This window comes from Cyprinus carpio, chromosome B5 (assembly GCF_018340385.1).
Source record: "Cyprinus carpio isolate SPL01 chromosome B5, ASM1834038v1, whole genome shotgun sequence".
Taxonomy (NCBI): domain Eukaryota; kingdom Metazoa; phylum Chordata; class Actinopteri; order Cypriniformes; family Cyprinidae; genus Cyprinus; species Cyprinus carpio.
The window spans coordinates 9,466,283-9,610,101 of NC_056601.1; the positions used below are offsets into that span (position 1 = coordinate 9,466,283).

At 36.5% G+C, this 143,819-nt stretch overlaps 9 protein-coding genes and 2 non-coding genes across 25 annotated transcripts; 8 read left to right on the forward strand and 3 right to left on the reverse strand.

The window, feature by feature from the left end:
• Positions 1-44,383: 44,383 nt before the first annotated feature.
• LOC122137451 (immediate early response gene 5-like protein) lies at positions 44,384-46,681 on the forward strand. The gene has a single exon (XM_042724172.1). The coding sequence runs from the start codon at positions 44,564-44,566 to the stop codon at positions 45,470-45,472; it is 909 nt and encodes a 302-aa protein (XP_042580106.1). The 5' UTR covers positions 44,384-44,563; the 3' UTR covers positions 45,473-46,681.
• Positions 46,682-50,186: 3,505 nt separating this feature from the next.
• LOC109074890 (serine/threonine-protein phosphatase 2A activator) lies at positions 50,187-60,516 on the reverse strand. Of its 3 annotated transcripts, none has more exons than XM_019090896.2 (10): positions 60,449-60,516; positions 58,955-59,058; positions 57,677-57,763; positions 57,402-57,527; positions 56,999-57,116; positions 55,314-55,413; positions 55,033-55,157; positions 54,435-54,535; positions 52,879-52,986; positions 50,187-50,783 (listed from the first exon to the last, which is right to left on the reverse strand). In XM_019090896.2, the coding sequence occupies exons 1-10, from the start codon at positions 60,471-60,473 to the stop codon at positions 50,709-50,711; spliced, it is 969 nt and encodes a 322-aa protein (XP_018946441.2). In that variant the 5' UTR covers positions 60,474-60,516; the 3' UTR covers positions 50,187-50,708. The 3 variants fall into 3 exon arrangements, with proteins under 3 accessions (XP_018946441.2, XP_042580104.1, XP_042580103.1); XM_042724170.1 differs by having other exon boundaries at positions 57,677-57,766; positions 60,449-60,467; XM_042724169.1 differs by lacking the exon at positions 52,879-52,986.
• Positions 60,517-61,249: 733 nt separating this feature from the next.
• On the forward strand, positions 61,250-68,155 carry crata (carnitine O-acetyltransferase a). Its single transcript, XM_019090895.2, has 14 exons — positions 61,250-61,412; positions 61,999-62,277; positions 62,364-62,482; positions 63,853-63,906; positions 64,039-64,204; positions 64,410-64,584; positions 64,910-65,088; positions 65,186-65,286; positions 65,384-65,503; positions 65,629-65,751; positions 65,869-66,004; positions 66,640-66,702; positions 66,818-66,955; positions 67,207-68,155. The coding sequence occupies exons 1-14, from the start codon at positions 61,386-61,388 to the stop codon at positions 67,420-67,422; spliced, it is 1,896 nt and encodes a 631-aa protein (XP_018946440.2). The 5' UTR covers positions 61,250-61,385; the 3' UTR covers positions 67,423-68,155.
• A 281-nt stretch (positions 68,156-68,436) lies between these two features.
• On the forward strand, positions 68,437-76,448 carry fkbp15a (FKBP prolyl isomerase family member 15a). 4 transcript variants are annotated; one of them, XM_042724174.1, is made up of 23 exons: positions 68,437-68,669; positions 70,366-70,472; positions 70,596-70,674; positions 70,768-70,837; positions 71,073-71,147; positions 71,226-71,324; positions 71,525-71,674; positions 72,102-72,170; positions 72,277-72,420; positions 72,513-72,625; positions 73,052-73,094; positions 73,186-73,305; positions 73,392-73,476; positions 73,579-73,652; positions 74,080-74,167; positions 74,323-74,429; positions 74,537-74,635; positions 74,731-74,819; positions 74,958-75,012; positions 75,189-75,365; positions 75,464-75,493; positions 75,653-75,760; positions 75,833-76,448. In XM_042724174.1, exons 1-23 carry the CDS (start codon positions 68,587-68,589, stop codon positions 75,986-75,988), a joined length of 2,220 nt encoding a protein of 739 aa, XP_042580108.1. In that variant the 5' UTR covers positions 68,437-68,586; the 3' UTR covers positions 75,989-76,448. The 4 variants fall into 4 exon arrangements, with proteins under 4 accessions (XP_042580108.1, XP_042580110.1, XP_042580107.1 ...); XM_042724173.1 differs by having other exon boundaries at positions 68,438-68,669; positions 75,464-75,502; XM_042724175.1 differs by lacking the exon at positions 68,437-68,669 and adding an exon at positions 69,344-69,698 and having other exon boundaries at positions 75,464-75,502.
• A 151-nt stretch (positions 76,449-76,599) lies between these two features.
• Positions 76,600-87,568, reverse strand: LOC109061923 (E3 ubiquitin-protein ligase LRSAM1-like). Of its 5 annotated transcripts, none has more exons than XR_006154848.1 (26): positions 87,387-87,532; positions 87,014-87,171; positions 86,858-86,914; positions 86,679-86,723; positions 86,519-86,596; positions 86,360-86,428; positions 85,465-85,549; positions 85,145-85,266; positions 84,938-85,028; positions 84,640-84,749; positions 84,513-84,542; positions 84,304-84,426; positions 83,648-83,787; positions 83,449-83,493; positions 82,639-82,709; positions 82,330-82,429; positions 81,972-82,059; positions 81,712-81,786; positions 80,858-80,938; positions 80,483-80,578; positions 79,594-79,692; positions 79,375-79,506; positions 79,191-79,260; positions 78,896-79,050; positions 78,320-78,750; positions 76,600-76,705 (listed from the first exon to the last, which is right to left on the reverse strand). XR_006154848.1 is itself a non-coding variant. In XM_042724179.1 (26 exons), the coding sequence occupies exons 2-25, from the start codon at positions 87,083-87,085 to the stop codon at positions 78,628-78,630; spliced, it is 2,157 nt and encodes a 718-aa protein (XP_042580113.1). In that variant the 5' UTR covers positions 87,086-87,171; positions 87,387-87,532; the 3' UTR covers positions 76,600-76,705; positions 78,606-78,627. The 5 variants fall into 5 exon arrangements, 4 of the variants coding, with proteins under 4 accessions (XP_042580113.1, XP_042580112.1, XP_042580111.1 ...); XM_042724179.1 differs by having other exon boundaries at positions 78,606-78,750; XM_042724178.1 differs by having other exon boundaries at positions 76,600-78,750; positions 87,496-87,568.
• A 51-nt stretch (positions 87,569-87,619) lies between these two features.
• Positions 87,620-90,833, forward strand: rpl12 (ribosomal protein L12). Of its 2 annotated transcripts, none has more exons than XM_019079051.2 (7): positions 87,620-87,797; positions 89,043-89,116; positions 89,315-89,413; positions 89,498-89,579; positions 90,251-90,337; positions 90,582-90,694; positions 90,788-90,833. In XM_019079051.2, exons 1-7 carry the CDS (start codon positions 87,761-87,763, stop codon positions 90,791-90,793), a joined length of 498 nt encoding a protein of 165 aa, XP_018934596.1. In that variant the 5' UTR covers positions 87,620-87,760; the 3' UTR covers positions 90,794-90,833. The 2 variants fall into 2 exon arrangements, with proteins under 2 accessions (XP_018934596.1, XP_018934597.1); XM_019079052.2 differs by having other exon boundaries at positions 87,633-87,903.
• LOC122137525 lies at positions 89,673-89,799 on the forward strand. The gene has a single exon (XR_006154928.1). It is a non-coding gene; the product is annotated as a small nucleolar RNA SNORA65 (small nucleolar RNA).
• Positions 90,389-90,514, forward strand: LOC122137526. The gene has a single exon (XR_006154929.1). It is a non-coding gene; the product is annotated as a small nucleolar RNA SNORA65 (small nucleolar RNA).
• A 361-nt stretch (positions 90,834-91,194) lies between the features above and the next one.
• Positions 91,195-92,936, reverse strand: pole3 (polymerase (DNA directed), epsilon 3 (p17 subunit)). The gene is made up of 4 exons (XM_042724181.1): positions 92,492-92,936; positions 92,241-92,326; positions 92,037-92,155; positions 91,195-91,931 (listed from the first exon to the last, which is right to left on the reverse strand). Exons 1-4 carry the CDS (start codon positions 92,555-92,557, stop codon positions 91,753-91,755), a joined length of 450 nt encoding a protein of 149 aa, XP_042580115.1. The 5' UTR covers positions 92,558-92,936; the 3' UTR covers positions 91,195-91,752.
• Positions 92,937-102,319: 9,383 nt separating this feature from the next.
• On the forward strand, positions 102,320-107,137 carry ccn1l1 (cellular communication network factor 1, like 1). The gene is made up of 5 exons (XM_042724182.1): positions 102,320-102,596; positions 103,359-103,572; positions 104,131-104,478; positions 105,543-105,727; positions 106,441-107,137. The coding sequence occupies exons 1-5, from the start codon at positions 102,522-102,524 to the stop codon at positions 106,750-106,752; spliced, it is 1,134 nt and encodes a 377-aa protein (XP_042580116.1). The 5' UTR covers positions 102,320-102,521; the 3' UTR covers positions 106,753-107,137.
• A 2,633-nt stretch (positions 107,138-109,770) lies between these two features.
• lmo4a (LIM domain only 4a) lies at positions 109,771-127,181 on the forward strand. Of its 5 annotated transcripts, none has more exons than XM_042724184.1 (6): positions 109,789-109,895; positions 116,223-116,309; positions 117,025-117,270; positions 124,120-124,216; positions 125,839-125,997; positions 126,193-127,181. In XM_042724184.1, the coding sequence occupies exons 2-6, from the start codon at positions 116,293-116,295 to the stop codon at positions 126,199-126,201; spliced, it is 528 nt and encodes a 175-aa protein (XP_042580118.1). In that variant the 5' UTR covers positions 109,789-109,895; positions 116,223-116,292; the 3' UTR covers positions 126,202-127,181. The 5 variants fall into 5 exon arrangements, with proteins under 5 accessions (XP_042580121.1, XP_042580118.1, XP_042580119.1 ...); XM_042724183.1 differs by lacking the exon at positions 109,789-109,895 and adding an exon at positions 110,305-110,688; XM_042724187.1 differs by lacking the exon at positions 116,223-116,309 and having other exon boundaries at positions 109,771-109,895.
• The last annotated feature ends 16,638 nt before the right edge of the window (positions 127,182-143,819 follow it).

Below are 143,819 nucleotides of genomic sequence, written 5' to 3' on the forward strand. Positions count from 1 at the left end.
ACAGCACCAGATCCTTGTGTCTCCTGAGACAACCAAGCAGGGTGATGCATTTTGCTAATTTTTTCACCCCTGCTAATTAATAAACACACAGAGGCAGTTGTAAATGTAACAAGGTATGCTGCTGTTTTATTGGCTGATTTTTCTTTTTGTTTGTCAGTCAAACCCTCCGGTCATGTGATGACAGTTTACCGATTTGACTTGACATGCAGTGTTTTCCAGTTAGTGATTCTAGAGAGACAGTGAATTCTTCACAAGGCACTTGGTGGAGCCAGTAGCTTTAGCTTCAGGAGGACAGATGAGCAGAGATCTGTGAGGCTTGTGGGGAGGCTTGTGCTTTAAATGTGTGGAGGAATTCATTTGAATGCAATGAAAGTACTCACAGGTTGGCGGTAAAGTTAATCAGGGAGATGACTTGTGTTGGCAATGTATAGGCTGTGTTAGACTGGTACATTTCTAATGCAATGGTTTACATACACATAGGACAATAATTATATAAAATCTGAATGTTAGATATCAAATATCAAAATTGATCTGATAATTATAAATCTGAATATGTAACTCCTTACATATTTAGCATAGTTACATATTTTATATTTCTTTTAAAATAAAGGTATTAAGGAGCTTTCAAATTAATCACCCCAAATCTATGAATTTCAGAATGATCTATAATGACTTCCAGTTTTAAATTTGTAAAACAAAACTTTTTTCACTTGAATAACTTGTTCAGTATGGCCAATGAACAAATAAATAAAGCATGCCTACTACTTGAATGAAATATGGAAAACACATACAATTTGCTTCAAAGTTAAAGCATATACCTCAGTTTATGAAATTATGAATGCTTTGCTCAAGAAGTGTAGTTGTGCGGTTTTTAAAATAAATGCCGCTTGATTTAAACACTTTCCACAAAAATAAGTTGAAATTATCTTGATTAATTGTGATTAGTAGGGGGTAGCACATTAGAAATGAGCAAGGAAGAAAGGAGTGGAAAAGTAAGAGGGATTCAAAATGTCAGCCAAAAAAAAGGGAAATTATTTTAAAGACTACTACAACTAATTACATTTGATAAAAGATCATGACAAAGCCCACTGAAATACACTGGACATATATATGATATTTCTATTACATTATGGTCCCATCACTCCTCCCACCTTCAGGGAAATATCTACTCTTATCACATTAAATAAGTTCAGTACAGTACAAAATGACAACAACTCCTAAAAACAAAGCCTTTTGTTATTTAGAAACTCATTTAGTTGGTACAGACATGGCAACAGAGACCAGAAAATAAACAAGCCTTATAAATATTAAAAACACTAAATGTATGTAGCACTTTCTATATGGTGTTTTTCTATTTCACTGATGCTCAACAAAGAAATTATGGGATTAAATGAATCTTCTATTTTAAAAAAAAGTCACTAAAATGATTAACTAGTTATTATTATTAACTAGTTACTAGTTATTATTAACTTATACCTAACAATGAGGTAAAATACTGAACAATCAAACCTAAATTAAAGCACAAATTTAAGGAACCATTTAAAGGGGTATTATTTCTCCATATAACAACTTGCAGCTGACAACTCTATTGAAAATCTAGTACATTTATAATTTCTTTATAAATTAAAATTGAATTATTTAATTTACATTTTGATTTGTGAGAAAGTACTTTGTGTAAGATTTTGTATAAGGCCAAGGGAAAGTATTTTGTTTTTTGGAGCTTTTTCTTAACTTTATAGCACTAAAGTTGTTTTCTTTCTTAAATTTTGTTCAGTTGTATCTTTGTGTGCAAAAAAAAAAAAAAAAAAAAAAAAAAGGATGAAAAAAAAGGACGTAGTCACGAATAAGAAAAAGGAAAAATAAGGGGGAAAGCAGATTGGCAGTGGCATCATGCAGACGATCGGGATCATGTGACAGTGTAACTCTGGACTGGTAACCAAAAGGTTGTAGATTTTAACCCTGTTCTGGGAGACCCATGAACCATCACCATTGGGCCCTTAAGCAAGGAACTGATAGCTTCTGTAATAAGTGTACTGAAGCTGGCTGCTAAATGTGGATTTTTCATAAACTAACTCAAAAGTCTTCAAAAGATCACAAGGACCGATTCATATTTCTTGTTTAAGCTGCAGCGATCATATGTCAGCTAGCAGTTTAATGACCACAGAAAAAAAGACTGATGATTAGCACTGGCTTATCATAGAAGGCTACTTGTCTGAAAGTCATAAAAATTTTCAAATGCACTGTTAGCATAAGATTCAAAAGGATTCTGCACTCAAGTTCTAAACCAACACACTGTGCACTGCTTTTTCAAACTATCGTCAGCTCTTAATGGAGTGAGAAATGGTAACGAAGACTTTGCGATGGCACTGCGTGCTCAACAACATTTTTCTTAGAGCACATCAATGTTGTTCATAACCACGCACACACATAGAACCTAGAGCCTCTTTTCCAGCGCAACCAATCAATGAAACGTTGCCTAGGAAACAACCTCTACCCTTGGGAGGCTTTTCATAGATTTCTCTCTTTCTTGATGTTCCCTCTCATACAGCAGTTGGGTAGAGCCAAGGCAGAACCGAACGCTGGTTTTTAACATTTGAAGCCCAATGTTCTTAAATGAGCTTAGTGAATGGACTATATGTTCCAGGTGCCACTTAAAATGGAAAAGCATGTGAAATGCATGTAAAGTCATTGTGTCCCGTGGTGATGCAACACTCGCTGTTGGTTGCATTTGCCAGCAGGAATCATATTAAGGTGACCCAGAAGCAAGGCAAATGAAACACTGTGTCCAGCTCCTTAGTAGAAGTCTAGCATGTAGACCAATTATAGAATCATGATAGAATAATTTAGTTTTATAAAGCAAAACCATTCTACCATGATCATATAGTCACTGACCTGACTGAAAGCATTTCAAATGTCCTGTGAAATTAAACAATTATCAATAGAAAGCACATGTAGTTTAAAGGGTCATGAAACACTAAAATATGTGTTTAGTACTTACTGAACATGATGAAAGACTGATAGCATGCATCAATATATGCCTACTGTTAGAAACAGGTTATATGTGCATTAAATTACATGCATTAAAAATGTCTGGTGTATGTTTGTGGATTGCATTATGAGCTTTCAAAACTGTGTATAATCTATTTGCGGATTTTGTTAATAAATGTGAAATAAACCTGACTGGACTGCAGATTTTTTCCTCTTTGCTGCTTTTCACACCTACTTCTGTAGTATTTTTCAAAATTATGGTGAGGACGAACTCAACTTGAAAATGGGGGTTTCAGCAGAATTTAAGTTTGATGTTCATTTTTAAATACAAAACAGAAGTTAAGATATTTTGGCCAAAAGAACTGTTTAATTTAGAGCTTTGTTTTTAGGCACTGGTGGAAAAAGACTTAGTGGGTATTTTCATAAGAGGGAAAGCTTCAAATGATCTTTCCCTCTAAACTAAACAACCAAATGGTGTGCAGATCATTTAAAAGGATTGATTGATCTGATAGAGTGAAGGAATGAGTCTTGTCCGACGTTATGCTAATCTTTTTTTATTGATGCTCAGTGTTGTTTCTCTGCACATGTCTGTCTGAACAGGACAAATCCTCTCATCCACAAAGATTATTGCCTTTTCATACTGTGAAATGCAATATAATAGCTAGATTTACATTTGATGTGTGTGGTTCTTGTGCAGAACATAACACAATTTCATCTAAAACTTTAACATTATTTACTAGTATTTAAAAAAGGAGAAATATACAATAAATTTGACCATCTATAAAATAATTAATAAATAAAAAACCCATCCCGAAAAGCAGTGTACTACTAGAATAAAAAGGCCACTCTATAATAGTAACACTTTAGAATGGGGAAAACATATTCACTATTAACTAAGCATTTCCCTGAACAAACTCCTTATTTGCTGCTTATTAATAGTTAGTAAATTAGTTGTTAAGTTTAGGTATGGGGTTGAATTAAGGGACCTAAAATATGATAATGCATAATAAGGGATTAATATGTGCTTTACAAGTACTAATAAACAGCTAATATGATAATAACAGGCATGCTAATAAGCAACTAGTTAATAGTGAGAATTGGTCCTTCAAACTTTTGGGATTTTTATTTAATACTTTACTCATCTACCACAACATTGTAAAGTCTTTGAATTGTTGTCATGTGACAGTAAATATTTAAATAGACAGAGCATTATGGTTAATATGATTACCGTTATCAATATGCTTGACTACAATTTTTAACCAAATGACACCTACTGAAAATATATTTAAAAAAAAGTCAGTACAATAATCAGCATTTGCTGAATTAATTGCAGACATCTGTGGAGAGATTTAAAAAAATTTAATAAAGGATTTTCAAAACAGAGCTCTGCTGTAATAACTGTAAAACATACCCAAACAAACCACTATCCAAAAACATGAGAACAGATATGAAGACAAACACAGATATGTTCATTTACATCCAAATGCCTGATTGACACAAAAAAACATCCTCACTCACCCCACCTGTCAAACACTCTCCTTTGTTACCTGTCTCCCATCATTTTAATAAGATTCGGTGGGTTTACTATAGGTTTGTGAAGTTACATTACACAACACTCCAGCACATTAATTGACTGGAGCGCCAGTTCTTCTCTTTACCGTACATTTCCATTCTCTTCCTATTTCAACATATTATGACACCATATTATTCAACAGCATCTCTACCTTCTGGCAGTTATTGAACGTGAGATACTGAATATCGGATTGGCTAGACAACAGTGGCAACCATGCCTTTAAAAAACAAAAAAGTCAAATATTAATTTCTTTAAAAAGTGTGCACAGATGTTCTGAATGAACCTTTGGGGCCCAGTAAAAAAAAGCATGCAATACTTTAACAAAGGGAATCTGTGCTGCATCAGCACGAAAGGACAATTTCTATCCAAATATCAAAATAAAAAACTAATTTAATAATGAATAGGCCAAAACACCATCATCTTCCAGAAACAACTTGTTTTGAAGGGGCGTTCAACAGCGCAAACATATTTAATGATAAGTATATATCTGCCACACGGTGCACTATTATTTAAGCATCATATGTACTTATTATAGTTTAAACAAGAATTAACCCAGCTTCTGCAGACAGATTACATTTAGTTGTTATTTTTAGTGATTATCATCCCAACAACCTAAATAAATACATACAAATGTTAAAACTCACTGTTACTTTTATTATTATCTTCAGTCATTATGAAAACACAGTTACAGTTTCCTCCCACCACATCCTCCTCCTCTAAGAAAAATGCTTGCTAACAGATAGATTTGTTGTAAATCTTGCTGTTGAAATCATCACAGCATTATCAAGCAGGTGGCAAGTACCTAATATTGTGGAAAAAAAACGCCCTTTAATATCCTCTCAAGGTTATGTCTTTGAAGTGCTTGCATGTTGCAGCAGCAGATCATGTGAGAACAGCAGCACACATGGTGTCGATACACCTGCAGTTTTCAGGTGGATCGTATAGAAATGGCATCACCACCACAAGAAAAGTTGCCTGGCGTGTCTATAAGGAGTTGAAAAATAGCTATAGGTTACAGCAGATTAGTGCCAAGATTGTGCCAATTTAGTATGTAATTTGCAGCTGCATATTAGGAAAATAAATAAAAGGGCAATTGAATTGTTTAATGCTTTCACTTCATGTCACATTTTCTATCATTTCCTATCACAGTTACTTAATTGAACCCCAACCATTCTAGTACTTAAACATGATTTGATCACAAATCTTTCGTTTCTGAATACAATGCAATTTATTCAAAACAGGGCTTTGATATGGGCATTCATATATGTTAGCTAAAGGGTAAACGCACTTTCAGTGCCATTTTTGGCTTTTACTGTGTACGCTTATCAAAGTGACAGAGTGCCATAGCCCTGCCATTGCTTCCTGAGCTCAGGTGCAGGTTTGGTGATTCTGCCAGCAGAGGCTAGTGAAGAGAGCTGAGGCACTGTAAAACACAAACACACACACACATACACTGACTGCTGGAAGCCAGACAATTAAGGGGATGGAGGACGGGCACATTTGCATACATATTAAAGTGAGACCGTTATAGAAGAGAAAAGAGGGAGAAGGCGAAAGATTGAGGCGGGGGGGGGGGTATGTAGCGATAGAGAGAAAGAGAGAGAGGGAGTGACTAGAAGCATATGAGCGAGCCTTTCTCATAGATCTCTTTCATCAAAACACACAGGGCCCCGCCTTTGCTTGCGCATAAATCTGCATCTCTTTAACAGGAGGCTTTCTGGTCTCAGTCTGGGCAGCAGAGTAAGGAAGGAAGGTCTGGCACAATAATACTAAGTGTAGAGATAAGAGTAGAGATGGTACTGGGGAGCTACATTGGAGATCATCAAAAACATGATAAAAAAATAAAAATAAAAATCACGTCTGATGATCACAGAATACTCTAAAATAAAAAAACATGATAAAGCCTTTCTGGACAGAATTCAAATTGCTACACCATTTCAGTATTAATTCTGCACTAGCCCAATTCTGCCACCAGTGACGTAATGCAGAAAGTGCCCACTGAGCTTACATACTACACGACTGTCTGGCTGATTATGAATAATTTGGTCTTGATGATGGATTGTGCCCAGTCACACCCGGTCTGTTTCAGTTGGGCTCAGTTGCTGTTTGCAGTCGGCAGAAAAAATCATATAGTGTGTGGAGTCTAAGCATTATAATCTCACAATCCGAGAACCAGTCTGCCAGTCGTTTTCGCAAAGATTTTTTTTTTTACATTACTGCTTGCGGTTGAAGTCAGTGATTGTATTTGGCTATGCAGTGGAGTCGCATTCACTGTCAAACATTCAGCATTTATTTTTTAATTTTGTCATTTATTTTTCTTGATTACACATCTTGTTGTGACGTTTCTTTTATTTCATAAGTTAACATTGCAAGTTAAATGGTTTCAGACTATTGGTTTTTGTCTGCAGTCAAAGAAAGTAAAAAAGAAATCTATTAAGAATGTCATTCTCTCATTTTAAAGACATCAGGAATTATCTTATTTCTATCTGCAGAAAAAAAAATTGAATTAACCTCTAGCCCTATGTATTACAGGCTAATTCTTTTTTTTTTTTACTTTTAACGTTTTCTTAAAATTTGTTATAAATAATGTTTAAATCATCTTCATAATGAATAGCTATTTCACAATTGATTTTCTTCATGATTAATATACAAACATAACATAAAGCTATTCTTCAAAACTAATTTTTAATAAAAACCTTTTATTAAAAATCACAAATATGGCACCTGTAAATAAAATCATTTTATATAGAGTTTAATTATATATTAGTGCTGTCAATCAATAAAACAAACTTTTTTCTGAAATTAATCACACCTAACATTAAAGTTTTTAAATATACTTTTATATTGCAATAATTTCACATTCAATCGTCAAATTAATGTAGAAACAACATAAAGCCAGTATATTTTTAATATTTGTTTAATGGCTGTACAAATACTGTACAATGGCTTTTTTATGACTGAATGTGAGTGTCACTGGTACCAATACTACTGATGCCTCTAGGAAATTCTTTTTTTTTCTCTAATATTTAACTATTGACTATAGCCATTCACCATTACAGTATAACTGAGAGCTATAAATTTTAACATTTATTAGACTTTAAAAATAACAACTTCTAATTTAAGTGAACTTGAAACAATCTTGACATAAACCCATTATAATAAATGTCATATTTACTGTGCCCTTCAGCAAGTAGGAAATATACACAAATTGCATAAAGTTATAAAACATTAAATTCTAAATTAAATATAGATGAATCCTTAAAGCTACAAGTTATTGATTTCCTCTTTTTTTCTCGTGTTCTTTGAGCAGCTGGGTTATTAGGATATTTTGGCTGTTTTAAGAGCTGCTGAACATGACACGGATCTGACACACATTGTATTTCCACACAACTCTTTACCTTTTCTGGCCCACTGGCCCACAGGTCTCAAAGTCTCTACTAATGATAAGTTGAATTAGGTGTCTTTAATCGTCTTTTTGGTAATTCACTACTTAACTGGCAACATAACTATGACATTGCATTGCTTTTTTTTTTTTTTTTTTTTTTTGAGCTTCAATATGAAAAGATATACATGCATGTGCAGGCAATTGAAGAGCATGTGCTCAAGCACAGTATAACAAGCTGACAGTTGCAATTGTTTTTTGTTTTTTTTGGCAGGGGGGGGGGGGTGGGGGGGGGGTGGCAGAATTTGATGTGTCCATTTGTTACTCGCCAGTTGTTAAGTGTGTTGTGTAGTGGACTGGCTCAGTCATTAGGTTTGTCCTCCTCTCTGACTGTCAAAGACTAGAATCTGCTCCAGTCGATAAAACATTTCTTTAAGTGTATCGGGTTCAGTCTTGGAATATTTCAGATAGTTGTGTAGTGTGCCCCCAGCTTAGGGTTCAAGTGATTCACTGGTAGAAATTAGATGATTTGAGTTTAAATCTAGAACATTTGGATAGAAGAGGACAGAAGTGTGACCATGATGTTGAATTCAGAAAAAAAAAAAAAAAAAAAGCTTCCAAAAAAATCCACTGGGAGCAAATAAAACAATAAGTTGCTTTTAATTTCATAATTTTCTCTTATAATAATGGTTTTCAGTGGGTGGACGTGTGTTATTAAGTTTTACTGCATGATGGAAGATTTACAATTGTTTTCTGGTGAAAATGAAATCACAGATGAAACACTCAGGAACAAATTATGAGCAGAAGATTGTCAGCTTTAAAATGAAACCAGTCTTTTCCCTAGTAAAGGTCAAATATAGCTGTCCACTCTGACTGTCAACCACATGTCCAGATATGTATTGTATATATGTGTAGACATATCCATGTGAAATACAGTAGTTCTAAAGTATGTTTCAGCAAAAAGCTTTCTTAGAGAGGTTACCAAATGTTGTTTTTATTAAATAAAAATATGGTTCCCAGTATTTTTATTTCATATCTTTATTTCTTGCTATATTATTAGTTTGGGGTACTAATATCGACCCTTAAAGGGATAGTTACCCCAAAATGTAAAGTTTAATCATCATTTACCCTCATGTCATTCCAAACCCATAAGATTTTCGTTCATCTTCAAAACCAACGATAAAATGAAACCCAAATATTTTCTGTCCATCCAGTAAAAGTGCATGCAACAAAACCGTTGATTTAAAAAGATCTTTAAAGGTCATAAATGTGTCATGAAACTAATCCATATGATTTGAGTGGTCTAATCCAAGTCTTGTGAGGAGCTAAGATCACATTTTATGATGAACAGACTTAATATGAAGGTTTATTTGACTTCATATGATCAAGGCACATTTATAGAGTGCATCAAATATGGTAAACATGGAAGCATGCAAGAGCAAACCTCACTGGTTCTGTGTTTGCTATATATATTTGATGTGCCACTCAATGTATATGTTATCAATTGTTTTATATATGAAACAGATAAATAGTGACATAACATCAAAACGGAAAAAAATGTGTGGTGACTTTGTTCTTTGCATTGGGTGTTGACTGGATTGGTTGATTGGACATCAGAAATGGAGGTATGTGACCATGAGCTTGCAGGACGAGGTTTAAATGCACTGAATTATTAGAGAAGTCCTGAAAATGTCACCAAAGAGAAGCCTGTCTTGTTCACCAGAAATTCCAGTTATGACATTTTTATTAAACATTGCCATTATTTATAATTAAGTGTATACCTGAGTCATTTACAATAAGATCTATAACATGCATTTTAAAAATAGATATGGTGAAGTCTTTCTTTGTGACAACTTTTAGTTGAACATCCAGGGGTAGATAAAGCACAAGTGTCCCTTTAAGGGTACAAGCTTTTGTACCCCTAAAGGTGCTAATTTTGCACAGTTTCTGACAGTACAGTGCGGTGAAACTTTTGGCACAATATCTGCAAAGCAAGAGAGAAAGTATAATCACTTTGTAATTGTCTTGAACCGTGTAACAAAGGTGGGGTCTGTGGTATGAAGTGCTGTTGCTGTGGTCTCTCCTCCACAGTAACGGTTGCTGTGGAGGCTGCAGTTGATGGTTATAACAGCAGCTGTCGCTGCAATGCACTCTGCAGCCCATGAGTAGCAAGAGAGAGAGAGAGAGAGACAGAATGTGGGAGCAACAGAGATAGAGTGAGAAAAGTGGCAGAAGGGGAGAGCTGGTGAGAGAGAGAGGGAGAACAAGCAATGTTTAAAGAGAGCTGTGAGAGATATACCAAGGGAGGGGAGATAGAGGAGAAAGAGCGAAAGAAGTCTGAAAAAATAGGGTTAGAAATAGCAAGCAAAAGAAAACTGCAGACAGAGTGAGCAGAGAAGGAAAGCAAGGGAGAGAGAGCAACAGAAAAAATGCAGTGGGAGCTGGTTTAGATTGTAATAAGAGAGGCCCTGCTCCGCTCTGTCAAGCTGAACTTGCTCCACCACCTCCAACCTCCACAATCACACATCACACACATTCCAGCCTAACCTCAGAGGCCGTGAGCGTGTGCGCCTGTGTGAGCATTTGTGTAGCTGTGCATGGTTGTGTACACTTTTTGTGTGAATACGTGTGCTCCAGAGAAATCCAGAGCAGATAGAGCAACATCAGGGTGTCTCCCATCCGATCAGAGAGGGATACAGAACAAGAGCAACTGTAGACAAAACAGGATGAGGATGAAGCTCGGTTTTAACTGTTCAACCTCAGATTTCAGAGCTTGTGTGTGTGTGTGTGTCGTGCATCTGTTAAAGTGCATGTATTTCCAGCACTAAACTGAGCCGGGCATTGAGGAAGGCTGACGCAAACGAGCAGTGACTAACTATGTAAACACTGTAAAAATAGAGTCGCAGCAATAGTCAGGGACACGAGAACGAGGACGCTTCTAAACAGAAAATATACAGACGTGACCATATTCCCAACAACACACACAGAGACTCAAAAGAGAGCAATTTTTCAAATGTAGACTTGTAAACAAAATGTAAAATGAAAACATTAACTAAATTGGCAATAGACAGGTGAAACAGGATGCTCTATACTTTTATATACTTAAAAATACACACACACGCACACAGGGTGAGAGGGAGGGGTGAGTCTCCGGCAGAGTTTCCTGCCACAGGATTTGAAACTAGAGCTCCTTCAGCTGTGGTCTCCTGTTTCCTCTCCCCATTTCCAAACACATTCATACGTTGGGATGTAGTTCCGTAGTTGTATCCACGCTTATTAAATATGAGCTTTGTGTTTACTAGAATTTTGGAAAAGCAAGAAATGCTAAAAAAGCAAGAAATGCTAAAAAAAAAAAAACAGTACTGTATTTTGTTATATATTCTCAATCATTCCAAATTAGCATGAGTTTTCTTTACTTGGCCTATACTCATGCTTATCTGACCCAGACAGTGGCCGGGTCCAGAGCACAAGGACAAACATAAGCATCAGGCAGATGGGGTTGTGCCTAGCCCAAGAGCACTGCAGCAGAGGTCAAACGAAGTACACCACCGAGAATCTGAACAGGAGTTCCTCCAATTGTAACATTATTAAAAGTGCTTTTCCATGGCACAGTGATAGTATCAGTAACACCATGGTATTGTATCATTACCATATTAACACATTACTGTTCAAATGTTTGGGGTAAGAAATACTTTTTTATATAAAATAGATTTTTCTATTCAGCACAGATGCATTCTATTGAACAGATGTGATACTTCATATTTTTGCAACATAAAATATATATTTTTAATACCAAGCAGCTTTTTAAAAATTTATAATAAGAAGAAATGTTTCTCGAGCACCAAATCAGCATATTAGAGTGATTTCTGAAGGATCATGTGACACCGAAGACTATAGTAATGGCTGCTGAAAAGCTTTGATCACAGGAATAAATTATATTTTAAAATATATCACAATAGAAAGCAGTTATTTTAAACTAATAATATTTCACAAAAATGTATTATTTTTGTATTTTTGATCAAATAAATGCAGCCTTTTAAATGATATTATATGTCATGGTGAAAAATGGCACACAAATCCAAGATGCTTAAAATAATACAATGGAATCACAATCCCATCCAAACAAACATGTTTCTTTATTTATATGATAATGTACTGATGAGTGTACTGTACATATAAAGCTCTGAGATGCTGTACTTGGCCAATGTTTCACTAGCTTCTTCAACAGGCACTACTGAATGAGGACTAGACCATGTGAATTTCCCTACCCAAGAGAAAAATTATTAAAAAAAACTTACTTTTTTTTTTAAACAGTGCAGGCATTTTTTCCCCAAGTTTTACAATGGATGGGCTCGCAACACTTCAATGCATAACATGTTATTTACATAAACCTATAACTATCTAATATTTTATTGATCTATAACTTACCTCCAATTGTAACACAAGTTTATCATATTAAAACTCAAGAGTTCATGTACTTTACAGCAGAATTCACTTAGCTGTAGGCTGCATGAGAATTAGGGGGGCTAAAATTTCACTAGACTCTGAACACTGCTGGTGCTATTCACTAAACTTTAACATTTCTGTACGCCTTGAAATCCTTGGAACGAGCCTGTTGCCTCCAGCTTGCATATTAGTATCATGGCACATGATTGCAGCATTGAATTGATTCTAACACCTCATTTCTCTCCACGGGTTTCACCAAACCATCCGATGCTTGAACATTTTAAACCCTCTCAAGAATAAAATGATGGTTTGAAGCAACAGTATTATTACCACTGTATCATCCCAGGAAGGAAAAAAATAGTTACAGGACATCTTCACACAAAACAACTGTGCACTACTCAACTCAATCCATTTAAATACAATATCTATTAATTTCAGTAGCCTGACAGAGTAACAATTGGCTCAGCCAATGGCAAGACTTTGAAACAGGGTTATCTGTTTTTCTGACCCAGAGAGGGAAGTGGGCATTTTTTAAGAAACCTGTTTGAATTATATACATTATATTTACACTTCTGTGCAACTAACAGTTCAATGGCAAAATGTTTAACAGCTAAGCTGATGCAAAAGGAAGAATAGGTAAAACATACAGAATAATGTTGGATAGAAAGTGTTCACATAGTCTTGAGTGTTTGGTCTTTTAAACTGTTATGCCAACAGTGAGCACTTTCATCAATCAAAACTGAACCCAAATTAAAGGGAGAGTTCAGGAATGATTCTGTCATAATTTACTCACCCTCAAGTTGTTCCAAACCTGTATGACTATCTTTCTTGTGTGAAACATAAAAGATGATATTTTGAAGAACGTTGGTTACCAAACCATTTTGGACGTCCACTGTTTGGACAGAGTTGAAAGAAAGTTGTGCAGGTTTAGAACAACATGGGTGAGTAAATGATGACAACATTTGCATTTTTGGGTGAACTATCCCTTTAAACATGTCATCTTCCCAACCAAATGTTTCTAAGATTTGTGGGAACAATAAAAGAAATACATATGCAATACATTTTTAATGCAAGATGTAAGAGAGAGAGACCTCAGCTGCAATCAGTCACTCCCTTTCATTCTAGTCAGATACAGAGGAGCTTTGTGAGACCTGCGTCACTCAAGGAAGCAGACAGAAGTTTGTTTGTGTCTTATGTGAAAGGTCAAGGGTCACCACAGGCCAGAAAGACAGGGAGCACTAAAGAGAGAGAGAAAAAATATTATTTTCCAAAATTCTGGTTGTTTTTATATATTCTTTATTAAATCTTCTGATCTGCTCCTCTCAAAAACAAAATTAGCACAAACATTTTGTGCCCTTTAATAGTGCAATCAAGTGACTAATGAGTATTTCTCTACTGTGCTAAATATGCTACCAATTTGTAGAGGCATAGACCAGTCTCTTTTCTAAAACAAATCAGTTCCACTAATGCCGGAGCTGAAGCTTATCATGTGTCGGTTATTCATAGAATCTTGTCTGAATTCATTTTATACTACAGTGGACATGTTTAAATGGCTGCTCATGGCTATCATGTTCATCTTCATGGATCTATGTACTTCAGAATGAACCGTTTGTCTCTCAACCGGAGGCCTCTTCTTTCTTAACTGGAGCTGGAACTGAAGAACCAAGGGACCCTCGACATCCTTCTTTGTTTCCATTAGCAGGAAAAAACAGAAGGAAATGGAAAAATAGAAATATGGAAATGGAAGCAGCATGTGGAAAAAAGCAACATATTTTTTTGATGACTACAAAGAAGTATACAGCTTTAAAATGAAGGAAGGATAATGTAGAAATTAAATGAAGAGTCAAGAGCCTATGTAGAGTTTTAAAAGTGGCATCGAAACTTATTAAAAGCTTCTCCATGCTTCTTCATGGAAGATCAACTACAGCATTACCACAACAATACTTACACACCACTAACGCAACAATCATTTTTAAATCTGTCTTTTAAAAACCAAATTAATTAATACATATTTGTAGGATGATGGTTAAGAAGGGAGATACATTTATTTTAAGATTTTCTATAGCAAAGGATTTAAAAAAGCCTTTCCAAAAACAATTTCTGTTAAACATTCTTCATCAGCCTGAGCTATCCATTTTCTGCTCTTTCTCTCTCCATATGTCAAGTTAAACATATGCACTTAGTGTGTTCCTTGTTATGTACATCTGCTGGGCATATGAACACGTCCAGGTCCACAACAACCATGGCTCTTTGCCATACAGTCAATCTTCAATTCAGATCAAGAAAAAAACTACTGATCAGAACACTGCAATGACGTATATGCTAATACATGCCAGGAATAAACATATTAGCCTAAGCCTTAGTACTAGATAGATTTCTAGCCTTCCAAATATTTGTGATATGTCGAAGACATATAGAAACTTAACTAGATATCCACAAGAATAATTGTATATTCTGCTTAATAATCTAAATTGTGTCTGTGGATTAATCTGTGGCTGGTTGATTTACATGTTGGTCAGACGGTCTCTTCCTGTTTAAGTGGGTGGTTCTTGACTTGAATAAGCTTCATGAGGACCAGACTTTATAGTCTAAGGTCTGGTTATGCAAAAGTATTGTTATGACAATTATTTTTGTTAGACATGCATCAGGAAAGAAAAGATCACAATTTTTTTTTTTTTTTTTTTTTTTTAATCTAAAAGCAATTGTCAATTTAGATTTAGTTTTTTGCATCGGTTAATCATAAATCAAGACACAATACAACTTAATGGACATATGAGCATATTGTGAGGGTTTGAATTGCAATCCAATGACCTAGCATGCTTTCATAAGTTGCTTCACACAAAAAGTTCCACATGAAAAAATGATTGGAAATATATCTATCAAATGAAAATGAATAAGATCCTATACTAGTGATACAACTATACAATTATTATAAGTATCACACTGTTGTAGTGAAAATATTTCTGAGCAAGCCTCTATTATAGTCTGTTTAACAAAAAAAACATGAGCATTAAAAAATCATGTCCGAGTTTCTTTTCCCCATATATTAAAAATGGCAGGGACAGCTTTCAATGTCATTCACTTTCATGGATAAGAGCAGCTTGGATATTCTTCTAGATGTCTCAAGTTTGTCATACAGGATTGACTTGAGAATTATTAAACAATGACATACATATATACACACACACATATACGTGTGTGTGTATAAATATATGTATGTCATTGTTTAATCATTCTCATGTCAAATATATATATATATATATATATATATATATATATATATATATATATATATATATATATATATATATATATATAATTTTTATTTATTTTTTGGGAGTGAATTATTCCGTTAACACCTATGAACTTTAAATCAAACATTGCCTTAACAATTCACAGTGTTTATCCTTTCATTTCAAGTGATTTTTTTTATTCTGTATTTCTGCTGTCGGCAATAAATCTGCATGTTGAGTGTTTAAAGATTAATGTTTCTCTCTCTCTCAATGCATCTCTCGCTCTCCCTCCCACCCTCTCTCTATCCGTCCTCAGATTCTTTCTTCGTTTCAACACCCCGGCAGTACCCTCACGTATGCATATGTAAATGGCTCTGCCTCTGAGCCGGTTGAAGTAATTGTATGCATTTTTAACTGGCCAATCGACTGACAGATAGGCATAGATTGTCTCGTCTACCTCTCTTCCTCTCTCTCTCCCTCACACAAACACACACACACACAGTGATTTTTTTTTTTTTAGCTCTGTGCCTCCCCCTCCAGATGCACAGGAATCATTATGTGGTGGTGGTCTGCAATATGGCGATTAGAAACTAGAAATCTCTTGCTCTCTTTCCCCACAGTGCGATATTCTTAATGCATCTATTTGTGTTCTTTCATGACTTATGAGTTTGCCTATGTTTGTTTTGATGAACATCTTTTTTTTTTAAGGACATCATAAAGTGATTTTTAAGGACTAGCTCACTTGAGTATTAAAACTTTCATCATTCCATTCCAAACCTGTATGACTTTCTTTTTTCTGCAGAACACAAAGGGAGAAATTCTGAAGACTGTGCGGGTCACTCTTTTCCTCACAATTATAATGAATGGGAAGTGGGATAAAACACCAAAAAGTATCATAAAGGTCTGACTCAGGCACTTTATATTTATATAAGTCACATAGCATTGTAAGAGAAATAGACCAAATTTTGCATTGTTATTAACTAAAAATCTTCACCCAATTAGTGAATAAATCATTCCGTCTAGATTTCTAACACAGATCAACAAATAATTAAAAACCTTAAAAGATAAAATAATAATAAAAAAAAGTTTGTTACAACATTTGAGTATTTGATGAACTATTACTTAAAAACTGCAAAAATAATCTCTGCAAGTGCCATAATGCTATGTCCCAGTCAATCAGTGAATAAACACTTGGTTTAAGTATACTGGCAAGGAATTAATTTTCCTTGATTTATGACACACAAATGTATTTATTAATACAAAAAAAAAAAAAAACTATTAACTATTTAAATAGTTTTATATTTTAAGTCAATAAAGAGGTAGAGCCTCTGGAACTTAATTTTCTTTAATTTATGAATTGATAAAACCTGCACCATTAGGATTCTGCATTAGTGTGCAGCTTTGCCTTAAGAGGTTAACCTACAATTATAAAGTACTATGCATGTTAATCCAATATGTATGCATTCACATATGGCTTTTATGGGGTTATTAAGTAGATCAACCTGCTTGCAGTTGTCTTTTGGAATAATTCAATAATTCAATACATTCACACTGTGTGTTTAAGAAGGTTGTTTAAATGTCATTACTTTTGAGAGTAATGTGGCCCCTTGATGGAAAATAATTGCATAACAATGAGCTAACTTTGCTTATGGCACACCAAATCAGGATGCAAATCCTTGGTGCTTCTCACAAGCTTTCTCGAAATTGTAAGCCATTTATTTCTTTATTGCCATAGATTCAGTCTTTAACTGTCAGTACATGAACGCATTTAGCATTTGCTGAATTTGATTCAGTGGATAATGACTGTAACAGATCAACAATGCTGCAATTTTCTGTTTGCGACAGTTTTAGCTGTGGCACAAACAATGTCAACTTCCATGACAACAGAAGAACATGCTGTAATGTTTCTTTATGTAATTATTGTTTTCCAATTTCTTTGTCAATTGAACAGCCTATTGTGGAATATGAATGTATTCTGACGAATTCTTCTGATTATGGGGATGGATATGATATGAAACACACATTAGAAAATTTACTAAACCAAACTTTGTGAAACTCACTTAACTAAAAGGTATCAAATATGTTACTGAATAAGATAACAGATTAACATGCATTTTTATATAAGAGTTAACATGCTACCCTGGACATTTCAAGCTTGGCTGTGACAAAGAAATATATCATTTACTTAAGAGAGCACTCATAATAAAACTTTTCTGCTCCTATTCTATTTTCTTCCTTGGGAAAAAGGGACAGGACCATTTTCTGTTTGGGAAGATACGCAGGAAAAGTCAACTATCAGAATCACGTCATGTCCCAGTGCATTGTCATGGCTGAAGATGGTTTAGGACATTTTCTGATAATCTCTCCTGTTCCATCCTCTTTCACTTTATAACTCCTTCTGTATCTTCTGAACGTGAACAAACTTGAACAAAGTTATCAGCAGACTATCGCAAAGCGATACTGGCTCTATTTATTATTTCCCGCAAGACTTAAAGACTAGTATGTGTCTCTGAAACAGCCATGTTCATATTTGGAACACTGCACATAGAGCTTATAGAAATAGCAAAACATTTGTCCACAGAAATTGGCATTGAGGCTAAAAACAAAGCTTTGTGGTGATAGAAAGGAGAGGACTTCACATGGAATAATTATTAGAACAATTTGTTGTTGCACTTCAACTAATAGCTTGCTAGTTGCAGCAATTCTAGACTATTTATCGGGGAGATTTCGAAGAGAATAGCTCACAATTCTAACCCGCACAAAATTATTTATATACAGCATATAGAATCACTTTCAGTACAAGTAATGCCATCTGTTTGACATTGCTTCACAGAGACTGATAGAAACATTTAGGAATAAAATCAAATATTATGTGTTGGCTGTAGTCCAAATGTGATTATAATCTGTAGACATCCCAGAGGAAGTGCACATTGTAAATCTAATTTGCAGAAAATGATTTGGACAAGTTACACATGTTGTGAGGGCAACTGTGGTGCTTAACTAGCTAGTAGGGTTATCAGGGTATCAGACATTCTTAATGAAATACCGTTTAGTACTTGATATATGACTGCTAAACTACTTAGATGCCTTAAACATCCGTTCCCAGATATGCCTAAAGCTTTGGATAATCTCAATCCACATTACATGTAAAAGCAATAATGCAAGACTCCTGTTATTAAAAAAAAAAAAAAAAAAAAGTGAAAAGAATTGGCTCCCTGTTTGAGATGGAATTGAAATTCAAATTGAAATGACAGAAAGGGGAATTTGCTCATTCTACTGGTATTCTTGTTAATTAAGTGTTCTTCCACATTGGTTCATAAAATGAAAATAAATGTATTAAATATAAATCAAGTATAAATTTCTTAGTGACTTTTTAAACAAATCTGTCTGTGTGTCTGTAAAGCTTATAAATCTCACACTTTAAAAAAATGACAGTCATTGCAGTTATGAATTCCTCATTTTAAATCTACTTTCTTAAATGCAATGCTGCATTCTGTTTGCTACAACAATTCAAATTTAATTCAAATTTACAAACTCAGCTGGAATTTAAAAAGCATTCTCAATTCCTCTTTGAATGGCCCACAACCCTAGACTTCTAGGAGCATTAAAATAGATTGATTGACAAGTTGGTTATTTGTTACAGAGACCTTTATATCACAGTGATTTCCAAACTAAGGTTCAAATATCACCAGGGTCTTGTAGGCCTTGAAAACAAGTATGACCCTAATATGTCCACAACCTCGGCATGCAACACAAATCAAATGAAAAACAAATACTGAAAATCAGCTGGCTTGAACATGCCTGCCACCCCTCAAAGGATACAAGTAGGACTGCATCAATTTTCTACACACTCTTGATACAACTTTCATGAAACTCTAGATTTTGTATAATTTTATCTTATTAGATCCTAATCTGAGGTATCTGGTTCTTTCTTTCCTTTTTCTTACAGTGCATTTTACTTCTGAAACCAATTTTTAATTTTCAAATAAGTTCACATCTTAAATTTTTAATGATTGATGTGCATATAAATGGCATGTCACTACCTAAACATCTTTCTAGCGCTTTAAAATCTTTCAAACATTATAGCCAGTTGTAAGGAAATTTTGCAGCATTGTGAAACCATGCTCACTTTAACATGATATCAGCCTCTTTATTGTAGTGAGGAAATTAACTTAAATCTGCATGCTTTCAAATATATAGACAAATGTTTGTTCAGAAAGGATTCATTTCCAGTGTACACACAAACTCAGACTGCCACAACGTGTTTTAAAAAACCAAATATTCATCTTTCTCCTCTTCTCAACATGACCATGCAGCACTGCTTTGGAGCATTTTTAGTGCCGCAGCAATGTACAGGCACCAGCGACACACAAGGTGTCATCACGACCACAAATCACTTCCTTCTGAGTATCCCCCCCCCCAAACTCTCTTTCTCTTCCTCTCTCTTTCTTTTTCCCCTCTCCAGCGCGCCATATAGGACGGAGTTAGTATATATCTCAATTAGAGAGCAGGGGTTGGAGTTGGCGAGGGGGAGGGCTTGTGTCCAGGCTGACTCCTCCCCCCAGTGCCCCACACCAGCCTACTTAAAGTGGAAGCAGCAGCACAGTGCCGTCTGGAGCCCTGTCAGTCAAAAGCCCTGCGGCCCTTTATGCAAATCAGTCTGTCTGTGGTGGACTGGGAGGGGAGGGGGAAACATGTCTAGATTTGTTTGTTATCCGTTATGCCCTCCCCTTCAATTCTTCCACTTCATCTTCTCTCTCTCTCTCATACACACACACACACACAAGCAAAGACTCCGCTATATTCAGTCTTTCTCTTCTCTTCACCTTCCCTCATGGTACTCCTTGACACTTTCATTCCTCCTTTTTCTCTCTCAGGTCCCATAACCTGTCCACTTCTACAGCCTTGAGATGAGAAATTGTGACATAGCTGTGAAACTGGGAACCAGTGAGGTGAAGCATGCAATGCTACTGGGCTCTAGAAACTGGGTCGCATAAAAAAGGGAGGCAAGACGTGTGTGTGTGTGTGCACATGTATAAAGATTGTAACACAGATCTTGTTTTCAAAAAAGGTGCAGACTGAACTTGATTTTAGATATTATTACATACTTCAATTAAAGGGGCTGAAATTAGGTTTCCAAAACTGGAACATAAATAAACTGTCTTTAATCAAACACACTCTTATATAGGTCAGTTTTACAATTGTTAATGCACCTAGTTTTGGAGTTCTTTGAAAAAGCAGACGGACTATTTAAAAATTCCTTGAGGAGAATCGCCACAATTCCTCATCCCCTTCCTCCAAAAAAAATCCTCACTTTTAAAATCTGCAAAACAGCGTCAGGTTTGAGAAAACAAGATGTCTCGGTGCATCCCTTTGGAATACCCCCTGTCGTGAAATTCCTCGAGATATCAAACCAAGACAGACAAGTGAGACAAGAGCGGCAATAATCTTTAAAAACTGGTGACCAAACATCACCCATCACCAAAAAAGCAACATCTTCATCTGTAGAAATAAAAACAGCAGGTAAGTTTTAAACTAAATTAAACATACAAATAGTTCTGGCAAATCATCTGCTTGTCACATCTAAATCAGCAACTTCAAAAGTAGTAATGATAAGACAACACTGTCTGTCAAACGATGGCTGGATTATTGGATGTTGCCAAAGTGAAGTACAACAAAAAATAAACTGAAGTTTAAAACAAAGTAGACATAAAGGGATCTTCATTCAACCTGCTGGAAGTCTTTCACTGATAAGATCCAGACGACTTATATATTTTACTATATTTTAAAAAGATTTACAACAGTAAATCACTTACTCAATACTGCAAGTCACTTTACGCAATACATGTAACTAAAAATACATTCAGTGTATTTAGATTGAAGTTTGAAGTGTACTCAATTGCATATTTAGAGTTATATTTTATAGTGTCCTTTTTGTTTATGCATTGTGAAGCCAATACACAAGGGTTAATATGTTTGAGGAAGTTAGAGTGAAATAAACTGGCTCCAATGACATGCTGAAACTAGATCTGGAAAAGGGTGTGTGTGTGTTTGGTAGTAACAGTACTCACCTGTGGAGACCTGTCGTCTTTCTCTTTCACATCTGAAGACACACGTGAAAGCAGCACCACACTTCTGAAAGACCACATAATCATAACTGTTAATCATAACTTAAAACGAACAAATTTTCCAAGAGTAACAAAATATGAGTATGTCCTATAAATGCTGTCATCACAAGGCCCTGGCCTACACAGCAGAAGAATACGGCCAATACTCTTTTGAAAACCGTTCAAGTACACACAGAATGTGTACTTGCTTAATAAAAGCAGGATGGATGGTCTTAATGCACAAGATACTTGAGGAAGAGCTAGCTGTGGCGGGAAGTGTTTGCTGCCACAGTTTCTGTGTGAACCGGCCCATAAGTGCTAAACACAGTTAAGGTCACACACAGTTCAATAATAAACAAGTGTGACACCTATTTTAGTATTTCAGGAATCACAACCATATTTTCATTCAAGTGTATCTTTATTATATCACAGCTTGTTGTCTTGTTGTCGTCATACTATGAGCACGTCTCTTGTGGAATGCGTGTTTTTTGGTTCGGAAACTTACAGAGACACATGTATATACATTATAAACGGTGTGTCATCTGAAGGTTTCAGATCCAATCTTCCAGTGGAGTCGTTCCTGTCATTTCGTGGTCCAGTTGCTGCACCACAAACTCCTGCTTTCCTTTAATCAACATTTGGCAGGTAAATTTGCGCTGCCTTTATTGAGTTTGCCATCTCTGATATATATATATATATATACTCCAATCACTGACACTATCACTATGGTTACCGCCGGTGATTTTCGCGTCTATTTCGAGAATAGAAAATGGGCTGGTATTAATTGCACTGGTGTCTCTGTTAAATTAATTTAAAAATATGCTTGTGATGCCCTTTTTTATTATTTTAATTTTGTAATTATTAATGAATTATTATATAATAATTAATTATTATTTTGTACTTACAAATTGTGTAAATATAAGACATAGGCCTATGTGAAGAACTTGCTGTTGAATTTTGTTATTTTGAAAGTTCAATAAAAAAATATGTCTTTATGTATTAGCTAAATAATTTAATATAGATTAGTTAATATGTTAATCAATAACACACAAGCAAGAGTGTGTTGATTCATACTAAATAATTACATATACGTTTGGATTACACAGACATTATTTTCTATTCATTAAAATAAAAAAATGGAATTGACTTTTAGCAAATGCATTTGGCTGAAGAATGTAAAAATACACTTTTCTTTTTTTATAAGAATGTAGACTGGAGCATGAGACAAGCAGAGCAGTCACACTGCTTCTTCACAAAAGGCACAGAGCTACCCCCACCTCCAACCGCCGTAGCCATGGAAATGCCACCCAATCCAGAGCCTAGGAAATGCAGGAAGGGCGGGAAATAGCTTAGAGCCCTCCTTCCAACTTTCTCTCAAATGCACAGCCAGGCACAAATACACACAGCATGATTCAAATGAGTGAGGTATATATTTACAAGCATACACATCAACATTGCTGATGCTCTCACTCGTTCAGTCTCGTTCACTGACACATTTACAAAAACACTTTGATGCTAACATGCTTGTCACACTTCTCTCGTTTTCTTTCTCTAAAATACATGGCTCTCAAGAATTTCCGAAAGACTCATTAAAATTTTGACTGTCATTTAATGAACATTAAAAACTCCTCTTGAAATATTACAGTATTTTCAAACAATGGAAAAACTATGATTTTTAAATGACAAGAACGATCGAATTTCAGTTCTTGTCAGATGCAATATGATGCACGTGTGGTACATCTGTATTGGTACACTTTATGGCATATATTTGAAAGACTATTAATCTTGGATCATTTCCACCTAGGATCTAGGGCACTTCTTGCAGCCTCAGTAATATCTAGTGCTATATTTTCGTTTTTCACCAGACTACACCCTGAAGTAACCAACTTTACCAACAAGGCTACTATATAAACAGATGCTCATGGGTGAAATGTGTAATATTTTTAGTATTAAAATAATAACTTAATATGCATAGACAGCTATAAGTTAGCCTTTTGTTGGCCGATTCCTCTGAAAAGTGTAAACGGCAAAACAGTGTTTTCTATTTAGAATAATTCAGATACTATTATAGCTTTTGTTAATATTTTGAATTAGCTTTTATTTTAATATATTCTATTGTCATTTTAATTTTAGTTTTAATCATGTTTTTTGTTCTGTGTTGTTTATTTTTATTCTTATGGATATTCAGTAAAGTTAATAAAGTGGCAAGTTGTGGTTTAGGGTTAACAATACCTTTTTTCTTTTTTTCTTTTTACTTCCAAGGCAAAAGATTTGATGTTATTTCAGTGTATTTTATTTTCTTCTTTTGTTTGTTAACGTAGCAATACCTAGCAACACTTAAACTGACAATAATCAAAAAAGTGCATGGTATTAAATGATCCTTTAGAAATTATTCTAATATGCTGAAACATTTCTTAATATTATTATTAATAATAATGTGGACAACATGATACTTTTGTCAGGATTCAAAGCTTTTTGTAATATAAATAACCTTAGTGGCATTTTTGATCAATTTAAGACATCCTTGACAAATCAAAAAATATTTGCATTAAAAGCTATGAAACAAAATGAACAGACAGAAAGGATATATTATCTTTCACTTGTATTTACATAGATTTAAAAACTATTTTAAGTAGTTTTTATAAGTCAGAATCTATAGAAAGCATAAATATAAAGTTATAGTAAAAACATTCAAAACTGCTTAAAGAGGCACAAAGAAATGTTAGTCGCCATAAACAGTCTGTCCATTCAGTTTGAAATTATAGTATTATTTTGGACACATTGCAGGTGTCCATACAGGTTTCCTCAGCTACATCACATTATTAATGTGGCACAACACTTGCTTTATGAAGTATGTGGGGAATTATCTTCTCAGTGAAAACAGTAGATTGTGTAAGCAATAAGCAATATGATTCTCTAATCTCTAAAGCTCCATCTTCATCACAGATCGACATTAAAATGCTAATTAGGATTCTCAAGATCCTCGTTATTTTTCAGGTTATAATGGCAGACTAAGCATCTGAGAGACTGTCACAAAGGTTGTGTGTTCACTCAGAATAGCCGCATTACTGTGGCCATAATTACCATTGTCCCTCAAGTAAACGACTACACTATTTCTTTTGGATAAACATTATCTAAAGCTAAAGTATGATATTGTCAATTTCACACTCTTCTTGCAGGTTGCCCAGTGCTCTCCTCTTCTGTTTCCAGTGTCGAAAGCAGTGTTGCAAGCAGCCATAGGCCTACAGCATCCAGAAAAATAGAGACTGCCAGAGAGGCCTCCAGACCCAAAGCTCCTTAGACGCCACATTGGTACCCAGCCTCCATGCCTTGTAAACAGAATTGCAATTTCTTTCCATCTCCTGCCTAACACATTCTGCAAAACCAAATATAGCCGCCTATTTCCAGCTCCCCAGCTCTAACGCGTATCCTCCCCCTCAGCTGCCTTGCAAAGGGGGCATCTAATCTGCTTTCTTCTTCACCACTCGCTTGCATTGTAAACCGATCCAAGAAAATATGAAGGGAGAGGGTGGAAGGTGCAAAGATGAGAGAAATAAGAGTGATAGATTGTATAAAAAGAGAGTGAGGCCAAAAGAGAACGGGGGAGAGAAGATGACCTAATTACAATTGCCCACAGTGTGAACCATCTCTCTTTGAAGAATATGAAAATTGCAAAGAGACAAGGAAAACCAGACCAGCCATGATGTGTGAAACACACAGCAGAAGAGGAGCACAGATTGAGTGTGCCTTGTTTTTGAAATCCTTATCACACATTCATATCTGTGTTGCATTCAAGTGCACCAGAAGAAAGATTGTTGGCTGTTCTGATGATGTTTCATTCAAAGGGTCTAGCTGTCACCTAAAAGCTTGAAAACTCTGATGTAAATGTTCTATATTGTATAGTGTTCTTCTTTTGAAGAAATTGCTACCTTGTTGCATAGACAGATCAAACGTACTCTTGTCAAAATTCATGTTTTGTTTGGATAAGAGGTTTGAAAATGAACAGTGATTCATGTGATTGTCATACTGCACAGCTCCCCTCAGGTCACCAAGCAGTTGTTGTTGTTATTTCCAGAACTGAGAATCACGATTTTATAATCTGTACTGTTTATATTCATAAAATACATGATTTTTGTACGCTGTTCCCTCTTTGTAACAATTTCAGATTTCAACATTTAACACAGTTACACAACTTGCAGTGAAACATAAACCTGGACAAATACTATGGGTTTAAAATTAAGTGCATTACATTTTATATTATGGTAATGTTACTGAAACAGTTTCAGATTGGATCTGAGAGTTCTGATTACAGATAATATAGATTACAAAATCACATACAAGCTCAACTGTTCTCAAACAAATCATCCTTGGTGGCCTGATGAGGGTCTCCATAATGACTGTGAATGATCAAATACTATGATATTGCCTCCACCAGACATATAAGTTGACAGTATCTCAAAAACAGGATTGCCACAGAAATGCTTTTTAAGATACAAGCCCATAAAGTACATGCATGCTTTGATATATTATTTAGATCGATTTTTGAAGCAGTCGAGAATGGAGAATTTGAAGTGAGAGAATATACTAATTTTTATCTATAAGAAATTCATCTAACCTATCTGTTTTTCTACATATTTGACCTAATTTGCAGCAAATTCTGTACAACATGTTAATGTTAATTATCACTTTTCGATGATTCATAAAACTAATTAGCTACACGTTTGAGTAGGGGATGTGAATTCAGTCCAAGCCATCACATCCATGAGTCATTTGAAACAGTGTTTTCTCTTGTGCTATTGTTGGTGAATCAGGATACAACCTGAATTCGTCAATAATAAAGCTTGCACAGAAAGGAAAAGTACATGCATACATGAAGTAAAAAATTTAATGTGGTCCACAACCTTAAGCACATATGAACAGTAAGAACAAGAGGGGTTAATATTAATTTAAACATTTATTTTATTAGTCAATTAATTTTAGATTCATATATACATGTCAAATGACCCATACAGTCCTTCCTCACAGTTATAATCTTGTTTTAATTAGTTATGAGCAGTATTTGGAAGGCGTGGACGAATGATTTGTATGCCTCACTGGACAGCGCTATCTATTAGGTTAAACAATGCATTTTGATGCTTTTTGTTCCAAGAAATCATTCAAAAAGAACAACTGTTGTATAAAACTGATATCACCATGACCACGTATTTTAAAATGATTTAAAATATGAAACAAAACAATTATAACTTCAACCTGGCACACATTATCCTTAGCATTCCACACATAAAACACAATGACAGGGACACTCAAAATCATGTTCTTTAGAGAAAAAATATGGAAAAGGAACAACGAACATGACAACTTCACTGAAAATGCAGGAAACAGTAAAAATGGTGTAGTGATTGTAGTGATTGTTACGGTGCATAAAGGAAAACTGAGTCCAGCAATGTGGTTTACATAAATGAGGTTCAGAGGTGAGAATGAGTACATTTAGAAAACATCCACAAAATACTATAAACTCCTAAACACATGTATATTGTCACCATCCTCACTTCTGGACCTCTCCCATTCTGTGAAAAATGGCCTCTTCTTGTGTTGCGTAACTCTATGTGCCATCTGTGACTTTCAGCACTACACACACAGCGAGTTATATTCAACTCAACCCTACTGAACTCCCAATGGAAGCCGTTTAGCATGGCTACAATAATATGTATATATGTTCCTCATGACCTAACCAATCTTCAGTCACCATATATGGACTTCACCTTGCTAACAGTGAGTCTCTTTGAGATCCTTGAGAGGTAAAGCTTTTAATACACCTTTTAATACGTTTTTTTATTATTCAAATGTAGGTCAGTTTACTAAATAGATGGTATAGAGGAAATCTCTAAGGGTGTTTCCCACCTACTTCTGCCCATTCGCTGTTCATTTTCTTGCCTTCTCTGATTAGACTAACCTACATTTGAGTAGAAAAAGCATCAGATTGATTGGCATTCTGAAACCAGGCACAGAGACGCAGATAAAAACAGCGTAGTATTATAATGTTGATTCACTCCAACTAGACAGGTCTGGGAGGAGGCAAAATGAAATATTTAATGCGTTCTCTTCAACTTGACTGCATCTGTGCTGAGAGGCTGAAAATATCCAACTGGCTTATGTAAGAGCCTGTAGCAAATGTAAGCAGGGAGAAGAATGGAGAGATAGAGGGTGACAGAGAGAGAATGAGGGAGGGAGGAAGAGAGAGAGAGACACAGAGTCTCCCCGCTCTGCAACAGCAGTCTTATCGGGTTAACGCCTCCCGTTCTATTTCCTGCTCCCTCGCTATACTGCTGGAGATTCACGGGTGATTTGTGCCCAGCTCGACCAGCTGTCCCTTTAGCCAAAGACAGAGGAAAAGAACAAATAAAAAAGAAATCACTTTATGGCAGAACTGGTAAACAGGATACGTATAACATTAGTCACAACAGTGTTAATTTTGTCAATGAAATTACTGATGAAACTAACAAAGCATTTTTTATTTCATCAGTGATAACAGAGACAATATGCAAAATATGCATCATGATGATAAGGATGAGAAAACATAGCACTGTAAGATATTGATAATGCAATGTTTCTGGAAAAGAAAAATCAATCCTTGATGACAAAAAAAAATAAAGCATCATTTCAGGCTTTCAAAGGACAGTTTTTACAAGTTCATACATGTTTAAAAGTTTGGGGTCAATAAGATATTTAAGCAATTAATTTTATTCAGCAAGGATGCATTAAATTGAACAAAAGTAAAAGTGAAGACTTATTACAAAAGGTTTCTATTTTAAAAAAAAAGTTATTTTGAACTTTGTATAAGTCTGAAAAAGATCTATCAAGGTTTCCACAAAAATATTAAGCAGCACAACTATTTTCAACATTGTTAATAAGAAATGTCTCGAGCAGCAAATCAGCATATTAGATTGATTTCATGATTTCTGAAGAATCGCTTGACACTGCAGACTGGAGTAATGATGCTGAAAATTCAGCTTTGCCATTAAGAATAAATTACATTTTAAATATATATTTCAATAAATAACAGTTATTTTAAATTGCAATAATATTTTACAATATTGCTGTTATTACTGTGCTTCTGATCAAATAAATGCAGCATAAGAAAATATTTTTAAAAATCTTACCGACCCCTAAATTTTTATTGACAAAATGTGACTAAATGCAAAGTATATTTTCATCAAAAGGCAAAAACTGTAAAAATGAACACTGCCCATGGGCTGGTCTGGTACCATTTTAATCTACCACATCCTATAACAGAAGAAAGACCAGAAGTGTATTTAGATCAGAAGCTCATCCATACCTCATTTCACAAGCTACTAATACATTTTTAATCAAGACAATCACCTGAAGTCTTACTTCTCAACAGATGCTGCTGCATGAGTGTTCAATTTCTCTTATAATTATCCATCCAAAATTAGAAAAAGGTTGGCCAGGATGGAAGTTTCTTAGTTGAAATTATACTACAGATTGGTGTTCTCCACCAACTGGTGATTAGGCCTGAGATTAAAGGCAGAGAACAAGAGTGGACCAAATGAATTAAATGGAAATTACACTACAAGTCTATGTACACTAGGGTGTAGGGTCCAATGCATTTGTATTAATTCAAATTTTGGACATTTATATATAACTATTTGATCATGAATATTTCTGCATCTGTCAGTATAACTGGTGTTTTGTCTGGGCACAGTTGGAGGGGTGGGGTGCTGAGGTTTACATGTAGCAGGATAGTAAACATATTTTATCACTCACTGAAGCTCACAGGCTGTAAATCAGGATCTGTGCCGTATCGCTCCTCATCTCTGGCTTGTAAAATGGATTAATGAGACCTGCCCCTTCTTATGAGTGCCACACACACACACACACTCACATGTAGCTCGTGTGAAACAGACAAGCCATTTCCTCTGTAATTTGTTCCTCTCAGTAAATCATCATTTTATAATTGCTTCTGGCTTTTGTCAATTGTTGTTAGCAGGTAAACATTAAGATGCAAATGTATGTAATTATGCTTTGCTAAAGCATTGCTAAAGGTAGCAAATGTTAAAATAACATTTCTCCATCCATCCAAGTAACCACAATAGACAGCTGTGCAATAAACTAAAATTCAAATGAGGACAATATTTTGTCCATGGTTGCTTAAGCTGCTAATATGATAGATAGATAGATAGATAGATAGATAGATAGATAGATAGATAGATAGATAGATAGATAGATAGATAGATAGATAGATAGATAGATAGATAGATAGATAGATAGATAGATAGATAGATGTTTTCCTGTTTTGAAAGTGTTAACTAATATAGTACATACATGTAAACTCTAGGTTTAGCTATTTTAAGAATACAGTAATGGCTAATGGGTGTTGTTAGGTTGTTATTAGCTTCTGGGCCATATTCTGACTGATGGCGATCTATTCTTGCCTTATTAGTTCTCGGAGTTGATCACAATTTGTGGGCTTTTGCTTGTCCACTTGCCTTTTGAGGACTGACCACAGGTTCTCTATGGGATTAAGATCCGGGGAGTTGTCTGACCACGGATCCAAAATTTCAATGTAATGATCTTCGAGCCACTTCTTTATCACTCTTGCTTTGTGACATGGTGCTCCATCGTGCTGGAAAATGCACATATCATCACCAAATTGCTCATGGATCGTTGGAAGAAGTCGCTCTTGCAGGATGTTTTGACATCTTTATTTGACATCTTAATGTTTTGACATTCTTTATTCATGGCAGCGTTTCTGGGCAGAATTTTGAGAGAGCCTTTGGTTGAAAAGCAACCCCACACATGGATGGTATCAGGATGATTCACTGTTGGCACACTCAGGACTCATGGTAGCATTCACCTTTTCCTTCTCCGAACAATCGATTTTCCAGATGTCCCAAACAGTCGGAAGGGAGCTTCATCAGAGAACATAACTTTGCACCAGTCTTCTGCTGTCCAATCCTTGTACTTCCTGCAGAATTTCAGTCTGTCCTTGACATTTTTCTTGGAGAGAAGTGGCTTCTTTGCTGCCCTTTCTTGACACCAGGCTTTTATCCCAAAGTCTTGGCCTCACTGTGCATGCAGATGCTCTCACACCAACCTGCTGCCATTCCTGAGCAAGCTCTGCACTGCTGGGGACACGATTCCGTAGCTGACTCCTCAGGAGGAGACAGTCCTGGATTTCTTTACTGCAGTCGAACCTCTCTCCTTGAAGTTCTTGATGATCCGGTAAATGGTTCTTCCAGGTGCAATATTCTTTGTAGCAATTTCCTTGCATGTGAGGCCATTTTGATGCAAAGCAGTGATGGTTGCACGTGTTTCTTTGGAGGTAATTATTGCTAACAAGAACACAATGATTGGAAGTGCCTCTTATAACAATCAGTCTGCTCTTACATTCTAATTAGCAGTGATTTCACCTGCCTAGTACTCATTCACACTTTCACATGTGCTGCTGATATGATTAGTCAATTAATGGTAGCTGGTCATTTTGTGTCAGGATAAAAAAAAAACAGTGAATTTGTTTTTTTGTTTTTTGGGGGGGGCAATTAAGCTTTTAGCAATTATTTAAAATACATCTGATAATTCTACACAATAATCTACAAACAATGTGAATGAATTCCACAAAAGCTTACGCAGCAAACTTTGCAAAACACAAAATTTATGTCACTGCCAAGACTTTTGGCCATGACTCTAAAAGGCTGTATTTCAAAGTTCAGAGTGTTTAAAAGGGGGAAAAAAAACAATATTGAGGAAAATGTATTTTGAACATACTCACACATGCACACTGTTTAACCACATATTATTTCAGCATGTTTCTTTAAACTCATAATAGAACCAAAAAAGTTCATTCTTAAAATTACTATTTTCCTGAAATTGGCTTTGGTGTTTTTGAATATTTTTTCCCAACATTGCTATACCAGAATTATGATTTGCTTAAAAAATATTTCATACACTCATCTCTTTCACTAACCATAACACATATTGTACATTTGTACATGTTTTTATGAAATATAAAATATAAATCCAAAATCTAAACCATTGCTAAATTATTGCATAGAGTACATTTGTACACATAATTATGTGTTCATTTGTCACTTTCTGATTGGATTCTCAGAAAACAACATTTGTGTTATTCTTCTGTGCTTATACAGTTTGAATATCAGTCATATCATAAACAAACCAGAAGCCCAGTCATCTACATATTCTGCCTGCACTGCATTCAGTGAGACAAGGTACACATATTTGACTGCTGGACTGTCTGAAACACTACAACCCTACAAATATGCAGATTATTAACACTACAGCTGCAACATACACTTTCTAGCATATAGATAAGTGATAAAGAGATGATGTTTGTTTGCTATTTGTTCACTATAGAAGACAATTTTAAGATTGTTTGAATGTCATTTTTACAGCGGGAGGCAAAACTAATATAACCTCCTACAAAGCAGTATGTCAGTGTGTGTATGTGTCTGCAATCACTGTTTAAAAGACACCGTCATAAATCTGCCACTGGAGGCACCAAAGTCACTGCATCTACAGTGTGTGTAAACTCCTGACATGTCCCTGAACACACACACACACAGGGGAACAAGTACATACAGACAACTGTCATGGGAAAACACAGCATACTTATTTGCACATCAACACAGATGAATTTACTTTTATAAAAAAGTTATAAAAAAGTATTAGAGATGCCAGCTGCTTTAACGATTGTTTTACTTCATTTACTAAGACCCTATTGCACACAAAGAGATATATAATGGTTGCAAATGACTTGTTTTACTGTCTTGGCTTCAGACAGTCACACATTTGAGAAGGCAAATGCTCAGTAAGTGGCTATTTAAAGGCAGCTTTGAATAGACAAACTCTGACATTCGAGCACACACATATGACAACGGCTGTTAGCTATTGTTTTTAGATGTGCTGATGCTGCCTGTTGGCAAAAACATCCTCTAAGACCACACCTCCCAAATCTAACAAGAAAACTGAGACCTATACCATGTGTCATACAATGAGGGATTCTGAGGAAGTCTTTGTCTTCGATGAGGACAGTGGGATAGGGTGACCCATAGAGCCCTGGGCAACGTGAGGGTGTGGCAGAGCTTCAGAAACAATGCTGGTAGTTGTTGGTCAGGTACTGCTTCCCAAAACAAAGAGTTGGATCTTTCTGAGCAAAGGTCCAATGTGCTAATGTAAATGCTTTTATCCAAAGCAACTGACACTGTGTTCGAGGCATACATTTTTATCAGTTCAAGTGGAATCTACCTAAGGTCTACCAGCTACAAGATATTATGACTTTAAAATTATTTTTTGTAGTTGTTGTATTTATTTGTTTGTTCAGTTATTTATTAAGTCAATCAAAAGTGACAGTAAAAACATTTATAATGTTACAAAATATTTATTGAGTATTTCAAATAAATGATGTTCTTTTGAACCTTCCACTCTTTAAAGAATCCTGAAACTGTTTTCAAAACTGATAATAGGAAGATTGTGTTTAGCTCTAAATCAGCATATTAGAATGATTTCTGAAGGATCATGTGACACTGAAGTCCGGAGTAATGGCTGCTGAAAATTCAGCCTTGCAGCCATAGAAATAAATTACATTTTAAAATATACTAAAGAAAGAGAGAAAGAAATTTTGAAAAGAAAACTTTAAATTGTGATAATATTTCACAATATTAGTTTTTACGTTTAAATGCAGCCTTGGTGAAGGAGACTTTGTAAAATTTAAATACTTCCTCTGTCTTACTAATCCCACATTTTTGAATGGTAGTGTAAATATAAATAATTTATGATCAAAAAAACTTCCATTATATCTAGAGCTATGGCTTGGTACATGCTTTCAAATATTGACCTGTGGTGATCATATGGACAACACAAGTTCGAATTTGGCTTGAAACATTTCCAGTCCTTTCCCCACTGTCTTCTTAATTAAAAAAAAAATTAAAAAAAAACTTGCAATAGGGCCTAAAACAAAAATACATATAAATGATATGGTTGGGGAAAATACTAACAATTACAAATTTTGTTAATTTTTTTTTTTTAACTTGCGTGGAATGGTATATTGCTATTTTAAAGATTTTTAGAAATGGAAAAATGTTAAAAGATATAGCAGCATGTTTAAAAACACTGTAAAGAAGAAGGAGAAACAGATGAGGGATAACAAGCCAGAGCACAGTCCTTGAGCCTGTTGCTGGATCTGTCAAGGACTTGCTCATACCTGTATCATCCTCAGTCTCTGCTGCACACCTGGCCAGGCCTCCCTTTTAGGTGTCTCCCAGACACGACACAGCATGCTTGTGTGTGTGTGTGTGTGTGTGTGTGTGAGAGAGAGAGAGAGAGAGAGAGAGAGAGAGAGAGAGAGACAGCGAGAGTGGGAGGTCTTCAAGTAATGTACTAATTTCTTTAAAAGGGACTTTCCCGCTATATTACTCCAGTGTCTTATTTGACTGACAACAACTTTAAACACTTACTAATGTTTGTAATGCAATATTTAAAAAACTGAGCTTTTCCACATCTGTCTTTGAAAAGTTTTCCAATACTAAGATACTAGGAGAAAGCACAGCGTAGTAGCGTAGCTGTTCTCTGAGAAGGTAATTAAAACAAGAAGAAGCCTTCTGACAATTTGAGAGTCAAGCTGGACCTCTAGTGTTTCTCACAAAAAACAAGAGTAAAGTTTTTCTCCCCCCCATTCTCTCTTTCTCAGCTGAAGCCCCTCCTGGTGGGAGGGGTAACCCCCCGTGTCAAACTTCAAAGAGGAGACTGAGCTCCTCTTGCATTCATCTCAGTATACCAGCTTAACCACCGAGTTCAAACAGCTCACCCACACCCTCTGAGCTGAGGACTGGAGGAGCTGCACACAGCACAGAGACAGACACTAGCGCAAACACATGCACATACATGTACACAAAAGGTGCAAACACACAAACTTACATGTACACACTTGCATAGGGCATTCATCCTAATGTTCTGAGACATTTCTGAATAGGCCATTCAGAACTTTCTCCTGAAATGGCTCTGGAAAACTTCATGGTAGTAATTTCAATTCTTCACCATATCCAAGACGGATGGACTCTGCTGACCTAACTTTTGAAACCGCTATTGGAAAAGGTGGAACGTGTACAGAACAATTATAGAAAACAATTAGTCAGTGTCATTGCTTCTGACTGATCAAGACAATTTTTCATCAGCTATCATGCTAAAATTCACAGTATAGTAACATTGCATTAAAAAAATGGTTTGCCAAATCATTGTGCTGGACTTTGTTGCATAGCAACATTATGCCAAGGACTATCTTTCAGTCAAAGGATGACACTTAAAGGAATATTTCATCCAAAAAAAATGAATTATCACCTTTTACTCCTTTACTCACCTTCATGACTATATTTCTTCTGCAGAAGTTGTTTTTAACATTTTTTTAACTGTTTTATCTACACAGTGAAAGTCAAGTGGACAAAAAAAATAGAGTCCACTGACTTTTTAAAAAATCCAAATATATTTGTTTAAAATATCTTCTTTTGTGTTCCACAGAAGAAAGTAAGTGATGAGGATGTGTAAATGATGACAGAATTTGAATTTGTGTTTTAATATAAATTAAATTATTTAATTTAATTTATTGTAAGTATTAACAAATACAATTTTAAAAAGGTGTCCTTAACATTTTTAATATGTAGGAAAATACTTCTAAAATATGTCAGCTATGCTTTGTGGCATATATTTTATACAAATAACATACTGACTTTATTATTTGTGGTGAAACATTTCATGCTTCAAATATTCAAACAGGCTTTACAGGCATTAATTCAACAAAAAAAGAGAGAGAGAGAGAGAGACAGCAGCTCTAATATAGCACAATTTTGATTGTCGGCCCTCATATGAGAATAAGAGCGCTTACTAGTGCTACATTAAGTGCTGACTTCAGTGGAGTACTTACTCTCTGCCCTAGATTCAGGCAACCCACACTAGAGCTCTATATGCAGTCACAAGCTCTGAGCAAATTGCTTCGGATACTGACACTGAAGAAAAAGGTGAATGACATTTAATTTTTAGCAGTCATTTAGGATAAAAACAGTGCTTCACCTGAATGAGCATTAGTGACTTTATACCGAGGCAACAATGTGCACACAACTCCGATGAGGTCTGGGCTTCAGTTCGCAGTTTGTCAAATATGTTTACAACAGCAATTTTTCTCTCTCAAATGAAGCTTTATTTAGATGTGGATCAGTCAGAAGGCCTAAAGGGGTGGTTGATAAAAAGGATAAAGCATAAATGAAATGCGTTTCAAGTATTCACAGAACAGAACGAGGCGCACATTATTAACAAGAACTTTGCAAACTTTCTCTATGAGACTTGGAAAGTACCCGCTCCCTCCCTTTTCTCCCCCTCTTCTTCGTGAGAGAGAGCATGTGTGTTCGATTAACATTTGCCGGAGTATTTGTTTATGGAGTGCTCTCTCTCTCGCTATGGCCCCACCCCTGGAATTCCGGGTGTTCCATATTTCCCGAACATGGTTCAGGAATTCTTTGACCTGATTCCACCAACTCTAAGACCACGTCTCACTGTTTTTATCCAAAACTGCAGAGTTTTAAAACACACGTGTAGCTTTATAATTTCAATGCTAAATATATGACATTCAGCATTTATTTCTGCTAGCAAAGGAAAAACTCACATTTTCAAAACTTCTTGCAGAAAAAAAAAAATGTCTGAAACACAACTATGTGTCTGCTTTTGACCCCCTCCCCTCTCTTTCTTTCCGTCTTCCTCTCTCTGCTTCTCTCAGCAGACAAACATGTCTTGTTAATCCTTTTGGCTTACAAAACTATGAACAGGAAATGCTTCTTTTGCATTGGACAAATTAAGCATTTCAGTCTTGTCTAAAATACTGGCATGAGGAACAAGAACGATGTCAAAGATAGTTTTTTAAATTAATAAAATTAAAAATAGTATTTCAAAACAGCTGTGAAGAGTCAAACTGTAAATAAAATAAATAAATTTCAATGCAAGGAAGGTCAAATAAACAAGTCAAGGTGTCTAAAATTAGATTTGAATTTCACATTCAACCAATTGTTGGCTATACAAACACTCTCTCAATCCCCCCTCCCTCATGTTCTGTAGGGTAAAAACCATTTAATTCTGACTGGGAGAGTGACAAAGTGGACACCAGTAGAGGGAGCGTATGAAGAGTGGACCGCACATGTAACCAACCTATACGCCACTTCCTGAGAAGAATTTCCTCAGTACAGAGACACTCCCTACAGTGGCACACAACGCATCCAGCAGCAACCAACACTGCAAGCTTCTGAAGGAGAGCAGGCCATGTTTGTTAAGCGTTCCAAACATAGTCCTGTACGTCCGAGCTTGTGTGCATAGCCTATATGTATGAGAAGAAACAAGAGCATATGAGAAACAAAGAAGAATGCTGCACGTTTAATAATATATTAAAGTACAAACTAAAAATCATATATTGTTCATAACAGCATTTATCCTCATAAACATGAAGGATACAAATGCAAATATTTCAAAAACATTAACATGAAATGAAAGATTTTTGAGATGCAATTTCTAACATAATTATTTTGTCTTAAATTAAATAACCATTTGTTTATATGTGACCCTGGACCACAAAACCAGTCATAATTAGCACGGGTATAATTGTAGCAATAGCCAACAATACATTGTATGGGTCAAAATTATTGATTTTTATTTTATGCCAAAAATCATTATTTATATTATATATTTTGTACATTTCCTAATGTAAATACATGAAAACTTAATTTTTGATTAGTAATATGCACGCTAAGGACTTAATTTGGACAACTTTAAAGGTGATTTTTCGCAATATTTTTTTTTTGTTGCACCCTCAGATTCCAGATTTTCAAATAGTTGTATCTCAGCCAAATCTTGTCCTATCCTAACAAACCATACATCAAGGGAAAACTTATTTATTCAGCTTTCAGATAATGTATAAGTCTCAATTTCAAAAAAATTACTCTTATCACTGGTTTTGTGGTCCACTGTAACATATGTAATCAGTTTTAATACTACTTTTGTGTTTATTAGCCTAAGTAATCTGTCAAAATATGTGGATAAATATTCTGCTAGAAAACAACCCTATGAGAACTAGAAAAATTGGGGAATGCTTTTAATATCTTTTAGATGTCCTTTTTTCCTGCGTGAGCTGATTTGATGTTGGTATTTTCAGAGGAAATTGTTAGTTCTAATATTTCACTCGCACATACACACAGCGGTCTAAGCACTTCAAGGAGAAATGGGCCCTCTGCAGGAGAGCATTAGTAGGCGAACCTCGAAATCAACGCAAAGTGTCACCACAGCCATCGGATTCGTGACGCACACAAGCTGAAGAATAAAAATAGGACACCGGCTACACTCTTGAGAATGGCCGTATAGCTGACACTTCCACGGGCGCTCAAATTTCGGTGCAAAACATGTGTTATGAAGTACAGTTTGGAGAAAAAAAACATTTCCTGCTAATTCTTCGCTTCTAAAGTGGTACGTGCTGCACACGCAACCTCTGTCTTCCGCTGTCACCCTGCAGCGCGCGCACGTAGGCGAGCCTGCGCACGCTCTGTTGAGCTGGAGGGAGGAGTAGGCACGCAAGTAAAACATGCATCCTGACATGACCATTATTTCACTTGTATGTAGCTACCGCTTTATAGAACATATTTTATTAAGGACGATCTATAGTTCAAGAGCAATTTTCACAATGTTTGCTCGTTGGTTGTTTTCGAAGAAACATTTACATTCTTAACCTAAAATAGCATAGGATTACTGTAACTTAAACATTTGACGTTAATATTACAATTTTAAAAACATACAGAATGTTTATACGGTTTTTATAACTTTATACGGTTATTTTGGTTGTTTTCCACGTGTGGAAAGGTTTATGGTGGCGTGCGCGCGCATCTCAATGTCCATATCCACCTAGAAGCCATCAAAAATGCACCCCCCTTCGACTGAAGAGGGTAGTGAGGACAATCATTTCTGGCACTGTGAACTACAGCCGTGCTTAAGATAATCTCATTTTAATTTTAACCAGATGATTTTTTTACCTAGGGTAAACTACTACAAAGTCTTGGTGCATTTTTTTAAATCCTTGGGGTCATTATTTGTACTTTGGTCTGAACCAAGGCTGCCATTCATGTTGAAATCAATGAAATTGATTACCAGATCAAGGACAGAGCCAAAGAAAACCCTTTTTCAAGCTGTTAAAAACAGAAAGTTTGTTTTTTCTCTGTTTCTAAACTCTGAAATAAAGGACAGCTACAGATTTTATGAGATGTACTCATATAAACATTTGTAATACATTAAAGAGAAATTTTACATTTTGTAGATATTCTTACTCCATTGACTGTATTAACAGCTTTTAATTTTTCTTAATTTGGTATGTGTTTGACAGATGTTTGATGCATGTAATCTGATGCAACAAAATATCAAGAGTAACTTTATAGATGGAACTGAAGATGAAAAAGTAAACACCTTATGTTAGAAGAAACCACTACAGCACAATTCATAGCTGGGTTGACCGATTAAATACAATACTACTTAACTTTGAGTTTAGTTTGAATAAAATCTAAATCAAATGAACTGAAAATAATATTTTCTTAAAGACAGCCTGTGTTCTTTATCGAAAATATAAGCAAATACCTAAAAACTGTGCATGTGTGTGTGTGTGTGTTTGTGCTTGTGTTGGAGATAAAAAGAGCTATAAAAAGAGTTTCTCTCTCTGTGTGTGTGTGTGTGTGTGTGTGTGTGTGTGTGTGTGTGTGTGAGGGAGAGATACAGCTCCCTCTTTCTTTCATTCTCTGTATCTCTCCAGTTCCCCTCCCCACCCACCCCCATCCCTTTGGTGAACACACCCTCAGTCCGTGGCATGCAGATGAGTCTCAACAGGTTACAGGAAGCTGAAATTCCAGAAGAGCTAGAAAGGCTCAGACAAGAGAGGCTCATTTGTCACATATGACATCAACTCTCAAACATTTCTCAAGAAAGTCGTTGATTCTACCAAAAAACTAGGCTGCATCTTAAGCAGGGCTCTTCATTTTTAATTAATTAGATCATTAAAGGTGTTCTGCTTAGGCTGTTTGTGGCCATATGAGAACAGGAGTAGCCAGCCCAAATATAGGACAACTTAAAACCATGCATTTTGCAGTTATTTATTGGTTGCAGCTCTGTATTTATTCATATCTATAAATGAAAAAATAGGCTACTTTATCTGTGTTAGTGAAAATAATCACATATGGTTTTACCCTGCCCTGTAAGCTATAGCATAGTATCATATCATCGAATTTTCTTGCAGAACTAATGCAGAGAGAAATTGTCCGACTGACTTTGGAGGAAAGCAGGCGACTTTCCGACCGTTCGCTCAGCTTGCTTTACGGGAATAGAAACATGCGGTGAGATACAATCATTACCATGGAAACCAATCTTGCCTGAGGAGGATTGGGATGGGGAGGTCAGGACAAGTGGTTGCCTTGGAAACCGCACACATCGCTCATGCTCAGAGCCCTCCCTTAGCGGGGTGACGTATTGCAAAGGGGGTCGACGACTTTAATTGGCCGAAATTCAGCCTCTGGGCTTGACACCTCCCTCCCAACACAGTTCGTGCTCTTAAAGGGGAAATAAAACACAAATTGTGAACCGGGGCTAAAAATACTTAAGCAAAGGATAAGTCAAAATGGTACCCGAATATAGGCTAAGCAGACTTATGTGGTAAAATGTCTCTGACTTGTCCTCCTGCTCTAGACGTTACACAAACTGGAAAGAGAACTGCGCAACAGACATAAGCGGAAGGGACACAAGAGCTGTTGTGTTTATGGGTGATACAATTCTGCAGCTGGCGCAAAACTCAAAGACTAAATGTTTTGACTTGAAAACTCTCTTCCACAAGAATGTACAGATCACTTTATTATTTTTATTCAAAATAAAAAAAGATCTGTAGGCTAATAATCTAACTTGCAATACGAGATACATATATCTAAATTTTCTTTATGCTATTTGTCAAGAACGTCACTATTATTTTAAAAGCGCACTCGAAACCTGACCAAATGTAACAAAGCACCAACACACTTTAATCACTTTCGTGTGATAAAACAGAATATTAAAAAATATCCACAGGCAGAAACATCTTACCGTGCAAAGCAACATCGCGTCATACCGGTAAGTTGTATCTACTTCGATTAAGAGAAATATGTTACAGATCAATGCACTTGCCTTGTGAGTTATTCATTTACGCCTTTTGAGATGTGACAGAATATATTTTTTACCTCAGCAGCATTGTCACTCACGCTATAGTAAGCTACAATCGTCAACAAATGTCTAGCTACTACAGGCTAGAACGTATGGTGGCGTCCGACCCTGTGAAATTGCATCTTGCGATTTATGTTAAGTTGATTACTTTGCCTTTAAGTTCACAAGGCATCCATCTGCCAAGCGGGGAAAGCTCCGCCCTGATATTTCACCCACTGGTCCTCCTGCCACCGGAATGCCCGCGAGTGTCCTGAGCAACGCAAATCATACTTCAAATCCCACAATGCTCCTCCTTTGATAAAAGTGCTTCAGTGACGCATCAAGACCGGGGAATGTAGTTTTCTCACGTTAATTTAGTATTACGCTCATTAAAAATAAAAATGTTATTTTTGAATTCTGATTATGGGCTACCTGAGTTTTTCTTATTTGACGACGCAACAAAGAACAGAAAACTGCCTTAGGTGAGCCTGTACAATGATTATTAAGGTAGCCTATTGAATAGTGAGTGTGTTATGTCCATATTAAAGTGTATTTCTGCAATTCATGTATTACATTGTTTTTAAAAGTCAGCAATACGCATTTTAAACGTTCTTTCAACCACTACATTAGTCATACAAACACAAACCTTCATGGTAAAGGACCAATAAATAAATAAAATAACTGGGATTAGTGATTTTAGTGGTCCATGACATTCATAGTAGCCTTAGTTATTCTAAATCACGAAATATTACTTTCGGATACTTGCATTGTTGTTGCATGTTTTTGTCATCTTTGTTCTGATCCCACTGAAGGATGTCATTGAGGTATGGAGCAATCATAACTCTCATGGAAGTGGTGATCACCTCTACTAACAAGAAAACAGTAAATCCTATATTCTCTCTGGAGCGTTTAGAAGAAAATACATTTTCTTTCTGATGATGGAAGTTTATAGCCACTGACCTCTTATCACAACTGGAGAGATACCATTGACTGATGATTCACTGTCGCTGGAGTAGTGTTTATGCTTTTTTCTGTTTACAGATAGGCTATATATGAGACTATAGGACATGACAGAACTTGTTGTAAATAAATGTTTTTATATGACTGTAAAAAAAAAAAAAAACACGGTTCAAATACTCTATATTACATTCTAGTGTTCCAGAGGAAGCAAATCTTTATCTGAAGTCTTCCAGATCCAGGTGAGAAATTAGAAAGTGTTTCCAAATGTATTTTTTAAGCTGTAATACAAATTTAAGGACTGTTCTCACAGCGTTTATGTTATTATTTGTTCAGTAGATAGCTGCTTCATTTTATATTATATATATTATAGATAGATAGACAGACAGACAGACATGAATATATAATAGAATGGTATGACACTAAATGAGAGGTGAAGCATCTTAATTCAGCTCTATGTTTAGAGGCCCATTAGACAAAATTAGCCTGCATTAGGACTAATAGTCTGCAGTCACTAAACATCTGTGTAGAATTCCGATGTGTCTCAAACTTCTTTTGGCATAGCTGTAAAGTGACTGGATATAATGCAGCTGTTCTTTTAAAGGTAAAAAGCCTGCCTCTTTGAAAATCTTTAAAATCACATATGGTTAATGTGATGAACTACACCCGTGGTTACTCTGCTCGGACACCTGGATGAAATTGAGGAGAACTGGCTTCATATATCCACCAAAAATCAACCTGAGATTAGATGATTAAAAGTACTTACCAAAAAAAAAAGTTACATTGGAGAAGCAGTCTAGCATCGTTTGCAGAGGCCACTTGATTTGATATTTTGTTTTCTAATGCAATGACATTCATACATTTTAAATGTGTCTTAAGTGTCAAAATATTAACATGGAGTGGATGAATGCACTGCTACACAAACGTGTTGCATGAAAGGATGCAGCACTGGCAGATTTATTAGCTAGTCAGTATAAAGTTTTCGCTACTCAAAATCTGAATGTCCGCATTCCGGTCTGAAGCAACTATGCATAAATTTCTTTAGTTATATCAAGTTATATCTAACCATTTAGTGCTGATTTACAGCTGTTTATTATTAAATTAGCTAATTTTCTAAATCTCTTCAGAAGACTCCTACATATTGTTACTGTATTTCATGGATAGCTTCTCTGAAATTAATGTTGCATGACAGAACTCACAGCTAAACTCAGCTAAACAATATCTCTTCTTACCATTGCAAACAATTTTACTTTTCTTATGGAAATTAAAGCATAAGCTTTACTTTGAACTGTACAAACAGCTTTATTGTTAGTGTTTTTACATATTTTTCACATTCTATTTTTTTTTAATGCATGATTGTAATGTTGCTACTCTTTTCATCCTTTATGTTTGGTTGTGTGTGTTGGTTACTTGTTTAGTTGTTTATTGATTATTTATACGTTCAATACATTTTGGGTATTTCAATTCATTTGGGTATTCACAATACATTTTGGGCATTGTGAAAATGCAGAGATATAAGCTTTAGCTCCCACTGGAGAACTGAGTTTGTGCATGTGTGTGTGTGTGTGTGTGTGTGTGTGTGTGTGTGTGTGTGTGTGTGTGTGTGTGTGTGTTAGAGAGAGAGAGAGAGAGAGAGAGAGTTGACCAGGAATATCGAAATGATTCTCTTAAAAACTGCTGTGATCTGTTATACTAGTGGGAAGAATGAACAGCAATTAGAGAAATAAATAAGAAATAAAATGTTCTTGCACAAACAGTTTGAAATGTCTGTATAGCCTAAACCTTGCTAAACTATAAAGAATCTATATTAGAGAAACATAATACAATATTTTTTTAGACTAATTATGTAGTATGCATGTCAATTACATTTGCTGTCTTTCCGTCTAAATCATCCATATCATTCATGTTTTTTAAAAAAAAAAAAATGCATTAAATATAAAGCTGTATTTACATATTTATGATCAATAATGTAACGTTTCATATGCTGGTACGGTTTGTATGTAAGTTGGAAATGAGTATAATGTTCTTAAAATATCGATTACCCAAAACAGAGAAATTTTAGTTTTAATGACCTTTTAAACTTCCAGGTCGTAATAACTCATACAGCGTGTTTTTCAGTTGTGTTAAACTTACAGTGCTTAGTACTTTTTAACTTATGAAAGGAAATATTTTGGTGAATTTGTGTCAGATCCTTCAAGAAGTCTCTCCGGCACACATGACAAGAGCATGCACTCCGATGCACAATGCGCCTCATGAGAACATTCCAGTTTGGTAAAGTCAGTTTGGAATTTGAATAGCACAGAAGAACCGCCTCTGTGTGATTGGACGAGATCAAAACCTCTTGGTGGAATTTGCTTGTCACTCAACGGTATTCTCGGCTTCTGATTGGCCGGAGGCGAAGTGGGCGGAAAGTTCTTCGCCATATATATACTATGGCAGCAAGCGCAGGCTAATGATTGCCTACGCTCACACGCTGAGGCAGAAACGACCACGTTCAATGTTACTCCACAGAGCTGACTTAAGCCATCGTCCCCGCACGAAATATCGTGATTCTGACTAAAATAAAGTTTGTGTCCTTCGTCGGAGTGGTGGGAGAACATCACGACCCCCGACCATGATCAACACCATGGAGTGTGCAGTGGATGCACAAAGTCTCATTTCGATATCATTAAGGAAAATCCACAACTCCCGTACGCAGAGAGGAGGAATCAAGCTGCACAAAAACCTGCTGGTCTCTTATGTACTAAGGAACGCCAGGCAAGTCTACATGAACGAGAAGTACGCTGAAATCTACAGAATGCAGCAGTACGAGGAGGTGATGACCGTCTGCAACGAGATCCAGGAGCTGAACCCTCTCGAACTGGTGGAGGACTGCGAGGAGCAGACGGGGGACTGCTGCGGCAGCGCGACCGAGTCGGCGAGCCTCTGCGGTGCGCTCCTGCCCGTCAGTCACCAGGCTCCTTCGGCGCAGCACATCCAGCCTAGCAGCGCCTGCTCGGTGCCCCTAGCTCTCCAAAGCGAGGAGGTCTGCAAAGCGCAGGAACCCTCGTTCTACCGCAGCTGCTGCGCGGAAGCTTACCCCGTGTCCAGCTGTGACTTTTCGCCGGTAAACAGCATGCACTGCAACAAAACTACAGTGCTCGATTTGGACACACATGTCGTTACCACAGTAGAAAACGGGTATTTGCATCAGGACTGCTGCGCTTCGCTCCAACAGTGCTGCCAGGGCGCGCAGAGCCCGGCCAAGAAACGCAAGCTTGACTTTGGGTACTACGTGTCCGAGATCGAAGAGGTACCGGATTTTACGCCGTGTAAAAGAGCGAAATTTGAGGACTCTTCATACGCGTGCACGGAGCCCTTGGACACGTCGAACATTTCCAACCTCATCTCGATCTTCGGCTCGGGGTTTTCGGGACTGGTGAGCAGACAGGCGGACTTGGAGCAAGCCTTAAACGGACAGTTCTGTAGCAAACAAGCCCTGGCGAGTTTAGGGGCTTGGACGAGAGCTATTGTAGCCTTTTGACTCTGTGGTTAATGCGAATACAGATACTTTATGAAAAACAAATGTACAAAGTCTAAGACAAATTGACTTTTATTTTTGCAGCAAAGTTATTTAAGCCTTTTTATTTGGGTTTGTTTTTAGTTTCGTTTCAGTGGGGGAGGCGGACGGTGGTTGTAGCCTACCACTTGTGATGTATCCTTTAAAACAAATGTCGATAGCCTACAACAAGCGTTTTAAAACCAAGTTGAATTTCGTTGCCTTAAACCCAACGCAGACTGCTAGCTATGGCCACAAACACGGAAAGTATCTGAATGTTTCGCTCGTGGATTGTTTCTTTTTTCTCTCCCTCCCCAGGAACTTTCACAAAGATGTATTGTAAAATAACATTACAGCCCATGTAATGTTGGGAATAACAGGCTGCAAACGGAGAAGCCTATACCCACTGCACGCTTATTTCTCACACAGAACATAACACTTTAATCTGCCGTGTCACATTTTCTAACGTTTTAACGACTACCAGTTTACCAGTAGAACAGGCTACAACAACAATACTATCTGAGCTCGTGCTACAGGAAGAGGACTGGCTTACACAGACTACATTCTGTAGTATCACACAAGGCAATCAAGTAGGCTAATGAAGGTGCAATATTTGAACCCCCTCCCTGTCTCAGTTTGTTGTTTTCTGTATTCTGAAATGTGCTGTTGAACGTGGCGAGGACTGGAGCGTTTTGTTGACTGCACTGACCTACAGCTCCAGTTCCTCTGAGTGTGTTTGTAGTTCGCCTATGCCAGTCACCTCATCAACACTGAACGTTGGGGCCATTAATTAACACTACAACTCCCATAATGCACGCCGTGATTTAATCTGCCAGGTATTTTTGTTGACTATCCAGTCTCCAGCGTTAACCGTTTCCCGCCCCCTTACTCTCAGCAAAAGTTTAAGCCTTCACAGTAATTCATGATGCCAGCATTTGCTTGGTTTTGTGGGTTTGATTTTATTTTCTACAAACTTAGACCTTTTGTTCTAAAAAGGCAATCTCATAAATTAGCCATACGTCCTCACATTAAATAAGCACTATGTGTACTGAATTAAAGACGTTTTCAGACGTATTCTCCATATTTTGTTGGTATTCTTGTATTTTTGTGCATATTAAATTGTATATCACCGGGTAAAACTGTTTTAGAAAGTATTTGTTTAAAATTTATAACCTTAATAAAAAATGAAACTTACTTTGCATTGCCTCTTTTTTTGATAAACCAAGAGTGTTCATTATAGCTGCCTTAAAATGTAGGCCTGATGATATTGAGCTTCGCTCAATTAGGCAACACAACAGAAAGGTTACATGCAAAATCCAACATCCTTAGCACGTCTCATCTGCCATATCCACAATAATCGAGGTCTTATTTATAATATATCTGCCATATTTTCCACACCTCACTTTAACAGAAAATCTTAGACTTTTAATCAAGTAGGGTATTAGCCTACAGAACTAAATGGCAAATATTTCTAGAACCCAATACTGTGCATTCAAGTTCCTAAATGAATATTCTCATTATTGTTTTGGATCACCTGAATTTTAATTTTAGATATAGGCCTATGCCATTACCTGCGAGATATTAAACTGTCACCTGCAGGCCAAGAATAGAACATCCAACGAAAAGAAAAGTATAAGTATATACACCATAAAGAAAATAAAGCATCAGCATATCATTCAGGTAAGCCTACATTTAAAACCAGGGTTTGAAGCAAGGACCAGACTCCTAAAAGGATCCTAAAAGCAAACTTTTGGCTGACACACGCGTCACGTCCTATTGGCGGGCACAGTGTTCACCTTTTTTTTTAGCCAGAAACTTTCGCTAAACTTGCAGACTGTGTTATCTCTGCTGTATGCCACATGGTGGTGTTCTTCAAAATCAATGAATGAAGGTATCAGAGCGCCTATGTAGCGGCACCTCGGGCTGACCTCGAATCCGCTGCTCCCTGCAACCCCCTCCACCCTCCCCTCCCTGTCCTCTCTCTGGTCTCTCTCTCATCTCCAGCCGAAACCTCCCGACTCCTCTCAATCTGAGATACCGCAGTACACCCGACACATCAACGTCCAACATGCATAGGCTGTTATCAAGTCGTTGTCATGTCTATTTTCAACGTTCTGCTTCGCGCGCGTTTAAATCTCGCTAAAAGCGCAGGTAATTCGGTTGCGCGGTATGTTGTGTAGTAGCTACATTATAACGAGGCGTTTTAAACCGTGAAATATGTTGTACGGTTGCATCGAGCTTGGTTTGCAAGGACGACACGTCTGTGAAATTACTGAATGATTCAACAAGGTTAAATTAATGTCGGCTAGCCTATATAATGATCGTAAAACGTTAGTTTTGAGACTTTTTGGCGTTCCCCCCCCCCCCCCGAATGGACTGATTTTTGGGGAATGGTGTCTATGCTAGCGTTACCAAATCTATTTTATAAAAAGACCGTTTGTTGTATATTCGTTTATTTTTGACAGGGCGATGCACAACCAGGAGTGTGGTGTATGGCGAGCTCCTCCGCGTGGCCAACGCGGGAAACGCTACCGTGGAGAGCGAATGCAGATTTTCTCATTTTACATGATGGAAGGATCCATGCGCCTTCAATTATACACACACACAGAACATTCAACATAGATAGCGCGCGTTTCATTAGTCGGTGGACGTGATATATGTACTAAATACACTTCTGTTTACACCTTTCAAAATGAGCAGGCTTGTGAAACGGGCTCAGTGGTAACATCAAATGTTAATGAAGACAAAAGGCACGACTTTAATCTTATCTTATCTCAGCTGCGCCTGTTGAACTCAGCAGTGGAGCCTGCGTCTGAATACAGTTGAATAGAAACGGGGGAGGCGGATGGGTGCTGGGGGTAAAATCGACATGCGTTCATGTCAATTACTCAGCAAGCTGTGCGGACTTTCACAGTGGGGCGTCTGGACTACAGTGACTGGGCAGATGCTGAATTTGGTAACCACCGAAAATGACTCGACTGAAACTACAGAATGTGAATTGGTCTGGCCTGCATGTAGGTTTTGCTAAGACAAAAAATAAAAATAACATAATAATAACATATAACCAAATTTGCATCAGGAATGTCGTTTCTTTTTTATAACAAAACTTAAAATCACCTTATGGAAAGCTTTTTTAGCATCACGATTTCAGGTTTGAATGTACATATAGGCCTACATATAATGACCATTTTACCTGAAATCATAAGCTTAAAAAAAGTATAAAAATATTTGCCATTTGTACTTCATATCTGTCCCTTTGAGGTAATGAAACCTTTTACTTAAATTATATACAACTTTAGATGAATTATAGCATGTCACATAACAGGACACTGCTGAAATACTTGAAATTTGTGTGAACTTGAAAATAATTGAAAAAATACTTGAAATTTGTGTGTATTGTGATGAGGAAAAGAAACCACAAACTGTTAAACCTGGTAGGCCTCTGTATAAAGTATAAGAGTCACAGTGTTAATGATTAATTAACTTGAAACTTAGCTGTGTTGGTTGGGAAGCAGTTAAACAGTATGTGTTATGTCCCATTATTACATTCCATTGTTCCATTCAATCTCAAAAAACTATTTTTTATTAAATACTCTCAATGGACACTCAGAAAGCTAACTGTAAAACACTAATGATTTTGATGATGGTTATTCTTTTGAAACTGAGACTAATATGGATCTGGTTGCAACAAATGGTTTAAGCAAGTCATAATAATCGCTAATGTAATTTTAACTTGTTTATATTAATTTAAAGTGTTGTTTGCAGCTGGCTGCTGGCATCCAGCTATAGAAATAATCTTATAACATTTAACACCAAGCGCTGTGATTCCCAAAAGCATTGCAATCCTAAGTAGATCACAGATCATTGGTGCTAATGCTTTCAACAATCTACTTAGGCCTACAAAGCATTTAGGAAAGGCTGCCCAGGTCTGTTAGTTCCATATTAACCCATGTAAAACAACAAGGCTTGATTCTTGAAAATATGGTTCATCAATCTAATGTGCTCACAAATTGTGCAGATCTATGAAAACTTACTCTGTGAAGGATAAATATTTCTGCTGATGTAAAAAAGTGTTCACAGACGAATTGTCCGGTTCTAATGGTAAAAAGAGTTACTGTATTTGAGTAACAAAAGCTTTGCACCAATATTTCAGTAATTTTAACATGTAGACTGTACCCTGTTCTTTATGATGTGCCCTCTTGTGTTTGTTCTGAAGCAAACCGAAATAATTTATTTACACAGAATGATGTTTAGAAATTAAATATACTTTACTAATGTTGCATCATGCTAAACTGCTGGATCCAATTCATAGCTTTATAATAGCAAACAGAAGACTAATGTATTAGCCACATGTGGCTGTTTAGAAACTAAAAGGGTCTTTTTGGCATTTTACTCATCTCATTTTCAGTTAAGTGAACATGAAAGAAACAAGCACAGCCAAAAATGTAAAACTAAGGTGGTTGACAACTTATTAATGTCTTACATAGGTAAAAATGACACTTATCAAAACCATTCACACCACATGCCTCAGCAATCTTTGATAAATGAACAGCAAGAAGTTCACTATAAGTGCCTTTTGAGACACTGATGCTCCATGAACTCACAAACACCCACACCCACACACACACATATTATTGTTCATTGGCTTCAGATCTTTGCACACAGGAAATAGAATCCATTAAACCAAAACCAAGCCTTCAACCGTTCATCATGAAAAGCTCTTTATATACACATAAATAAATATAAATGCCAATCCAGATGAAAATGTATGCACATAACTGCGTTGAGAGTGCTCACTGCAGGTGTCTAAGTAGCAGTTTAACTTCCTGCTTGCAGGGAATAGATAAATAAAACCATACAGACAAACTGTGTCACTTAAAGAGGAATATCAGAGGTGGGATTTCATATGCAGAACTAGGTGATTGTGAAGAGCAGGGCTGTTTAGATCTACCGTTCTGCAGAGTTTAGTTCAACTCTACTCAAATACTCCTGAACCTGATAATCTAGGTCTTCAGATTCAATGAAATCTTTTAGGGTTGAATGTATAAGAGCAGGTTTGGGACTGAACTCTCCAGGAAAGTAGATCTTCAGGAGTAAGACCAAGCACCTCTGGTGATGAGAATGCATATTCAGGTTTGTTAACTGGAACTGAAGCGGGTTCATCTGAAGTTGAAGAGCTGGTTGTGTTCTCTGACGAGGTGCAAATTCTTTTTCTTGTCTCTTATGGTTTGACTGGCTGGATGGAGAGCAGGCTGCCAAACTTGAAATGCTGGATGACGGGGAATTTTTCTAGACACTGTGAGAGGATGACAGAGAAAGACTTTGCTAGTATCAATCAACTTTACAGCAAGAAAATGTCTAAATGCTATGGTCTCCAAATAGAATAAGACTATATACAGAGGATATATGTGAGCCTGGACCACAAAACCAGTCTTAATTGTCAATTTTTCAAAATTGAGATTTATACATCAACTGAAAGCTGAATAAATAATCTTTCCATTGAATATTTGGCCGAGATACAACTATTTGAATATCTGGAATCTAAGGGTGCAAAAAAATCAAAATATTGAGAAAATCGTTTTTAAAGTTGTCCAAATGAAGTCCTTAGCAATGTATATTACTAATCAAAAATTAAGTTTTGATATATTAACAGTAGGAAATTTACAAAATATCTTCATGGAACATGATCTTTACTTAATATCCTCATGATTTTTGGCATAAAAGAAAAATCAATAATTTTGACCCATACAATTTATTTTTGGCTATTGCTACAAATATACCCCAGCGACTTAAGACTGGTTTTGTGGTCCAGGGTCACATATATCCACATATACTACGGTTAAAAAGTTTGGGGTCAGAATTATTATTTTTAATGTTTTTGAAAGAAGTCTCTTATACTCAGCAAAACTTCAATTATTTGATCAAAAATAGTATTATGGTGAAATATTATTACAATTTAAAACATTTATTTTATTTTTAATTATTATAAAATGTAATTTATTCCTGTGATGGCAAAGCTGAATTTTTTAGCAGCCATTACTTCAGTCCTCACTGTCACATGACTGTTATTCTAACACTGTGTCTTAACTACACTCAACGCGACAAGATTCCAGCGACAAACAATTTGAGTGTTTGTCACAGCCAATCAAAAGCGTGTGTAGGTGGGCTTTCTCTGCAAGCGCACTGCACTCACAATGAAATTTACGAAGTATGTTGTATGTATAGTTTGTATGTTGTTGCTCCAGCTGCGACGTCGCAGAAATAGAAACCATTTCTAAAATAGAAATTGAGCATGTCGCCATCACAGCTTATTAGGACAAAAACTCTGATTAACTTGGAAAAGATACCTTTTATCGTGTGTTGCTGCATTGCGGCGCGTGCAACGAGAGCTGATCTGGTGTTTAAGAAAGATTTCTTATTATTATCAATGTTGCTTAATATTTTAATAGAAAGCTTTTTCAGAATTTTTTGATAAACAGAACATTCAAAAGAACAGCGTTTATTTGAAATAGAAATCTTTTGTAACGCTTTAAATGTCTCGACTCCTCGCTTCTGATCAATTTTATGCATCCATGCTGAATAACAGTCTGTGGAAAGCTCTTGAAGTGTACAGGATCCTCAAACTACACATAAGGCCAATGGAGACGAGAAGCAAGGGCCTCTCAGTATGTATTTCAATGTAGAAAAAAGTAAAATTGAGACAAAAGCACATTGAAATGTCGCTCAGATACAGAATTAAAACCTTTCATATATAACATCCACATGAATAGCTTTCATACTCAGAAAAAAACATCTCTTTAACTTGTATTTAACTTGAAAGACATCAGTAACAGTCATGAGTCCCTGGCTGGTGGAGTCAAAGAGAGAACGAGAGTGTGATATATACGGGGGTGGGGAAAGACAGACAGGGTGAGAGAGAGAGAGAGAGAGAGAGAGAGAGAGAGAGAGAGAGAGAGAGAGAGAGAGAGAGAGGGAAGGAGGAGGGGAATTTGCAGACAGACTGGCCCCTCAGCACAGAGCGGAGAGAAGGGGGAGGGAGCACAGCCGTCTTCTCAAAAACACAGGATGTGGGCTTTGGAGGAGGGGGTGGGGCACTCGGTTCTTCCCCTCGAACACACATGTTTGCTCAATTAACTCTTCCAGCCCTGGTCTTAAAACTTCACAAACTGTGAATCCACTGCTTGGCATTTGTAATGACGCATATAAATGTCACATGTAGACTGTGTGAGTGGGTAGCCTGCAATTCTGCATTCTGAATGGAATGTTTATTCATATATTTCTTTTAGTTGTGATAAAACCAATGTACCATTTACATACTCTATATAAGGAGTCACTATCATATAAAGTTTACTCCTGACATTCAAAAGTGTTTATTATATCATGCTACTTACTTCCGCTTTATACATTCGTATGAGACCTTGATTGACTTTGGACCAAGAAGGAACAGCACTGATGTTCCAAAGCTGATTCGAATGTTCGGCAAAAGGACCTGTTTTCATCTAAAAGAGGAAAAATACGTAGTGATTAAGAAGATGACAGTGAACTTAAGATATACAGTGCAATCAGCATCAAAGCTGGATTTAATAGAGCAATTTAAAACCTAACAATTCTACTTTGAATAAGATATTTCACTTTTAACTGTGGTGGAAAGTTGCTAAGATAAAAATTGATTTTATGCGGAGAAGAAAAGAATAAATTCTTATGTTTGTGCTGACCACAGGTCAGATCTGTCAAATACCAATACAACAATCGTTGTGAAAGTGGTTCTTCAAATTAGTTGAAGAAACATAAAGGTTACTAGAAAACCAATGAACAGAATTTAGCACTACTATTAGCAAAATAGTAGAAACACTACTAAACTAAAACAAAAATTATAAAGTTACTGAAAATCAAAGTTCATAGAGTTTATACAATAAATAATGTTTCTGATTGCGGAGGAAATCAAAATGATCTGCTGTTCAAAAATACAGTAAAAATTTTGTGAAATATTTTTAAAATAAATAAAAAAACCGTTTTCTATTTTAATATATTTTAAAATAAAATGTAGTGCTGTGATTGCAAAGCTGAATTTTCAGTAGTCATTACTCCATTACTCCAATGTTTAGTGTCACATGACCTTTCAGAAATCATTTTAGCATGCTGAAACTGTGAAATGTTTTTTTTTCTTCTCAGGATTCTTTGATGAATAGTAATTTCAAAAGAACAGAATTTATTTAAAATAACATTAACATTATAAATGTCTTAACCAACAGTTTTGCATCTATTGCTTCCTTGCTGAATAAAAGTATTCACTCTTTTTAAAAAATATTACTGAACCAAAACTTTTGATTGGTAGTAAATGTGTGTGAAGTAAATAAACATAATAAAAGTATAATAACATTATCAAAAGATTATTAACTCTTCTGTAGTATTGGTAATTTGACAGTCATCATTAATTCACTGTACTATGAAGTCTATTCATGAGAGTTTACGAGAGAGAGGGGCTTGTGGGCTGCCCTTGGGAAAGAGCACGTTATGAATGGCAGTGCTGTGTGGCTTTACTCCACACACACACACACACACACACACACACTGCTCTCGTCAAGCCAGACTTTCCAGAGACCTACTAGCCCCACAAAGAGGAATGGAGAGAAGGAAAGGGAGGAGAGAGAGCGAGAGAGAGACAGAGGAAAGAGAAAGAGAAAGGAGGGGGTGGGCCCTAGGGGCCTTAGGAGTGATTCACAACAACATGCAGGGAAGGAAGGAAATGACTCATGTGAGTGGAGTCCAAACGCAACCTTCCTGAGAGAGAGAGAGTTTTAAACTATACATTGTAAGTATTTACATGAATGGAACTTCTGAGTTTTTGCTTGTGTGTGATCTAAATTTTCTTTAGATCACACACACAAAATGAAAATGAAATGGAAAATGGTCTTTCCACGAGCAGACGCCATGAGATGACACACACCTCATTGATGAATTTAATGCTCTCCAGAAACATGTAGTCTTGGTGGTACTCGTTTACAACCTTCTCCTCCACAAAGTGTTTGGGCTCCAGGGTTGGGTGGTCTACACACAACACATGAACAAACACACTTCAGTTTCACAGTGTGACCACTAGGTGTCTCCATGTTAGTCACTGCAAACAACAATGAACCTGAATTTAGCCAGCTCTAGGTACAGTTTTTTTTTTTTTTTTACAGTGTTTTAATGTATACTAAAACTATTTAAAAAAAAAAACTGTAATAAAACTGAAATTAAATGTAAATATTAGACAGAAACTTAAATGAAATTGGAAATGTTATTTAATCTAATAACATTACTAAAATTGACACAAATATTAAAGCTAAATAGAAATACAAACAAAAATCATAAAAACAACAAAAGCACATAGAATTACTAAAACATAAACTAAATATTATAACAGTATCTAAATAATACAAAAATAACACTGTCTAGATCTAACAAAAAATTGAGCTCGCTGTTGTTAAAGAATAAAAAAGGAGGCATATATCCAGACCACAACACATTATAAATAAAATAGGCAACAAAGAAAGAGTTGATACCTATAAGCTGTGAGCTCCCCCATATGAAGGGAAGGAACTGAAAGTCGTCAAGACCCCACACACCCTGACTCCCTGCTGGCTCCATCCTATACGTCTTCTGCAGTTTGTGCATCACTTGCAGATACCTACGCCAATAAGATCATAAAGCTTAATGCAAATGAGTTCTTCACAGTTTTAGACCATCAACAACCATGCATTAGTGTGCAATAAAGTGCAGACTTGCTGGAAGTTACAAATTTAAAGTATTCAAAATAAGAAGTCAAGCAATAAGATGCACTAACGTGTCAAAAACTTTAAATATGATGGCCAGCTGGTCCTCAATGCGCAGAGCTCCCACCTTACAAAGACAGCAGAGGAATGCAGCAAATGCCGCCTCATGACCTGCACACAGAAACAAGTTATTTCTTCTGCTAAATAATGCAACCAGCGGTTCCCTACACAGCTGAAGCGGTTCTACAGCACCACAGCATTTTACCTGAATGGTAAGCTTATAGTCTGAATTGGATGTGATGAGATAAAATGCCACTGTACAGCAAAATAATGGCAAGGCAATTCTATTTCTATTTGCATCGTCATTGCTGGTTACACTCAAAAACAAATATAACCAGTGTAATTTAATTACAAATAAATTACTCTCATGAACGCTTTCAGTGTTATCAGTGTGAATCATGTCAGACTTTATATGAATCAAGAACTGCTTAGCGTACTTAAGATTTGTAACCCTTAAAATCTGTATCTGAATCATGTTAAGCTCTTAAAAGCATCCAAATGTTTTGTGTTTCAACAGCACCCTCTAGTGATTATCCAGAAGAACAACATTAAATACATTGATGTTTGTATATAATGGACCCTTTATACATTTCCAGAGTTCTCTGAATATTATAGTTTGGTAAACTTCTACAGTGGTAAACAGAAACTACAACTAATATAATTTTTAAATAAAATTCATGACAGTGCCTCTATAGCCCCTTTCACACTGCGATTCCAGAAAATACACGGGTAATGTGTCCCGGCATTTGTTCCCGGGTCACTAGATTTTGCCCCTTTCACACTGCCAGTGATTTCCCGGAATATGTGCGTGTGTTCACACACAACCCGTAAAGGTCCCGTGAAGACACGTGATATCAGGGTGTGACGTGTAATGCACAAGTCGAAAAAGCTAGGCACGTTAACTTTCACTTAAGCTGGCGAATGATCTCAGCTTCAGCGCAGAAAGTGAGGAACTAACTGATCTCTGCTTCGTTACAGTTTGCACATATTTGTTTTGGCACGAATGCTGATCTGCCTTCCAAACACATGGTAAAAGAGTCGTGTGATAACGTGTGTCATCACTACGACACACCCTTTACGGCATTAGTTCTGGCTTTTGTTCACACAGAGCTCGTTCTGGGACTGAACCCGGCAATGTTACTAGGTCCCCAACCCAGGATCAATCCCGGAATCAATCCTGGGACGTGTTTGGGTTTACACAGAAGGTGACCTGGCAATGTTCCGGCAATTTTCTGGGTCCAATGTGCAGTTTGAAAGGGGCTTATGACTTTAAAAAAGAGGAAAAAAATATTGAGAGATTGATTACATTGGTCAGGAGAGAGAAAGATGTCAAATTTGTTATCATTTCCTCAGCCGCTGTTTTAGAAACACTCATGCAGCTGTGTTAAATAATACAGTGTTATAAAATAGACAATTTAAAAAAAATGAAAATACAAAAAAACTTAACTGTGAAAATGCATCATCACAGTCTGTAAAAAGAGTCCATATAGCTGATGTTTTGAAAGTAAAAATCTAAAAGACTAGTTCATGTTTTGTCTTTATTATTCTCTCTGATGTGACAGTTGAATTTATTAACGACTGACAGATAAAAGTGTGAAAAGTTATCATTTCTCTTCAAAGACAACTATGGAAAAACACAGTCACAAACATATAAGAAATACAATGAACACATATATTTGTGTTTCCCCACACAGACCTGTGCCATAGTCAATCCTGGTGGAGTTGCCCACAGCCTCTTTCAGGTAGACGGCAATCTCTGGAGCAGCATCATGACGCTCTGAGGGCAGAACCCCTGTGACCAGAGCCTCTGCTTCCTGCACACACAAAACACTGTTACAGCGTTTCACCTCATACGGACAGCACAGAAATTACACATTGCTATCAAAAAATATTCACCTTATCCAATTCTCTCATTTAAATACTGCACTAAAAAAATCAGTTTTATTTTGAAGAAACACAACAGAAGAAGAAATAATCAAATGGATGGTGAATATTTTCTGAAGGCACTGTATGCTTAAAGTTCATCTAAGAATTAATGCCAAAGCAAATTAAACCAGTATAAAGGTAAACAATGGTCATATACATACACGGGCACTCACCTGGTCTAGTTTAGCATACCATGTGCGGTAAGCTTTATTGCCGAAGCGAGAAGGCTGGTCGACTGGTGGTGTCTCATCGATCCAGCGATCTAATGTTGCCAACATGGCAAGCAACTTCTCCACTGTCTAATAGCAAAGAAAAGCATGGAAGCACATTTCTATGAGCTGATCCTTGAACAGGCATTATTGTGATCAAAACATATGTACCAATTACTTCATCTGTTACATACAGATCAACATACAGCAGTATAGAGAAATGCAGGACAGTGACCCACCTCAGACACCTGGTATTCACATGTAAGTTTCTTTCCCTTCACGCCCTCATTCAGGGTCAGAATGAATCCCATGTAGTCTGCATATGCCTACTTACACAAAACAGAAACATGCTCAAATGCAAGCAAAAGAAAGTTGAATGACTTTTAAGGGAGATGTTAGCAAGCAATATATTTTGTTTAAAAATTACAAATAAAATTATTATTATCGATTTAATTATTATTATGCCTTTGCAATAAAAGTTGCAATTTGTTTTACTGAAATTTTAAGTTATTTGGTAGTGTGATTTCAACAAGGCTGCCCCCGATCTAGAATAAAACAGCTCTTTACAGGCCAGAAATGTTCATTTCTGTATTTACACATTTCTAATGATCACTGAGTGCACCTTTAACAGGAGTAATATATGCAGAGGTTCTCATGACTTTTATTTTTTAGGACTGTCTCTTTAAAATGTAATGGTGCTGCTGCTGCAACTAGCCACACAATAAAAAGTGTGTCAAACAACAGAGATTCTTATTCAAGGCTCTAGACTCATTCTTCCCACTGGTCGCTCTTTTTTTTTTCTTTTTTTTTGTTACAACATGGGATTAATCAATGCATGCTGATGAACTTTAATTATAGTTTACAGTTATATGGTAATGATAGTGTTCAACATTCAACACATTCTTTTTCATCAGTATTATTTGGGATTTAAATTTTGTGAATGGGAATTCCACTTTTGCTGTGTTATAAGCCGGATTTTTGATTGGAATTCGCAATCTTGGTGTCACAACTAAAACAAAAGATGGATTCATTGTAATTCTTAATTAAAAAGCACAACAACACAAAACAGTAGGCTATAACGTCAAACTAGCTTACATAACGTTTATTAACAAAAACGAATACGATAAGGTATGGCATACACCACATGCTATATTACATACAGACTAATAAATTACAGAATGTTTAGCAAACACTAAGGAATCAATTAGCCTAAATAAAAAACAAAAAAATTAAATAAAGCCTCCATAGCGGAGCGTGAGGTAAACAGCAAAGATAACAAGCTTTTTAAAATGAAAAACAAAAAGAAAAGTAAAACTAAACTGGCAGTCCATGCACTCGCACAAATGCGACCACATCAAATTTTAACTCGCACATTCTCAAAAAATGGTCGAAGTCTAGAGCCCTGCTATTATTATCTTTAAACTCCAGAGATACTGAGAAAAGAGACTGATAATGAGCTATTTTTTCATCTCTCAAAGTAGCAGATAAACTGCTCTTCAGTGGGTTTAACAACATACCTGTGATCTTTTCCATTTGCCCATATCAGGCACCATGCTGATCTCCTTCTTTGGCAACATGAAGTTGAAACTGACAGGAGGCATGTCATCCTCATGGGAGGAGCCTATGCAAAAGAAAAAAAAATATGATGGACACATCCAAATGTAGTGTCAAATTAAAATTATATTTGTACTAATAATGAAACTAATAAGAACTGATAGCAACTTGTTAAAAGTGGTTTCTGCAATTCTAATTTTTTTTTTCATGTAATTTAATAAACTGGTTATAATTTATTTTTAAAAACTTTTGAAGGACAAGGTCCGAAAATAATCATTATTCAGACCAAAAAAAAAAAAAAAAAAAAAAAAAAAAAAAATACTAATACCAATTATCATCAAAACATTAGGTCATAATAATACAAAAGATTATAATTCCCAGCATTTATATGGTAATTTGACAGAAAGGATTGAAGAAGTAATAGTAGTCCCACACATCTCACCTAACATAAATAACTATTAATGTTAATTACACAGTGACAGAATTTGTATTTCTTGTGGGTCGGTAAGTGCACCACACTTCATGACTTTGTGTGGCAGTGAACACAACACTTCAGTGTGCGTTTATTAACAGCTGGGGTACAAATAAAGATTAAAAAAAAGTTCTAAAATTATCAAAATAAAAATTTAACATTGTCTAAACAACATTCTGTGGTTTGACTTGAATTTTAATTTGTTTTCATACATGTATTTCTACTAATAGAGTGAAGAATAAGGGGCCAGTTCAACAAATCAGCCTTATAATAATTCCCTTACATAAAAGGCCAAAGATAATATAAAATGCAGTCTGAGGGTGTACCCAAACCTGAAAGACTTCGGTTGGTTCTGATCAGGAAATATGAGCCTATAACACGGTCCTAAAGAGACTATTTTACTACTTCTCTTAACAAAAATAACACATCCCATTTATATGCAAAGTTAGTTTCCAGAATATACGGTCAACGGTAAACTATCTGAATGTTGCCCTTTTCTTTCTTTATTTTCAACAACAACGTTCCAACATCCCGTTATACATAAATATTTCAGAATAGATCAACATGCTAACGTTGCTAACACTAGAACTGACAACTTCATATGCTCAGGAGTAACGTTAGGTTTACCCAACTAAGTTTAAAACTAAATGTGTTCAACCGCTATGTCAATCACTCTCACTAAAATATATTTTAAACTGCATTGTAAGTACATTAACATTGCAAATAAATATTAAGTTTGGGTCATTTGTTCGCAGAAAATGCGTCATAAGCTATATATTCGCCACAACGCAGTTCTGTCAGACTCTCGTCGATTCATTACATGAGGCGCGGTGAGCACACAATTAAGAGTCTTTCTTGCACATATGCACATCTCTTTCACCCCTTCAGGTGTTGAACAACAGCATATATAATCTGCAGATATCGCTGGTATATTCGCCTTTTGAATTATACGTGTATAAATTAAGGTTTGATCGCTGTGAGGTACCTGATGATTGCTCAGTCTCCGCCATGTTTACTGTGTCAAAACAAAACACGACCCTTCAACTCTCACCCGCACTTTCGCGTAATATGTATATCCGCTATATATATATAACTTTTTTTATTAACAAGAACAAATTACATGTATTTGACAAATAATATATATGATATAAACAATAAACATTCTACATGATATAAAAAATTATACACTAGAATGGCTGTATACAAATACAAATTTATAGAAAAATATTAAAGCATTTACAAACTTTCACTGTTTTAATTGGTTTTTGTGTCATAGAAAATCGTACAGTATCAATACAATGCTTAATTTCCTTCCTAAAATAACATCGTTTTTATTTATTTATTTATTTATTTATTTTGCAGAAGAACATACATTTGTGAATGTGAGAAAATGTTACTGCATCTATTGTATGATTTGTAACATGCGTAATATGTAAATGTGGTCTTTCACAATTTCAATTTTAGGAATCAAAGGACGTATTCTTAACTAAACTATTATCAGTGATTTTTATTTATTTAGAAATTATTATATTTGTTATTTGTGATGTATTATTATATAGTAAGTACTTTAATGGAAACCTTAGTACAATGCTCATTTGGGAGGAGAATAGGTGTTGGGATATTAAAATCTTGACCTTGGAGTGTAATTTGGGTTTTAAATGTGGAATTTAGCTATTAAATTTAGTTAATAAATAGATTGAAGGCTTTATCCTCTTTATTTTTCGAATGATGACGCAAAAAGGGGCTGGGCTTGGCGTGTGTTTTTGTGTCTCTAGCGCCGTCTGGCGGTGAAGCGGAGCAGCGCAGCAGCGATGGCGCTCGTGGATTTTCTGCAGCTCTCTCTCAGTGGACTCTGACCGCACTTGTCGTTTCGGTCCCTCCTCTCAGGCCTTGATTTTGGGGCATTTTAGTGAATTTCAGTAATGTTGGGCATTCTTGCCAGGACGATGGTGAGTAACCAATACATATGGCCGGGTTTTTAAAGCATGGTCGATTTTTTTATTTGACATAAACAAGGCTGCCTGACATTCATGTTGTTTATGGTTTAGATAGCGGTAGTGCTAAGGACAGTAGGAAGCGCAGACACAGTTCATGACAATGATAGAAACAGTGTTCATCGAGAGCTGCTTAAATACATCGTGCCAGTGTGTAAATGGTCTTTAGTTTTTTTAATGACAGCGCAAGAATCTTATTACATGTTGCATTACTGCCAGTCATGTGCTTACTCATGTGTTTTATATGTAAGTAGTACAGATAACATTTCCAGTTATTTATAAATGTTGGACTGTATTAGCTTGTTAAGTGCACTTGTGTAAATTATTAGGACTTATTGCACTACTGGATACTAAAATAATAATATCTTAGACTAATGTCAAAGTGTGGTATTATCTATTTCGAAGGATAAACTGATTAAAAAAAAGTGATTCAAATATTAACATGTCAGTCATTGGCAACTAAGAAGTTCTATATTTTCAATGTATCTTTATGATCTATGATATAATAAAGCTGGTTTTATATCTTCTGGGATATTTTTAGGTCAGGGCTGGCATGGTGAAACCCTCTGGCCTTGTGAAGCCGGTGTCAGTGACACGGATTGCTGGTCGCTACTTGGCCCACCAGGAGGGTCTGCCTAAGCTTCCAGTGCCACCACTGCAGCAAACATGCGAACGCTATCTGACTGCCCTGACGCCCATCGTGGACCCAGAGGAGCTGAATCACACCCGGCAGCTCCTGGAGGAGTTTCAGAAGCCGGGCGGTGTAGGAGACAGACTACAGAAGGGCCTGGAACAACGAGCCAAGAAGATGGAGAACTGGGTAAAAACTTGTTAGGTGACGCTTAGTGTCTTTTTTAAAGGGCTTCATCTTAGGTCTTCTTGTCTCTCTATCATTTCCACTGCTAGCTCTCTGACTGGTGGTTACAAACAGCCTACCTAGACTACCGAATGCCTGTTGTCATCCATTCAAGTCCTGGGGTCGTCCTCCCCCGTACGGAGTTCAGTGACCGTCAAGGCCAAATGAGGTCAGACCAGTGTGGATTCATATGCAAATAGTCAATGAAATTTAACATAGGCCATTTAGCTGGTCTATAATTGTTCTTTAGAACTAAAAGTGTGTTGTTATGTGCCTACAAAGTTTTTAGTAGAAACTGATTAAAGGCATACAATAAATAGTTTAAAATGTATTATTTATATATTTATGTGTAAATATATTTTATTCAAAATCTAACATATTTATATATTTATATGCATAGATAATTAAGAAATGCATGCACTTTTAGTATTTTATGTATTTATTGATATATTTTACTTTAAAATATTAAATGTATTTGTATTTTAACATTAATATATTTATAGATATTGATTCCCCTGAAGTCATACACATTAATTTTGTATTTTGTATTTTATTAACTAAGATATATTACTTAAACATATAAAATATATTTCATATGCATTATCTAGTGAATTATCTAAAAATCATCAAGCAAACTTGAGATAATAAATATAATAAAAATAGTTTTTAGATGTATTTCATACATTATGAATTTAGTTTATTTTTCTTAATATGTTGCCAAATAGGTTTTTTTTGTTTGTTTACAATTGTTTAAAGTATAAACCTTACAAAAGTTGTTAAATGTATGCAAAAATATATATATATATATATATATTTACCAGTGGGGTTAAAGATACTGATTATTTTTTGCATGTTCAAGATTCAAGATTTTTATTTGTCCCATACATGGTTATATGGAGAGCATATGACCAGCAGTGAAATGTAATTCAGGTCCGCTCCATGGACAGTGCAGTTATTAAAGAATACAAACACAAGAAAATTATATATAAATATGGTATGGAGGAAAAAGAAAAAAGTAAATAAATAAAAAGAAAAAATTATAGAAAATGTTCATTTTATATTTAGTATTTGCGCTCCCTGGGAATCAAAACCATGACCTTGGTGTTGCTAGTGCCAGTTACAGGAACTTTAACACATTATAAATATTATTCAGCGGTCATTCACATGAATTAAATCCACACGCAGTGACCCAGAGTGACATTACTGCAGGGTGAGGCAGTTGTTTTCAGTTACCTCTATGGTGACCTTTATACAGACTAACCCTATCTTGCAATGTTGAGCTTTGCAATTCAGAGAGTACAAACTGTTGCTCTCCGTAAAGTGCTGGCCTAAAGCCAGTCTCCCCACATTAACTATAATGACAGCTTTCACATATGACTGCTAAAACTGCTCACAGATCAGCAGTAAGGTGTGTTCTGTTAATATCATAAGTCATACAGCACAGCAGGTTCCCTGTATTTATAGCAGAAGTATTCATTTGCAGTATGTTTATGTTAAACGTGTTTAAAATGACTGTAAGAAAGTATTTTTTCCTCACAGATATGCAGCAAAATTAATCGCTGGAGTTTTAGATTTCAAAAGCATGATTGACAAGTGAGTGACACATTTCTTACTTTTCATGTGCAGTCATAAGTCATTCAGTCCTCTGTTTAGATAACCATGACTATTACTATTGATTAAATTCAGATGGTCCAGTCAGATGTAATGTCTTTGCTTTTTGATTAGTGAAACATTGCCAGTGGAGTATCTGGGTGGAAAGTCACTCTGTATGAACCAGTACTATCAAGTGCTCTCGTCTTGCCGAATCCCTGGGACAAAGAGGGACAACGTGGTCAACTACGCCTTGGACAAGAGACCCCCCACACATATCACTGTAGTGCACAACTTTCAGGTCCATCCATGTTTAAAAATATAACAGTCCCTGTTCCAAATGTAACTTAGGTAAACTGGGGAGAAAAAAAATGCAAAATAATTTAAGAAATATAAAAAAGAATGCATTTAATACATTTTCTTGCATCCAGGACTGTGATCTGTTAATGCCATGTTAGAATCATACAACTTTCTGTTTAATTGTTTTTTTCTTTCTCATTATGTAGTTCTTTGTGCTGGATGTATATAACAGTGACGGCACACCACTGACCGTAGACCAGATCTACATACAGCTGGAGAAGATCTGGAACTCCTCTTTACAGAGCAACAAAGAGCCTATTGGCATCCTCACCTCCAACCACCGCAACAGCTGGGGCAAAGCTTACAACAACCTCATTAAGGGTGGGCACTGCCAACACTTAGCTAGACATATTAGTGTCTTCAATGCTAGGAACTAAATCTTTGATACATATATACAGTATAATATACACCGCAGTTCAAAAGTTTGGGATCACTAAACTATACTATACTATTTTTGAAAGAAATTGATACATATATTCAGCCAGGGCACATTGATCTGACATTTATAATTCTGCAGGCATAATATTAAAGATTTCAATTTTTTCATATATGCTGTTCTACAGGCTTTCAGTTCATAATAAGAAAATAAATATAGGGTTAGGGTTAAATTTAGGGTGATTCTTAATTTCTTTTGTGTCACTTTCAGATAAAACAAACAAAGAGTCTGTGAGAGCCATTCAGAAGAGTATCTTTACAGTCTGTCTGGATGCTCCCATGCCGCGTGCGTCTGATGACATGTACCGCACCCGTGCTGGAGTTCAGATGCTGCATGGAGGGGGAAGCAGGTGGAACAGCGGAAATCGCTGGTTTGACAAAACATTGCAGGTTAGAGACCCATGAGTTGATGTGTGTGAACTCTCACTGAGAAATTAAGCCTAAATCAAGATCCCGATACTGTCATGATGATTAATATGGTTTCTAGTTTATTATTGGAGAGGACGGGACATGTGGGCTGATCTATGAACACGCCCCCGCTGAGGGCCCTCCCATCGTGTCACTGATCGACCATGTGGTGGAATACATGTAAGATTAACAGTGATTAAATGTGGAAAAGCTGTTTTCCCATGGCTAGATTGTAAGTATGGCTAACGCAGATACGATTTCCCATGTATTTGTACAGGAAGTCATCAGAGATGGTCCGTACCCCAATGGTCCCACTGCGTATGCCACAGAAGCTTCGATTCAACATCACGCCAGAGATCAAAAAGGACATTGAGGAGGCCAAACAAAACATGAACATGTAAGAAATCGAGACATTCCACTCAGTCTTTCTAATACCACCAGTTTGATTGTTTTATTGGACAGACAACAATGCAGTTTGTTAAATGTTGAAAGTTTGAGGGTTTCTCTTCTTCTTCTCTGCAGAATGGTACATGACTTAGACATGAAAGTCAGTGTGTTTTCCCATTTTGGCAAAGATTTCCCAAAGTCACAGAAGATGAGCCCTGATGCCTTTATTCAGGTTGCTCTCCAGCTGGCGTACTACAGGTAAACTTCAGCAGCACTGCTATTAATGGTGTTTGCTGCATTTATTCCTTCTGTTATTATTAGGAAGTTAATGATTAGTTTAGTTTATTCAGTTGATTCACAGACTCACTGTTTCAGGATTTACAAGCGCTGTTGTCCTACCTATGAGAGCGCTTCCCTCCGCATGTTCAGACTGGGCAGAACCGACACTATACGCTCAACGTCCATTGACTCTGCTAAATTTGTCAAGGCCATGGATGACCCAGCCAGACATGTATGGTCACCTCTAGTAGGCATTTGGTTGAATCCACATTTGCATTACACTACAGTTCTTAAGTTTGTGGGTCAGTAAGATAATGTTTTTGGAAAGAAATTAATATAATAGTAAAGACTTTGAACTTTCTATTCATAAAAGAATACTGAAAAACTGTATCAGTGTTTCCACAAAGATATTAAGCAGCAAAACTGTTTTCAACACTGATAATAGTAATAAGAAGAAATGTTTATTGATATTAATATTTGTATTTTAGAATGATTTCTGAAGGATCATGTGACACTAAAGACTGGAGTAATGGCTGCTGACACTTAAGCTTTGCCATTACAGGAGTAAATTAAAAACTAAAATATACTGAAATAGAAAATGGCTATTTAAAAAGCAATTGCAATTTTTAGTTTTTATTAAATAGATGCAGTCTTGGTGGGCATAAGGAACTTCTTTCAAAAACATTACAAAAAAACTATTGAACAGTATTTTGCATCATGATGCAACATCATACATCATGATTGTAAATAGGCCGCTTTATAAATAATTTGCTATGGAGATTATCAATATCAAAACCATCTTATTATTTTCCAATTGCTTTTGATCCAGCATGAAATAAAATGTAACAATCTCATTTCGATTGACAGAACACAGAGAAAGTGGCTCTGCTTGACAAAGCAGTTAAAGCGCACAGAGCTTACACAGACATGGTGAGTAAATGCATGCTGTTGATGTTCAGCTGATCACCAGTAAGTATGTGTATCGGTCATTATTGGTCTGCACTAAATATATCCCTCATTCTCCATCCCGTGTATGGATGCGCAGGCCATCCGAGGTCAAGCCATCGACAGACATTTGCTCGGACTGAAATTGCAGGCTATTGAGGACCTGGCCGCCCTGCCAGAGATATTCATGGATACCTCATACGCTGTGGCAATGCACTTCAACCTCTCCACCAGCCAGGTATTGTCAAACAAAGCTCTCTGGACAAGGGTTATGTGCATGTTAATAAATCCTTATTTGCAGGACAAACCCTGTTTAGTAATGCATGTACTGTGCCATTAACTACACATTTGTTGTGATAAACAACTGATAACAATCACTCTTCAAATCTGCTAAATCATATTGCTGTAAACCTAAAATCATCAGATCATGTAAAATTCATGATCTTACAGAGGTTTGAAATGTGCTTTCGAATTTTTCCGCTCTCCTAGGTGCCAGCAAAAACTGACTGTGTGATGTGCTTTGGCCCGGTGGTACCAGACGGTTACGGTGTGTGCTACAATCCCATGGATGCCCACATTAACTTTGCAGTCTCTGCTTTCAACAGCTGCCAGGACACTAACGCAACACGTCTAGCCCAAGCACTAGAGGACGCGATGTTAGACATGAAGACCCTGCTGGAGCAGACGCCCAAGGCCAAGCTTTAAAGATGATTATGTCAATTAGACTTGATCTTTGACCAGTTCAGTCAAGACATTTGAGTTTACAATAGCATTCAAAAGGAGATTTTTATTTTGCATTTGACCAGTCCAGACCAGAGATGCCTGGACTCCACTGGACTGCGGTCTTTGATGAGCCTCAACACAAAATAATATTCCTTAACTTTTATATGTTTATGTGCTTTGGCTTTTAGTTTGTTCAAACAAACAGATCAATTAGGTTTGTCAACAGGTTTTGCTGATTCCTTTTTTCTTTTTGTTTGTATTGAGATTATGTGCGTTATTGTGAACGTGGTTAAAAGAAAAGCTCATGTGATTCTTTATTGTATAATAGATATTAAATGTAATTAAATACAGATTTTTTTTTAATTGCAATAATGTAAATAGTGACATTTGCAAACCATTGGTTTCTTAGTTCTTGATACAGTGTTGTAAATTTACGCATTAACACATTTTTAATAAATATCAAGTGCTTAATAACATTATAAATTCTGTTTAGATTTGGTGATTATTCATCAAAATTTGTTACTGTGCATAATGCTACTGTGCATAACTGTGGGTCTATGTAATGTTGCATATATAATTATATTAAATATCACTGCTATGGTTTTTATATATGGACACACACAAGATAAATATTTATCAGAGAACAAATAGACATACTCAACTATGGACTCTGTGCCTTGTAATAAATATAAGAATTGATGAGTAACAATTACTATATATGTTCTGGTTTACCTTTTGTTGAACATGAATTTTACAACATTACATATTGTTATATGCATCATGGATCAGATTAACAATAGTTTTAATTTTATTCATAATTGTCTTTTTTTTTATAAAAATACGACATCTCTGTAACAATCTTTCAAAGCTGCAGTTCAATCACTGACCCATTGGAGTCTCCAAATGATCCCCTATTATCTGTCACACTCGTCACATGCTCGTGTGTGTGTGTGTGTGTGTGTGTGTGTGTGTGTGTGTGTGTGTGTGTGTGTGTGTGTGTGTGTGTGTGTGTGTGTGTGTGTGTTATGGTTATCAGTGAGCGGCTGTGTCCTCGTGCTTACCTGTGCTCATCGTATCGCACAAGTACAGAATATTTGTGCACATCAAGCCCCTCACAGAACCTTGCGCTGTTGACTCAGTTGTACAATGCTCAAAAATTATAGTATAGAAAAAGTTAAAGACATTATTCCTGATTATAACGATGGAGACTTTCTGTGTCCTAAAAGTGGGTAAGTGTTATGAAAAATATACCATGTTGTTGTCGCACTCATAACCTAATCTTTGAATTAACAAGTGTTAAATAACATTTTAATAATTTTAAATACATTTTTATAGAATTATTGTTTTTTAAAACGATACTACTGAAGTGAGTCAGTTTATTGTATTATAATCTGTCTCATTAAGCTCAACCTGTGATTTTGTACAAGCTTTATTGAATGTGTTTTTATTAGTTGTCAAATTTGAATATAGCTAACACAATAACATTAGTTTAAGAGAGAAGGTTAAGCTGTCGTTTTCCTTAAATTATTTAATTATAGCATTTTTCTCTTAATTCTCTTATATTACTCCATGTCATGCACAGACAATTTTATTTATTTATTTATTTTTATTTCCTGATAACACTATAAGAATAATTTCACATTTAACCTCAATCTTATCAATATTGATTATTGATATTTTATTGTTATTGATGAAAGGAATGTAGAATATGTACATCTGAACTATCACTTAAAAGATAAATTTAAAACCATAATGTCAATTTCTTTCTTTTTTTCTTTTTTCCTTCCTTCCTTCCTTCCTTCCTTCTTTCCTTCTTTACCTCAGATTTTAGGTTAACAACTTTACATGAAATGGGGTTTGAGAAACTTTAAACTCCAAATTTAGTTTAAAATGACAAAAGTGTAATTGTTCTTAAGGTGACTGGAATTTATGTTAATGGTTCTGATTTGATTTAACAGACATATAGAGCAAAAAAGAACGTTTTCCGCTTGTTGAAACCATGATGATGTGGTGAGGCTCCTCCTTCAATAATTTAATTCACATGTTAGTGATTACTGTGCATTTCATTTGGGCTGCTTCAAATCTGTACCCACTGTAGCTGATCCCAACTGAAATACCAGAACAGGAAGAAAAAAGGAGGAAGATTTTTATATATATATACACTTTTTAAGGCTTCTTAGCCTGTTCCTTAGTGACAGAAAGCTGGCGGCCATGTCAGCTGTATGGGACACTGACTATCTGTGGAGAGAGGTCCAAGGGTCAGTGCAAACAGGTCTAATGTGTCTTATGTGGATTTAATCATAGATGCTAGACAGGACCTTGTTGTTCTGTAATTGTTGTTCTGATCCATGCTGGTCCGGTGATTCTTGTGTGCATGCCATCAATGTAGTAACTTATTGTAATTTTTAAAGTAAATAATATTTAAAAATATTAGCCTGTACTGTTGAACTTTTCACTTGCAATATTGTTGACAGTGTATTTTCAACAGGCTGTCTGGCTATTCTAGCAATGGCGTCTGTGGATAGGTTCAATGTTCTGTCAAAACATGTGCTGTGTATTTTCCACATGTTGATTGAAAATCTGCATAGATGGTTTTCAATTGAGTAGTGAACTATAGCTTGTTTTCATACATTTGAAACATTAATTAGGATTTAAAATCACAACAGATTAGATAAATATGGAAGGCTGTTTGAAAGCTGTAAAACATTAAATGGGTAATTGTGATCAAGTTTAAAATAAGTTGCATGTGACATAAATCCACATCGTGAGATTTTTATATCCGTATGCATTAAATAAAAAATGATTTACATTTAGTGTTATAAAGATGTAATGCTATAACATGTATGTGTGTGTGTGTGTGTGTGTGTGTGTGTGTGTGTGTGTGTGTGTGTGTGTGTGTGTGTGTGTGTGTTTGCATTTCTATAGGGCAAAGTTGGCCTCTCTCTTTGGTCTGGACCGAGCAGAGAGTCAGGGAAATGAGTCCTTCCAATTCACCGCCCCTAAACAGCCAAAAAAGTCCTGTGCCATATTAGGTAGGTGGTACAGCAAATAGTTGCATAGCTTTTTTTTTTTTTGGCACAGTTTCATGTTCTGATCGTTCTGAATCTTAATGTGTACACATAATTGCTCATGGTTTAATCAGTGTTTTTCTTAAGGCCCGCCTCCTCAGAAGTCCATCCCTCCTCCATGTGCTCCAGCTGTGCTGTTTGCTACAGCTGTTCATGCATTCAGCTTGTTAGTATAAATATGGCAATTAAAGGATGTTTATGAGACTTTAAATTAGCATTAGTTCACACATTTCTTAAATGAGCTTTGATTTTCCACCAGTGTGAATGGACAATATGTAAAGCAAGGCAAGATAGGAGCTGCTGTTTTAGGAAACCATGTCACCAAAGAGGTAAGAGAAGCTAATTAACAGAAGCTTATCTTTAGTAAAAAATTAAATATTTATTTTTAAATACATTATAACAATAAGTATAGTTCAAATCTATTAACATATTTACTGACACATTCAGTGTACCTGAAGTATACTTGCAATAGTTCCACTTTAACACAATCATATATACTTCAGTATATCTTTTTTTTTTTTTGGTGTTTTATTTTATTCGTTTTTTTTCTATCTGCACTTACAGTACAAGATTCTGCTGTACAACAGTAAACAAAAACAGATCAGTACGGCTCGAATCCATCGTGGATTTGTCCTCACAGTGAGTGTTGATTCTATTCAATTCTGTTCTTTGTTGTGTTAGATGCTGCACTCATCGGCTCTTTATACCTGTCCACAGGTTCAGCCCTGTAACTATGTCACTTTCTACGATGACCAGCAACAAAACTGGTCTTTAATGTTTGACTTGGCAAAGTCCAGGCCTGAGTTCTGTAAGGAGGTAATACTTAAACTGAATTGTTTATTTAATAAAGATTGATGCATTCTGGTTTTGGAATAAATTATTCTGTATCTCAAAGTGTGCCTCTTATTAACTTCAAAGCTGCGGGGTTCTGCAAAATTGCTATAATGCAAACATCTTTAAATTTTACAGATGCGCGATGTATTTGGTGAAATGACCTCTGAGTATGTTTCTCTCAGGTGTGCATGGCCCGGTGGAACAGTGAGGCTTTGTCAGACTCTCTGGTCACTCAGGACCTGGTCCAAGGAGAAGGTCAAGCTGTTGATGTTGGGGACACGGTGGAGGTGGCCTATTCTGCATGGCTTTTACAGAACCATTCTTTAGGACAGGTGCTTATTCTCAATTTTGTAATTGTTATCATATTCAAAGGACACTTTTTAAATGCATTATATTTTTGTAAAGATGAATTACATTTTATCAAAAAATAAAGAATAAATAAATGTTCAAAAGTTTATAGCATATTTTAATTCTAGAGAAGTTTCTATTCGTAGTAAATGATGCTGAGTGGAATCAATTTCCTAAATGTACACAGTATGTTCTTTTTTTTAAACGTAACCTTCTTAAATAGTAATTGAGCCCAACACAGCAGCTCACTGTGCACATTCTTGTTGATTAGTCACAGCTCAATACAAGTCATGCATGCACTCATTGAACTAATCAGTTCACTGGCAATTTATATGAGTCTGTCTGGCATGTTTGCTGTGCAGCTGGAGATCTATAAATGTGAAAGTTCAGTGTCTCTGTCTGTTTTTTCAGGTCTTTGATTCCAATCTGGGCAAAGAAAAGCTGCTGCGAGTAAAGCTTGGAGCAGGCAAAGCTCAGAGGGTGAGCAGCTCTTGAACACAACAATGCTCTAAAATGATAATGAAAGAAATGCATAACAGAAAAATGTTGGTTCTGTCAGCTGTTGTGCCATTGCTCTTTCTCACAGGGATGGGAGGATGGGATGCTTGGCATGCAGAAAGGAGGTCAACGGCTCCTTATCGTCCCTACTAGTATGGGTCATGGTTCAAAGGGCATCCTTCAGCATGTGCCAGCAAACAGCACTCTGGTGTTTGATGTTGAGATTCATAGAGTAAGGCACTGACAGTGTGAATATAATTTAATATACCAGCGAACATTTCTCTCTCTAACTCCTTTTTTGTTTGTATATTTATCTACATGTAGGTTAAATTCTCCAAAGACCGACAGAGTCAGGGATCAGTTGACACCTTCAGTGCATCTCCAAGCACACCAGAAAAGAACACCAGCCAATCGGTCACTGATACAGATGAGTCAAAGTGTGTACAGACAGAATAACCTTTGCAATTGGTGATATTTTTGTTATAATGTAAAATAATTATCTTAAGAATTTTTTTTATTTTTTTCATTTATTTATTATCTATCTATATATCTGTATGTATGTATGTATGTATATATAGAAAAAGAGAGACGTCAAAACATGATGTTTATTTGTCTTGTCCAATTGGCAAACAGATTCTAGATTTAGGCATAAATCTAACACAATTTAGCAAGTTTTATGCATAAAAAAAAAAAAAAATAATAGAGGAAAAAATCTATACAAAGATTTTTTTAAGCAGTATACATATACAAAGGTTAAATATAAAGATTTTGTTGTACAAGTGTTTTAATTAGGTGACTTTACGACATGCATCAGTAAGCTGATTTTTATGAATTTTTGCAAGTTATTGATCATTTGTATTCAGAGTCCAAGCACCTAAGGGGAAGGTGGAATCTGTATCCCTGACAGTGAGTAACATTAACCTTAACATTTAGACAGATGCCATGTGCCAGGAGTGGCTAAAATGCTGAAGCTCCAAATATATATTTTTTCTTGTAGAGTTCAGGTGCTTCTAAATCCAAGCTAATCTCCCGTATAGCCAAGATGGGTCAACCCATGCTTCCCTTTCTCACTGGAGCCATTCCAGCTCAGCCTGACCCCAGCGACTCAGAAACAGAGGTCAGGAGGATTGGAGAGGTTGTTTACATTACACATACTGTATATGAATGGAATGCTATTTAAATCTATTATGTCTCTCTGTGCAGGATACCAGTGAATTGATTTGTGATCCCTCTCCTTCACATTCCCACTCACCGAAACCTGCACAAATGCCCTGTAGTTCTCCATCTTGTATGTATAAAAAGAATAAAAAATAATTACCTATTAGTTAACTCTTCCTATAACATTAGAGCTGACGGGTTCTTTGCTTTCATGTACTGGTTTTTGTTGTAGTGTCGTATCAGCCTGATGATGCTCAGAAACAGGAAGCAGTGCTGCCAGAAGCAAACACTACTCAAGGCTTTGGGGTGAGATCCAACATTGTGTTTTACAAGTATGATTTCATTTTATTGAGTAGCATTAGCAGGACTAATTCTTAAAGAAATGTATATTTTGAGACAATACATGAAATTGATCAAAAGTGATAGTAAAGACTGTAAAAGCTATTTTTATTCTCTATTTATCAAAAAGAAAAAAAAACATGAAAAAATGCATGTTTGCAGAAAAATATTATGCACCACTGTTTCCAACATAGATGAATTTTTTTTTCTTGAGCGCCAAATTATTAGAATATTAGAATGTTTTCTGGCTGCTGAAAATTCAGCTTTGTATAAAAAAAAATACAAAGTATCGCAATAACAGTATCGCAATAATAATAATAATAATAATAATAATAATAATAATAATAATAATAATAATAATAATAATAATGAATTCTTTTTTTTTGATCAACAGCCATATTCCTTCAGACAAAATACATATTTTCCAACACAGCTAGATTCATTTGCCCCAGTCTTCCCATCCCAGCACATTCCATACCAAAGTAAGATCTGAGCCTATTACTTTTGTACATGCAATACTTGCTGAAATGTGTCACTTTATTTGACTTATTATATTTAGTTATTATTTTTAGCATGGAATTACTGCATGCTGTCACTGCCATTTTTTCACTAAATGCAAACATTATGTTTTAAATAGCACCTGATATTACATCATTCTTGATGTCTGATGCTCGCCAACACAACACAGAAATTCTGCTGGCTATTGAAAAGCTGGCACGCAGAGTGGACCAGCTGAGCTGCAAGGTATATTGGTGCAATATGGATTATTATTATTATTTTTTGATTAGTTCTTATAGTTATTTAGGTAAAAAAAAAAAAAAAAAAAACCCGGTTTGATTCATTGTTCTCAGGTGGATGAGCTGCAAAAAGAGGGTCACTTCTCTTTCAGACTCTCCTCTGTGTCCTTAGAGACAAACATGATCCTACACAACATTCAGAGAATTATTCAGGTTTGAATACAAGGATACTTTTATTAATTATAATGATCGTTTTGTAATGTTTAGATGCAAAAAAAATAGCCTTTTAAATGCCATCTGTGTTTTAGGAGAGTATGTGTCTGAAAAAGGAGGTTCTGGAGAAGAGTAGGAACAGAGTAGTGGAGGAACAGAACCACAAAATAGAAAAAAATAAGAGGTGTGTCCTACCCTTTTCTTCACACTCCAATTTCCTGCTTTCCAGTAAGATTAAATGCAAAAAAAAAAAAAAAAAAAATTCTAAAACTGGGGGATCTTTTATGTTGACACACAACCAATTGGTTTACTCTGAGTGCAGGTATATGGAGCAGCAACACAGCCAGACTTGCCGCCTTCAAGCTGAGCAGGAAAAGGTACAACAGACGTGTGAATTTGCTAAATTATGCTATGTGGGTTTATTAGCTCAGTATATTATAATTTTATGTATGTTAAACTCGCTTGGTTGCTATGTTTCCATTTTGATCTGATTGTAGGTGTGTGCTAGAGAATGGTGTGATGAGGAAAATGCCATAAATCATCTCTCTTTCAGGTCCATTTATCGGGAGAATCTGGTTCCTCCACCACACAAGCACATCTGCTGCAGCAGGAGGAGCTCAATCTCCACCAGAGGGCAGAGAAGCAGAAGTGCAAACAGATGGAGGACATCATACAAAACATGGATGAGGAGATGCAAGATCTGAGGGCTGAAAAGGAGAATCTGGATCAGGTGTGTATGATATGAGCATACTGTATACAAAAGTTTTAACCTGTCTCATTTAATGCTTTAATAAGAGTATTCAAGCATCATCCAGTTTTCTCTGGCAGATCCTGTCAGAAAGGAAGAGGAAGTGGCAGGTAGAGCAGGTAGACGGAGAATCCCTTTAATCTTGCATTTACATTCATTTTAAATATTTAAGTAAGAAAATCTAATCAAGAAAACAGTTTGAGACAGTTAGCTGTTCTTATTGTGCTGTATTAAAGTGTACTGAAACTGATCTGGTGTATTTGGTGCAGGTGAAGCGATTGCTGAATGGAGTGTTTCAGTCTCTCAGGACAGAGTTTGATTCACAGGAGTCTTACAGTGGACACACCGTGCTTGAGATTCTCCAAAACACTATCAAGGTACTGTTCAACCAATCAGGTTTAGTTATACAATGATTTCAGGTTTTGCTGACGCCTGCTTTTCCATTGCAGAGTATCACCGTGAAACTTCTCTCAGAACCTCGGGAGCTTGAATCGGGCATAGATGAAGATAAAGCAGAGGACGAGTACTTGTCAACTGAAGAGTGTTTGCAAATCAAAAACATGGAGAAGGAAAACAATGAAATAGCGGGAAAAGGCCAACATTAAAAAGGAAGCATTTATGCTAACAGAACATCTGTAGATCAGAACACCTGCATATTGCAGTCTGTTCTACCATAAGTTCATATACTGAGATCCTGAAAGGGGAATTGGTACTGTCCAATCACGGTTAAGAAGGCATATTAATGTCCAATCAGTGGACAGCTGATCCTTTTCCAGTGTTTCAAAGCAGGACGTTCTTCAGTCATTGAACTGGAAGAACCCTGATCCATAACAACAGTGTCCTGACTATGACACAACTGGATATAACGAACAAGGTTGTAAGTCAAGTTAGCTAGATACGCGTAAATGTAATCTTTACTTGTGTTTGTTTGATCAATGTTTGAGAACATTGTTTAATATAGTATTTAGGTTTTATTTAGAATTGTAAAAGATTGCAAAAGACTAATCTAATCAGCTTGACATTTCAGAAATTCTGGGCTAATATTGATTTATTGAACATGAAATTAAAAATGACACTAGGCAAAATGTAAGAAGTAAATCGAAAATGTAACATAATTGCTAACTAACACTTATGATAATTTGTTTATATACAAATGTATGTAAACAGCAGTATGCTGTTGCAAAAATAAACTTCATTGTAAAAGGACTCTAGAACATATTGTCTAGCAGGTTTATTTGCAGATGTCTGACAGGTGTGATAACACTTCAAAATGAATAGGCAGCATTTCAGTGGATGTGGTTGGTTGGGTACAATTACAAAACCTAAATAAAAAAGAAAGTACATTATGAATATGAATATGTAGACAACAACAGAAAATGCATAATATTAGCACATATATTGTAAATGAATGTAACAAAGAGATTCAATCTCACTGATAATATCACAGATAAGGTGCCATTTGTGTTGTATAAAATGACCACAAACTGTATCAGTTCTTATGAAATAAAATAAGAGCAGGAGGACTACAGTGTGTACGTAAGTTAATAATAACCTGCCACTAGAGGGTAGTTTATACTACAGTAACTTCTACTAAACATTCTTATGATTTCATGTTTTTTTTTTTCTTAATTGTCAGATGCACAGCAAATAAGACATATTTGTCCAGTCTGATCCATACAGCATATCTGTATCACACAAAGCACACAGATTAAAAGTTTGTATCATGCTTTCTGATAAACACTTAAAGCTTAATTCTTGAAATAGGAAATTAAATTAATATTGTTTTATTTACAGAGTTTAAGTTGTTTTTTCATTCTGTACATGTTCAGTAAGAAGCAGACTTGCACATAAGAGCACTTGGATAAAGAGAGGTTCACAGAAGTACACTATTGGGTGTGTGCAATACTTAAAGTTGCTGAAACTGGATAGTTGACTGTAAAAAGGAGTAACAGTGCATTTGTTAGGATGAATGTCTGGAGTGTTTTAAGTACAGTGCCTTCAGAAAGGTTTCACCTTCAACCTATAATTTTCTATTCTGCTGTGTTGCCAAGTCAGTTCAAAACATTTCAATGCAGAAATTTAAATTTAAAGAGTCACATTTAAACTAAAAATTAAAATCTTACATTAAAAATGAAAAAGTACTTTAACTTAACTGGTTGAAGTATTAAAATACTCTGGTATTTCAGGGTATAGGCCCTTTTTACACCAAAAACAGTTAGTATAAGGACAACTTTAACAATAAATGTATTAGCATCCACACCAAGGGACAATCTGTTTATTATAAGCGCATACTGTAGTTATGTCAGCTGCCACATTAAATGCTCAAGCTCTTTAAAGTCAGGCAGATTCAGATTGGCCTGTAAATATTTTTATCATTCATCAGCTGGAAAAAAATTGTTGTGATATTGATTCCAATGATATAGTTCCTCTGTGTTGTTGTCATTATAGCTGTGGTGTGATGCCCCGATTCTGATAAAATTTGAATGATGATTAAAACTTTAAGATTACAGTTATTGCCCTTGTTGTGAAAATCCCTGAATGGTGATCAATTTGGTATTACTGTACTACAATGTTGGTAGAATAACATGGAGGGCAGGGCATGAAGATTTAGCTTTTCTATAGCGAACATGCAGATATTTAAAATTTAGTATTGGGGGGCGGTGAGTTGAAATCAAAAACAGAAGAGGCACAAGTGCTTAGAGCGGGTACATCATTGGTGATACTAAAGCTCAACAGTCTTATTATTATCTATTCCTATTAGGTTTGAGTTAAATGAACCATTATCAAATACTTTCTTGCTGTTAATTTATTGGAATGTGACTAGCTTATGATGAACAATAAAACCTTATCCTATTTGACAAATGTCTTGCTGTGTAAGTTCCTCTTTGAGTGGCTAGCTGTAATTGGAGTGGAAGAAAAAAAATCAAGGAACTTACTCACACTAGGCACGGTTGCCTTGAACCGAGCCTGAGCCCAACCGAACCGTGCCCTGGTTCACCTCTTCCAACTGGGCCAGGGACTGCTAAACGAACCGCGCCCGAGCACGGCACGGAGTGCTCACACTAGTCAAACAAACAGGGCTTTGGGGGTCAAACGCTCTCGGGCACAGTTCAAAACACCTATTGTGAGTACACCCTAAAGTGCTTGAAGGTTCACAGACTACGATTTCATGCAGCAAATGGGAGGAAGGAACAACGATGACACATGAGGTATGATCCTGACCATGGAAGGACACTCGCCGGCTTCAGCCGTGATAAAGACGGACCCGCTGAGATACAGTGCCACGGCACATAGGGCAGGACTGCAGGGCATCGCTGCATGTCTGGCAACAGCATACATGCCCACACGGCAGGAAGATCACCTGTGACTGTGACACAAAGCAGAACAGGAGAGCAAATTACGGTTTCTTTCAAAGCTGCTGAAAAGCATATCTTCTGCATTGTTACAAAGAATTCTATTTCAAACAAACTTTGTTCTTTTAAAAATATACTGAAATAGAATTGAGACCTTACCTCATGTTCCATGCACACCACACACTCAGAACTGCTCCATCGATCAGGACTTGGGGCAGTGGGTGTGAGGGGAGTGCTGGGGGTCAGTGGAGGAGTGAGCTCCTGTTGGAGTGGGGCGCTTGGAGTGGATGGACCAGCTTCCTGCATCTCTTTTGCTGTTTTAGGCAATGTTGGAAGGGCAAACATGTTATGATACCATCAGTCACAACTTAGAAACAAAACATCACTGAGAAGCATCCACAAATATCACCTAATCAAATAAAGCTTGTCCTCAAAAGAAAATGTATGTTCTTACGATCAAACAAAGTGTGTTCTCTGGCCCAGTGGAGAAGAGCTTTCTGCACGCCAACCTCATTGATCCCCAACTGTAGTAAAACAGAAAAGATTTTAATGGACATAAACCTCTGAAGACAAATTCCTAGAGACACACACTACTTAAAACTTCTGTGTGCTAAAACACAGAAGGAAATGTAGCGGACCTTTCGAAGGTCTTTAGTGGTCATGTGTCGCAAGGCCTCAGCAGTGATTCGTTGGTGAGCTATGATTGGCAGGTAGTGTTGAGCAGAGAGTTTACACAGTAGATTCCCCAGATCCGCATCTACAGCTGCCTCCTGAGGAGAAATGAGAGGTCAGCAGAGCGTCCATGATTTTGTGATTTAAACACAGGGTCTTTGAGCCTGTTGGAGAGCTGCTCTGACCTGCATCCGCAGAGACAAAGGTTTGGCATCCAGGAGCCTCTGATACTGGATCATCCAGTAGTTCTGCTGATTGGATTCACTTTTTTGCTCCATCTCCACCTGAAAAAAAATCAGCACCAAAGCTTACAAATTACAAGAAACATACATATGCATCTGTTGCTTTTTTCAAAGTCCTACACAAATCCAACACTATGTATCAGGTAGGTTTTACATATTGTTTAACCCAGTGGCGACTACCATGCTAAAATTTTAAATAAATTTTTCCACATCAGTCAGGTACATTGCAGGGGTTTTCAAATTGGCCTGTATTTCATTATTTGATTTTTCTACACTGAATAACAAATTTTAAATATCAAAGCCTCAACAAAGGACATATATTAAGCAGTAAAATATAATCCATGCAAATAAAATAAAATTAGAACCAAATAATATTTAAAATAATTAAATAATAAAGAGGTAAAAAATTTGACCAAAAATAAAAGGATTTTAATGTTGTTTTAAAGGCTGTCAAAGTTAATGTGTATTTATCTGATAATAAAATGTTCAACAAATTACAGAAAATAAGCAGTAAAATATAATGCACTGCAATAAAATTAAATTAGAGCAGTACAATAAATAAACAAATAAACAGTTGTACTATTTAACAGCTTTACTAAAAAATTAAAAGCCTGTCAAAGATAACATGTATTCTTCAGATACTAATGTGTATTAAGTTTTTTTTCTCAACACACATTTACCCCAAATTTAAAATGCTATTTTTGGCAATATTAGTATGGCCTAAATGTGATTTCTGCAACAGTGACCAAAGCATGTGAAATGTTTCAGTTAACTGATCCAATTTCAAATGTCTCTTTTGAGAAAGCAAGAAAGTTGGTCCATAATCACTTACCAAAACCATCCTGAGCTCCTCCTCCCTTTGGTCCTTCTGTTTGAGTAACTGCTGCAGTATGTCACTCAGAGCAGTCCTCTGGTCTGCTAGCACCTCCTAACACACACACACACACACAGTAAATACACTCACAAAAAACACACACAAAGGATTCATACTCCCAGAATACTGTGATAACTCATAGAGGTGGTGTGAGCATGATATTTAAACAGGAATGGGACGAAATGGCCAAGAAATCTGAGAGTGAAAGAGAAATGTAAAAACAAGGAAGAGAAGTGATGTGCGATGACAGAGTCATCATTACTCTTCTCTACACTCCACAGCATGATGAAGCACTGACAGGAAACCACCACATCATCTACTGCTGCTACATACCTGCAGGTTCTCCGTGTCCAAATTCCTCCTCTTAACCTCCAGTTTTGTCAACTGCATTAACTCTGCCTCTATGAGTTTAATCTATGGATACAAGCATACAGTGGGGGTGTGAATGGCCCCATGGAGACATGATAAAACAGCCACCTTTTGGGTTCTGCATCCAATGAGAGGCGGGATGTGAGAAGCATGGGCTGACTGAAACCAAAAAAAGCTCTTAATGACTTGAATGACTACACAAGACCATCTGAAACATTACTTACTTTAACATTATATAAGCTGACAATGAAATACCCACCGAATGACTTTGTTAATGATTACACTACCATTCAAAAGTTTGAGGTCAGTCATTTTTTTCTAGGAACTTAATCCATTTATTCAGCAAGGACAAATTAAAAGTATCAAAATCCACAGTAAATACATTTAGAATATTACAAATATTTCTTTTTCAAATAAATATTTTTAAACAACGAAAATAAGATGCAGCATAATTTTCAGCATTGATAAGAAATGTTTCTTGAGCACCAAATCTACATATTAGAATGAAATAAATGAACAGGAATAAATGACTTTTTAAATACATAAAAATAGAAAACAGTGATTACTGTATGCACACTGTATACAGTGATGACTGTATTACTGTATTTTTAATCAAATAAATTTAGCCTCGGTAAGCATAAGAGACTTCTTTCAAAAAACATCAACCCCAAACTTCTGAATGGTGGTGTATATGTTAAGAAATGACAGTGCTGATTAAGTTAAAACTCCTTCAATCAACCAGTTGTATGATATAAATCACTGTATCTGTGGGGTCGTTATTGGCTCTTCTAACCTAAAGGAAACTTTAATCAGCATACCTGATTACGGATATAAGCATGCACACTGTCCTTCTGGAGTTGGAGGGCTTCAAAGGCAGCCTTCTGTATTTCCTCCTGCAAACAAAAAGCCAATTAGGGTTAATTAATTCAAGACCTACTAAACCAACAATGCACTACCTGTAATATCTACAGTAGTTCATTAATGTACTGTGGAGTGAATTGATGGATGGAGATCAAACTAGTGTTTAATAACAGTTTTCAATTTATGTACATTGTAGGTTAGTGATTTAAATAGTTACCTCTTGAAGGATCTGACTAATGGCTTTGCTTTTGTCTAGCTGCTGCAGGGACAACACTTGGTCAAACTTCCTATCCATATAGTCCAAACTAAATACATGGGCAAAAAAAAAAATTAAGACAAGAAAAAAAGGAGTTTACTCAATGCTATTTGTTTGGGGTTTTTTTTTTTATTAACAATTAGCACAATAACATAGTAAGTGATTTCAAAATCAGAGAATGTCCCTTTGAAATCCAAACAAGTGGTCAGTGAATATGCATTTGAAATGAGTGTTGCCAAAAGAAAACAGATAACAGAGACGGATGTTAATATCAGGTGTTAACAGAGTGAAAAATATGTATTGGTGGGAACTGAAGCACCTCCTGCAGGTCTCAGACACCAGAATCTGTGTCTTGGCTTCCCTGGCCTCCTGAAGTAGCCTTAAAGAGTAGCTCTCTGACAGCATCCTCTGCATGGCACCTGCAAACATGTAGCCTTTTCAGAACCACAATAGCGAAGAAAATATGGGGAAAGAGAGGTCTAATTCAAACTATGAGTACCAAAGCACTAACTTGTCTGGAGCAGCTTGTTTTGTCAGAGATTCTAATGACTTGCCAAATAAATTTAAAACCAAATAACTGTAAAACAATAAGACAGTTTTGATGATAATTGTAATCTCTAAAACTCACTTGCCACTTCCTTCTTCCTAAGAGAGTTGGCTTCATCTTGTGTGATGGCAGTTAGGTGTTCCATTCGTATACTGAAAAACAACAAATACAACAAATTCATAACTGTATCTCTATTCAGAAAATTAAAAAAAACCCATCAAGACAAGTCCCTGATTTCACCATTTCACCATGTGTGTGATGAACATCTACATACACTACAGTTCAAAAGTTAAGGGTCAGTAATATTTGTTAAGGACATTTTTATTTTTATTTTATTTTTACTTTTTATAATTGTTTTATTTTATTATTATTACTATTATTATTATTATTATTATTATTATTAAGCTAGGATGCATTACATAGATCAAAAGTGGCAGTAAAGGCATTTATTATGTTTAAAAAAATTATTTAAAATAATTTAACAATATTACTGTATTTTTGATTAAATAAAGTGGCTCTGGTGAGCATAAATGACTTCTTTCAAAAACATTTAAAAACCTTATCAACCCCAAGCTTTAGAACCATAGTGTACTCATTACAAACAACAGATTCTGATACACAACTAACACCCCACTTCAGTGTTTGTGAAACCACAACTTAAAGTAGCACTCCAGATCTTTCTGACATTGCCAAAAATACCTGAATGTAACAGTAAATGTTGAACTTTATCTGTGGCACTGTACAAACAGTTCAGTGCTTGCACTAAATCTGGACTGAGGTTTTCTTAAGTGGCGCCATTAGAAAGAAAGAAATTCACTTAGCATGAACTGCACTGATGGCAGGAGGCCATACTCCATTAGAGAGTTCGACCCATGTGTAATTTCCACTCACCGGTCTTCCTCCAGAGCTTGCAGAAACTCGGCGCTCTTTGCCTGGCTATAATCAAATTAGCACAAATGCACAATAAATAACCACCCTTCAACTACAGAATACTAATGGACTTAGCATGACTGAAATGATAATGATAACAAAAGAAAAAGCGAGATCACAAAAATGGTCCATTCAAAAATGGTTCACACGGTACCCTCACCGTTTGTTATCAAGTAGGAGGTCAGAGATGCGACTCATGATATTGCTCTCTGCCAGACGTGCTTTATCCAGCATTTTCTGCCTCTCTGTTTCCTGGGCCCTCTGCTGCTGAGACACACCTAACTCCAACCGTTGCTGCTCCTGAGAGACAGAAAAGCACAGAGACGAGTCTTTCTGATAATAAGGTCATTGTAAATGAAAACGTGTTTTTATTAGCTAGCTAAGTGTAGTGACAGTACAATCTGCTACATTAATACTTTTCTTCACCAAGAATATATAAAATTGATCAAACGCGGCAGTAAAGACATTTATAATGTAACAAACCAAAAGATTTCAAGTTCAAATAAATGCTGTTTTTTTTCTTCTCATCATAGATTCCTGAATAAATCAACATTTTAGAATTTAAGGATCATGTAATACTAAAGACGTTCTATTAAAATAGAAAAAAAAGTTATTTTAAATTTGAATTATACTTTACAATACTACTGACTTACTATATTTAAGTATATTAAAATCAAATAAATGCATCCTTGGTGACCAGAGAGACTTCTTGATTTAAAAAAAAAACTGCCCCCAAAATATTGAATGGTGGTGTAATACACTCAAATGTGTCATATGTTTGTAAAACACATTCAACTCTACAATAAAAATTGTTACCAGTTTGACAGACAGCAGGACATCCTCTTTGCGGGAGTTATTGAGGAGGAGGAGCTGAGTGTGCTCTCTCTGTTTCTCTTCAAGATCTTTCTCAAAGATCACCTTTTCCAGATGTTTCTGCACCTAGTGGAGAAACAGAGAGAATGAGATGTAAATACTACTTCACTGGAGGATCCAACAATAACAAAAAGAAACCAAATCAAATATACCTTTCTTTTCTCATAGTCCATGAATTTGCTCTGCAGTGTCAGATAGAATATGTTACATTAACAGATCAAATGGCACACTATATTTTTAGTCACTGTTTGGAATGGCTGATAAATAGTGATGACTGACCTGCCAGGCCATCTCTTCACCATCAACACAATCCACCTCCTGCTTCCCTCCATCATCCTCCAGCACAGGCAGCAGATACTGGGATGGAGGGCAGTACTCCAGACCCATCTCTAAAACCAATTAAACAAACCAGCTGCACATAAAGGCCTTGCACCATCACATGGGGTTACATTTTAATATTTAACCAAATCTCGTGCATAATCTGTATTGTGCACAACCTGTATATATCAGTCCATATCTAATCAGACAGTAAAAAAAAGCATATTGTGTAAAGTATTCCTTTAAAACACATCCGTACCTGAACAGAGGTAGCGCTGCACTTCCTCTGTGCCAGCCGTGCACACTGATGCAGGTGGATATCTCATAACCTGTGCATCCAGAATCAGGCTCTGCCACACCACATATACACATATGAGGATGTCTTTGCAGAGGTCACATTGCCATTTGAGCTTGTACAAATATAATAAAACATCTTAAAAATAGGCTTTTGATTTTAAATACTCACTTCCAAAGTGCGAACATTGGCCAGTTCTTTAGGTAATTCTGTAATGCTGTTCTCACTTATGTCTAGTGTACGCAGGCTACTCATGCGTCCCACAGACACAGGAATGACAGTAAGGCTGTTCCCTGTATCATCAAAACATTTTGTTAATTTAAATGGTTTACGGTTTTCATGTGATGTAAAATAAGGCCTAAAATAAACTCTTTTACAGAAAATTTAAATGACTGAAATCTACTGCAGTGCTTTAATGAAGGTGCTTAAAAAATAGATATAAATGAATATCTTTCTGTGCCAAAATAATTTTTAAAAAGCACATAACACACCTTTCACATTAAGTGTCTGTAGATGCCGTAAATCCCCTATAGAGTCCGGCAGCTGTTTAATGTGGTTCTTCTCTACATTCAGCACTTAGAGAAGAAATCAAGGTAGTATGTAAGCAATAAATATAAAGGATACTAATTATCAATTAAAAAATATATTTAAAGAAAACTGATCCTTGCTCTGGAAGATTCACACTTCACTTTGGTACTGGCAAGATTGTTTTATTGTTTTTGACTAACCAAGGCTGTATTTAACAATAATGCAATCTAATTTAATAATACAGTAAAACAGTAGAAATACTATAAAAAAAAAAAAAAAAAAAAATATATATATATATATATATATATATATATGTGTGTGTGTGTGTGTGTGTGTGCGTGTGCGTGTGTGTGTGCGTGTGTGTGTTTTCTATTTTAATTATTTTAATAAGTAATTTATTCCATTGATGGCTAAGCTGATTTTTTTTTTTTTTTTCTTCATCAATTAATTTTTCAATGACTCCAGTTTTCAGTGTCGCATGATCCTTCAGAAATCATTATATGCTGATTTGCCGCTCAATGGACATTTCTTATTATTATCAATGTTTAAAACAGTTGTGCTGTTTAATATTCCTGTAAAACCATGAAACAAATGTTCATAATTCGTTGATAAATAATTTTTTTTACTGTTTTTATTACTACAGTTCTTTACACTCACATATGATCAAATGTAATGCATTCCTGCTGAATAAAAATACTAATGTAAAAAAAAAAAAACTTAGTGACCCCAAACATTTGACACACTAACCTACCTAGTGCTACACAGTGATATATATATAGCAATTATGCCAATGGTCTTTTACGAATCAGCATTAAAACAACAATTCACATCAACTTTGTTCATATACAATAAAAATACCTGCAAGGACAAAAGCTGACCGATGTCATCGGGAAGTGATGTGAGCTTATTTTCATGCAGGTCCAACACCAAGAATTGACACACAGAGATGTTGTCACTGGACAGAAATGTAAGATGGTTATTTGCTTGGCACTGTTGTCATCAATCAATTTCTCTCACCTTTAAAGTTGCTAAGGCACCAATGAAGCAACCTTTAGGAACAAGTGACCTCAGGTCATTTCCATGAAGAATTAACACCTGCAATTAAAGCGGAAGCTGCTGTGAAAGATCTGATTCCCACCACAGGTTCAGAGAAAAACACTGCAATAAATAGACTCACTTTCTTCTGGAGGACTTTACATATGGAAAAGGCACTGGAGGGAACCTGCAGACAAGCATTGTGTAAGAACTGCTGCGATATGGATAGAAGCTCAGATATCTAGCAATGATTTTAGCAATGTCTTAGATTTAAAGTTCACCAATATGTAAATAAAGATATTAATGCTTTCTGTAATTCACCTCTGCAAGCTCACAGGCAGAAATGTCCAGAATATCATCCGCACCTGCTTCTTTGGCCTGCACAAAACAGGCATGTGTGTTAAGATTTGAAGCAGTGCACTGTGACAGTAGGATGTGACCCACCCCCCCTCCCCCCAACAAAAAATACAAACTCACCAAGCATAGCTGGTATTCCAGACGTTTTATGGAATCCTCACTGGGTTTCTTCTTTTTGGAGAACAGAAACATCCTGAGGCAAGTGAGATTTTGTTTGCCTGGTCAAAACCCCACAACATCCACAAAAGCCACTGGATGTTAGTGTGACACTTGACTGACTGTGGTGTTGGCATTTCCAAAGAAACAGAAACAGTAGAACAGTGTGAACAAAGTTAAGTACGACAAGAAGCACACAAATAATCACCGTTATCTTACAAATTATAGTCCCTCGATATTCATAGGACTACAAATACCACTTTTTGACTAGACGTTGATGGTTGCTGAAACCTGGTCTTGAAGCCAAATAGCCCGTACTATGAATAAATGTACATACCGTACGCGAAAAGGCGAATATACGCGGTTTACAGCTAAAATCACTAAATCATTTCAGCAAAACATGGGCTTCTTCAAATGTTTCAGTGTTAATTTATTGTCCTTGTTACCTAGTATACTCTCTCTCTCTGGCAGTACCCACAGGAACAACTTCTCGGATGTTGTGAATGACGTAATGCTTCGCCGCAGTGTGAAAGGTTGTTCAGTTCTCGCGATACTTCGTGGCCTTTATATTGGTGGCGCCACATTTCATCGGCCTTTTCCTTTTTCACTTTTGTGGTGAAGGTGCAACGCTTTTCGGTCGTCCCGAATCCGGGTTCATCCGACACCCTCACCAATTCAAGTCGAACTGAGCTGAACATCATCTGATACACCATGCCTCCTAAATTCGACCCCAACGAGATTAAAGTTGGTATGTCTGGAATACGGTAACCGTTTGACGGATTTCTGATTAGGTCTGAGCGGCCATGTTTGCGGCTTGGCCTCTCGCGTGCTGGGACTAATAAATGAGTAGAAAGGTAAAACTACAAAAAATTACCTAACGGTATAGTTTCGTTAAATCAGTCAAGATGAGTATGTTTACGTACAACAAATAAGATATTTGTAGTTTATCCTAGATGCGTGTATTTTAAATGCTATCGATACTATCTGTAGCTTCTCCGTGCACGTGGCGTTGTGAACGAATCGATTTGACGTTGTGAACCTGTGAATGTAAAACACAAAGTCCCTTTATTCTGTGGTCTTTGATAAAATACCAGTTTCTTGTTGCATTTTCACACGCGTTTTCACGTGCTGCTGTAAGACAAACTGAGCTGAAGCTGTAATGGTTAGAGTAATGGTTATGTCACTGATTACTCACCCTCACGTCGTTCATAACCCGTAAGACCTTTGTTTATCTTCGGAACGCAAATTAAGATTTTTTGATAAAATACGAGACCCTCAGTAGACAGCAATGCAACTACAACGTTCAAGGCCCAAAAAAAGGAGATCGTTAAAATTGTCAATATAACATCAGTGGTTCAACCGTAATTTTTATAGAACTACAATAATACTTTTTGTATGTATAATGTTTTAGCACAAAAACCAGCAGGTGAGGTCAGAGTGTAGAATTTACTTTACGTTGTAATGTTTTTACCCATTCAGACTATGTAGATGCATGAACCAGTTAAACTTTAGAGGGAGGATAATCTTTTGAAAACTTGCCTTTACAAAAAAAAAAAAGTTTTAGTAGCAGTGCATACCTTAGGGTTAGGCTGGGAGCGGACTAATCTCTTTTGCTATCTTTGTGATGTCGGACAGGAAAGATGTCCAGTAGTGTGGTGGTGCCTTAGCATGCCGTTCTCAAACCATAACATGTTATAGGGTTTTAATATTGACCCCAACTAGAACATGTTATAAACAATAGATTCGAAGTAATCCTGCACAGGCCTGTCTTTCACATCAGTCAGGTATGACAGTGTTATTTGCATAGCCGCTTTTTGCTGAGCTTCAATGAATGATGCTCAATGGTGGAAAAAGTGTTCGTTTAGGGTTTTTCCCACTGCAACATTTAGAAATAAGATCACTCTGTAATGTCTTACACAATATAGGTCTTCAAGGGGAGTGTAGGAATTCTAGTTATTAAAGCACACTAACACAATTTTTTTTTTTCCCCCAGTGTACATGAGATGCACAGGTGGAGAGGTTGGTGCCACTTCTTCGCTGGCCCCCAAAATCGGACCTTTGGGTCTTGTAAGTATAGCTATCATGGTTCAGTCTGTATTGTTTAAACCTATTCTTCCTATCATAAATAAGCCCCCTGCCACTGTCCTTGTCTTTAAAAGTGACTTTGAACAATCCAGTGGAGGCTTATAATGACCCACACCAATTGTCGCAGCACACTGACACTCTCCCATACTGTGTGCTCATCTTTCGTTCTCTCTTTCTCAGTCCCCTAAAAAGGTGGGTGATGACATCGCAAAGGCCACCGGTGACTGGAAGGGCCTCCGAATCACTGTGAAACTGACCATTCAGAACAGACAAGCAGCGGTAAGCCCTTGAAGTGTTCGTCTCTACACTGGCTCTTGCAGTCATCTAGACTTTAGATACTTACAGGTTTTGTTGTTGCTTCAGATTGAGGTGGTGCCATCAGCCTCAGCCCTCATCATCAAGGCGCTGAAGGAACCTCCCCGTGACAGGAAGAAGGTCAAGAACAGTAAGTAGCTTTTTATCCCACCTCAATAATACACCCTGTTGGAGGAATCATGACTTTGTGGGTTCTGGCCTTTAGTGGTAATTGACTAAGCCTCCCGCCACTGTGCTTGTCTGTAAGAGTGACATTGTACTGCCAAAGGAAGGCTAATAGTGACCCAGCTCTAGGAAACAGGGCTGCCCAACTTAATGGGTGACTCTGTGCCGAAAGGTCTGGAACAAGTTTTATTGCAGTTCTTGTTGGCCATAATGTTGTATGATGCACACTGCCATTCAGAAGTTTGTGGTCTGTAAGAATGAACTTTTAATTCAGCCTGGATGCATTAAACCCATAAAGTGTCAGTAAAACCGACTTATTTACAGTAGTTTTGAAACCAAGTAACACCATTAACTACAAAAAATGGACATACCTTTCACGAAGAGATAAATATGCAAATAACTCAAATTATTTGATCAAAACATAAGTTCCTTGATGTTTCAGTACAATTGAATTCATCCAGGATGCATTCAAGTTTAAAAATTTGTTACACAAGTTTTTAGCATGAGAGAATTGTGCTTAAAACGTTTACAAGTCTCACTGACTCCATACTTCTGAAAGGTAATGTACGTGGTATTAGTTTATTAGCATTCTATATGTGCCTGATGTTTGTATCATCCTTGCGTTTTCTTTTGTAGTTAAGCACTCTGGAAGTGTTTCTTTGGATGAGATCATCAACATTGCCCGTGTCATGAGGCCACGTTCTATTGCCAGGGAACTTAGTGGTATGTATATTAAGAATTTATGTATCTGGGAAAATATTTATCAATTAGCCTCCCGCCACTGTGCTAGTCTGTAAATTGACTGTGTACTGTCCAGAGGAGGCTAATAATAACCCAGCTCTAGGAAGCAGGACTAATCAACTTAGTGGTTAACCCTGTGCCAAAAAGACTGGAACATGCATTATAACAATGTATGAATGAGCTTGATTTAGAGGACTGTACAAACTGATCTTATTCCGTTTCTCAGGTACCATTAAAGAGATTCTTGGCACAGCTCAGTCTGTGGGCTGCACCATTGATGGTCGCCCTCCCCATGATGTCATTGATGACATCAATAGTGGCAAAATGGAATGCCCAGCTGTAAGTATTAAATGCCATTATGTTTTGGATGCGTGTATTTTTTTTTTTGCCTTTTACTTGCTGGTTTTAACTGTACACTTTTCTTTCTTGCAGGAGTAAAAAGATGATTGAAGACAAAATAAAACCATTAAAATGAAAAGTCAAAGTGTTGGTTTCTTTCAGTGGTTGTCAAACAGGAATTAATTAGTATGCTAGAAAACATGAACCAAGATGTGAATTAAAATTTTCTTCTTTGATAGAAATTGGGAGTGTTTAAGTTAAAATGTGACTGTTTAAACTTATAAACAAGCAGCATTGTCGTAATGACAGCAAAAATACCAAAACACAAGACTATATGGGGGAGCTTTAAGTCAAAAAGTACTTTGTTGGCTATATGAGTAGAATAAATATTATTGTATTTAGGGAGTATCATATTTTGGAAGGACACACTCAAAGGGCATTCAACTGAAGACACCTGGGTTTTTTTTTTTTTTTTTTTTTTTGCAGTAAGACATTAAGCATAAATTGAGGAACAAAAAAAGAACTCTTTAATTGAAATAAAAAGTATTCAAATGTTGTAGTTATATAAAGACTCGGTACAAAAGTATGTAAGCTTAGGTATGTGTTGCCCTACAACAAAAGCCTGACTTTTAAAACGGGGTGGCATAGTATGTTTCGCAACAGCAGAAACCATGTTTACAAAATGTTTAAGTACTTCAAGCTGCTCACATTTTATTCCTCATCCTAAACATTAACATCACTTTTTTTTTTCCATTTCTTGACAGTAAATTTATTTGCTTAAAACTGTGTGGGTACTGCTGCATTACGTATAACTGATTAAAGTGAATTTGAGGAGACAATGTGCAGTTTTCCTTGAAATATCTCACTGTATTCAAATTAGCACTCCGCAGGAAAGTTGCCACAACTGTTTTTGTACAGTTGCTCAATTTCTTAACGTGAAACACTTGTATTCAGTACCATAGGCTTGTCCTTGTCTCACCATTAACGTGGAAACTATTATTTGCCATGGTTGATGGAAACCAGGACGGACTGAACAAATACAAAAATCCTGCTTGTTCTCAGTTCTCCACATCCTCTTCCTCTCCTTCATTCTCTCCCTCCTGCTCATCATCCATGTGCTCGTCTTCCTCTTCATCTCTACTCTTGTCATTCTCATCTGTGCTGCTGCTCTTCTTCTCCTTGTCCTTACGTTTTTGCTCAGATGCCTCCTTCTTGCCTTTCTGACCTTTCTTGTAAGCTGAAAAAACGACACACAAACCAGTTATACACATTAATATGTCAGATGCTTTAAATAATTCATACATCTCTGGACCTAAACTCTTCGGTTTCATATAGCATTTACCTTCAAGTGCTTCCCGCAAGGGTTGCAAGAAACGCTCAAACTCCATCTCCTCCATAGCTGACATCACATCTCCAGCGTTGAGCGTCTTCCTTTTTGCTTTCATAGCAAAATTGTTTGCACTGGTGTACACAAAACAGTGGAGGTTACACTTGGGTAGGTTGCCAGAGTACAGCTTCTCATAACGAAACAACACGTCTGACTTACCAAGATGTTGCATAGAGAACGAAAACACTGGCTGCTTGAGATATCGCTCGTCTTGCCTCCTTGGAGACGTTAACTCCATCTGGCAACTAAACACGAAGAGGACAGGTTGACTGCATAATAATAAACAATAAAACTGCCTGCAGTGACTGAAAGAGCCTTTACTTAGCACTTTAATTTCTATGGTTTTCTCTCAAGCTGCTTTTCAGCTAGTTAACGCGTGCTATATCATAACTAGCTGTGATGACACTTACTGCCTCCTTTATAATCCGCGTGATGACAGCATTGGGAAGATTGAGGTCCTCTGGTCTCTCGGCCATTACACTGAATACACACTCAAAAGAGATGCAACACGACGATGTAATGTATTTTGGTTTATATTAACCGATTTGTGTTGTTTAAGATGCGGGATCAGACGTCAAACTGAAGAACCGCGAAAACTTTGTGTTAGCTTAGCCGCCAAACTTATCTGAGGGTGAACTGACACCAACTAACTTACAATCTAAAAAGATTGAAGTGGCTTAAATAACGAATTTCGTTACCTTAAATATGCGTTAGATGAAATATTCGCAAATCAATTCCCTACTAAACAAGCTAATACGAACAAAAGCTAGTGTGCTTCACTGCTCTGCAGCCCGCTTGATCATCCAAACCCATGAGTTAACCTTTCACCTCTCACTGCTCCCCGCCAACCAATAGCCGTTCAGGTAGACGTCAATCTGTAGGCAGACCTGGAACGTACACTAGATTTGTGTGCGTGGTTGCGTATTAAGCATACAGTCTATGGTATTAAGTGACACTTTTACGGTTAACCTGTAATATAAATTATACTGAATACCTCAAATGTGCATTTCAAGGTCGTTTTGTTTGTGTATTTTTAAATCGCAGTCAGTATTTACGACGGTTCACATCCTGGTAGCAGTTGTAGTCCTGTCAGTGTGTAGTCCTTATTTAGCATAGGCCTACGTTCAGAAAAAAGTCACAGCGGTTTAGAATTTTATTTTAGTCATAAATCGAAATTTTTTCTTCTAAAAATCATAGCAAACTCCCGAAGATCCCAAACATTTTAGTATATATTGGGTTTTCTCTGTATTTTTCTGGTAAATTATGAAGAATTGCGTATGGATTTTTCGATATGAAAAAATGCATATGTTTCATGGGGGGAGGGGGCAATTTTGCTGTTTCAGTGGTTGATTTCAGTTGGCTTGTGGGCTGTTGTTTTTGGGCCACTTAGCACCATTTAGATGGCAATTCTATTTATCTGCATCTCAGATCGTGTGAAGTAAACTTAGAATGTCAGAATGGACCTCTGTACAAACTGAACGTTTTGTTTTTCTTTACAATTCTCCCTCTTGCTCATTTTATCACAAAACAAAGTCCACATGAATAATGTGTTTATTTTCATATTAGTGGGACTTTCTGAAGCTGTGGTCACGTAGCAATACAGTGCAACTGCTCAATTTACACGGAATGTATATTGTAGTAATTTCATGGTCTTGCAAGTGCGTTTGTTAATGTTCTCAGATCATCTCCATTTATAGCATATGTTTCAAATGTTTGAGAGTAGGCTATTGCTTGCGTGAGAATGAATGTGAAACATGATGCACTGCTTCGCTGCACCAGAAGCAAATAATAGAGAGAGAAAAAAAATACTATTTCAAAAGTTTTTTTTTTCCATAGCATCACATTTTCCTGATATGATTAAAGTATCTATCTAATCTATATATTTATAAATAAATAAATAAATTACTGTATAAAGCATTCTGGTCTCCATGTGTGGTCCCCCTGAAGGATAAAGTATTGCATGTAGATTTTTCCATAATGAACAGACCCATAAAAGTGAACTGCTGGTGGGTGTGGCTTTTTTACATCTTTATCACACTTTAATGTTTGCCATACAGTTGTGTCATCCTCAGTTGTGGTAAATGGCAAAGACTTTCCATGACATTTTCCCTCTCTTTCTTTGATGCTCATCAAATGTGTTGAGGTTAGCTTCACATATTAGCTCATAAACCAATTAACATTTAACACCATGTTGCCTTTTTTTAGAGATTGGTAACGTTTCATTCTTTTCTTCACCCTCTGGCAATGATGTCATTCAAATGCTCACGTTTTAAATGACATCTTTAGGTCTGAATATGACTTAGTATGGCTGCAGTTTACATTACCAGCTTGTGAACTAAGAGTAGGTTTGAAGTTTTGATTAGCATAATTAGGATAAACCAGACTTAATAACTGGGATCTAATTCAATCTAAGGAAGGACATCACATTCAACAATGTTAACACCAGGTGTCACTAATAATACTAATAATACTTCTCTCTTGTATAATTTAGACCATCTCTATTGTAGGAATAATTGTTAATTAATTAGTAAAATTAGTTTATATTTTCTGCTTATAGGCCTTCACTGTAGGATTCCCATGAAATTCAACAGGAAAATGCTGGTTGTCTATAACTTTAAGCAGTCACTGTGTCACCTCCAAAGCAACAGTCTCCTCCTTTTTGAGTTTCTAAACAAAACAGCAGCAAAAATTAGAATTTTTAAAAATGCATTCTAATCAACTGAACTGTATTTATCATGTGGCATGTAAACTATTTAGATTACCATATTATTTCTATTAAATATTTACAGGTATAACTGTTACTCAACCTTCAGATATTGATGCAGAGATGCAGTTTTTTTTCCAGTTATTTTCATGACTAGAGCATTTATTATTATTATTCTTTTTTTTATTATTAAGACGGCAGCATAATGCTACATGGGACTTCAAGAAGAATTCAAAAGAAAAATATGTTTCTCAACTATTCAGCAGTAGTGTGATAAAAGTTAAGGAACAGAGAATAAAGCATTGTTTTTATAAAGGGTGATGTGTAATTGTTGCCGTTGCTTTTAACTAGTTGATCATGACTTCATTTAAGAGTCTTTAGGAGTTTCCTGAAATTAAATACTAAATTAAATCCATTTTAGTATCTGGATTCCACAATAAAATCCATTGTCCCACAAATTCAGATGACTAATACAGTGACAAAAATAGGGAAACATGTAGGCTTGGTCAGATTTTTGGTCAGGATTTCAGACCGCAAAACTGTTGTTTTAATTAAATGGAAATTTCCAACAAAGAAAATAAATGTTGATGACAAATTTAGTTAAGCTGAACTAAAAAATATGTTGGCCAATCATGTACCAAACTCCTCAAACATTTTCTTAAAAAGTGCGTTTCCATGAGTTCAGGGAATGTGTTTGTCAGAGTTCAGTCAATGTTGCAACCAATATTTGTAAAAGGCCATCACTTATTATGACTATAACTCCTAGTCACGTGCTTCCACATGCCAAAGTTCCTAGGAAGGACAGGAAGTCTGAGTTCCCCAGTCTCATTCATTTCCTTTGAAGGTTCAACCAAGAAAGTTTTAACAGAAACAGGAAAGTCCATCGACCAGCCCACTCCAGTAGATGTTCTCAGGAAAGGCAACAACCAAAAGAGCACATAAATACTGCCGTCATTGTCTGGACATTGGTCTGCTTCTGCTTTAAGACAGACAGGCCTCTCTCTCAAGAGGTCACCCAAAGGCTTATGTTGATGGAAATTTGCATTGGAATACATCTTAGATTTACAATAATTATCTAAGTGAAGAGATAATGCAGCTTTTCCTCAGTTTCAACACTGAACATTTTACTTTCTCTGTACTTTGCATCTTCATACAGGTAAAATCATATTAACAATGCATTCAAACATCTCATAAATCTCATGAATCTGTTTACCTCTAATACATTCAGGAATGAAAAAATTATTTGTATTATACATTTATATTTGTAATGTATTGCATAACTAAAATGCTTGACATACTGTTTGCTTGGACTCTGCATTTTCTTGTGCTTTTTTCTCTTGCAGCTGTTTCCGTTTTATTTTGTCAGTTCTTTAGTTGACAAAGAACACAGCATAAAACATTTCACTTGATCACCACAATTGCTTTCACTGAGTCTGTAATCAATCAAAATACACGACAACTCTATCCATGGAGCCTTTTTAAAAGATCATAAACATATCATTTGTGTTTTCTTTATTATATTACGAAAATCTGCCCTCTTTCATGCATCCTGAGTCACTGTTTCCATGTGGAAAAAAGCGTTTTCTTAAGCGAAAACAGTCTTTTTGTGAATCTAATTTGACCTTTTGAATACTTTTATACAAACTGTCAATAGCATAAAAGAGACAACTGCTTGCTGGAAGCAGTCTGTAGACAAATGAACAGCACTTACCATGGCCTATTAAAATGAATAAAAGACTTATGGGGGACTGCTAAAATCAAAGTATATGATCGGCTAAATCTATTATCTATGTATGTGTCAATCCAAAATGATTACCATAGTGGCCAGCACAACATTAACAAAAAATTACTGAAGACTGTTTACATTTTTCTGTTATTAATAACATTGATTGACCCAGGTTTTTGCAAGATAAAACCTGTTATGCACTTTCTCGCTGTCATAACAACATATTTTAGCTTCCAAGAGCAGAACCAAAACATTGGCTGCAAGTTGCCATCAACAGTTACCTCAGCCTCTGCTCTAATCCTCATCTTCACCCATGCCTCTATTACACCTCATATCTACTGCACACCTGGAGCTCTTGTCTTTCACAGAGGACAGTTGTGTTGTTGAAGGTTTGGGCAGCGGAGGAGTGGAGGAGGGTGGTTCATGCTCTCCCTACGGCTGTCAACACCTCCATTTTGAAAGAGTGAAGGAACTCAAACTGAATGAATAACAGGCTCACGTGAGTGATGAGAAGCGCATGTCTGAATGAACCTCATTGAAACACACCTGTGGAGAACACCACATTCACCTGTTTGAACTTCTGACCTATTTATGAGGTTAAGGGGCCACATGCTGCAATGCAAGGGACAGAAAACTCCATGCTAAAGTCAGCAAAGACACAGCTGATACATATTATGCGCTTATGAATATGCAAAAAATATCTTGAACAAACCACGAATGCTGCATTCACTGCATTTTTTCTTACTGTTATGCCCCCAATTTGGAAAATAACTAATTTCCCATTCATAATTATGACTTTGGGGTGTTCTTCGTATGCAATCAAATTGTAAATACAATCTTTCTGACAGGCTGTATTCAAGTGCATGTGGAAAGCTTTGTACCCTGAGTTGGGCATTCGTTATCACGAAACACATTCAGGAAGCAAGACAAAACAATTAATTATATTGTGTAAATCCAAAACAATAAATCCAAATAACTACATCTGATTTTAAAATTATGACAATTATACATTTCTATCACTTATTGAGTCTATGGTATCAAAATCGAAATGTTTTTGTTAAAGCAGACCTTGAAAGTGATAAACTCTTTACCATTTACTCGAGATGTGGTTTCTGCTCACTTTTCTCTCCATCCATCTTATTTTTTTTTTTAAATTGAATGTGTCTGGCTTCTTGTGTCATTCACTTCTAGCTGTACAAAATAGCTTGTTCTGCTGCTTGATATTCCAAACTGGTGATTCTTATCATTTTATTTTAATGCATTGTCTCCATTATAAAACACTGTTTTGTAGCACAAACAATTTTTCTGTTTACTGCGCTTTGTGATTCTTCTCATTATTTTCCTACAGCGGCTAATAAAACGAAAGTCCCGCCCATTCACAGAAAACAGCTTACTTCCATGTTGCAAAATAAGGTGGATATAAATATTGATATGTTGTATTGTCTATAGATCAGCGTTTCTGTAATGTTTCAAATTGACACACCCCTTCCAACAGCACAGCTCAGCAACTTGTATCTAAAATTCAAATTCCCACTTGTATATCTGACTTTGCTTGGTCATTCATGTGTTTGAACATTTCCGACTCCACTCAAAGGGGACCTTGAAAGCACCATCATACCACTCATCCAGGTAACTGGAATTCAATGGACACTACCAGGTGAAGAGCTGTGTTTGGCAGTTGAAGTGACACAACTGCGACAGTTACAACATTGCACAAATGCAATATGAATTTCATTCATCTCATATTCATAGTATTACAAAAACCTAATTTTTTATGGTTGTGAAGTAAGTTTCAAACCAAATGACTACTAGACAGTATGTGACTTTGAAAGTTACTATTGTAGTGACAATTACTTCAGATCTTCATTATATATATATAGATATAGATATAGATATAGATATATATATATATATATATATATATATATATTCTACTGTAATATTTTGAGTTAATAAACAATTGACAGTAAAAAATCCAATTTATTTATACTAGTCAAAGCAGCTTGACTCCAGAAGTGTACCTTGGCTCAAAAATGATTCCGATCAATGTGGCAGTTTTGAAATGAAATGAAGCATTCTGAACAGACGTCATTTGAGGAATGTCTTTTTGCACAGCACTGGCAGTGGAAAAAGTTGAGATGCTCTGTACACATTGGGCACAGGGCTCATCAGAAGCAAACAAACAGAGGTGGCTCTGTGATGATGCATGAGCCTGTCAGAGAGCGCCCGGCACTGAATACAGACCAGCAGTGTAGGGTCCGATGGAACCTGAAATTCTCTATCCATCACAAGCTGGTTACCGCATATACACACTCAATCTGGTGTATGTGCATTCACTCAGACATGCAAACACTCGATAAACTGACCTTCACTCTCTGGAAATTGAAAGAATCTCTAAATATCCAGACAAGAGTGTGCACACACAAACACATACACGTACGCAAACACAAAGGGTTGTTTGACTTCCTGATGAGTCTATTCTTTCTAGACCTAACATAGCTACTGTAACCTTTGCAAAATTCTCAACTGCAAAAATAATTCATATCCAACTCTCTAAGGTCCCTCCCCAACCCCTGTGTGATTTACGAGCGTTGAGCATTCTTAAGCGAATTGTCAAATCCTGCAAACCCTAAAGTATCCTTGGTATCTGCTAGAAGTGTTTCACACCATGCCTGGATTTTCATGCCAGTGTTTTGAACACTTTCAGTTTTTTTGAATCATCAACGGGTGAACCGTCTGTTTGATTATGTTGGCCTGAAAGTGGCATATTTCAGCTGCCCTCTGAACAATATCATAAAAGAGGTGTTGTTGATACAAGGTGAGTTTGTGTTGAAAAACAGATGTATAGAGGAGAAAGATACATATTTGGGGAGTTAATTTTGGCACATGTGGCTTAATTTTTTCCATCTCTGGTGCGTTTAGGGGATTATTTCCAGGAACATTTAAAGATGTTGTTGCATTAAACAGCAAAGCTAAACAGCTCCAGGGGTACAAATCAGTTCCCAGCAGTTTCCCTCGCACACACTTACCAGCTGCAACTCTTAGTCATTTACTGAGTGGAAGTTTCATGTTTGATCTAAGCGTCAGGATGTTCAACAATAATCTCACGAAAGGGTCTCAAGGTCACATTTTACTTTATTTATTTTATTAATATTTAAAACAGTTTAACTCATTTACCCCCTTCCAAATTCTCTTAATTATTGATTAATATATACATTTTATTGTATTTATATATTATGGTAACATTTGATGTGTCTTTCTTTAAGGATTAATTGAGTTGAATTAGTAAAAATTGCAAAACAATTATTTACAGTATATTTACAGTCATTTTTATGATTTTATGATAAGAATCATAAAAAAAATAATCCATTAGAAAAATGAGAATTGAGTATAAAATAGAATTAATTTAATAAAATGCCATTTGCAACAGCACAATGCAAAAACAATCTAAGGTTATTATCTGTAGATTGTTTGCTTCATGTAAAATATGAGTACAGTATGTTTTCCTTTTGGTTTTGGGTGAAATGTGACCTGGACATTTCTTGAGATCTTTGTTCTTTTTCCATATTAAAAGGAATTAGGTCAGTATTCCTCAAGTTTAGATAATTTTTTTTCCAGTGATTTTGATTCATACTGTTTTGGGATTGTTTTAGTTTCAGCAGATGTAGTTTCCATTGCTTTGCAGACTCTGTGTGGCAAGTCTAAGTGTTGCCATGGTATTAGTTTATTAGTTGGTTCAATCTCTATTGCTTTTTTACTTCTATTTTTAGGCAAGACTTTTATTATTCTGTCCCCAGGCAGACAGACGAATATATACACACTGATTTCCCACTGTGCAGGTTTGACATGCTTCTCTTGCTAATGTGCAAAGCTGCTGATCCCTCACTTGACTGTTATCGACTGTTATCATAGCAATGCACTGTAGAATTTTTATCTTCATTTTTTCTTCATTTAGCATTCAGGATGGCCATCTGTTTTGTCTGACAAATACTCAAACTCACACTTAAAATTAGAAGTACGTGTAGGAACAAGGGTCAATTAAGGTAACCTAAGATATTGAGTAATATTGGACACCCAAGATTTGATGTGTACATTTCTAGCTCCTAATTGTTTTGCCATATCATTGTGGTCTCATTTGTTGGTCTGAAGTATTGTGCTGACAATTTAAAAACAGTAAATTGCATGATTTACTATTATTTTTCACTCTATAAGATGATAAATAACTAGTTGCTTAGCATGCCTATTATTAACATATTGGCTGTTTATTAGTACTTATAAAGCACTTATAAAGAAACTACCATACTAACTAATAAGCAGCAAATTAACAGGTTATTGTGGCAAAATGTGTAGTTAATGGTTTGTTAATAGCAATAATTGGACCTTAAAATAAAGTATGACGAGCGCTTTATTATGACTTGCATTGGACCCAAAAATAAGGCACAGAGAAAAATTATTAACCACAAAACAGATGACACTGTGGTGGAAATGTTCATGACGTTCAGTAAAAGAATACTTTTGTGATGCCTGTATGCACAGATTAAAGACTAGTTAAATAAACTAATCACAGAGCAAATTTTTTTCACTCATCTTCATGCTATTCCACACTTGTCTGACTTTTTTTCTTCTTCTGTTGAATACAAAACATATTATGAAGAAGCTTTAAACTATTCATGTCCATACAATAAAATTAAATGAGAACTGACTTTCACTGTATGGACAAAAAACACTATTTGAAAATGTCTTCTTTTGTGTATTATGAAGGTGTGTAAATGAGAAGAGCAGTGACCTGGATTTTAACGCAGACACACAAATACCGCAGAACTGTTATTAGGAAATTTTAAATCCTCACAGAAATCACTAACTTCTTTAAACAGTTTCTAACCATTGATGGTCTCATCATGAACTGCAGATAAATTTCAAGCTTTGTGTCATGGTTCCACAAATACATCCTTACAGCGTGTGTCCTAACTAAGATTCACCTGTTTGGTGTCTCCTTGAACTTGTTCAAATTCCTGCCGTATGACTCTGTTATCAGTCATTACAGCCATTTGCTGCATATGCTGTGACTCATCTCCATCAGACTTCAGCCCTGACCCTGTAGATGTCACATCATGAATGTCATTCCAGCTGCTCTTCTGACACGTTTATCAAAGGAATGAATGAAAAGCTCCACACAGTGACATTTCCACACCACCTACTCTTTCATACATATGATTTTCCTCTCTTTCTTTCCTTCTCTCTCACTCAGATTTTGTGAGTGGATGCAGTACGTCTCTGAAGGGGCTGGCAGCTATGTGCCATGTGTGTGTGATGTCTCACAACTGCTGCGTTGAGACCGAGTGTCGTCTCATGAACTGTCTGTACTGTCTGCAGGGGAGGTGAGAGGGATTGCTCAGTGTGCGTGTCACTGGACTCTCCTCTGACCAAAATGTACTAGACTACCTTTCCTGTATTTCACAACAACCCAGACTAGTTCCTGAAATCAGACACAAACACCTTTCAATATTTCTAGCAGCTTCTCCAGCTCTAGTTTTCATTTGCTGTCTATCTAATGTGATAGTTAGAGAAGGTAAAAGTATTACTAGTATTAGAAGTATATATATATATAAATATGTTTGTTCTTATCATTAATTCATAATAAAAGAGACAAGAAGAAAGGAAAATAAACTTTATATATTTTTCTTTCTATGTCTAAAGTGACCTGTCAAATCTGTGTGTGTGTGTGTGTGTGTGTGTGATGTCAGAGGGGGTTGTGCACAGCTGTCTATAAAAGTGGCGGTTTCTAAGGGAATCTAGTGAGAGCAGAGCTGTACAGTTTTATGCATTTACCAATTCCGAAACAGGTTTCAAGAGAAAGGGGTGAGTGTGGATCGCCAACTAGTCAAATTCTTTTTGAACTGACAGACGCAGAGGGGCTGTAAATCAGAAGGCACTTTTTGCACATCTGAAACACTACTTTGTAACTCATCCAAACAGAGCACCAACTGAAACATTTTGAACGAAACTAACTATGTCCCCTCTGAGGAGCATACTAAGGCAAGGACATTTCATCACACTGGTGCTGCTGTCATGGGCCGCTGTGGAGGTAAGTTTTTGTGCTCCGTTTGATGGTTTGAACTTGAATGTACATTTAGGTAGACTCCAATACAACTGAAAATAAATGTAGCAAACTACCATAACCATTTAGAGAACATTAAAAAGTTTTACTGCTGTTCTGTAAACTATGATTCGAGACTTTTACTGATCAATAATTTGAATAAGGTCATACTGTTATAATATGCACATGTATAATAAAGTAGTAAAACAAACCTTTTGAGGTGCAAGTTAAAGGAGTAGAGTAAATAAAGAAAAAATATAACTGCACACTCCCTTAAGTAATGTTTGTTTATTACCCTAATAAACAAACAGTGTTTAAGGGAGCGTACGGTTTTATTTTTTCCACATAAAAATGTTCTAATCACAATGTCAGTTTTTGGTTGCAGATAAAACATTTATATTAAGCATCTATTACAGCATTTTAGTACAGGGAGTAATGGGGCATTGAATCCACTTTTCACCTTATTTGTGTCAGGTTTTGGCTACAGAACAAGTACTATTCTTTAACTTGGTCTAATATAGAGGCAGCATGAATTTATAATGACTTTATAGTGGCTAAGGAGGTTACTGCAATAAATCATCCGCTTTATTGCAAAACTATGTCAGTTTAAACCTTTTTTTTATTTTTTATTTTTTAAGTGAAAGCAACTTATTATCTCTTGATTTATGGTATGGAAGAAAGAAAAATGTCTCATATAGGCTAGTGTATTTCAACATCAGTCCTTACTCGTTTCCTTCTATGCTTTCTCAGGCGCAGAGAGGTTGTCCACTGAAATGCTCTTGTCCTTCCTCGCCCCCTTCGTGTCCTCCTGGTATCAGTTCGGTTCTGGACTCATGTGGGTGCTGTCGGGTCTGTGCCAGGCAGTTTAACCAAGACTGCAGCCCTGCCGAGCCCTGCGACCATATCAAAGGACTGCGCTGCCACCTAAAGGCCGGTGGAGACCCTAACAGAGGCTTGTGTAGAGGTAAGAGGAATAAAGACATTGTGACCCTGGACCAGAAAACCAGTCATAAGTAGGCCAGGTATATTTGAAGCCAAAAATACATTGTATGGTTCAAAATATCGTTTTTTCTTTTATGCCATAAATCATTAGGATATTAAGTATAGATCAAGTTCCATGAAGATATTTTGTAAATTTCCTACCGTAAATATATAAACACTCAATTTTTGATTAGTAATATGCATTGCCCTCAGATTCCAGATTTCCAAATGGTTGTATCTCGGCCAAATATTGTCCTATCCAAACAAACTATACATCAGTGGAGAGCTTATTTATTCAGATGATCTCAGTTTCAAACAACTGGTTTTGTGGTCCAGGTTCTCATATTAGACAGTGCTGTTATTGTTAAAACAAACTATTAAAAATCATTTTAGCTCACTGAAATAAGACATAAATATTAGATAAAAAAACATTTTTTTAAAAGGTCTAAAGTGATTTACTGGACTTAGCCTGTTTAATCTGGTCTAATATTTATTATACATGGCACTCATGCTAACCAAGCAATATTACTTTTAATTCTAGCTGAGGCTCAGGGTCGCCCATGTGAGCTGGATGGACGAGTCTATCAGCACGGCGAGGACTTTCAGCCAACTTGTGAACATCAGTGCACATGTGTTGATGGAGTAGTCGGCTGCGTCCCACTGTGCCCTCACCACATCTCTCTACCCGACTGGCGCTGTTCCCGCCGCCGCCTCACCAAACTGCCCGGCCGCTGCTGCCAGGAGTGGGTGTGCGATGATGACAACCGCATTGCTGAAGTGGAGCCGTTGCCTGATGCACATCCACAAGAGCACACAGACCTAACAGGCAACGAGTTACTTGTAGCTCCATCTACCTCTTGGGACAGCAGTGCAACAGCCCCTTATCAAGGTAGATGAATAACACTGGCATTAAAATGTAATCTATAGAAAAAAACTGTAGATGAATAACACTGGCATTAAAATGTAAAAAGCTTTAAAATTTTTATTTTTAAAAAAATTGGGAATAAAATTTTCAAGGGGTTCAAAAACACCAAAACTTTTCAGATGCCCAAAAAAAGAAATTTGCGAAGGATTTTATACTTAAAAATTTTCCTATTTTTATTTTAAAAAACAGTAAAAAATTTAAAAAAAATTTTTTTTTAAAAGCCTTCAAAAAATTAAAATTTTTTTTGGGGGAAAATTTAAAAAATTCATTTACACTTTTTTTTTCTTGGTGAAAAAAAAAACGAGTCATCTATTCCCTTGGGGGATTCCCTTTTGAAAAAGGGGGGGTGAGTTTTTGAAGGGGGGAAGAAGGGGGGAGGATTGGTTTTTCTTTTGAGGACAAATTTTATCAAAGAAAAAACTTTTTAAAAATTTTTTGGCCTTGTTTTTTTTTTTTTTTTAAAAAACAAACGGTTTTAAAAACCCTTTTTTTTTTGAAAATTAAAGGTTAAAAAGGTGTTTGTTTTCAAAAATCCCCAAAAACCCAAAATTTTAAAAAATTTGTTTTTTATAAAAAAAAGGGAAATATGTTTTTTCCCGGGGGGTTTTGTATACGCCTTTTTTGGGTTTAAAAAAAACCCCCATTTGGAAAAAAGGGTTTATAGCTCCTTGGGGTTTTTTCCAAAGTAAAAAGTTTTCCCAAAGGGGAATTTTGTAAAAAAACATGCCTCGCCCAAAATAAAAATCCTTTTTTCCCTGTTTTTAAGAAACCCCAACGGAATAATATTATTTTTTAAAAGAAAAACGAGAACCTTTTAAAATAAAAAAATTTTTGTTTTTGTGTTCGGTTATTTAGGGGGTTTTTTTTTTTTGGGTATGTGCATCCACCCCGTAAACAATTTTTTTTTTTTTTTTTAAACCCCGTTGGGGGGTTTTTTAAAAAAAAAAAAAAATAAAATTTTTAAAAAAATTAAAAAACTTTCAAAACTGCTGTCGTATTTAAAAGAAGCCCGCCATCGCTGCTTGCAGCTATATTATGGATTTGTTATGTTACTTGTTTTTTGGGGGTCACTGATTGGTCCCCGTGCTCAGCCACCTGTGGAATGGGCGTGTCCAGCCGTGTAACCAATAGTAACCCTGAGTGTAGGCTTGTCAGTGAAACTAGGCTCTGTCAGATACAAGAATGTGGCATCAACCCTGCACCATCACTGAAGGTAAGTGGTGTCTGTCAGATATAATTATTTATTATTATATATTTTTTTAATTTTAAAAAAATGTAACATTATAAAATAATAAAAAATATCTAGTAGTAGTAATTTTCTAAATATTTTCAGCTTTGTAATAGGCTATAATATTTAAGCATTATAAAAAAATTATATTTAAACAATATAAAATGACAATATATATAAATTTAATTTATTATTATAAATAAACTATTACAATTTCTTTTAGCTAAATAAATCTAAAAAATATACAGTATATTAGAGGTACTAAAATGACTAAACCTGAAATAAAATGACAACTACATGTAACACATTTATTAAAACTTAAACTAAAATAAAATTAAAACTGTAAATATAAAATTAAAAGCAAATTCAAATGATTAATAAATACTATTATAACACAAATACACTTAACACAAATGTAATATTCAAGTCTTTGTAAACTTGTAAATGTGTATACGTGTAAAATCTAAACTTTATCTGTGAATACCATAAAGAATATAAATATAAAATTTAAACAGTATAATTTTTAAACAATATAAAATGATCAAAACAAATAAAAGTATCAACTGCTTAGATTTTTATCATTGTAATAATATTAATAATTTTGATATTTTCATTCTAATGTTTGATCAACAGCTTCTCTTCTGTTATTGAAGTAGATTTCCCTCTCTCTTTCTCCTCCACTCCATTCCTTCACTTAGAAAGGAAAAAAGTGTCAGAAAACCACACGATCACCGAAACCTGTGCAGATCGTATTTGCAGGATGCTTCACTGCTCGCCGCTACCGGCCTCGTTCATGTGGATCCTGCTCAGATGGTCGCTTGTGTATTCCCTCTGTGACACGTACAATTCCTCTACACTTTCACTGTCCTGAGCCAGAACGAGACGACTTTACCCGCAACGTCATGTGGATACAGCGCTGCAGCTGCAGTCAAAGAAACAGCAGACAGGGCCTGTCATCACAAGCAGAGTTCTTCAATCTACCAAATGATATTCACACATACACACACTGACATTAGCTCAAGAGCACAATCAGAAGCATTTGCTCACTTTTACTGTACCAAATTTTCTGTGGAAATGTTTTAGCTCAGGATTCAACAAAATGTATAAAGCTTAGAAACAGGTTTGTCATTGCTGTTTTATCAGGTATTATAATCCATACCATAATATAGCGTGCACACACACATACTAATAATTCAATGTTCACGCCCTTTTTTTGTATTCATAAAAAAACAAATTTATTGTATATAGTGTAAATATGCTTTAATACCACTGTACATATATGATGTTTTGTTTATTTCTATTTTATAATATTTAATAGACTTCAACTCTTGTGAAGTGTCATATTCAAACCTCAATTTTTGGAGGTGAATGGCAAATAACAAATATGGAGCAAATACATGCATATGTATAATTACAATAGTTTCATTTTGTAAATAAAAAATATATTACAATTTAATTTTGTCTTTGGGTTCTTTGTGTATGATATTGACAAATAAGTGAACAGAACAGAACAGAATAGAATGGTTCTGAGTTACAAAACACATTCACTGATACCTCCATTAGAACACACAACATGGCCAGGTCAAAATTTTTCTAAATGACTTTGGTGTTGCCACTGTTATATTTCTGTCTGTTTTATCTCTGTCTCTCACTTTCTCACAGACATCTGAGACTTTCAGCACTGACATGACAGGTGAACAGGAAATGAAAATGTTGAGAATGTGAATATGCAGGATGGCAGGTGTAAATATGTGATTATGGCTATACAATCACACAGATACTCTCACAGAACATTTGAGCCACACACACTGTGAACATTTGTCACTCTTTGATTAGTCAGCACATGTTTTGTCTGTATGTCGGGACTCGGGTAACACAAGCACTGCTTATGACAGAATCTATTAAATATACACACAGTCACTGTGACACAGCCACAGTCTTCCATTGGTATGCTGAATGTTCTGTGTAGTTTTATCCAGTCTTAGGTGCTTCTTTTAAGACGTTTCTGTATTTAAGGTTCTGTACGTGGTTTCTTTATTTGAATACGCATAAAAGCCTTAATTAAAATAGGAAAGATATTAATTCATTTTGAGAGGCTACTCTGCATCTTTCAATAGCTTCTGTTTAAATGTGAATATTAGTGCCCCCTATTGGCTAAAAGTACTATAAAGATCTTTAGAGTGGAAATGATTAATTATTATCATGTTCTGTCACTGCATTACACAAAACCGTGATGAGATCATCTCCACTTAGCTCCATTTTATTGTAGACATTTGTGAAGAAAAGATAAAAATTCAATCTGAATGCAATATTATGTTTTCATAACATTATTCTTGACCATTCCAAAGGAATTTAGGAATAATTATGGATGGGCATATAACTGAGCAAGACTACCATAAAGGGGAAAAAAAGTTTTGTATTGACTAACAACTAACAATACCAATGACAGATGCAGATCATTTCTATCTACTGACCACTACATAACAATTTACCCCTGTCTAATTTCACCTCATTTTTGTTTGTAGCGTTTATGAGAGAGAGAGAGATAGGTTATCTATTAATATTAAAAATAGATTCTTAGTAAGAAGCATAAAAGCAATTTCCAACAAAAACTGATCTAATACCCCAGTGTTTCAAGTATTCACAGTTTTTTCCCTTTTCTTTCTGTCAGCCTCTTTATCTCTTTCCCTCTCTGGCTTAGATATTTTCTCACCCATGCTGATGTGCCTTGTTCATCTCTCATGGTCTTATTTCCATCTACTTCCTTTCTCTATCTCATGCAAAGGGTAGAGTTTCTATGAAACAATGGGGCCACCAGGGAGATTTGTACCAGGGGGTACCACCCAGGAGGGGTGGATACATTTACCTTTGTAAGAGTGGCAGGGGACTCCACAGTGTCTCATCGAAGATCAGTCTGCTCAGGTGATCCCCAAGGCAGAGTGTGTGTGTGTGTGTGTGTGTGTGTGTGTGTGTGTGTGTGTGTGTGTGTGTGTGTGTGTGTGTCTAAGAGCTGCTTGCTTTGAAGTCTTTGTATGCAGAGTCTGGATTTGAATAGAATCACACATCAGAATAGAACTGGTAGATCCTTCTATGACCCATCTTTGACCCCTCAAATATTCACTTAATTGTGTTCTCATGATACTAACAGGATAATGATACTAGTTTTGCTAATTTTGTTGGGAAATATGTACCAAAATGCACAATGAGCAAATTCAAAAGTAAACAAAATAATTCCATAATATATTCCCACTCTAAAGTAGAGATATAAAAAATGTCTAAACTTAGAAATTGTATTTATTTATTTATGCCTCTAGTTCTAGCTTCAAGTACACACAAAATGGATCATAAAATCCTCCACTAGATGTCGCTAGTCCCTTAATTCCTGAGCAGGAATAAGAACACCATTGCCAACACTTTTAAATGCTATGGGCCCCAGTCTCTGTATACAGGGGCCTAGCACATGTACATCTCCTGTGTGAAAATCTTGACAAATTTATGTCAGCTGTGCCCCATTTATGATAAAAATGAATGTTTGTGAGCCTTACACTAGGACCTTGATACATACTTTTAAACTTTCTTGTCTGAATAATAGTTTTATAGCTTACTGAAATTTGATTCCTTGTTAGTTTTAGACAGGGAGTCTTACAAGCGTTGTTTTATACAATTAGAATTTTATGTATTTATTTTTCAAATCTACTAAATGTGATATTGTCCTATCTACATGAAAATAAAAATGTAGTACTTCAAGTAGATAATGCCTTTGCATCATATAGGCCAGGTTAAAAAATAAACACTTCATGCAGCTTAAACTATGAACATAGTACTTAGTTATAACAAAGATAACATTTATAAGACTGTGTTACAGTTGTCAAATTACGCTATTACCATTAACAGTTAAGTACCGATTTGGCCTCGCAGGTGTGTTTAGTTGACATAATAAGCCACAACATTTCTTTGTGGTAGCACTGCCTGTAAGTAAGTGGCCAAGGCTAGTTCATTTAAGCCTGTAATGGTAAATCAAGGCAGATTGGACGGTATTGCATTGGTTAAATAAAGATTTACGGCGCCAGAGGTAATTGGCTTTCCATCTTGGACAGATGTTCGCAGCTTCGATCGTGCCGAGAGACGCAGCAAATATAAGTTAAGACACGTGGTAAGTTAGTGTTCAATTTAACAGCTGCCTGTTTTCCTCTCGCGTGAGCACATCTGTTTTTTGGACTGTCTGTTTTTGCATCTATTGTCGGATTATTTATAGATTGATGCTATAGAAAACTGTCCGTTTGTGTCAGCGCGTGGGTGAATAATTAATACACCTAAACGTGGCCACGCCACAGTCAGCAGGCTCAAATGCAGTGGATAAAGACGGCTTTTAAGTCCTTTCAGTATAACTCAGCCGTGGTGATTACGGGGAATTTAAATTAGTTCACTTTCAAATAGTTTAAAGTTGCCCAAACAGCCATCCATCATCCTGTCAAATGCCACGCCCCCTCGCCGCTCATTGGCTGTTGGGGTTGCACCTATGGCACGTCATCAGAGGAGTGACTTTAAACATTTCTCCCTGTTCGTTCATGTGTAATTTCAGAGTAAACTGGTGCCAGAAACGAGATTCGCAGCTCTTAGGAGGTTTTAGACAGTAAGTCATAAGAAAGCGAGTTATAAATTCTAGTTTTAAGAAAGCGACAGAAATATCATGTGCAAAGCTCAACACTAACATGAATCTGACGGTTGCAGCGGAGCGCTTCTAAAGAGGGGGCGATTTTAAAGTTTGTTGGAACACGCGACACTCGGATTATCAAAAGCGCATTTTCTTCAACGATTTTTTTGGTGGACGAAAACAAAATACATATACAAAAACAGCCAGTCTCTCACTGTTTATCACCACACAATAACTTTGAGAGCGATCCCACCACCTTTTTGACTTCAGTCCAGACTCCGTACAAAAAACGGTGAGTAAAAACATCTAACGTAGTAAAGATTACATTAATAAAGACAGTGAACTGGTAAAGACAGTTTCAATATGGTTGGAGTGTCCCGATGTTTAAAATGCTTTCTTTTTTAACAGTTTCCACTTGAGTCTGCATGTTCAAACACGCACCTCTCACAACGTCTACTCTTATAAGATGTCATTTGTGTTGTATTTTATCGCACCTTTGTAGTTATTTGTCATTTAGCAGATTTATCTAATGCCGTTTGCTCCACATTTACCAGAGTTGTGTTTCTCAAAAACGTCCTAATCGCGCAAGTAGATCGTAGAGACCATTGGTGACAATACACTGGGGTTGCAAGTTCCACACTTGAACTATGGACAAAAAATTTAAGTTTATTTAGAGTTTTGAGTATCATTTATTTTATTCCCCATCCTTGTTTAACCAAACTTTACATTGCTAACGTTACGTCTTGGCTGCAACTTCCCTGTACAGTAACTCGCAGGCTATATCTCAAATCATAGTGAGCTGCCAACCTAGACAGCTGGGCTCAGTTGGGGTCTAGGTAAAATGCAGTCTAGGTAGGCAGCATACTATTTTTTGAGACACCGCCTTGATGTATGCTGTCACTGAAGCGGAGAATTGTGCACAATGGGGAGTTGTGCGCGGAGTGTTAATTAAAAAGAGACCCGTTTTAATGAAACGGCGAAGCGTGTAGTTATATGGCCCCAGAGCGCATTATTAAAAGGGAAGGATATACTGCTAATCTGTGCTGGTGCCAACCAGGGTTTGGTCATTTGCTCACTGGACTCGCTACTATTTTTAGACGCTGCGAACCGTGGTGTTATGCTAATTTATTTTAATTATCAGGGACTCACACTGGGTTTTTGCGCAGTTATATGTTGTCTTAAACGACGTGTTATGACACTAAAAATTCACAGTTACAGCATAAGTCAGTTTATATTGAAATACCGTCGTTCTCCCGCGTTGCCGAGTTTCTATGGTGACCGTGCGGTTAGTTCTCAACAGACGTTCCGCCCAACATAAGGAAAAGTTGAAGCGCAACCATAAAACATAATAGTGTGTTCTTAAGTCTCCCACACCATTAGGCTAGTAATTGATGATATGTGATTTGTCTCGTGGCGGAGACCCATCATTTGCTCCGTCAAGCCGACACCAATCCATCAGTCTGCGCTCGGACAGCGACGGTATTGTGTTTCTCTTCATTAGCTTCTGTTTTTGCCTCTTATTTCATCAATCAGCCCGTTAGTCAAGTGGAACTGAACGAGCCTCCCCCTCTCTGACCTTTCTGATGACAGCGTTTAAATAACGAGAGAAATAAAGAGTTTGGTCTATTTCCAGAGAAGCTCCTCACTTCGAAACTAGCAGTAACGTTACTTGGTTGACCGTTTCAGTTACGTTTGGGAAAACAGGATGAATTCTCGACTTAAACGGCAGCTTTTTAGATATTTAAGTTTTTAATGGATATTTATGTTTTAAACAGTTGTTATATTAAACTCATATATGATATAAATGAAAAAAAAAAAAAATCTGCCCATTGATGTACAGCTGTGCTCATATATTACCTATTTGCCTAGATTTGCCTGGTTTAAGTTAGCAGTGACCTTTAAACAAACTTTGCACTCTGCTTAAGCAGTATGTACGGTATGCCATATTTTGGCTTGCCTTTTAAGTCAGGAATTGGTCATAACACAATGCAGACTGCCAAAGATGTAGGCCTTTAGCGTCACAAACTCCTGCTACTCTGTGATAACACACTACATTAAGCCTCATAGCTTAAAAAAGGTTGTCGCCAAGCGTTTCCAGTGAAGGATTAACTTACCTAAGTTATTAGAGGGATAATGTAATTGTTCTGTATTGAAACAGCCAAGCCTCAAAGCGTGTAATATTCCCCCAGGGTCCCATTCGGCAGCATTGTCTCTCTCGCTCTCAGGTCTGCAGGAAAGGGATGATTAAAAATGGGGGATTTGCATTTTCATGAAATTAGCTGTTGCAAAGTTATTTGGCAACCTGCTTTGCACTTCTGCAGGTGTGTGGGAATGACAATGTATGGTGCTTGTTACCAGTGTCAGTTATGGAGAAAAGGTCCTGAGGCAAAATCTGTTTGTGTTGAAGCGCTGAATAAATTTACTTTTGGTTCAGGTTTATAATCTTGTACAGCTGGTCCCAACGCATTTAACAAGATATCAGGCTCATAGTTCGTGTATGACTTACAAATATGCCCAACTCTGACATGACAATGAAAATATTAGAGCCGAGGGTGTCAGAAATTGGTTTAAACCATTGCTTGGCAAATTCTCCAATAAGAATTCAGGCATGTAGGTTCATGTCAGTTTCAGGATACTTGTGTTTGTGGAGGAAATGCTTACGCAGCTCTCTGAGCTTTGTATTATACCTGTTTGGTCGGTTTTATCAGGAAAGGTGAGGGAATGTTAACCACGTGCACACTAGATCTCTCTTTCCTGGTTATTTTTCTGCAGACTGCTAATGCTTGGCTTTAGGATTTCCATCGTTTTCTTTTTACTACATAAACTGTTTGTAAGGTTTTCAAAGGGATAGTTCCCCCCAAAATGAATGTTCTGTCATTTAGCCTACACCGTCATACACTTGACTTTTAAAATCTAAAATGATTTTAAAACACAAGGCATCATAAACTTGTAAAATAATACACTAAATGACTTAAATACTACTAGACTTTCAAGTTTTTTCAAACAAAATAATTTATACACACCTCATTAGTAGGAGAAACATGACAAATCAGCTCAAAATTTCAAACAACTTTGACATCCTCAGAATAGACAGAATCATAGTCTGAAGCTAAAAGATTCTGTGGCCATCATACTCTGTGATTTTCTGTGAAATCTGTCAACTCTTTGACTTTCTGCAACCAGTGTCAGCTCATCCAGACTATAAATTTGGGCGAAAATCTGGGCAAAAGCTGTGTAATCCAGCCTTTACTTTATAAGTGTAACACAAAAGAAAATATTTAAGTACAGACAAAAAAGATCTATTCATAATATATATTTTTTGGTTCCTCATAGACAACATGAGGGTGAGTAAATGATGACAGAATTTAATTTTTGGGCTGACCCTACTGTACCCGATGTTCATGCTTCTGTTTGTGGGAAAACACGTGGCGGCCAATATCTTATGTCCGGCACAAGGCTAGGAAGACAGACCAGAGGAAAGCATTCCCAATCCTTTAGAGCGAAGCACAAAGAGCTTTCCTGTTGCTTTCCTCTCCTCTTTTGACCCCTGGTCGACCCTACCAATCAACAGGGCTCAGTTGTGACCTCTAACCTGGCCTCCATCTCCAGTCTGCTGCCGAATGACCTCTCCTTCAGAACAACAGAGGGAGGAAATAACAAGTGATATAGCCTCTGCCAGATGTCCAAAACCTCTTCCTCACATTGCTGCTGCCTTCCAAAAAGAGCAGACTGCACCGTCTGGTCCTCACTGGATTTTGCATTGGTTCTCCAAATGCAGCAGTGAAGCTCGCTTTATGTCTGTTCAGAAAACAATGCAGAGATACAAAGTTATTTTTAGAAATAAAATGTGCAAGCATTTCTAAATGTGTTCGAGCAAATGTATTGTGCCTCGAGCCTGAATGTCTTTTGCTTAGTTAGATGGTCTAACCTTCTCAAACCACAGTCTTCGTGCATATTTTAGATAAAGTTAAAAAAGGTAATATGTTGGTCTGAAGCTAGACATACTAACACTGTACTAGTATGTGTGTGTTTGGAGAAGATGGTTGGTGGTTAGTCTGAATTCATCCTTGTGGAACTGCATAAGGCTGTTTATTGAGAGCGGGAATAGTTTTTTTTGCTTGCAGGGAAACGGCGAGTGAACAGTAACTCATCAAGGGAATACACTCGACATAAGTGAAAACATACTCAAACTAAAATCTTCAGACAGGGAATGACAAATCAGCTGCACTTTCATTTGCAAAACATCATTAACAGTGGTTGGTGTTGTGATTGAGCTCTCATGTTGGTTGAAGGCTGTTTACCACAAGGCATACTGACTACAAACTTGGACATACCATTAAAAAAAGGAAAAGTGAAAATCATGATTTAGATTAGCATTCTTATTTAGAAACACCATATAGATATGACCCTTGTTCTTGGATCAGCATTCACACTCTGAGAGTGCGTACACTGAAAGGGAACAGACTTTAGTTTGTCCTTATGGTTCCAGTTACTGCCATTTGAGAGCTGCATTGCCTCCAGCTGGGCTTGATCTCCACTCATATTTGCAATGAAAGTTCTGGAAATGAGCTGTAGATATAAACTGATAATGTTAAGGCAGATATAAAAATCTGTGGACTACATCATTTCCATAGTATTGCCTGCGGCATGAGTTTTATTGTAGTTCCGTGGCAATAACATTGCACTTTAAGATTTTTTTTTTTTTTTTTCAACTTTTAACTGTGACTTTTCTTGAGGTACTTCAACACCATTATGTTTGTATAAACATATTTTGAATGCATTTGTTATAAATACAGATTTAGGGATGTAATGATTATCGGTTTGACGATAAATCATGAATTACCATTTCATATTTTAATTATCATTATAACCATATTCGATTACTGCGATTTGAACAACTGAGGATAAATCAATACTATCCAGTATAAAACACAGTTTTAAGTAACAGTCTCACATGCGCACAGCATGCGGAGTAGTTTTATTTGGAGTGAAAACATGGCGGAAAAGCTGGGAGGTTTTAAAAGAGTCCTAAGGGAATTATACAAATGAATATATGAATGAATTATATGGATGTACCTCTGAAGGTTCAGACTGTCTTTAGAAAAGATTCGATGGCATTTTGTTTACATCTTCGCTCCAAGAAATGTTCTTAATCGCAATGGGGTTTTGTCCACAGAGGTTATGGGAAACATCTGTAATTCAGATTTTCCATAAGCGCCACCTACTGTCATAGAGAGGATTTACAGAGGCTTAGGCTATATTTATATTCAGATTGTGTGCAGCGGGTTTTGTCTGGCCAAAAAAACGGACTGAATTTGTATGTCCTGCTATAAATTTTGACCGGTTGATGAAAAACAAGCTTATGTGGATTCTACACATTTAAACAATTCCGATAAGTTGTCTAGAATTATTTATGGAGCAGATAAAATACTTATAATCATTTATTAATCAATTATCACTTCCTTAACCCTTTTCTTTATTTAAAGGCTGAAATGTGAGGTTTACCTTTTTATGAAACATTTTCAAACCTTTATTTGAACATTTACATTAGATATTTGAACATATTAGACTGTTGTCAGTCATGTTGTCATTTAAAATCCATCTTTGGTAATGTTATTGTTTTAGTGATTATGCAAACAAAAAGTCATTTTATTTGTTGTTTGTTGATTTTAACTATGAATCACTTCACCAAGTTTTATATGTCAGTAGTACTTTTTGAACATTTCCAGCACATTTTAACAATAATGATAATTTTGGTCACAATATAATCGTGATAAGACATTTTCATACAGAGGAATGACTTTACCTGTTATTCATTCATTTCAGTAGCTGCACAGGTTCTCGTGCTAAGAGAGGGTGGTTTTCTGGACAGGTCTTGTGTACCTCTACACTGGTGATGACAATGACATACAGGGAAGTTTGCTCTCAGCTTCATTAACCGTTTATGATATAAACCACAAACTTTTCTTTTCTCGCTGCACTGCATTGTGGGATAAATATATTTTGTTATGCTGATTATTGTTCCCTTTGACTGGGAACCTTATTTTTTTTCTTCTCCTAGCCAGTATAAAATGTTACAGAATACAATTGGTTGCACCATGTTACATAGAGAAAATAAGTTAAATGTTATAACTGACTTTTATATGTAATCATATCTTAATGTCAATCTTTTATAAGCATGAATATTCAAAGATCCTAAAGGTGACCACAGCCACAATAGAAAGAAATAAAATTGCAAATAGTAAACAACAACCACATTATGTAACCACATTATGTGTCCAAGTTGCTGTAAATTTGTATTTCTATTACAGTTAGTTATGTACCACACAGTAATCAGCACTCCCCCCCCAACCCCTGTTATTTATAATCTCAATTGGTCAGTCAATCTATCCTTTTTTCTCTTGTCTGGATGGAGAAAATGCAATCAACAACAGGGCGAGAAATATATCTGTCCCATCATTCTGCTATGACATTTCCTCAGGATGATAAGAATGTATTATGGTGATGTGTTTGAAGAGGCTTGGAGGAACATCTCTAATGGCTGATCTTCTGATAGTGGTAGAACGAGGCCTCTGTATAACACAGGCCATATCTGCTGATTTACGAGTTTCTCCGTTCTATCCCGCAGGCAGGCGATGGTGAACAGTCGCGTGGAAACCGCCGCTGTTGCGGTAACAGGAGGCAGCGGTGGGGCAGTGCGCTCCTGTGCAGGCTGCGGAGGTAGGATCTCGGATCGCTTCCTGCTCTTCTCCATGGATCGGTACTGGCACACGCGCTGCCTCAAGTGCTCCTGCTGCCAGGCTCAGCTGGGAGAGATCGGCAGCACCTGCTTCAGCAAAGGAGGAATGATCCTCTGCAAGAACGATTACATCAGGTACTAAAAGAAACAGGCAGTTGGGGATTTGGTTGGACTGCTGAAGAAATGCCGAATAAGAGGAAATAAATAATGTTTCTGGTCACAGCATGAGTCGTAATGTGTTACACAAGAAGGATAGGAAATCTGTGGATTTTACTGGGACAAATCAATAAAATGTCTTTGATTTGTGAACTTGATCATTCTTTCATATCGTTTGGCAAATCTCCTTTCCTGTTTTACCAGACACAGGATATTTAGAAGCGTGTTTGATATTTATTTTGGCCTGAACTGGAAAAAATAGATAAACCCCACACACTACCAAATCTCGCATGAACAGCCTTTTTTTTTTTTTTTTTTTTTTTAGTTTATGTTATCTTGCATGACTTTTGGTTGTGCAAGGTTTTTCTATTTATTATTTCATATTTATTTTGAACAAAACTATAATTTTAAGTTCAGCATATATTTAAATAATTAAACCAAATGTTAATTTGTCCATTTGTGAAAAATAATTTTATCTGAAATAAGCAGATTTTGTTGGGATGACTGTAGAGCATTGTCTGTCATACTGATATTAAACATCTTTTTTGAGGCCACACTTAGGAACTCATGTTACTGCATAAACTGTACAAGAAAGGGACAAGAAAAGTTCACCGATCATGACAGGAAGTGTGTGGGTGCATTTAACATGGCATCTGGAGCAGCCATATTCCTCAAAAACTCCCCACATGCTTTTCATGTGCCGTACACCACTTTAGACTCAAGCCATCCTGTTTAACCACATGGCCGGTGATCAAATTAGAAGTCAACTCAGAATTGTAATTAAGTTGGCTTGAAAAAGCCAACTTACTGATCTACTATCTAATCTTATTATTATTATTATTATTATTCTTCTGAGCCAAATTTTAAACACTATCTCCTCCTAGAGCTTTCAAGCTAGAACCACCAAACTCGGGTCAGACCTTCAGACTGGTCTGACTCGGGTTGCTATATCTTTTCTAACTGATCCGGCTTATGGTTTTCGTAAACCAGACTACCAAAAACCACCTTAAATCCCATAGACTTTCATTGAGGTGGTGCAAACTTTTACAAAATAAGACTTATAATGAATTTAAGTTGTCTACTACCATAGCAAACCTTAAAAACTCTCTACTGAGAATACAGCTAAAACCAGCCTAAGCTGATCAGTTGCTTTGGCTAGTCTCCCAAGCTGGTTTTTAAGTGGTTTTTGGCCACTGTCACGCTGGTCTTAGCTGGGTTTTAGCTGGTTTTTACTGAATCCACTGGTTTAAGCTGGTTTTGGCCGGATTAGCATAGAAACATGCTAACAACATGCAAGTTACTCACTAATCAGACTAGAAACATACTTCTACCTGGTTTAAAGTGGTTTTGGCCACTGTCACGCTGGCCTTACCTGGTCTTAGCTGGTTTTCTTTACTGAATCAACTGGTTGTAGCTGGTTTAGTATAGAAAAATGAAAACAACATGCTAGTTACTCACTAATCAGACTAGAAACATGCTTTTAACATGGTTTTAAAGTGGTTTTTGGCCACTGTCACGCTGGCCTTAGGTGGTCTTAGCTGGTTTTAGCTGGTTTTCTTTACTGAATCAACTGGTTTTAGCTGGATTAGAATAGAAAAATGTTAACAAAATGCTAGTAACTTGCTTATCAGACTAGAAACATACTTCTAACATGGTTTAAAGTGGTTTTGGCCACTGTCACGCTGGCCTTAGCTGGTCTTAGCTGGTTTTAGCTGGTTTTCTTTACTGAATCAACTGGTTTTAGCTAGATATCATAGAAACATGTTAACAACATGTTAGTAACTTGATAATCAGGTTAGAAACATGCTTTTAACATGCTTTTAACATGGTTTTAAAGTAGTTTTGGCCACTGTCACGCTGGTCTTAGCTGGTCTTAGCTGGTTTTAGCTGGTTTTAGCTGGTTTTCTTTACTGAATCAACTGGTTTTAGCTAGATTATCATAGAAACATGCTAGCGACATGCTAGTCACTTGCTAATCATGCTAGAAACATGCTAGCGACATGCTAGTCAATCACTAATCATGCTAAAAACATGCTTAGTCACTTGCTAATCATGCTAAAAACATGCTAGCGACATGCTAATCACTTGCTAATCATGCTAGAAACATGCTAGCGACATGCTAGTCACTCGCTAATCATGATAAAAACATGCTAGTCACATGCTAGTCACTTGCTAATCATGCTAGAAACATGCTAGCGACATGCTAATCACTTGCTAATCATGCTAGAAACATGCTAGCGACATGCTAGTAACTTGCTAATCATGCTAGTGACATGCTAGTCACTTGCTAATCATGCTAGAAACATGCTAGCGACATGCTAGTCAATCGCTAATCATGCTAAAAAACTTGCTAGTGACATGCTAGTCACTCGCTAATCATGCTAGAAACATGCTAGCGACATGCTGGTAACTTGCTAATCATGCTAGTGACATGCTAGTCACTTGCTAATCATGCTAGAAACATGCTAGCGACATGCTAGTAACTTGCTAATCATGCTAAAAACATGCTTGTCACTTGCTAATCATGCTAGAAACATGCTAGCGACATGCTAGTCACTCACTAATCATGCTAAAAACATGCTTGTCACTTGCTAATCATGCTAGAAACATGCTAGCAACATGCTAGTCACTTGATAATCATGCTAGAAACATGCTAGCGACATGCTAGTCAATCGCTAATCATGCTAAAAACATGCTAGTCACTTGCTAATCATGCTAAAAACATGCTAGCAACATGCTAGTCACTTCCTAATCATGCTAGAAACATGCTAGCGACATGCTAGTCACTAGCTAATCATGCTAAAAACATGCTAGTGACATGCTAGTCACTTGTTAATCATGCTATAAACATGCTAGCGACATGCTAGTCACTAGCTAATCATGCTAAAAACATGCTAGTGACATGCTAGTCACTTGTTAATCATGCTAGAAACATGCTAGCGACATGCTAGTCACTTGCTAATCATGCTAGAAACATGCTAGCGACATTCTAGTAACATGCTTATCATGCTAGCGACATGCTAGTCACTCGCTAATCATGCTAAAAACATGCTACTGACATGCTAGTCACTCACTAATCATGCTAAAAACATGCTAGTGACATGCTAGTCACTTGCTAATCATGCTAGAAACATGCTAGCGACATGCTAGTCACTTGCTAATCATGCTAGAAACATGCTAGCGACATGCTAGTCAATCGATAATCATGCTAAAAACATGCTAGTCACTTGCTAATCATGCTACAAACATGCTAGTGACATGCTAGATACCTTGCTAATCATGTTAAGTACATGCTAGTCACTTGCTAATTATGCTAGCAACATGCTAGCAACTTTGCTAATCATGCTAATGACATGTTAGTCACTTGCTTTTAATGCTAGCAATATGTTAATCACTTTCTTTTTTAAACTTCTGAACTTTTCAAAATTTTAAATCTTTTTAAACTTTTTAAACTTTTCAAACTTTCTAAATTTTTCAAACTTTCTGGTCAGGCTTTTTCAAGCCAACTTAAAGTTTGAACACAAACTTTACTATCTAGTTTTGTTATAAAGTTTGACCAGTCTACAAAACAACCGTAACCTTGTTTTGCAAATCCTAAAAATCGTTCGTTTATTTTTCTGGTGGTTTTCGCTGGGGTCTATGATTGCTCGTATGTCTGTATGATGATTACATAGCTCTTTGATTGAATTTGGCCTCTATTCCCTTGTATATTTTGAGCTGAAGGCTCCAGAGGTGCGGAGATTAGATTTGTTTATAATCGCTGAGGCTTTGAAATTGACCTCTGTGTGTTTGGATGTGTGCAGTGATGCATTGGTCCATGACGGCACGGCATTGTTGCCTGTTAGACCCACACTGGTCTGTTTGGACCTCAACCAGGGATGTCTGACTATTTGGCATTGCCACACAGAAATTTTTTTTTTTGCCTGTGATTGCTTTAGAATTGCCAGAAATGCCTGCTAAAAAGTCAACCTCATAGATCCCAAAATCGAAAAGAAATTGTGCAGCCCTGCCATATTTAAAATAAAAATGACAGATTCAGAAGAGTTGTTATCGTTAATTGTAATTGTAATATTAATATTATACAAAATATAACATTATACACTGTATATATTATTAGAATTATTATATTTGTTTATTAATATAAATTATATGAATTTACTTTATTTAAATTTCAATGAAATTATGAAATAATTATTAATTAATATGTATGTATTCATATTAATATTAATATAACTATATATTGTTAAAAATATTTTAGAATGTGGGCCTGACTGAACTGGTAATAAATATAAACTACAATATAAACTTTTTTAACATAAAGTAAATAAAATAAAATTACAAAATTATATTAATTTTATATTAAAGTATATAAAATTTGTATTATAAAAAAGGTTTTAAAATTGTATAAAATTATTATTATTACATTGTTAATATTGCTCTTCTTATTATTATTACACCTACATAATATTACAAATATTTTATCATGTAAGGCTGGCTCACCTGCCAAAAAATAGTTAAAAATAAAATTACTGTTGTTGTTGTTTTTGTTGTTACTTTATAATGCAATATGTTATATACTGTCAAAAAAGAAAATACAAAAAAAAAGGCACTCGCATAGTTAACACCCTAGCGAAGGCCTTGCTAACTATGCGAGTGCCTATATGTGGATTTTTTTTGTATTTTGCAATAGGATCCACTTTTCTTTTTTGACATTTTGTTCCCTCTCTGAAGCACCCATAGTTTTGTCTGCAAGTACTTGATGCACCCCTGGTCAAGATTTTTTCTTTTATTATATACTGTATCTATCTCTTTTTACCTGTTCAGACAACCGATGATGAGTTGTTGTTTTATGACAACTTTAGGTTCTATAACAACTGAACTGAGAAAGAAAAACTCTTTGGTAAAGGACATAATCTCTTACAACACTGTAATTTAGCAAACATGTTAGAGGCCTACGTGTCAAGGGTGTTCTTATGGATATTTCCTTTAAGAGTGCATGTAAGGTGTACTCAATCTGCAGTGTATTAAATATGTATAATACAGCTAATCAAAAGGGCAGAGCTTCATTTCCAAATGACAAAGCGTGGAGCCTGAGGTCTGATAAAAGTAGGGTGCATTAATTAGGGAGAACAGGGCTCCTTTCTGCCGTCTCTTATTAAATTACTGTTTGGATTAAGATCAAAAATTCATTACTGTGAGCAGTCAGAGCTGGGACAGTGATAGTGGAGGAGGGGTAGAGAGAGGGCAGGGGGAAGAGGAGAAAGTGAGGCGGTGAGAATTAGCTGCCAAACTGGTCTGGTTACCGTCACAATAAAGACCCCAGAGAGGGAGCGGAAGAAATGTTTCCTATTGCAACATGACTGTGACATGGTGGCTCCAGGTGTTCTGAATGAAAACAAGTTGTTTGTGTGCATGTGTGTGAGTGGAATACGTGTATGTTGCGTGTTGTTTGTGTGCATCTGGATTTTATCTCTATATGGCTGAGTGTGTGTAGATGTTTTTTTCTTTCTTTCAGCTCATCAAGAGCACGACTTGAACTCATTTGAGTGTTCTCCTAAAATTGCCCATAACAACCTCAAGCTCAGGCAGCTGAGTAATCAAGTGCACCCTAATTAGGAGCCAAGGGTGGATCAGAGGCTCCTATAGCCACCCCCCACCCATTGCCACCAATCACACTGCCACTCCAGATTAGCTGATAGGCTGCAGTCTAGGACTAGAGGGGCTTTGGTGCCCTGCCATCCAAGCCACACACTCACAAACACACACATTGCAAAAGCACTCAAGCTACGGACGCAAAAATGAATTTCCCCAATTGTGGAAGGAAAAGAAGTGGATCGGTGTAAGACATTTTATCTTCACGGTGATTTGTTGTCATTTTGCAATATTGGAAACAGGTTTATTTTTTTTATTTTTATTTTTTTTAATCCCTCAAATGAGAAATCACGTAAGGAAACATATATTTTGGATGTTTAAACGTGCTGACTTTCAACTTATATCTTGTCACTACGGAAGAGGATTAGGGCCAAGCAATAATAAAAAAATAAAACCATCTTGAGATTAAAGTCATTATATTGCGAGATTAAACTCGTTAAATTTAGAGAAAAAATAAACTCATTACATTACACGCCATTAATGGCAATGCCGTACGGTTTTAATTTATCATAGCTGTCCAAGTGCCAGAGTGCATTTGGGTGAAGCCAGCGATAACCTTGCATTTGTCCTCTGGTTATCATTTCATGTAGGACAAAAGCGAGTAGCCTACATCGCGCAAATTGGACTGATTTTTTATTCTAAAAAGACCTAGCCTCTTGCAAATTCTCTTTAAAGTTCGTGTGCTAATTATTATTGTGTCATAATTAGCTAAAGTTGATAGTATTTCTTTGTTACTGAAAGATATAGGTTATGCAATGAACACTGATCGAATGCGTTATTCTCTACATTTCATTTCGACTTTTTTTCTCGAAACACAACGACTTTATTCTCGAAATTAAATGAGTTTATTCTCACGATTGTATTTCGACTTTTTTTCTCGAAATTTAACGAGTTTTTTTCTCGAAACACAGCGACTTTATTCTCGAAATTTAATGAGTTTATTCTCAAGATTGTATTTCGACTTTTTTTTTCTCGAAATTTAACGAGTTTTTTCTCGAAACACAACGACTTTATTCTCGAAATTTAACGAGTTTAATCTCGCAATATAATGACTTTAATCTCGAGATGGTTTTATTTTTTTATTATTGCTTGGCCCTAATCCTCTTCCGTATGTCACTGTTTAAATATTATTATATATTTAATTCTTCATTTTTTTTATACCCCTTTTCTGTGCAGGTTGTTTGGTCACAGTGGGGCCTGCAGTGCATGTGGACAGTCTATCCCTGCCAGTGAGATGGTGATGAGGGCCCAGGGTAATGTCTACCATCTAAAGGTGAGTCATAGCCTGTTAGCAAACACTCATGCATTGTCAGTATTAAAAAAAAAAAAAAATTAATGAACGATACATCTGTCAGTAGGATTCTTCTTTTTTTTTTTTTTTTTTAGCTCAGTTTTCTCTGGTGCGTGCCACATTCTAGACTTATCCAATAATTTTGTCCACCTAAACCTGCTCCTTTCTTACAATGACTCCAAGCTCACATTTACTGATGAATAGAACCAAGTCCCCGATCAACACTTTTTTATCTTTTTGTCACACAGATGTATGACAGAAGAAAAGATGTGTTGCTACTTTGACAACAAATTAGTAGAAACAAACAGGATAAAGACCAGAATATAGAAAAGATGTAATTGTCATTACTTTTCATTATACACAGCACAGCAGTGATACACCTTTTATTTTACTATATAAAACGTATGGACAGATAGCAATTTGTCATAGACTAACTTCAATTATTTACAGTAGACTAAATACTCTTTATGAATCTTTTGTGATCAGACTGAGTTGCTGCATAGACACAAAATTGTTGTACTGCCCTACATTTGCAAAACACAGTAGCGTGACTAACTTCAAAAAATGCAGTTTGATGTGGATTTTCACTGTTGAATCTGAGAAAAGATGAGCCAAACCTATAGGACAGGTCACAGACAGAATTACTCAATATTGAATCTTGTATGGTTGCAATTTATGAACCAGTCCCAAACATGAGGGAATTTGTTTTTGTACATTGCAGTTACCTAATTCCCTTTGACACTGACATGTAAGCCAGCAGGAATTGCTCAACATAAGAGTCGATGATTCATATTTAGATTTATAAAATTTTACTTCTTTTTGAGTATTGTTTTGCAACTCCCTTAAGACTGGAAAAGTTGAAAGACTGAAATTTATAATTCTTGCAAAACAATGACTTGGACCCACATCCCATATCTCCAGAGTGAGAATAAAAGGATTTTCATATTAACATATGTGTTTATACTTCACATTATTTGGTTGGAATGGAAACATCTGCAAAGACTTGAAGTAGCCTCTTTTTGAGGAAATATATTTCTCTTTGAATTGTCAGCTGAAGTCTTGCATTTACTGAACACTGATAGCAGGATAGTCTCAAGAGATACCTACCGAAACTCATCAACTAACCGTTTTCCCAACTGCGCCACACATTCCTTCTTAATTATAGTGGTGTAGGTGTCAACCTGTCTTAATAATATTTGATTGGAAAAGGAAACCATTCCCTGATTAAGCTGAGTGGATCGGTTTGGTTTCCCAGTGGTCCATGTTTGCATAAGTTTGCAAAATTGGGTAACTACATCCTGACAAAATTTCTAATTTGTGAGTATCTGAAGAAATGTGAGCATGGAGTGTAACAGATTTTTTCACACAATGCAAATGTACCATATGTGTAGTTCCTCTGGGCTCTTTTTCCCCCACCTATTTCTTCTAATAGTGGAAAACTGTTTATCTATAAGACTTTACATATGGGACACATACAAAAGATGTCACTACTTCCATTTCCTCTCAACTTGAATTGTTTTTTAGTTTAGTTGAAGACATTTATTAAATGGCACACCAGACATCCAGTAAAATAACCCTTTGCTTTTTTTTCCTTCTCTTCACAGTGTTTCACTTGTGCCACATGTCGAAATCGCTTGGTGCCTGGTGACCGATTTCACTACGTCAATGGCACCATCTTTTGTGAACATGACCGACCAGGTGGAGCTTTGCTCAGTAGTCACCTGACCCCCCTGCAGAGCAACACCCTCCTACCCGACCAAAAGGTATGATATAAAAATGGCGAATTGATAAGAAATCTTTGTGCAAACCTATTAGTGTCAATTATATCCCTAAACTTGCATTTAAAGCTGTAACTTTAACAAAGTTTATTTTGTACCAGATGATAGAAAAACATGATAAAAATGAAGAGAGACTGAAGAGAGAATTAAACTGATTGGCTATTTGATCTTTTTACTCAGGTGTGCTGAGAAAACAAAGGATTTATAATTTGCGGCGTGCCTTCTCTTCGTATTTTCCCTCACATCTTCCCTTCAATCTATCATTGTGAATGTCCACCCACACCCAAGATGTCCACTTTACTTTCGTGAATCCAGCCAGAACTACGCAAGTACTGTGGGTCACTTGCGAGACAATCACCCCTAACGAGGGAAACACAATCAAATTGAAGAAATCTGAAAATGATCACTCATATGTGGTCCATCTGGTATGGCTGGGATGGCCTGAAGCCTTACTCTATTAAAGAGCAGCCAATTAAAGCTGGGGTGATTTTGTTCCCTTTTGAGAAGTTTCTCAAGAAATGTTGTGGATGTTACCTGACATTTTGGACTGCATGGGTCTATGGATTATGAAAGATATCACTTCTTGCCCACAAAATGACATCCATAGATCAAAAGACTGTTAAAACTCAGTTTTGTTTCAGTGGTGGTTGCCTTTAGCTTACAGGCCCTTTTCACTTTAAGTGTAATTTGATCTTTTTTGAAAACGTTCTGTCATCTTTGGTGCCTAAAAAAAAAAAAAACATTTTTATGTCCATTTTTTTCTCCTTTGTCATTTACTTCTTCTTAGCAAGTAATTATACACATGCACAGTACAGACACGTGAAAATGTATTGTTTTGTCTACTCGGGTTTATGATGTATGAAGTGCTCTTTTTGAAAGAGTCATAGTCTCCAGAGGAAACAGCATGTTTTTTTTTCCATGGTTTGGTAGAATAAATTATATGTCTGTATGCATATTCTCTAATAGAGACTGCTATTCAGTGTCTGCCAAGACTTTTGGGAGAGTGAGGGAGATGGAGAGTAAAATTGTACATATCCCATGTGCTGTTGTATCGTGTTCAATGGTTGACCTGTTTCCTTGTGTCCTCTGTTTAAACGGAGGAGCGTTCAAAAAATAAGATGTCTGTAAAAGAAAAAAGTACTTAATTAAAAAACTATAATCATCACAAATACAGTCTTGACATCTCTGCTCAGTGTACATCAACATTTAATGGTTTTGGCTTGGTGTGTTGGACACTCATTGGAAGTCGAGACGGCTCTCCAATAGTCCTTGGCCAAAAACATGGTTCATTACCTCCAGATTTCAAAACTCTTGCATCTGCATCGTTATGGAGAGTAATGAAAGGCATTTGAGCTGGCACTTTTTCTTTCTCTTGCCGTGACTTCAATCTGCAGGTCTTGCTAAAGGGAGGTCTTGTGCATCTTTGTGAACGTGGCTACAGAAAGGAATGATATATTTCCGCCCTTTTCTTTCTTCCGGCTATCCTCTCAAGATTTCATTTACTACTTCAAAATCTGCCTTTTTCTGATCTGATTTGCTGTGGTTTGAGAAGTTTTCTCATTATGGCATTTCTGGTAATTGCTTTTTGGCATTAAACTCCCCCATATCTTGTTTATTTAATTAGCTAATTAAACCCATCTCTCTTTTTTCAACTACCTTTGGCCTGCAATCACAAGGTGTTCCTTTCCAATTTACTTTTACGATTAATAAAAAATGTTCCTTTCCCTTGCGTTTCTTATGAGAAAAATGGAAGCCAAGCATCCCTCATTATGGCTGTTGGGGTGTGTGTGTGTGTGTGTGTGTGTGTGTGTGTGTGTGTGTTGGGAAGGGGGTGTAAAAGCCAGCTGTGACTTTTCACATTGAAGAATTATATGTGTGTTTGTGGAATCTTAATAGAGCGGGTTAGATCACACTGAGGGGAATAAAACAACAACCTAAAATTAAAAACTATGGCGTTTTCCTTTATATAATGAAATGGTTTGTAATTTTAGGTAGATATGTATTGGCCACAGTCCAATTTTTTTTTTTTTTTTTTTTTTTGATGTCATCACAGTGCAAAACTTTATTTGTATTGGAGGATACAACATTTTGTTGTTGACAAAATAAAATAATTATGCTAAAAAATCTAATCATTACCATTTTTAATGTCAAATTTAAATTAAAATGATTAAAATTCGTTCTCACAGGGATCACATTTTGGTGGTTTTGGCATCAAAAAGGAAAATAAATAAATAAATAAATAAATAAAAATCACAGGTATCACTGTCAGAGCAAACATAAATCAGGAAAAAAGCTTGAAATGAAAACTGCTGTGTGGCAAACACATTATGGTGAATATTTACAGTATTCTGTATTTGCATTCAGATTGTCACATCTGTGTTGAACCATTTAACTAACTCAAATCATTTAGACGTTCTCATAAAGCCAATCCGGCGTCCCATGCATCCTGACATCTTGAGTCCATGTACTTTAGATTTGGTGCTCTATAAATATTCTGTGGCCTGAGATCATTAAAGAAAGTAGAAAAGAAATTCATTAACTTATGCAAATGATCCTAATTGCAATTATCTTCAAATCTTGATAAGCGAGAGGAGGGGATAACGAATCTCAAAAATAAAATAAAAACTCCCTTGGCCATTCGAGTAGCTCTTTGCATTCAAATGGATCATGCTTCAACTGTGCATTTCTAATTAGTCTGACATATTCAAAAGCCAATTAACGGTTTCTCAAATCAGAGCTCTACCACAAGGTTTTGCCAACTTGTAAAAGAAGGAGAAACTTTATTTTTAAGTGCACTGATTTCCAGAAGCCCTTGTCTGTGAGGACAGGCATGTAGTCTTCCCTCCTTCTTTCTTCAATCCACTAATTAATCCAATTAACACATGCAAATTGGTGTAATTACATTGTTTCCTCACCTCATGTTGTGTGAAGATGGGGGGAAAAAGCAGAACAGATGAAGAAGGGATTTTTTTTTTATCAGACAGTGAGGGAGGCACAGAGTGTAGACTTCTACATTACTCTTTAACAACATCAGCTATCAAATCACAGCAATAGGCCAGTATGGCTTCTACAAGTCAGTGGTCAACCACCCTGTGATAACCTAAAACCTTAACAAAGGCTATATGAATAGATTATGTATTGTTCTTTGTGAAGTTTATGTGATGTTGTTCCTACAAATATTTAGACATCTGTGACAAAGGTTCAGAACTGAATAAATGTAACATTGATTGTAATTGATAAATGCATCAGCCAAATACATAAATATAGAAAAATATACATTTTGGGAACCAGTTATCTCTCTCTCTCTCTCTCTCTCTCTCTCTTTTTTTTGTTCATTTTTTCTCTATTTAGGTATGTTATATATATATATATCTCTCTCTCTCTCTCTCTATATATATATATATATATATATATATATCTTTTTTTTTTTTTTTTTTTTGCGTCTAGTTATGAAATAATTCTGGAATGGAATGAGATGAAAGTTTTAATTTTTACAATATAAATAATTAAACGTAATTGTGACAAATCTCACAATTCCAATTTAACCTCAGAATTGCGAGATGTAAACAAAATTGTGTGATACAAACCCAAATTCCAAAAATCTGAATTATACAATAAGTGACGATAACTTTAATTTTTTTTTTTTTTTTATAAAATTCTGTGGCAGAAACAGGCTTTTATATTCAGTAACAGCTCAGACAAGTGGATGAGAGCACTGTCACGTTGTAAGAGGTCCATTATAATGCCCATGTGTCATTGAGTGTGTGCTAACCACAGTAACTAACTCTAATAACTCAGTGATGTCCCACAAAGGCACAAAAATCTAAAAAATCTAATCCAATGCATTTAGTATAATAAGGAGAAGGCTTTTGGTTTAATACCCTGCCTATGTTACTTCAGTGTATTTGACCTATCTTTTGTTTCAGCAGCCTGTGGAGTTAGATCCTGTTGCCTGTCTGTGATATATATGGCCATGGTCAGGCCTCCTTGACTCGGCTCTGTTTTTAAGCTGCCAGCATCATAAACTCCACAGCTGTTTGGCTTCAGTGTTAGAGAAGCAGCGAAGAAGAGTGCCAAACAGCATACTGGAGAGAAAGAGAGAGGGGAGAGAGTGACTAAAGACGGGTAAGGAAACTTTACAATCAGTTTAGAATGCTGAATGCTGTTTGTACAGCATCTCCAAAAAAATCTTACAGTAAAAGCACCAGGAGAAAATATACACCGTGTTTTAACCAGGTGCAACCAGTCTTTGGGACATTCTAAAATGCTTAACATTAGAATTTATCTACTCGTTTGTTCATAGTATGCTTTATTAATAAGTTGTATACTGAATTTAGTTCTCCAATGTGACTGACTTAATGCATTACATCACATTTTATTTTTTTTAAATAAGAAAACTTCTGTTTGGCTGTATATAGTAGGCCTATGCATCATCAAGGTGCATACTAAACTTAATAATTAATAATATTACTACATTATTAATCAACGTGTTTTTCACGTTAAGTGTTTTAGATGCTTGGATTCTTTCCACAAGTGAAATGTCTGTCCCATTATCCAAATTGTAAAAGAAGTTGTGGCCTAGTGGTTAGAGAGTTTGACCCCTAACCCTAAGGTTGTGGGTTCGAGTCTCGGGCAGGCAATACCACGACTGAGGTGTCCTTGAGCAAGGCACCGGACCCCTAACTGCTTCCCGGGCGCCACAGCATAAATGGCTGCCCACCGCTCAGTGTGTGTGTTCACTGCTGTGTGTGTGCACTTTGGATGGGTTAAATGCAGAGCACGAATTCTGAGTATAGGTCACCATACTTGGTTGTATGTCACATCACTTTCACTTTCAAATCCTCACACTTGCATTTTTACAACACTATAAGTGTGTCTCATCAAATAGTCTAATAAAAAGTTCTACACACACTTGTGGTCTTCATCCTCACTTGGGCTAAATACAGGAAATACGTCATATAAGTAGTCAAGTGCAAAGACCGCAAGTGTTGGTATTTGGACAAAGCATACACCTCATGCGAAATGGGATGTGACGCGATGCAATCAATCACAAAATGCAGCTAATCAGAACAGTGGATCCGTTTAAATGCTCTGTCACGCTTATGCTTCAGCACACAGTGTGGATATGCTTTTAAGACGTTATGTTTCCCTGTGGAATGTAAAGGATTTGTCAGATCCGATAACTGAGCTTTTACAAGCAGCGAATACTCATCATCGAGCAATGATACCTCAGTCCAATGAGATTGTAGTGTGGGTGGGGCAATCTGGCGTGACGCAGCAGAAGCATGAAGAAAGAGATCAATAAGATGCATCAATAAGATTAGCATGGATGCAGCTGATTAGGACACAACAGCATCCTTTCTTTTAACACAAAAATAAATCAGTAAGAAGAATAAAAGGTAACAGGTCAGCCCTCATTAGTGGCTCTCATTAGAATACTTAAGCCTAGCAGTTTTTGTTCCTAATGGCCATAACTAGCCTACTTTACTCAGACAGTCCAGTCAGAGTCAGAAAACAACACCAGAGAGCAAGTGTCCGTTTTTATTAACAGATAAATATTGTTAGGATATAATTTACTGATGGGCAATGTAGCCTACATTTTTGGTTGTCAGCTCATCTTACTACAAAGGGATTTATGTGGCAGTAAAGCACCTCAGGGACACAAAAATAGGCTCAGTAGACTGTTGTCCCAGCAGCAGGGGGTGTGAGGTCACTGGACTTAGCTTGTACGTCACTGATAAATAAATGAGCGTGATCTGAGCATAACCGAGAAGAAGGAGACAGCCAGCTGCAAGAGGAGAAGAGAATGACAAAAATGCTTCATTAGGGGGTGACGAAGTGGGGGAGGGGGGTACACGGATGCTGGACAGCAATTCGGTCCAATCAGAAGACTTTGAATAATTAAACTGATCAGCTTAATTAGCTCAATTAAGTTGATTTGACCATGGAACATGGCCATATGGTGAGAGGAAACAAAAGAGGGGGGAACTAATTAAAAGTAAAATAATGAGGATTTTAATTAAGCAGTTCCCCAGACGTCAGCAAGCAGGGATCTGGAGTCATAATTAAAAAGTGCTGTGGTGCTGGCAACATTTTCTCCCCTCTGTTTTAATAACTGCGAGGGGCTCCATCCATCTAATTAAATCTGTAAATGAATTAGCAACATCGAGGGTCTTCGCTTCATTTTTTTTTAACAACCCACCTTCACTTCTACGAATAACTTTGTGCACATGCTGCATGCACACATCTGAGTACCTGACACGTCTGCTGTTAATGAAATGAATCATTATTGATACACTGTCACAAAGTTACAGGTGCTTGCAGATGCCAGGAGTAATGTGTAGACTCAACTCAGTGAAAGCATGTATGTGTGTGCATATTTGAACGCTTGGGTGGCTGCTGCTTTGAAAAAAAAATGATCAAAATATTACGCAGCACAATTGTTTTCAACATTGATAAGAATAAGAAATGTTTATTGAGTCCCAAATCAGCATATTAGAATGATTTCTGAAAGATCATGTGACACTGAAGTTTGGAGTAATGGCTGCTGAAAAATCTACTTTTCCAGAATAAACATTTTAAAATATATTAAAATATAGAACACTTTGTTTCAATTGTAATACTAATGATTCACAATTTGTACTGTACAGAGCTCAAAATGTACTTCATAACAACAATGACCCATTTATTCATATTAAAAACTTTCAGAACTCTCCGTGTAGTGTCTTCTCAGTTCCCTGTGTCTCTGCATCTGGAGGCCCTGTCCAGACCTGATCCCTCTAGTTAATTGTCTGGGTTACCTTCAGTTGCCTCAAAGGCAGTTTGTCCTACAGAGCAGCAGGAGAGCATGCTGTGGATTAATTGCTTTGGTTTTGATGCACTATTCCCCTCTCTTGTGAGTACAGTAGAGACATGCTGTGACACCTGCTTGTATACATGTACGCATGAACACAACACATTTGTCCAAATGACACAAATGTTTGTCCTCAGTTCCAGCAGCATGGCTGAATGCTTGAGTAACTTTGTAAGCTTTTATAGTCAGTGGACCTCATTATGAGATGTCTCATGAAATTTGATAGCGTGCGGCTCTTGGCCGATGGGTAACATTGGGTGGGATGACCTAATCTTGACCTAAACTTCCAAATAACTCCACAATGAGGATTTTGTCATGCTTTACACAAATGCGGACATATTAAAACATAAATAAGGTGTGTGGAATACCATTTGACCCTGTCATATCTAAAGCAATGACAAGTGAAAACTAAAAAGCTACTGATCCAGGTCCTGTTCCACCTCCACATGCAGAAAGCTTCACGATTGAACTTGCAGCCAGAAAAACTGATCCTGTATCCGCTTTTGGAAGGAACTTCCACCCAGATCCGCCCTCCATGGCGTGCTGATCTGAGTTCTTGAACAGCTGGTCTAGGGTCAGCTTTAGAGGGGCCGCCGTGACCCTGGGAGCTAATTAAAGCAGATAAGAGCATTAATGAGCTCTAGGCTGATCAAAGGGCCGCAGCTTGGCCTGGGTGGTGGGAGATGTAGGAGAGATTGGAGGGGAGCTCTGTTTACCCCTGTCAGGGTCCGTAATTGGGAGGGGAAGCGCACAAGCTGTTCCTTTTGTTTGAGTTGAATACCTTTACTGCGGACTGTGAGAGGGCCACACCAGTGGCTTTACACATTGGTTGCATGCCATCCTCTGGTCAAATGGTGCTTCCAGTCAGGAAGTACTGACCCTTTCCAGATCACTTCTTGATGTTTTTTCTAAGCTTTACTATAAACCCTAATAAGTTAGTAGAAATCAAAACATTTGCTGTAATCAGCTCAATTCAATTCAAACTCATAGATCAAGGGTGCGGTCAAATTTTGTGACCAAAAAAGGTCCATCAATTATTGTCAATAGCACAGAGGTTACGAACTTATGATGTACAGCTCGCACAGAAGTCACTTTCAAACAAAGTAGCTTTCTGTTGGTCTACACATCAAGCTTGAAATTGAGTGAAACCTGTGTGGGGAAATATTTTGGCCTCATGTGAAACTAATTCCACAGATTCCTATAGAAATGACTGGAATTTGCTCACAAAATTTTTCTAATGGTTATGGGGGCAGTCATGGCCTAATGGTTAGAGAGTCTGACTTGTTACCCGAAGGTTGCGGGTTTGAGTCTCAGGTACGGACGGGGATTGGAGATGGGGGAAGTGAATAACAGCGATGTCATCCACCTTCAGTACCACAACTGAGGTGAGACCCTTAAGCAAGCACCGAACCCCCAACTGCTCCCCCAATATGGCTGCACACTGTGTGTTTACTAGTGTTTGTGCACTTGGATGGATTAAATGCAGAGCACAAATTCCAAGTATGGGTCACACGTCACTTAACTTTCATTTCAAATGTGACTGTAAATTAGTTAGTAGAAATTTCAATTTTGTACTACACCAGCATGTTAAGTTCACCCCAAAAATGAAAATTCTGTCATTAATTACTCACCCTCATATCTTCCAAATACATAAGACCTTCGTTCATCTTCAGAACACAAATTAAGATATTTTTGATGAAATCTGAGAGGTTTCTGAGATATTCTGACCCTCCATAGACAGCAGCGCATCAACATATCTCTCTGCATTGATCTTATGCAAAAATACAAACCCTAACCCTAAATAGAAATCATTCAGTAATATAGTCAGTTATTGAGCTCACATAACTTTTTTGCATTCACTCTCAGAAAACAAAAGCTGTCCCTGGGACGGTACCTTTTGAAAAGGTTCATCTTCATACCTCGTTTACCCCTAAATGGTGTATATGAGCAATTCAAGGTACATATTAGATTAGATCAGATTAGATTCAACTTTATTGTCATTGCACATGTAAGGTACAAGGCAACAAAATGTATTAAGTACTTTAAGTACCAGTAAGTACATATAGTACCTTTTCTTCTGAGAGTATTCAGTACAATAAACTTTCAGTAACATTTGAATAAAATGAACTCATTAGATTTAGTTAATTTCACTGTTTGGGTTTAAAGTATTTGAAATACTGGAATGGACTTGCCCTTCAGGGATGGTAAATTTATGCTAGCAATGAGCTTGTGATCAACAAAAACGAGTGATCGTGTGTGCACCATGGAGGGTGTGGTGAAGAGGAAGGCCACCTGTATTCACTGCAGGGTGTGGGAATGTCCGACTCAGCCTGACCTTACCATGTGGAAAAACTCGTTATATGAGAAATCCCTGCTAATTACGCCTGCTGCTTACAAACATGCATGCACACACTTACAGAGGCAAGTGTGTAAGCCTAAAAAGATGCAAGACACCATCACCCGAGTAATTCTATAGGAATCTGCATCCAAATAGATGAAATTGTCTGCACTTACCATCGTATTTCCTTTCAGTCTTTTGTTTGGAATAAAGTTGGTGCTGTGTTAAGTAACCAAATGATATTAAAGTCGCTCTTGCTCGCTTTTTTTCGCTTTTTTCGTTTCTCTGTGATGAAGGCTGTGAGCCAGCCCGTCTCTCAGTGGGACCGGGACGAACACGGGCCTTCATTAGCACTCCCTAATTAGGAACAGATGCAATTTACAGCACGGGGCCCACACCAAGCAGCACTCCTCTCTCTTCCTTCCTCCCTGTTTTTCTGCTTCCTCTTTCTTTTCTGTCTACATACAGAATCATTTTGTTTCTCTTTCTAGAGTCTTTTTTTTTTTTTTTTTTTAGATGTTTATGATTTTGATAAGTAATGCTTATATCTTGTGTTATGGTTTATACTTTTGATTTTTCTGACTGTTTGTCTCTATCTCTCTCAACCAGATTCACTCACCTCACACTTGCACAGTCACAGAGCCACATGTGTAATTAAGGACACTTCCAACTCCATTACACCATGCTGGTCCAGTGCCACCCTCCCCACTCACCCTCTGTTTTTCTGTCTGGCTCTATTGAAGATTCCCTCCATGCTAAAGCCAGAAATGGCTTTTATTTATAATGTATAATTTCACTCTCTAAGGACTAGAGCTAGAAATGAAATGGACCTCAGATTTTGCACCAAATCTTAGCCTGACTCAGCTGTCTCCTAAAAAGGGCAGTGTATGCGTTTGTAATGAGTGCCTCTGCAGACATCCCTGTGGGAATTTAAAGGAAATTGCTAGGAATTTTTATCTGGGTATTTGAAAACAGCATGCATGCGGTTTAAGACAAGCAGGAATTTCTACTGGATTTGCTAATTACACTTTCAATATCACATTTCTCAGTTTTTCCAAAACTTTATTGTATTATGTTCCCTTACAGTGCCATCAGGAAGGCTCAAGTGCCATTTATTGACACCAAATAGGAAATGCATTCCTTTTAAATAATATTATACCGGATATCATTTAGCATTTGCATTAATAATATTAACATGTTCAATATTGCAATGACTCGCTTTTAAATAAATACAAACCTGATTCCAAAAAAGTTGGGACACTATACAAATTGTGAGTAAAAAAGGAATGGAATAATTTACAAATCTCATAAACTTTTATTTTATTCACAATAGAATATAGGTAACATATCAAATGTTGAAAGTGAGACATGATGAAATGTCATGCCAAATATTGGCTCATTTTGGATTTCATGAGAGCTACACATTCCAAAAAAGTTGGGACAAGTAGCAGTAAGAGGCCGGAAAAGTTAAATTTAAATATAAAGAACAGCTTGAGGACCATTTTGCAACTTATTAGGTCAATTGGCAATATTCAGAAGTCAAGATGGGCAGAGGATTATCAATTCCCCCAATGCTGCGGCAAAAAATAGTGGAGCAATATCAGAAAGGAGTTTCTCAGAGAAAAAATTGCAAAGAGTTTGAAGTTATCATCATCTACAGTGCATAATATCATCCAAAGATTCAGAGAATCTGGAACAATCTCTGTGCGTAAGGGTCAAGGCCGGAAAACCATACTGGATGCCCGTGACCTTCGGGGCCCTTAGACGGCACTGCATCACATACAGGAATGCTACTGTAATGGAAATCACAACATGGGCTCAGGAATACTTCCAGAAAACATTGTCGGTGAACACAATCCACCGTGCCATTCGCCGTCGCCGGCTAAAATTCTATAGGTCAAAAAAGAAGCCATATCTAAACATGATCCAGAAGTGCAGGCGTTTTCTCTGGGCCAAGGCTCATTTAAAATGGACTGTGGCAAAGTGGAAAACTGTTCTGTGGTCAGACGAATCATAATTTGAAGTTCTTTTTGGAAAACTGGGACGCCATGTCATCTGGACTAAAGAGGACAAGGACAACCCAAGTTGTTATCAGCACTCAGTTCAGAAGCCTGCATCTCTGATGGTATGAGGTTGCATGAGTGCGTGTGGCATGAGCAGCTTACACATCTGGAAAGGCACCATCAATGCTGAAAGGTATATCCAAGTTCTAGAACAACATATGCTCCCATCCAGACGTCGTCTCTTTCAGGGAAGACCACAGAACAGATGAATTTTCCAACATGACAATGCCAGACCACAAACTGCATCAATTACAACATCATGGCTGCATAGAAGAAGGATCCGGGTACTGAAATGGCCAGCTTGCAGTCCAGATCTTTCACCCACAGAAAATATTTGGCACATCATAAAGAGGAAGATGCGACAGAGAAGACCTAAGACAGTTGAGCAACTAGAAGCCTGTATTAGACAAGAATGGGACAACATTGCTATTCCTAAACTTGAGCAACTTGTCTCCTCAGTCCCCAGACGTTTGCAGACTGTTATAAAAAGAAGAGGGGATGCCACACAGTGGTAAACATGGCCTTGTCCCAACTTTTTTGAGATGTGTTGATGCCATGAAATTCCCTTAAAATTATAAATTTTCTCAGTTTAAACATTTGATATGTTATCTATGTTGTATTCCGAATAAAATATTGAAATTTGAAACTTCCACATCATTGCATTCTGTTTTTATTCACAATTTGTACAGTGTCCCACCTTTTTTGGAATCGGGTTTGTAAATTTAAATGCATTAATATATTATTAAAAAAACAGTACTGTGAGAGAAAACTCACCTAGCAGATTCCTCTCAACCATAGTCTGAGAAATAAAGAACAAAATGTAACAAATATAAGAGTTGTGTTGCATAAGTTGAGTTGCATAAATCAACCTCCGTACCAGTCTTTACACAAACGAACTGATGAACCCAAAGTTTAAACATAAACTAATTGTACTAAGCTATTAATTCCAAAAATATTTTATTGATTTATTTTTGATCTTTATTTAATTTATTGAATCAGCACTATTTTTTGTATATTTATTTTATTTAATAAATTTACTTTACATTTATATGACTTACAAAAAAAGGAATTTATCATACAAATGATTTACACAAAAGTGTTTGTTACTTCATTTTCAAGAACTGTAATGGAAACTGTGCTTATTCATAGCTTGTCTTTTGGGTCTGGTTTGTGGGACGTTTGTCTTACCAGCCTCATAATGCCAAGCTGGTGCCGAATAGGAACGCAACCTTATGCTCTTCTGCCTGCTCCAGACTTCCATCCATCCATTTGGTCGGTTTTCCCTAAACTCTCACAGCAGCCTAGACATAATCTCCCTAATTACCCCTTTAAAGTCGACACAGAGTGTGAGAAGCCTAAGCCAAAGGCCCCTAATTAGACACCTAAAAATAAAGAGGGGACTTTACGGGCAACGTGGGCAGTTTGGGGAATGTTTTAATGAGGGGGGCTGGAGCTGACAATAGTGCTACAGTCATTTGTTGATTAAGGCTGCTGACACCCCCTCCACCCCTCCCACATCTCCACAGCACTCCTCACCCAGAAAAGGCTACTGTTGGCAGGAAAGACTGGTCAGTCGTCACACTTCTAAATGTCCTACTGAGATCACATCACCTGTTATATACACTGCTTCTATAAATATACTACTGAGAAGATGTTATGCCACATACTATGAAATGTAAATGCTCTCCACTTAAACAAAGCAGAGTTTCACTGGCACTCTGCCTTAAAGGGATAGTTCAATTCTGTAATTCACCCTCATGTCATTCCAAACCTGTATGACTTTCTTCTGCGAAACGCAAAAGATATTTTCAAGAATTTTTAAAAGATAGGTTTTGTCCATATACAGTAAAAGTCAATGGGATCCGAAAAAACACAGGATTCACTTACATGTTCCACAGATGAAAAAAAAGCACAATGCATATTTGGAATGACATAAAGGTAAATAATTGGTAAAGAGCAAACCCTAACCCTAAATGGGTGAACTAATGACCTTAAGCGCATGATAGTCCTCAGTGCTAAGAATTATGTTTTGCTTTGAGTGAAGAAATCCAGTCTTTTAATGACTTTTTTAGGACTCATTTCCACCATCTGTCTAGAACTTTTATTTGTTATTTTTATGAGTAATTAAGTATGAGGATATAGGAATGAAGCAAGATGGTCTTCATCTGTTTACATATTTCTATATAGTAGGTAGAACTTTAATTTAAATGTTAGGTTGGTTGATTGCGTTGTTAACATACTCAAGACCTACAATTTAATCTTAGCATGACTCAAGGGACTTCATAAAGACTGAATACAGAAATCAGATATAGTTTCATTGTGATTCTAACATCTGTGCAGTAGCCACCGGGTGCGTTGTGTAGCTCCACATAGTCACATGTAATGTGTTGTGATAGTTTGTCAGATATAAATTGCACTCACTGGGCTAAATCCTCCAGGGAGAATCCAGCTGGTTGACCAGATTGAAATTGCCGCTATGGTGTTTCTACATTTAAAGTATTTAATGTTAGTTGCACCCATGCACATCTCGTAACTAAAACTGTAAACACAACAGAAATAATCTCGTCCATCTGGTCATGTGCTGTTCAAGCCTACTGCAGAACAGTTCACTTCTTAGATCAGGTTAATCCCCGATTGGCCATTAAGGTTTAGTTTATGATTTAGTTTAAAATGGGTTGTAAAAGGTTGTTTAAATCACACCCCTGCCTGAAATAATTTATTTAAAATTGAATTTAAAAGATGTCAATAGCATAAGAGCTAGACCTACTATCCAAGCACCTATACTGTGACTCTCAGGGGAACTCTTTAGCTGTTTTGCACTTTGAATCTGTGGATTCACACACACACACACACACACACACACACACACACACACACACACACACACACACACACACACACACACACACACACACACACACACACACACACACACATACATAAATGTAAAGACACACATACAAATTCACACACATACCTTCACCCACACACACATCCTCATGAGATCAGTAACAGGAAAATTGGTCTCTCTTTCTGGCCCACTTGGAATTGGCGGAACTGATTAGCATTGCAGAGACAATTAGCGCCAGTCTCAATGAGGAGCACTGAAAATAACCTCTTCCTCATCATTTTCAGTCCACTGTAACAGCACACACACAATTTAACTGGATGTGTTTCCTTCAGCCTGGACACAAATAACTTTTGGGTCTTCTTCCCTCACAGAACTTGTGTGGATTCTTTTTGAGTCTGTAAATCTTATACAGTAGGTCTCATTCCATAAACTATCAGAAAAAAAAAATGTGCAAAAATGGTTGATATTTTACTAATATGCAACTTATAGGGGTAAACAAGGGACAGGTAAGTGCTTTGAAGGGTACTGTGCTGGTGACAGGCTACTATACCCTTAAAGGTACAATTTTTGCATTCCATTGTGTCTATATAGACAAAAACAGTGAATGATTATTTTTTAAAACACTCTGTTGTCTTCCACAGGTTTGAAATTACAATTTAAATTTTTTAATTCATTTAATAAAATTTTTAATTCTCTCTTTGAGCACATACATTTGACAAAAGAGTAGCACTGAGAAAAAAAAATATGGTGAAAAAAACGACATTATGAAATGAAAATGACTTTAAAATGCTCCCCACAGTGATTTTGGGTTAGCAGCAAACTGGTTGGAGAAGAGCGGAAAGGGGGCAGGACATGTTAGGAGGTGGGCGGGGCTGTGTGCCAATGAGCCGTGTGACATGCAAGTCAGCAGACATATGGCTTTGCTTAGAGAGGGTGGAGAGAAAAATAAAACAAGAGAGAAGTCACATGGAACGCGAGGCTAATGGTTCATGTCCATCGACACACACATTCAGAACAGTGACAAAACAAGTATATTTGATAAAGGGACAGTCAGTCAGAGTTATGTGACATCTTAATTAAAGTCATGAAGTGCGTGTGTCTGATGTGAGGTTTCAGTGATAGGCCCTATACTTAATTGGATTGTATGTGGAATATTTAATGTTCCCTACTTACTGAAGCTAGCATTCCACAAAACTGAAACCTAAAGAGCAAAGATTAAATGGGTGGACCTTCCCCCCCACCCCCACATTTTTCATGCAGATTTCGTGGGGAAACGGACCACACCATTATGAAATGTGTTAAGCAGAGCTCACAATATTACAATGTATTGTCATCAATAAAGCCCAAATATATTCAATAAGTAAGCATGCAAGGGGCTGTATTTACATGTGCAACTTTAAATGTGACTTTATTGCTGTGCCATGTGAATGTGAGGAACTCAAAGTTTCAGTCTCAAAGTCTGTAAAACCAGCTGCCATGCATCTGACAATTAATAGAAAGCGATTGGATGCCTATTTATTACATTAAACATCAAATTGTTTGGTGTCCATGGTGAGATTAACAGGAAATTACATGGTAGACAAAGCAAGGCCACAGAGTAAACGTCAAAAATGACCAAATATAAATCACTACATACATTTAGGCTAAAATTTACCATTTTCAAGGAATTAAACCCATGACCTTGGTTCCACCAAGTTAGAGCCGCATGAATGCATACAGATGGCCTTTAGATTAAAGACAGTCTGCTCCTCAACCTTAACATCATTACAGTTAACAAATTAACGGAGTAACAGCATGCCACAAGAATGAAAAGAAAGCATTATTGTTTGAAACCGGTATGGAGTTCACAGTGTACATCTGGCCTAAATGACTAAAAAGACATGTTAATGGGAAATCCTCCTCTTGGGAACTCCAAATGTGTGGCTCCATGGATTAATGACATGTGTTCACCCCTCTTTAGCCGTTTCCTGTTGGCTCACTAACGTGGGTGTAAAGTTGTGCAAAGACCTTTAGAGTCTTCAATGCTGTCCCATATTATTTCTATACATTTCAGAACCACATAATAAATTTGACTGATGTGTGTATATATATAGCCAAACAAAACAAATGTTTAGAAATTTAATGAACACTGAACAAATAAAGATATGTGAGGGATAATAAATCAGATAAATAAATACATATCCATGAAATATAAATTTGAGATTCGTTTATTTTTATTTTACATTGTTTCAAAATATTTCTAAATGTTTCTATTTAAAGAATACTGGGAAAAAAAAAAGTTTTACGATGTCCACAAAAATATTAAGCAAATCAGCATATTATAATAATTTATGAAGAATCATGTGACACTTAAAACTGGAGTAACGGCTGCTGAAAAAAAAGTGTTGCCACCATAGAAATTAATGGCATTTTAAACTATATTAAAATAGAAAACAATCATTTTAAATGGTAATAATATTTCACAATATTTTAGTTTTCAATGTACTTTTGATCAAATAAATGCAGCCTTGTAAGCAAATGAGCCAACGGTAGGTATATATTTCTGTATAAATTTAAATCTGCCTGGAAAGAAACCTCAAAGATTCCAGCCTCTTTCTCTTTCTTTCCCAGCACTGGTGGGAGGTGGAGGTTATAAAGATGTTAGGCCCTCTTATTGAGATGCAGTGTTAGAGGTGCTGGGAGGTTTCAATAAAAAAGTTTAAATTGTATAGGTGAGGCTTCACTTACAGCGTTGGAGCTAATTGGCAATAAATGAGTCCATCTGGTTTCATTTGCAGCTTGCAAAATCAGGAGGGTAAGTGTGTGTGTGAAGGAGAGTTAGGAGGCAGAGGTGCGCCCTCTTTTTTTAACCCCCCACAAGTACAAAACATCATGCTTAAGTAGAAATCTAGTGTGTGTGTAGGTGTATGTCCACAGAGCGCTGCCCCAGAGTGATCAGTGAGCTTCAGACAAGCCAAGTAACAGTCAACAAAGTTGAGAGAAAAAAAGTCATGAGGGAGCACCACTATGAATAGCCATATGATAGACTATGGAGAGTATGTGATTACCTCAGCGCTTTGTGCACTGCACATTTAAGCAAAGCAAAACAGTGGGGGTGAAAAATGATTGGGAAGGACAGAAAGATTTCTGACGAGAGGAACTAAAGCAAGGAACGAGCTGTTTATGATGTGTGTGTGTATGTATGTGGCTGTTTGGGGTTGAGGAGAGACGAGGGAAAGGCATGTGTGTCCTGGGCTTCTCGTAGATTGCCGGTTATTTTCTTTACCCGGGCAGCTCAATCATGCCCAGTGTGTTTGCGCAGCTTGTTAATCAACACGAGTGTGATTAGCCCTGAGCCAGGCTGATCAAACCCCGCCGAGCACAGCCAAGGCCAACCTCATCCCTCCCTCCACTCACGCACCCCCCCCCCCCAAACAGGCTTCATCCATCCCAGAAACCTCCTACTAACTGTCTGAATTCTTTGTGTATTTGCAAGATTCTCCTTTCCATCGCCCTGCTCCACCTTGAGGAAACCGAAGGAACGAGCACCTACAGTAGATCCATTCTTGGGGTTTGGCATTAGTCTTTGCACTTATAGGAATATTCTGGATCATATATAAGTTAAGCTCAGTCAACACCATTTGTAGTATAATGTTGATTACCTTTTTTCAACTCATCCCTTGTTTTCTCAAATAAATAAATACAAAGGTTACATTGATGCAC

What these genes read in the sequence shown, in the direction of transcription:
- pole3 (XM_042724181.1), bottom strand. Translation starts at nt 92,557, where the DNA reads ATGGCCGAGAGACCAGAGGACCTCAATCTTCCCAATGCTGTCATCACG. An exon ending in CGCGGATTATAAAGGAGGCA is followed by an intron (nt 92,327 to 92,491) that starts GTAAGTGTCATC and finishes CTTCGTGTTTAG; the next exon opens with TTGCCAGATGGAGTTAACGT. An exon ending in GTTCTCTATGCAACATCTTG is followed by an intron (nt 92,156 to 92,240) that starts GTAAGTCAGACG and finishes TGTGTACACCAG; the next exon opens with TGCAAACAATTTTGCTATGA.
- ccn1l1 (XM_042724182.1), top strand. Translation starts at nt 102,522, where the DNA reads ATGTCCCCTCTGAGGAGCATACTAAGGCAAGGACATTTCATCACACTG. An exon ending in TGTCATGGGCCGCTGTGGAG is followed by an intron (nt 102,597 to 103,358) that starts GTAAGTTTTTGT and finishes ATGCTTTCTCAG; the next exon opens with GCGCAGAGAGGTTGTCCACT. An exon ending in TGCAACAGCCCCTTATCAAG is followed by an intron (nt 104,479 to 105,542) that starts GTAGATGAATAA and finishes CGCTGCTTGCAG; the next exon opens with CTATATTATGGATTTGTTAT.
- rpl12 (XM_019079051.2), top strand. Translation starts at nt 87,761, where the DNA reads ATGCCTCCTAAATTCGACCCCAACGAGATTAAAGTTG. An exon ending in AAATCGGACCTTTGGGTCTT is followed by an intron (nt 89,117 to 89,314) that starts GTAAGTATAGCT and finishes TCTCTTTCTCAG; the next exon opens with TCCCCTAAAAAGGTGGGTGA. An exon ending in TATTGCCAGGGAACTTAGTG is followed by an intron (nt 90,338 to 90,581) that starts GTATGTATATTA and finishes TCCGTTTCTCAG; the next exon opens with GTACCATTAAAGAGATTCTT.
- LOC122137451 (XM_042724172.1), top strand. Translation starts at nt 44,564, where the DNA reads ATGATCAACACCATGGAGTGTGCAGTGGATGCACAAAGTCTCATTTCG.
- lmo4a (XM_042724184.1), top strand. An exon ending in TGCAAGAACGATTACATCAG is followed by an intron (nt 117,271 to 124,119) that starts GTACTAAAAGAA and finishes TTTTCTGTGCAG; the next exon opens with GTTGTTTGGTCACAGTGGGG. An exon ending in GTAATGTCTACCATCTAAAG is followed by an intron (nt 124,217 to 125,838) that starts GTGAGTCATAGC and finishes TTCTCTTCACAG; the next exon opens with TGTTTCACTTGTGCCACATG.
- LOC109074890 (XM_019090896.2), bottom strand. Translation starts at nt 60,473, where the DNA reads ATGGCGGAGACTGAGCAATCATCAG. An exon ending in GGAGACTGAGCAATCATCAG is followed by an intron (nt 59,059 to 60,448) that starts GTACCTCACAGC and finishes TCTTTTGCATAG; the next exon opens with GCTCCTCCCATGAGGATGAC. An exon ending in GGGGAGCTCACAGCTTATAG is followed by an intron (nt 54,536 to 55,032) that starts GTATCAACTCTT and finishes TGTTGTGTGTAG; the next exon opens with ACCACCCAACCCTGGAGCCC.
- fkbp15a (XM_042724173.1), top strand. Translation starts at nt 68,587, where the DNA reads ATGCTCAAAAATTATAGTATAGAAAAAGTTAAAGACATTATTCCTGAT. An exon ending in AAAGTCCTGTGCCATATTAG is followed by an intron (nt 70,473 to 70,595) that starts GTAGGTGGTACA and finishes GTTTTTCTTAAG; the next exon opens with GCCCGCCTCCTCAGAAGTCC. An exon ending in ACATTCAGAGAATTATTCAG is followed by an intron (nt 74,636 to 74,730) that starts GTTTGAATACAA and finishes TCTGTGTTTTAG; the next exon opens with GAGAGTATGTGTCTGAAAAA.
- LOC109061923 (XM_042724178.1), bottom strand. Translation starts at nt 87,085, where the DNA reads ATGTTTCTGTTCTCCAAAAAGAAGAAACCCAGTGAGGATTCCATAAAA. An exon ending in CTGCCTGTGAGCTTGCAGAG is followed by an intron (nt 86,724 to 86,857) that starts GTGAATTACAGA and finishes GCTTGTCTGCAG; the next exon opens with GTTCCCTCCAGTGCCTTTTC. An exon ending in TAGGAAGAAGGAAGTGGCAA is followed by an intron (nt 82,430 to 82,638) that starts GTGAGTTTTAGA and finishes ACATGTTTGCAG; the next exon opens with GTGCCATGCAGAGGATGCTG.
- crata (XM_019090895.2), top strand. Translation starts at nt 61,386, where the DNA reads ATGTTGGGCATTCTTGCCAGGACGATG. An exon ending in CTGTAGTGCACAACTTTCAG is followed by an intron (nt 64,205 to 64,409) that starts GTCCATCCATGT and finishes CTCATTATGTAG; the next exon opens with TTCTTTGTGCTGGATGTATA. An exon ending in GCCAAACAAAACATGAACAT is followed by an intron (nt 65,504 to 65,628) that starts GTAAGAAATCGA and finishes TCTTCTCTGCAG; the next exon opens with AATGGTACATGACTTAGACA.